The sequence below is a fragment of the Drosophila persimilis genome, unplaced genomic scaffold (genome assembly GCF_003286085.1).
Source record: "Drosophila persimilis strain 14011-0111.01,24,50 unplaced genomic scaffold, DperRS2 tig00000431-arrow-pilon, whole genome shotgun sequence".
NCBI lineage: Eukaryota > Metazoa > Arthropoda > Insecta > Diptera > Drosophilidae > Drosophila > Drosophila persimilis.
The window spans coordinates 383,211-516,883 of NW_020825312.1; the positions used below are offsets into that span (position 1 = coordinate 383,211).

At 43.7% G+C, this 133,673-nt stretch overlaps 23 protein-coding genes across 32 annotated transcripts in view; 13 read left to right on the forward strand and 10 right to left on the reverse strand.

Annotated features, from left to right (window-relative positions):
* The first annotated feature begins 2,350 nt into the window (after window positions 1-2,350).
* LOC6595871 (lysosome membrane protein 2) lies at window positions 2,351-19,488 on the forward strand. Of its 3 annotated transcripts, XM_026989886.1 has the most exons (9): window positions 2,351-2,536; window positions 2,611-2,672; window positions 10,315-10,613; window positions 16,138-16,229; window positions 16,307-16,464; window positions 17,585-17,726; window positions 17,799-18,512; window positions 18,582-18,707; window positions 18,775-19,488. In XM_026989886.1, exons 3-9 carry the CDS (start codon window positions 10,328-10,330, stop codon window positions 19,159-19,161), a joined length of 1,905 nt encoding a protein of 634 aa, XP_026845687.1. In that variant the 5' UTR covers window positions 2,351-2,536; window positions 2,611-2,672; window positions 10,315-10,327; the 3' UTR covers window positions 19,162-19,488. The 3 variants fall into 3 exon arrangements, with proteins under 3 accessions (XP_026845687.1, XP_026845685.1, XP_026845686.1); XM_026989884.1 differs by having other exon boundaries at window positions 2,351-2,672; XM_026989885.1 differs by having other exon boundaries at window positions 2,351-2,672; window positions 10,319-10,613.
* A 2,570-nt stretch (window positions 19,489-22,058) lies between these two features.
* LOC6595870 (LHFPL tetraspan subfamily member 3 protein) lies at window positions 22,059-27,895 on the reverse strand. Its single transcript, XM_026989887.1, has 6 exons — window positions 27,693-27,895; window positions 23,507-23,695; window positions 23,279-23,412; window positions 23,085-23,211; window positions 22,710-22,952; window positions 22,059-22,634 (listed from the first exon to the last, which is right to left on the reverse strand). The coding sequence occupies exons 2-6, from the start codon at window positions 23,646-23,648 to the stop codon at window positions 22,483-22,485; spliced, it is 798 nt and encodes a 265-aa protein (XP_026845688.1). The 5' UTR covers window positions 23,649-23,695; window positions 27,693-27,895; the 3' UTR covers window positions 22,059-22,482.
* Window positions 27,896-28,891: 996 nt separating this feature from the next.
* LOC6595869 (adenine phosphoribosyltransferase) lies at window positions 28,892-29,789 on the forward strand. The gene is made up of 3 exons (XM_002021378.2): window positions 28,892-29,015; window positions 29,141-29,378; window positions 29,440-29,789. Exons 1-3 carry the CDS (start codon window positions 28,924-28,926, stop codon window positions 29,653-29,655), a joined length of 546 nt encoding a protein of 181 aa, XP_002021414.1. The 5' UTR covers window positions 28,892-28,923; the 3' UTR covers window positions 29,656-29,789.
* Window positions 29,790-30,768: 979 nt separating this feature from the next.
* Window positions 30,769-36,374, forward strand: LOC6595868 (carbohydrate sulfotransferase 11). 3 transcript variants are annotated; one of them, XM_026989876.1, is made up of 8 exons: window positions 30,769-30,785; window positions 31,818-32,171; window positions 34,852-34,999; window positions 35,126-35,192; window positions 35,264-35,408; window positions 35,505-35,660; window positions 35,736-36,076; window positions 36,139-36,374. In XM_026989876.1, the coding sequence occupies exons 2-8, from the start codon at window positions 32,028-32,030 to the stop codon at window positions 36,233-36,235; spliced, it is 1,098 nt and encodes a 365-aa protein (XP_026845677.1). In that variant the 5' UTR covers window positions 30,769-30,785; window positions 31,818-32,027; the 3' UTR covers window positions 36,236-36,374. The 3 variants fall into 3 exon arrangements, with proteins under 3 accessions (XP_026845677.1, XP_026845678.1, XP_026845676.1); XM_026989877.1 differs by lacking the exon at window positions 30,769-30,785 and adding an exon at window positions 34,337-34,561 and having other exon boundaries at window positions 30,961-32,171; XM_026989875.1 differs by lacking the exon at window positions 30,769-30,785 and having other exon boundaries at window positions 31,482-32,171.
* A 1,779-nt stretch (window positions 36,375-38,153) lies between these two features.
* Window positions 38,154-43,004, forward strand: LOC6595867 (FACT complex subunit spt16). Of its 2 annotated transcripts, XM_002021376.2 has the most exons (9): window positions 38,154-38,295; window positions 38,564-38,827; window positions 38,890-39,189; window positions 39,252-40,429; window positions 40,491-41,357; window positions 41,416-41,681; window positions 41,747-41,903; window positions 42,032-42,151; window positions 42,640-43,004. In XM_002021376.2, the coding sequence occupies exons 1-9, from the start codon at window positions 38,227-38,229 to the stop codon at window positions 42,797-42,799; spliced, it is 3,381 nt and encodes a 1,126-aa protein (XP_002021412.1). In that variant the 5' UTR covers window positions 38,154-38,226; the 3' UTR covers window positions 42,800-43,004. The 2 variants fall into 2 exon arrangements, with proteins under 2 accessions (XP_002021412.1, XP_026845480.1); XM_026989679.1 differs by lacking the exon at window positions 42,032-42,151 and having other exon boundaries at window positions 38,155-38,295.
* LOC6595866 lies at window positions 43,005-44,786 on the reverse strand. Its single transcript, XM_002021375.2, has 2 exons — window positions 44,538-44,786; window positions 43,005-44,484 (listed from the first exon to the last, which is right to left on the reverse strand). Exons 1-2 carry the CDS (start codon window positions 44,614-44,616, stop codon window positions 43,016-43,018), a joined length of 1,548 nt encoding a protein of 515 aa, XP_002021411.2. The 5' UTR covers window positions 44,617-44,786; the 3' UTR covers window positions 43,005-43,015.
* A 2,563-nt stretch (window positions 44,787-47,349) lies between these two features.
* On the reverse strand, window positions 47,350-48,958 carry LOC6595865 (transmembrane protein 134). The gene is made up of 2 exons (XM_002021374.2): window positions 48,573-48,958; window positions 47,350-47,789 (listed from the first exon to the last, which is right to left on the reverse strand). Exons 1-2 carry the CDS (start codon window positions 48,734-48,736, stop codon window positions 47,438-47,440), a joined length of 516 nt encoding a protein of 171 aa, XP_002021410.1. The 5' UTR covers window positions 48,737-48,958; the 3' UTR covers window positions 47,350-47,437.
* A 2,011-nt stretch (window positions 48,959-50,969) lies between these two features.
* On the forward strand, window positions 50,970-53,162 carry LOC6595863 (HBS1-like protein). The gene is made up of 2 exons (XM_026989432.1): window positions 50,970-51,100; window positions 51,158-53,162. Exons 1-2 carry the CDS (start codon window positions 51,049-51,051, stop codon window positions 53,053-53,055), a joined length of 1,950 nt encoding a protein of 649 aa, XP_026845233.1. The 5' UTR covers window positions 50,970-51,048; the 3' UTR covers window positions 53,056-53,162.
* Window positions 53,163-53,339: 177 nt separating this feature from the next.
* Window positions 53,340-56,562, forward strand: LOC6595862 (ras-related protein Rap1). The gene is made up of 2 exons (XM_026989730.1): window positions 53,340-53,459; window positions 53,703-56,562. Exon 2 carries the CDS (start codon window positions 54,312-54,314, stop codon window positions 54,864-54,866), a length of 555 nt encoding a protein of 184 aa, XP_026845531.1. The 5' UTR covers window positions 53,340-53,459; window positions 53,703-54,311; the 3' UTR covers window positions 54,867-56,562.
* Window positions 56,563-56,620: 58 nt separating this feature from the next.
* Window positions 56,621-58,563, reverse strand: LOC6595861 (CUE domain-containing protein 1). 2 transcript variants are annotated; one of them, XM_026989431.1, is made up of 2 exons: window positions 58,345-58,563; window positions 56,621-58,226 (listed from the first exon to the last, which is right to left on the reverse strand). In XM_026989431.1, the coding sequence occupies exons 1-2, from the start codon at window positions 58,501-58,503 to the stop codon at window positions 57,504-57,506; spliced, it is 882 nt and encodes a 293-aa protein (XP_026845232.1). In that variant the 5' UTR covers window positions 58,504-58,563; the 3' UTR covers window positions 56,621-57,503. The 2 variants fall into 2 exon arrangements, with proteins under 2 accessions (XP_026845232.1, XP_026845231.1); XM_026989430.1 differs by having other exon boundaries at window positions 56,621-58,271.
* Window positions 58,564-66,311: 7,748 nt separating this feature from the next.
* Window positions 66,312-67,226, forward strand: LOC6595860. Its single transcript, XM_026989838.1, has 4 exons — window positions 66,312-66,485; window positions 66,560-66,866; window positions 67,000-67,011; window positions 67,086-67,226. The coding sequence occupies exons 1-4, from the start codon at window positions 66,312-66,314 to the stop codon at window positions 67,157-67,159; spliced, it is 567 nt and encodes a 188-aa protein (XP_026845639.1). The 3' UTR covers window positions 67,160-67,226.
* A 10,234-nt stretch (window positions 67,227-77,460) lies between these two features.
* On the forward strand, window positions 77,461-78,858 carry LOC6595859 (cuticle protein 7). The gene is made up of 3 exons (XM_002021368.2): window positions 77,461-77,517; window positions 77,629-77,757; window positions 77,972-78,858. Exons 1-3 carry the CDS (start codon window positions 77,503-77,505, stop codon window positions 78,377-78,379), a joined length of 552 nt encoding a protein of 183 aa, XP_002021404.2. The 5' UTR covers window positions 77,461-77,502; the 3' UTR covers window positions 78,380-78,858.
* A 6,212-nt stretch (window positions 78,859-85,070) lies between these two features.
* Window positions 85,071-87,921, forward strand: LOC6595858 (larval cuticle protein A2B). Its single transcript, XM_002021367.2, has 4 exons — window positions 85,071-85,178; window positions 85,529-85,625; window positions 85,688-85,936; window positions 87,529-87,921. The coding sequence occupies exons 1-4, from the start codon at window positions 85,089-85,091 to the stop codon at window positions 87,678-87,680; spliced, it is 588 nt and encodes a 195-aa protein (XP_002021403.1). The 5' UTR covers window positions 85,071-85,088; the 3' UTR covers window positions 87,681-87,921.
* A 5,592-nt stretch (window positions 87,922-93,513) lies between these two features.
* On the forward strand, window positions 93,514-97,926 carry LOC6595889. The gene is made up of 3 exons (XM_002021366.2): window positions 93,514-93,544; window positions 97,427-97,582; window positions 97,642-97,926. Exons 2-3 carry the CDS (start codon window positions 97,433-97,435, stop codon window positions 97,924-97,926), a joined length of 435 nt encoding a protein of 144 aa, XP_002021402.2. The 5' UTR covers window positions 93,514-93,544; window positions 97,427-97,432.
* Window positions 97,927-99,486: 1,560 nt separating this feature from the next.
* Window positions 99,487-112,819, reverse strand: LOC6595888 (proline-rich receptor-like protein kinase PERK1). The gene is made up of 5 exons (XM_026989647.1): window positions 112,680-112,819; window positions 110,399-110,451; window positions 100,721-100,923; window positions 100,343-100,646; window positions 99,487-100,042 (listed from the first exon to the last, which is right to left on the reverse strand). The coding sequence occupies exons 2-5, from the start codon at window positions 110,399-110,401 to the stop codon at window positions 99,596-99,598; spliced, it is 957 nt and encodes a 318-aa protein (XP_026845448.1). The 5' UTR covers window positions 110,402-110,451; window positions 112,680-112,819; the 3' UTR covers window positions 99,487-99,595.
* Window positions 112,820-117,073: 4,254 nt separating this feature from the next.
* On the reverse strand, window positions 117,074-120,410 carry LOC6595886 (bromodomain-containing protein DDB_G0280777). 2 transcript variants are annotated; one of them, XM_026989472.1, is made up of 4 exons: window positions 120,162-120,410; window positions 119,827-119,961; window positions 117,676-118,332; window positions 117,074-117,622 (listed from the first exon to the last, which is right to left on the reverse strand). In XM_026989472.1, exons 1-4 carry the CDS (start codon window positions 120,277-120,279, stop codon window positions 117,219-117,221), a joined length of 1,314 nt encoding a protein of 437 aa, XP_026845273.1. In that variant the 5' UTR covers window positions 120,280-120,410; the 3' UTR covers window positions 117,074-117,218. The 2 variants fall into 2 exon arrangements, with proteins under 2 accessions (XP_026845273.1, XP_026845274.1); XM_026989473.1 differs by lacking the exons at window positions 117,074-117,622; window positions 117,676-118,332 and adding exons at window positions 118,366-118,936; window positions 119,000-119,608.
* A 232-nt stretch (window positions 120,411-120,642) lies between these two features.
* On the forward strand, window positions 120,643-121,375 carry LOC113566021 (protein JTB). Its single transcript, XM_026989746.1, has one exon. The coding sequence runs from the start codon at window positions 120,643-120,645 to the stop codon at window positions 121,099-121,101; it is 459 nt and encodes a 152-aa protein (XP_026845547.1). The 3' UTR covers window positions 121,102-121,375.
* On the reverse strand, window positions 121,144-124,016 carry LOC113566020 (patj homolog). Of its 2 annotated transcripts, none has more exons than XM_026989745.1 (2): window positions 122,623-124,016; window positions 121,144-122,564 (listed from the first exon to the last, which is right to left on the reverse strand). In XM_026989745.1, the coding sequence occupies exons 1-2, from the start codon at window positions 123,967-123,969 to the stop codon at window positions 121,485-121,487; spliced, it is 2,427 nt and encodes an 808-aa protein (XP_026845546.1). In that variant the 5' UTR covers window positions 123,970-124,016; the 3' UTR covers window positions 121,144-121,484. The 2 variants fall into 2 exon arrangements, with proteins under 2 accessions (XP_026845546.1, XP_026845545.1); XM_026989744.1 differs by having other exon boundaries at window positions 121,144-122,567; window positions 122,623-124,007.
* A 563-nt stretch (window positions 124,017-124,579) lies between these two features.
* LOC6595885 (protein JTB) lies at window positions 124,580-125,319 on the forward strand. Its single transcript, XM_002021362.2, has one exon. It carries the CDS (start codon window positions 124,587-124,589, stop codon window positions 125,043-125,045), a length of 459 nt encoding a protein of 152 aa, XP_002021398.1. The 5' UTR covers window positions 124,580-124,586; the 3' UTR covers window positions 125,046-125,319.
* On the reverse strand, window positions 125,088-128,375 carry LOC6595884 (patj homolog). Of its 2 annotated transcripts, none has more exons than XM_026989942.1 (2): window positions 126,567-128,375; window positions 125,088-126,508 (listed from the first exon to the last, which is right to left on the reverse strand). In XM_026989942.1, the coding sequence occupies exons 1-2, from the start codon at window positions 128,124-128,126 to the stop codon at window positions 125,429-125,431; spliced, it is 2,640 nt and encodes an 879-aa protein (XP_026845743.1). In that variant the 5' UTR covers window positions 128,127-128,375; the 3' UTR covers window positions 125,088-125,428. The 2 variants fall into 2 exon arrangements, with proteins under 2 accessions (XP_026845743.1, XP_026845742.1); XM_026989941.1 differs by having other exon boundaries at window positions 125,088-126,511; window positions 126,567-128,374.
* Window positions 128,376-129,364: 989 nt separating this feature from the next.
* Window positions 129,365-130,640, reverse strand: LOC6595881 (dnaJ homolog subfamily B member 13). The gene is made up of 2 exons (XM_002021358.2): window positions 129,620-130,640; window positions 129,365-129,553 (listed from the first exon to the last, which is right to left on the reverse strand). The coding sequence occupies exons 1-2, from the start codon at window positions 130,602-130,604 to the stop codon at window positions 129,438-129,440; spliced, it is 1,101 nt and encodes a 366-aa protein (XP_002021394.1). The 5' UTR covers window positions 130,605-130,640; the 3' UTR covers window positions 129,365-129,437.
* Window positions 130,641-130,686: 46 nt separating this feature from the next.
* Window positions 130,687-132,268, reverse strand: LOC6595880 (hsp90 co-chaperone Cdc37). The gene is made up of 4 exons (XM_002021357.2): window positions 132,185-132,268; window positions 131,912-132,115; window positions 131,197-131,856; window positions 130,687-131,126 (listed from the first exon to the last, which is right to left on the reverse strand). The coding sequence occupies exons 1-4, from the start codon at window positions 132,215-132,217 to the stop codon at window positions 130,851-130,853; spliced, it is 1,173 nt and encodes a 390-aa protein (XP_002021393.1). The 5' UTR covers window positions 132,218-132,268; the 3' UTR covers window positions 130,687-130,850.
* A 572-nt stretch (window positions 132,269-132,840) lies between these two features.
* Window positions 132,841-133,673, forward strand: part of LOC6595879 (gustatory and odorant receptor 63a) — a 1,714-nt gene continuing 881 nt past the window's right edge. The window contains exons 1-3 of the mRNA XM_002021356.2: window positions 132,841-133,152; window positions 133,209-133,358; window positions 133,412-133,673. The exon at window positions 133,412-133,673 is cut by the window's right edge and continues 881 nt beyond it. Coding sequence (XP_002021392.2) covers window positions 132,913-133,152; window positions 133,209-133,358; window positions 133,412-133,673 — 652 coding nt within the window. The 5' untranslated portion in view covers window positions 132,841-132,912. The remainder of the gene's footprint in view (window positions 133,153-133,208; window positions 133,359-133,411) is intronic.

Sequence of the window (133,673 nt, forward strand, 5' to 3'; positions counted from 1 at the left end):
TTAAAGATTTCTGTTTGCAGTTCTCAAGATGACAAATGAGCAATTTCTTAGTAAATATAAATTTCTCCCCTAAAGATGTCACACGTTGGTTAAACCAACTCGAAGCATTTTGGTTTTGGGGACTTGTCTTAGGTTTGGGTCTAGAGATTAAGTACCAAACATGATCATGCACTTAAGATGTCTATCACAGAGCAGTTAAATCGAACGTGCCGCTAACTAATCACCCATTTAAACTCTGACTCCGTCTCGGACTTGAACTTGTGGAGGACTGTGGATGGACTGTAAGTCTGGGCTGTGGTCCGACCCGAAGTCATTCAAAGTACCAAAATCCCCCTGCCATTCAAGTGGAGCAGCGGCAGTCGCTGCGGTGGCAGTTTGAATACTTTTAATGTCCCTTGTGGCCTTTTCCGCAAAATGCTGGCAATTATAATTATAAACAATATAAATTAAAATTTTTGTTTGCCCGAAACGGCCGCAACTTGTCCGAAAACATGTGTCTTCGCGTCTTTCGCAGACTGTAGCCACGAGTATCGTTGTCAAATGTAAAACACATTTTGTTTCAGTTTCGGTTTCACAATTGCAATTAAGTCGTTCTTGTCAACTGCAACCTTCATTGAAGTATGGAAGTATGGAAGTATGGAGTATGGAGTATGGGGCATGGGGTAGCTCCGACTATGGCTTATTAGATTAAGGTCTTTTGGCCATATTCATAAGTGCAGCGGCATCCTTGGATAAAATCGGTAACTGTGTCAGCCATAAATGGCGGCAATTGCAGCGGCTATTTCCGAGTGCGAGTGGAGGGATAGAGAAGCATTTGCTCAGCACTCGAGGAGTTTCAAGTGAGTGTCGAGCCACTGCATTGAACCTTTTGCATTGAATCGACCACTTCGCGCCGCCTCAATGGGCAGCTTCCTTTCCGGCTAATTGTCGGCAACTGCCACAAAGGACACACTTCCGTCACTTCCACCACTGGCCCGGCACTGGTCATGCTGTTTAATGTGCTGAAATCTTAAGTAAGCAAAAGGTGTCATCAATCATCAGCGGAGCTCCGTCTGAAGCCGAAGCTTCTCCCAGAGCATATCATTATATGTACATACAAGTACTCGTACGTTAATACAATGTAAAGCCTAGAGATCGTTTCGTTGAGGTCTTAACAGGCAAGCCATGCTAATTACCCGACACTGCATATTTTTATTGGCATTTTTGCATGAGAAAGTTATGATCTAAGACGGAACCCCACTAGGCTTCTGGATGTCCTTCACTGTATGCCAAATCGATCATTTAAAATCAATTTATTGTCAAGTTCTTGGCCATAAAACTAGTCGGTCATCTGCATACAGGTTCTGGCCAGATCAATAACTGTGCTGTTATTATCGATGGCAGTGCGTAGTTGCACCAATCGCCTATATATTGCTGGAATGATCTGGTAGCCAAGCAAACCCAGTCAGGCCCCTGATCTGGACGGTTAACTAGTGACCATAAAAACAATTGCGCTGCCTACAAAGTTTTCCACTTCCACTGTTGATGGTCGTTTAGAGAGGGAGAGGGGCTTTTTTTGGTTTTAGTGGCGTGGAAGTTTTCACAAGTCTTGCCCTTCAAGCCTTGTGATTTGGGGTTAATTTCAGGGCAATTGATAATCCATTTCCACCATTTGGTAGCAGAATGAACAAGCCTTGCATCATGCGTCACCCTTGGACCTTGCCGCATGCACATCCTGGGTAAGAGGAATCTTTTTCCACTCTGTCGCCCCGCATATCGCTCAGAAAAACCCCAAAAGTCGGAAATACTAAGGAAGCTATAAAATGCCGACAAGTTTACTTTACCAGAACCCACCCGACAGAGAGACATAAAAGAAGCAACCACAACGAAAGTCGTATAGTACTGCTGACTCAGCAGAAACTCCAAAAAAGTCCCCCGATTCGAAGTTCCAGTCTTCGGGCTAATTAATCGTACAACCGTCGAAAGGAAAACTCAACACTGCCGAAAACCCACCTCGGAGGGTGCGAGAACAGCGCCGCCGGCGTGCCGTCTGTGGCGGCAGTTGCGCATGCGTCTCTCTCTCTCAGGCAATTGCCAAACTTTTGTGGGTTTAAGTTGAATCTAAAATAGCGGCGAGGATTGCAGCAGGCACGCCGATATTCACAGATATAGATACACAGGCACAGATACACATATACAAACAGAGCTCGGCTTAAGCGCTGGCTCGTACTTAGTCGGCGTCCGATCGCTGCCGACTTGCTGCTGCCGCTGCTGCTGCTGCTGCTGCTGCTATACGACGTCGCTATAAGTCTTGGGGTTTTGAACAAAAACGTCTTGCCCAGACGACGGTCCATTCATGCGAGTTTTTCATTCCGACGCGTCAACTCTAAAACGACACATGCTCGGGAGCGTGCGCGATCGTCATATACCACTCAGTCCATGCATCTCCCCTCAGAGGCACTAAAAGAATCCCAAAGGTCTCTGTGCTTCAGGATAATATGAGTGACTAAACTTAAACGGAACACGAATTACAATTGGCTCTAAATCAATTCGTTAAGTGAGTGAATATGCGGCTGATTTGATTAGTAGAAAGCCCCCAAAAAACCTAAAAAAGCCAACCCCAATCGCCAGATAGACTTCCTGAACCTTTCCCAACTTTGGATTAGCTGTGCAGTTTCCAAGAATTCTCAAATGTAAGTGTCAGACGTATGAGGGGCTCATGAGTTATTGTTTTCCATGTTCCCTGCCCAAGGGGCGTATGTGTAATGTTCAGTGAATTAGTAAATAATTAATATTGAATCTGGGAGTGTGCAAATTTAAAATAGAAAATAACAGTTCAATAGTTTTTTTGGTTTAAAAATCTACTTACGTGATGTATATACATATGTATGTAGCTATTAAAACATTGAGCGTCTTTGTTTGTGAATATAATTTCAATTTACATTCAATTTGCAATTCAAAATGCTGCTCAAATCTATCAACAATTATACAATTGTTTTTGTTTTTGAATCAAATATTTGCTAATCAATTTAATCAACGGTGGTGTGCCCTTATATAAACCCAAACTCAAACAAACCATGCCGCACCTCTCGCCCAAGTGCCGTTCAATGTGCATTTTTTAATTGGATTGCGAACATTAACGGAGCTGTCAAAAAATTCCCAATTAAATGCACCGACAAGAGCAAATCAATTAAGCTGACTATGATTTCCGATTATGATAGCCCGGTGCAACCCCAGGCATCTCATTTAGAATTAATCTTGGAAGTGTCTGCAGCCAGAAATGCAAAGCGTAGTTTGAAAAACCCTAAGCCAAGGATTGGCTTGAGAAACCCTTCGCCAAAGTGTGGCCACACAGCCAGGGCAAAATCTTAACTGGGTTTGATTTGCTTTTGTTTGAAAACAGTTTTCGGGTTTTTGGCTAATTTTTGCAGTCTGCAATTAAGTTGAATCATTTTGCAAGCTATGCAAAATAGCGGCAATGTGGTTATGAGTGGTAATTCCTCAGTTTTGTCTCTTGGCCAAATCCATGTTCGGAGTCTGTGGATCAGTGTTATTTTTTCTGAATTTTTTTCGGTGGCATTTCGCAAGTATGCAACCGCAGACACGTACCAAAGACCTCAAAACGTTGCCATTTCCCCCGCTCTGATCAGGTTTGACCCACTTGGTGGCAGAGTTCAGGTCAATGTTAAGGTGAAATTCAAACAGAAACTAAAACTAAAACAGAAACAGAAAGGGAAAGGAAAAGAAAAAGAGAAACAAAGCTGACCGAGTGGATTTCCCTTCAGTCGGCGATTTGCATTCGGTGGTGCTCAATTAGAGCTCCACGAATGTGGATCTTTCATGTGTATCTGTTAAATATCGCAATTGATTATTGACTAATTTGTCCAGTGTCTAAGACTAGGGCTTTTAACTGAATCTTGCGAAATAGCTTATGACCCCAGAAGGCAAACAGAGAAATACTCTGAAGAGAGGAAAACCACTTTGCTGTAATGATATGGTGTGAAATTTCAGGCTTAAGAAGTGTTTAATCAACAGTTTTGTTGTATATTTTGTATGAAAAATACCTATTTTTTGTAAATGAGGAAATGCTTAAATGATTTCGAAGAAGCATCGGTTTTGGAGAAGGTTTCGGGCAGGTACTGAATAAAGAAGAGCTTGCCCCAAACCATTTATCCTCCTTCGAGAGTATCAAAGAGACGATCTTTGCCAATCTACGATCTCCTTAGCCTATTTCCCGATTATTCTGCTAATTTATCTTCCATAAGATGGTGGCCTTACAACATACAGTTGGCACTATCTCTAAACTTCGTAGCCCTTTCCCATCGTGCCCCTGCAATCACGCCACCTTCTCGTTTAACCCCAATCAGTTTCACTTTCAAGCGAACCGCAGACAACATTTTTAGCGAAATTTCCAACGCTGTCTACACCTTTAGTCACTTAGCCCCAGACAGCCAGCCATCCCATCACTCAGCCATCCCGCCATCCAGAGCTATAGCTATCTGCTATCCATCCGCCCACCAATTGGCTAGGCCTGGGTCCGGGCCTGGGCCTGGGCCTGGGCCTGGGCATGGACACAGAAGTTGTCTTAATTAACCGCAAGAGCCTCGTAGCCAAGAGCGAAAAAAACCTCTTTAAGAGCAATAGACGTCACACAAAAGGCAACAGAGTGATCGCTTTGTTGTATGTAGTTTTTGCTGTAGTTTTTATTGCGTTACTTTTGGTGTTTTCTTAACCGTTAAATTGAAATATTGACACAAGCTTTTTTGTGAATCAGTTGGTTTGAACGGTGGACAGTGGATGTGGAATGGTGGGATAGTGGTTAGGGGATAGGGGATAGGGGACAGCCAAGGGCCCCGAGGCAGGGCACACTTGCTAATACCCCAAACACACAATCCGTAAACCCATAAAGGTGTCTTGCAGATACGTTTACATAATGAGCGAGGCATGCTCTTTAATAACAAATCGATTGGAACCACACTGATAAGGCCGTAAAATTGGCAAATTGCCGTTTGCCGGCGTTTATGAACGCGAGACGGAGAGAGAAAAAGATCCATCAATCGCCGATCCCCAGCAGCCGGAGGGTAGACAACCGAAACCAACTCCAAGTCACTTCAATCGAAGTCTCCAGTGACTTAGGTCAGGATTGATGTTGCCGGCCCCAGCTCGCACACACACTCCACAACAGATACAGATACTTGTAGTCGTACGAATACGACCTTGCCAGCCTCATTTCTCTGACAACCAGATCAGACCCTTCTCAACTGGCGAATACCCGTAAAACGAGCCAAATTGATTCATGGCACGATGTGAAGTGCTTGCCCGAAAAAGGGTTTAATGTCTTTCAGCTCATGGCTGGGAGAGTGGGAAATTCTCGGGCGTAATTGGAGCATTTCGCGAATGCGAAAATGGTTCATAAACTATGCCCCAAAAATATATATATATAAATGCATATAAAGACTGACAAAAAGAGAGACAGAGAGAGAGAGAGAGAGTGAGAGTATATAAATTACAACATTCGACGCAGCTGCTGCTGTGGCTGCTACCTCTGACTATTGGAAAATGTTTGCCAATAATTTTATAGTTGATGGAGCGGCTGGCCACGCTTCAGCGATTGGATACGGCTCAAGCAGGGGCTGGGGCTGGGACTGTGTCTGGAAGTGAGACTGCGACTGCGACTGCGACTGAGACTGAGACGAGGCTCTATGACGTTAACAACATTGTTGTTCAATTTGTTGTTGACTTAAACTCCACTCCACTTGAGCGCGTGTCAAATGCTCGGGGGCGCATTAATCAAGTGAAGTATGAGGGGAGTGAGGGGAGTGAGGGAAACAGAGCTCCAAAGCAGTCAAGAAGAGCATAGAATTTGATAGAGCTAAGACAACTTCATTCAAAAGTATTTGGTAGAAGGAGATTCTAATAGTTTCATCTGACTAATTCATTCATGAAAAGTACCTGTACCAAGTCCCTGTCCCTGCAATCTCCCCTCAAGTAACCAAACCTTTCCTTTTAGCAACCATCAACCATCACCCTGAAACGCATTCTGAACCCCATAGAAATGTCAAGTTCGTTGCCTCAGTCTTTTGTTTTAAGGCTGTGCTCTTCTTTGCGCCTTTTCTGCACACTTCGCTGGCAAATTGCATCACTTTTTGTTTTCAATTTCTAAAACAACAATAATTATAACATGAATGTTAGCTGAATGTTAATGTTGAATTACTTAATGCCATTTAAATTGTTTACATCGCATCGCCGTGCTCGTAGTTGTTGTAGCATTTAGAGAACGATTTGTTGCGCTTGGCCTGGCTGGAAGAGGAGGAGGGAGAGGGAGAGGGAGGGAGTCACCTATATGCATAAGTATCTGTATCTATTTCTATCTATCTCCATTGCTTTCGATGCGTCTGGTGTGGGGCTGGGGCTGGAGCTAAGCCTGGGCCTTAATTGAGCTGAACAAAACGATGGCATAAGAAGAGCAAAGAGCCTCTGGAGGACCGGAACGTGTGGCGCTACCAAGCGTGGCAAGAGCGGAAAACTTCCAGTCAGGAGGGAGGCGCAACCGAATGAATGCCCTGCACCGTGTGTGTAAGCGGCAATTAGAGTTAAATGAGAGGGATTGCTTCTGGTTCGATTGGAAACTTCCGTAAAGTTGGTTTATCTCAATGTCAACATGCCGAAAGATGAACGAACTTTCCGAATATGAAATCGAATATTTCCCGAACATCCCGCCGTGTGCCCCCTCCCCCACAAAAAATGGTTTCAATAATTGCATACAATTTGCCAATCAACGCGTTCCCAACGATGCCAATTATGAAATGCCAGGCCCATGTCCATGCACATGCCCTCTGTGGGCGCAACTCTTTTCGCCAGCAACTTGGCCATGGCTTATGAAGCCATTCAAGTGCCACGTCCCTTTCCACACGCTGCAAGCCATCCCGCACCATGTAATCAGACCCAACACAGAAAAAAGGGAAAAAGGAAGCGTTGCAGCTGATGATGCTAAAAAATTGATATTTTATATATGTATATGCAATATATTTAAACCCCAAAAAATAATCATACAAAAATTATAAAGCGTTGCCTGCCGAAAATTAAGCAGAAATTTATTAAAAATGCATAAAACGAGCCGAAAGCAAAGTCGCACACACTCAAAACTGGATCTTGGGGGAACAGTTGAAGATGAAGTAGGAGTTGGGGACGTGGATGCACATGCAGCTGAAGAGCCTGTTGCATTATACATGTGAGAAAGAGAAAAGTGGCGCGTGACCTTCGCACTACTGAACAAAAAAAACCACTTAAACGTCCAGCCAGCCAACCAGCCACCAACACAAAATGCGACCTGAAGCTGAATCTGAAGTTGTGTGAAATTATAAAAAGCGGCAGCAAAAGCCGCAGCAACAGCCACAAGCAGCCAAAACAAACAAGTGCAGACACTGGAAGTCTGGCAGGCATACGGAATGGCACAAGGAAAGACGTATGGAGAGAGATATATGACGGCTGCAGCGAGCTGCTACTGTTTGGCAAGAGGCGACAGCCTCAGGCGAATGAGTCAAGGAACTAAGCGAACTCGGAATACACTTGAGAGTAGATAGACATTAAGACTATGTGTATGAAGATGAGCAGCAGCTGATCCATCCATCCGTCCAAAGAAAGAACAATGCTGATATCTAGGCAGAATCCATACTTTATGAGGAATTTATCTGAGTATTCTGATATTATAATTCCCATAATGCTACAGCCCATTCAATATAATAACCATCAATAACAAGTGAACCAACAGATCCAATCATTCAATTAAAGAGCAATATAAAAGTTGTTTGTCATCTCTGAATTTTACGGTCACGCTATGAATCTCACACAAAAACACTACAAGATTAACGCCAATCTATCATTAGCTTTTTGTATCGAAAGTTCATCGTAAGACTTTAAAGTTAATCTGGGTTTTTCCCAAATTGATATCCTCGAAAAAGACTTCATGGCAATACCCTTTCCAAGGCACCATAAAAGGCGCAGCTCTTGACTCATACTGGAACCTGGAAGAGACGCAGGTGCACGCGGGAGAGGCGACTCCGGCAAATGCCAACGAACGCCACAGCCAGACAAAGTGGCTGAAATCAGTGGCTTAGTGGCTCAGTGGCTCAGTGGCTTAGTGGCCTGCTGGCCAGGCAACCTACTTCTGGCTCTGGCTCTGGCTGTGCCTCTGTCTCTGTCTCTGCTGCAACTGCAATCGAAAGTGAGACTGAGACCAGAGCTGGAATCAGGTTGGATATCGTCGTCAGCTGTTAGAAAGCCTCGGACAGTACAGAGCGGAGGAGCGTGTGGCATGTGGCAATTGCAACACATATCCAGTTGCCATATAGACCGCCGCTCTGGATGTGTGTGGTTATAAAACCGTATTTAGGTCAATCAAATTTCGCATTCGGCATTTTGAAATTTCTTTACGCAAATGCATGTGCTATTTTTTAATGATTTCTAACTATACCGGGCCCCAGTCCTAGCCACAGATAAAACCGGAGCCGGAGCCTGTGCCTATGCCAGTGCCAGTGCCACAGCCACAGTCACAGCCGGAGCCGCAGTTGGTCTCTCATTTGTATTACATAATGTGCCAAAGAAGCCATCGACCAGGCCACGCCACCGCTGCCGCCGCCGCCGCCGCCGCCGCTGTCCAGGTGACCAAGCCGTGGCCAATAAGCACAAAAATTGTAAAAACGTGTTTCACTTTTATTTTTTCTCTCTGCCGTTTTTTCCCCCCACTTGGTTTTTTTCTACGGCAACTTCTTAATGGATTGGCGCTGGTCGTTGGCCGCTGATGAGGCGTAAATTGTGGGAAAAGTGTGTGTCTGTGTGTGTGTGTGTGTGTGTGTCTGAGGGGCTAATTGGTGGGGGTGTGGCCCCCAGATGATAACTAAATAAATGCCAGGAACTTCCGATTCGAATGAAGTCGTTAGCAAGAACGAGAACGAGAACCCTGGCGGAGTCATTCCTGTTTCCCAGTCCTTTCTCTTTCCAATACCCTTGACGATTGCTTCCTTGATGCTGCTCCTGCTCCTGTTTCCTTTTTTTCAGCAGCAGCAGCCGCAGCACAAATGTTGGCAAATTAAATGCGGCCTTAATTATTTTATGCTCATTAAGCGAAAACGCCGCGACAAGAGCAAAATATTTGCCCTGCCAAAATGCCACAAATTAAGGCAGAGTCTCAAGTGAGTCTGCAGCTTTAAAGGCAGCCTGCAATTAAAAAATATATATCCGAGGCAAAACCAAAATAAAAAAAAATCAACTAAAACAAAGACAACAACAAATGTAAATGTCATTAATTTCGTTTAAATATTTTGTGTTTTTTCTTGTTTTTTGCTTGCTGTCTTTTTCCCCTATGTTTTACATAATTCAGAAATCGCTCAAATGTGACAGCAGCGTACAAAAATGTTTTGGCTAACATTTCGGTTATGTCAGAAGTCATTTAAATATAATTTGCCCTCAGATGAGATGGGTTTTTAAATGGAAATCTTTCTGTCTGAGAGAGAAATAAAGCCGAAGCGAATGAAAGTCCAGTCCAAGCATAAGTCCAAGCCTGGCAAAGTTCGCCGCTTAAGTCACTTGTTTTTTATCCGGTCTAAGGTGATTCCCCAATGAAAAAATTTCTCTCCCAGATAACCGATAACCTTGAACATGACTACCTTTTGCTCTATAAAATGCATACATATCTACATCTATACATCTGTCTGCCACCCATTCACGTGTTGTGATTCCGCTTTGGATTGTCAGAGATCAGAGACCTGTTGGCGATCTTCACGTTTTCCCGCCATACAATCGCCTACTCACTTTATTTCCTTTATGTAGCTGCATTTTCAATTAGCATATAAAAACGAGCTGCTATTCAACAGATTTCCCCGTGCCTCACGTAGCCAGTGACAAACGTATTTACCTCTATCCGATGGCGCATTAATCAGGCGCTGGGCTAATAAAAATATGTATTTTTATTGTTGTAAATTAATTAATGGCACGAACTGTTGCGGTTACTGTACGTATAGTACAGTACGGAGCTGCTTCTCCGGCCAATCATAGCCGAATTATCTTAGGGAGAGTATGCCAAGGCTGGGCTGATGGTTCTATGACCTCCGCTTTCTAGAACCTCTTCGCACTTTAAAAGCTGCCCACAGTGGCTTAGACACTGACCCCAGGAAGCACTTGAACGACACGGTTAGACCAATTAACTTATAATTACGCCTCATAAGTACTACGATATGTTGTAGTTCCCCTCCATCATCTACGACTGCATTGAACTCTCGTAATCCCCCTTAGCCAACCAGTTTTATATCATTCTGTTTTTATTACTTCTCTCTCCAGATAGACTTGAATTATGGGCCTGGAAAAACATTATCTGAGATATGGACGCACTGCTAGAGATCATATACTTGACTGGGCCACCTGTGGGCGTGGTCGTCGACAACAACAGCAACAACAACAGCAACAACAGCAGCAACAACAACAGCAACAACAACAGTTGCAACAGCCACATCAACAACAACAACAGTCACAGCCATCCCAGGGATCCACCGTCACGGGGAGGCGGTCACGCCCTCATGTAACACACAGAGGAACGCCCCTCTCCATGCTGATATCTCATGGAGTTAAGATTAGTAATAGTAAGTATTTTCGACAGAAGGATTATCCATATTATCCAAATATTTTTCATAAATTTCCTTTTAAGGAAAATCACTTTATTGAAAACTTATGAAAAGTCTCCTACTGTCAGCTAGAAAATTCAATTAAGGAAAAATCGTATTAAAAGCTTAATTAAGTGACTAAAAGTCAATATCAACTGCCAAATTGGTGAGTGGCTTGTTCATTTGGCCAAAAACAAAAGCCCCCCAACCTGTTGCAGTAGTCGGCCAGCATTATAAAAGATAAATAGATAGATAGCTTAAAAAATACCGCAATGTGTAGGCACGAAACTGGTCATCCAAGAACTGCAGCCGAAAAATGGAAAACAAGTCTTTGGCTAAAAGAAAAACCAGCAAAATATAAAGGCAATCAACCTGAGGGGAGGCAGACTTGAACACGAAAAGTCGAAAACAAAATACAAAACACAACTAAGTAAGCAGCTAACTAACCAACAGATGTAAATCAAGGAAACACACAGATACTCACCAATACAGAGACAGCGAGAGGCACACGGCTGTTTCGACGGTTGCGTTCTTTGCAATGGCCGACATTGCGTATACGCCGCACAGGCCACACTTAGACGAGATCCGAAGGCAGCCAAGTGTGCAAACAGCCAGCGAACCAAGTAACCATGGCCAAGAACATTTGTCAAGAGAGAAAAACAGAGTCTCGGAGTCTCGGAGACTCGGAGACTCGGAGATATACTCTTGGCTCTCTGAACTTGGCTTAGACATCGCTGCCAGGCTGCTTTTCTCTTATTTTTCAGGTTTTGGGTTTCGATTTCGGTTTCACTTTGGTTTTCATTCGATTTCGATTGCGTTCTGTCGCTTGTATAGAATTATATTTTAAGCGTTTTGCACTTGACTGTCGGCCAGTCCACAACTGGCTTTATAGCCATGTTTGCTGTGTGCCAATGCCTTGCTATTGGCTTTGGCACTCCGCTGTCGCCTTGCCCAGATGATGACATGCCCATGGTCCTCTCCGCTGAGATGGCAATTATTGGGCTTAAGTACTTCTGTGATACGTGATGAGATACGGATAAGGATTGTTTCACTTTGTCTCAAACAAAAACTTTTTAATTAAGGCCAATTATGATGATTCAGACGCGCGGGACGACAACTTCTAAGACAATTAGCGTGGCTGAGTCATTAGGGAAGTTTGACCTGTTCTTCCACCTTAATCCTCCCTCTCTTCTGAGCTGTTACAAATGGCTTTCTTACCACTATGCTTGGGCAATTCTAATGCAATGCCTGAACATTGCCAACGGCCGCAAACAGCATTAAAAACAGAAGTGAGGCAAAGGCAAAATAAAAACAGGCAATTGAAAAATCTATGGCCAATGCCTGACCAATGCAGCAGCAGCATTAGCACTAACAACTACTAGTAGTAGTATCAACTTCCAAATACTCGTACTAACACAGATACCAATACACACAGCAAATATGAAAATGTTGCCAAATCAATAGGCAAGACCTCAAAAGTCCAAGATATAGTGAGAGCAAGAGAGGAGGAAAATGCCAAGCCGAAAACTGAAAACTGAAGCTGCAAAACGGTGAATGAGTGGAGAGTGAGTGTCTGGGTGCATACATATGAGTACTCGTACTCGTACTCGTACTCGCATTCAAGAGGCCAGCGATAGCGACAGTGAGTAGAGAGGTTGTCGAGTGGACATGGACATGGCTGGCTGCGGAATCGAGTATACGAACAGTGGACCTCACATCGAGAGATTGAGCATAAATTAACACATGCAGCCATTCAGGCCTTTGCTTCTGGCCAATTCTATGTCTTCCATAGGGGGGGGAGCCATAGACCCAAGTGTTAGCCCGGCTCAAACAAAAACAGACGCGCCAGTGGCCGATGTCGATGCCGATGCCGATGCTGTTCAAGTGCCGCCTCAAGAAGAAGAAGTTCCCAACTGCATTGCCCCTCCGCCACTTTGGGATCTTTAGCAATAGCAGTTCGCTTTTTGTGTGTCTGTGTGTGAGCTTTGCGATTATATAACCAGATGCTGGCATTAAGGCCTTGCTTAGATCGTGCTTCAGCTTTTGGCTACTCTGTGACGGAATTCGTAAGATGTTGACACACAGAAGCAAAAGTGAACAAACAAGAAGTCAACGAAATGCAGCTTTTCAGAGATTGTTGACTCTAAGATTTGGGAGATTGAGTCTGATGTGAAGACACCACAATAGTGGGGCATATAGCGATTGTAGGAACAAGCTTAACTTTATTCCACATTCCGTTTCCATTCCATTACAGAACTTCCTGCTTTAAAAGTCTCGCAATCTCAATCTAAAATTCCACCGACTCCGGCCCCTGAAAACATTTCCATTGTTCGCTTTCCATGATGGGTTTCTCCCAAGATTTCCTCCACTTTGCTTTCATCTCCAGGCAAAAACTTTCCTATACAGCGTCCGAGTTAACCTTCGGCTGGCGCTTCTCCTTTTCTTTATGGAGCCCCTTTTTCTTGGGGTCCTTATCCAGAGCAAAAATCAGTTGTAAATGCTTTAATTAAGGGCCGAAACGCGATAACTTAAATGCAAAATAGCCGCGAAGGCACGTCCCGGGTGGGTCAACCGGTTTGGCTTTATCTTTCGTGGGACATGCCCATTGCCCTTTGTTTCTGCTCTACGTTTTTCAGCTAATTGGTTCGGGGATCGCATCCAGTCGATCCACCCAATCCACTATCCAGATCGAGGAGAGAGATGTGAGCACACGTGATGCAAATTGTAGCGCGTACAAGGAAGTGAATTCGGACCGTAAGGAACGCCAATTATTTGCTTAAACAAAAGTGATTACATGGCTATAAAGCCATATAAAACAAAGATGAGGGGCAGCCGGATCAGATCTGGTATTCGCATTATTGCCTACGCTGCCTACCCCCAAAGGCGGCACGTTCTGAAACGAAATCTCCACTGACTGGATTGTTGAATCGCGAGGCGTTGCAACTGTTTAGCTGGGGTCTATTGTCGGATCCATTGTCCGGAGATACAACAGTTCCGCCTGGCAGTAGAAAAACTCTATTGAAATGGTTGCTTTGTGGCGGTTTCTGTTTCTGTTGCAGCTGCAGCGCCAGCCCCAGCCCCAGCTCCATAGCCTGTAATTGTGAGCGTTAATTTTAGCAGGCGATTGGCAAATGTACGTTTATTCTTATGTTCCGCTTTGTCTTTGCTTTGCAGCCAGACACAGTGTTGGAAATAGAAGCTAATCTCCAGAGGCCTCCCCAGCAAACACTTATAGCACTCATAGTTCGAAATAATTCACTCTAGACGGAGCTTAACATCCCATCTAAACGGCTTCAAAGTCTACTCGATTCCATTGCACTTAACTTTTTTCTGTTCTTTCTGTTGTGATTGCTGTTGGGGGCTTTAACTCGTTTTGTGCGTGGTCTAGAAGCTCGGAAATATGAATATCGCGTGCTAAGCTGTAATTTTAAAGAAACGAGCATATGACACCAGATATGGGTGCTGATGGCGGCAGCGGCGTGCTGAAAAGGGGCCCCCGTTGTTAAATGGACTATATCATGGGAATACGAATTATATACAAATTTAATGCAGTTTTTATTCGTTTTCTCCTATATTTAAGTGTGAAACATCTCATAACATCCATTGTTGCACATCGATTTTATATCGATTACCTGCGATTACTGTTATCTGTGGTTATACCTCCTCCCCTTATACCACACCCCTGCCGCCGTTGTAACTGATAACTTCACTCCGTGTACGTACAAGTAAACGAAAGCAACAAAAGGAAAACCCGAAGAAAACATATCGCAAAACAGAAATATCAAAAACAAAAACAAAAGCAATTGCTTGGAGTAGGCAGACTAGAAGCTATGGCTACTACTATATACGAGTATATCCACAAGTACAGCTCGTCAGAGATCAGCATAATTGTCAACCGTGAGGCAGGCGCTGACGTATCAATTGTGTGCCAAATGTTTAGTGACCATATCGCCATAGCTGCCCCCACTTCCACTCCCACTCCCACTCTGGCCCCACCGCCAGCCGCACCGATTACGTTGCAATCGCGATGTTCGATTGCAGTAACATGTACAATTATCGATAGCTAACGCTGGCGCAACGAGAGCGCAAGAGCGAAAGAGTTCAGACATGAATGGAGCTTTTCTGTTGTGATGCGGGAAGAGCAAAGGCAGGGTCTTCCCTTGACCTTGAGCCCCGACTGCGACTGCGACTGCGACTGGAGCTGTAAATGTTATGTGCCTCGTTTTATGACAATTTTTCGTTGTTGTTACTCGTATCGTGGTTTTTTGGGGTCTTTTTTTTTGCGTAACTTTCTCTCAAACAGAGCCTCAGAGCGTCAGAGCTCCTCAGGGTCAGTGGAACACCAAAAAGAAGCCGCTTGAACTTTGCCTGGCAAAAAAAACATGCACAGAAAAAACAACAAAAAAGCAGAAAAAAAATACATGTCGTACATATACATATGTATGTATGTAATATATAATCCGACGGTATTTTGACAGCAATTATCGCGCCCATTTCCAATGTGAGTTTAATGAATTTCAAGCTGATTTATGGCACTCACAATGTAGATGTCTGTCTCTATATGTAGCTCTGTCTATCTCCTCCCTGCTCCCTGCTCCCCTCCCCTCTCTCCTTCTTTCACTGACTTATTTTTTTCGACATTATCGAAACGCGCTGACGGCGTTGAACTGCAAGCCAACCAGCCAGCAAGCCAGCGAGCAACAAAACAGGGAAAGAGAACCAACAAATTGCATTTCATAAAAATGAAATATATATAAAATTGAAATTTATGTTTTTCCCCAAAAATGCTTCACCTTGCACTTTTTATCTCCCGATAGTGGGTTTTCGGTTTTCGGTTTTCGGTTGTCGGTTTTCGGCTATGGGCGAAAACAGTTTTTCTTGATCGGTTTGGCGATCGGTTCGTTGACTGTTTTGGGGCGCTCCGACGCCGCGCCGGAGAACCCGTTGGCATTGTACGCCCATCATCATAGCAGTCATCATAATCATCATCATTAACATCAGTGGATTCGTCAACGGATTCGATATGCGACTTGCCACGCCCACTGCCACAAAATGCCAACAAGGTGATGGAAGGAAGCCCCAAACCCAAACCCAAACCCAAAACCAAAACCAAAACCAAGTCGGGGGCTAAGTGCATGAGCCAATTAGCAATGCATTGCCATTGCATTTTGTCTCTGAGAGATGAGCCGAAAACAGATTCAATTTCAATTAGTGATAAGAGAGGATCGTAAATTCCGCAGCTGTCAGAAATATGTACACACTCGTATGTCTGTATGTCCCCTGGCGATAAGTCGGCCAAGAGCATGAGAGACTGTTGACCGTTGTAAATTGCGTGTGACATCCGTTAAATTGATCCATGAAATTCGCATCAAAATTACATATACGTATTTCATTTACAACTGAAATCAAGCGAAGCTTGAGGGCAGGGCCAGGCATGGGGTACCTGCATCGACTCGATGAAATCTTGATATACTAATCCAATTTTAAATCTTCCTTCTTTCAGATAGACTAGCTGTGATAATAATTGGTATAATAACCTTAATATTAGGCATACTTTTAACCTCCATACCCTGGCTGGACTATTTCATACTAAAGGTAGGTCCCGTCTCCCAAGCAAGAACCTTTCAAAGGACATATAGTACCTCTGTAACATTCTCGCTTCTCTTCTTTAGAACCTAAGGCTGTGGAATGATACATTGAGCTATCATTATTGGCAAAGACCCGGTGTCATACGGCTGACCAAGGTCTACATCTATAATGTGACCAATCCAGATGGTTTCCTCAGCGGCGAGAAGCCCAAGCTCCAAGAGGTTGGTCCTTTTGTCTACAGGTAAGCCCCAAAGCACCATTCATCTTTGCAATTGAATTATTCGTTACGCCTTTTGGTCTTTAAAAGTAGCTTCATATTTATACATATATTTATATATTATTTGGGGGGTATACTTGGATACATTTTCATGGTGGCTTTGGCAAAGTGCTCGATTGGTCATGGTTTGTTGGGAAGTTGATGCCTTAATGACTGTAATTAGAATAGCTAAAAGTGGCTTAAAGTAATGCAATACTCGAACTGTTGGGAAATTGGCCAAAAAACAAAAATAAATGTTTAGATTCTAGAAAGAATAATTGCGGCTTTCAACATACAGAATAAATCAAAGTTCGTTTATAAGAAAGCTTAAAATTGCTTTGTTTCGATTATGGGTTCAAAGAACATCTAGAAGGGCCCTAAATAATCGTACTTCTCCCAAATGATTCAATTTTGTTTGATAAATCACTTAAACAAAAAGTGCCTAATCCAAATCAGATTAAACTCCGTTTGAACCGCAACGAATGGGAAACAATTGAATAGATCTTAACTATTTTAACACCCAATCAAGGCGATCATGCGCCATGAACCACCATGCAATTAGTTGGCCAATTAAACCATGAGCCCACATCAAGCCGAGGCTCTCTAGCCTGGGGCTACACTTGAGATATGCATGCTGTTTCCGTTGAACGGGGATTACACCATCTAGATCGCGTAATGGAAATGTAATGCAATATATAATCATAAGTTGCGAACCCGTTTAAATGAAGGATAACCTGGCAGTCAGTCCGAGTGATCAATCATCGCATTGTCCACAGTTTAAAGATTAATCTGTTTGACAACTGGGGATGGGACTTGGACTGGGACTGGCACTGGCACTGGGACTGGCGCCGTTGATGGACCACAATGACAAACGGTAGCTAACAAAAAAGATGCTTCAAACTGCCTGTCATCCGTTGTTACTTTTTTTTACCTGTACCTTTTTTATGTTCGTTTCGCCTCGTTTCAACGTCTTTTTCTCTGGCATGAACGAAACTGAACTTGACATTCAACTGCTTGGTTTTTTGTTGGCCCTGACTTTGGACCACGAAGCGGGGACCGCAGCACGTGACGATCGGTGATAATGTTTTGCTTTTATCTATTACAGGGAAGACATGGAGAAGGTGAATGTAAAGTTTCATGAGAATAACTATACCGTGTCATATCAGCATAAGAAGATACTGCAATTTGTTCCTGAACTGAGTATTGATAAGAACACGCCCATAGTCACGCCCAACATCCCATTGCTGGTAAGTGAAAGTAGCTCTACCTACCTGCTTCCTGTAATCATTGTTAATACCCCCCTTCTCTGTAACGGACAGACCCTGACCAGCCTCAGTCCGAAACTGGGCTATCTTCTGTCGAAAACCATTTCCGTCGTGATCACGGCAGCCAATTTCAAGCCCTTCATCAACGTGACAGCAGATCAGTTGGTCTTTGGCTATGACGACGCCCTGGTGAGTCTCGCCCATCGATTCTACCCGAAACACATGCGGCCCATGGAGCGGATGGGGCTCCTGTTGGGCCGCAATGGCACCCTCACCGAGGTATCCACCATCAAGACGGGCTACGAGGGAATGGATCAGTTTGGCTACATCGATTCCCTTAATGGCATGAATCGCCTGCCGCACTGGAACGAGGAGCCCTGCACCAGTGTGGCCGGATCTGAGGGATCCTTCTTCCCGCCGCGGGACATCACCAAGTCGGAGATGGTCTACATCTACGACAAGGATCTGTGCCGCATTATTCCACTCAAATATGATCAGACTTTGGAGAAGGATGGCATTGCCGCGGATCTGTTTAGACTGCCAAACAATTCGTACGGTGACTCCGCCCACAATCCAGAGAACAAATGCTTCGATTCGAACGAGTATGAACCGGTGCGGGGTCTGCAGAACATCAGTCCGTGCCAGTACGGTGCACCTGTCTACATATCCAATCCGCACTTTTACGACGCCCATCCGGACCTTCTTGACTCTGTAGAGGGTCTGGAACCAAAGCGCGAGAAGCATGAAACGTACTTCAAAATACAACCGGTAAGTGGATAGTCAGTGAAATTCCATTCCACACCTTCCTGTAATGATGTTCTTCTAATGTTTCCCCAGAAACTTGGAGTACCCCTGGAGGGCAAGGTGCGGATCCAGTTGAATCTGAAGGTGACGCGTGCCAAGGACGTCTATCCAGTGCGTGACTTCCGTGACTTTGTGTTTCCGGTCATGTGGCTGGAAGAGGTAAGAGATCAACACTCGCTCCCGTAATGTCATCATTCTTTATTGTATCTTTTTCCCAATCGCCTAGGGCATCTCTGAGCTTACGCCGGCCATCAAGCGTTGGATATATCTTGCCACCGTCATAGCCCCCAATGCCGTACCCATTGGCTCTTATCTGATGATAGTGGGCGGTGCCTCTGCTGTGATCTTCAGCTTTGTGCGGGCCTACCAGAACTTTGTCTTTGCCCGCGATCCTACGCTGGAAATCCTCGAGATGGGACGCCGATCACTGCGGCGTGGCAGTAGCTTCATTGCCCACCAGCAGCACAGGCTGCTGGTGCACCATCGCGATAGCTACTCACTTCTGCGACACGGACCCATGGCGGCCTGCATGGGGGATAACGATGGAGAGGACGCCCAGCCCATCATCGACGGCAGCCTCGAGAGCAGCGGGACAGTCAGTCAGGAGTCATAGTTAGAGCAAGAGATTTTGATAGTGATTTAAGAGTGTGTGTGTTTATTTTTTTTATTGAGTGGGTGTGCCTGTGTACCTGTGTAGCTGTGTACCTGTATGTGTGTCTGGGAATAGTTTTACCTAGTTCTAGTTTCGTTCTGGCCAAAATTGTGGCATATACTTCAAGTTCTTGCCACTGGATATGCATAACCATGACTCAGCTCAGTTTTCATTTCTACTCATTCGTTCATCCTGTAGATAGATGTCAGAGTACATATTTTTTTTTCTTTTTTTTTTATAAATGCTACAAATAATTCACTAGTCAAAGTTTACAATGTGAAAAATGCGAGCGCTCATATCTAGTTTCGTTAGACGTAACTACCTTTTAGTCATAGATATTAATTATTTTATGTATGTATGTATATGTTAAATAATTTTTAGGCTGAGGATGTATGAAATTATAATTGATAATATGAATTTGTAAACTGAAAGAAAGAAGAAAGAAACTATTCCTTGGAATAGGATTTGGACAGATTCTGGTTGAATTTTTAGTAAGAACAAGTCTCTTTATGGCTTTGGCTCTTCTCAAACTCTTGAAACCTTCTCGAAGAATCTACTCCTTTTCAGACCCAATAAATCTGCTGCCTAAACATAAATCTCCTTGTTAACAACAGATTCTCCTGCTCCAGACTTTGGCAATTGCAAAAACAATTCTCCAAATCTTATAAATCAAACTAAATAAAGGAAAGAACTCTGTAAAAAGTGCACTGGCAAATGGACGGAGGAAAGTGCCCTCGAGCTTCTGTTGATTGACGCACTTTTGACGTTTCCACAATTCCACACACAACGCAGCAGTTTCCTACTCTCCCACACAGCCACACGGGTCGTATGAGCAATAAATTAAACACAAGTTCTCAGAGAAGGGGACGCCGTGTGGGTGGCTCGATGGCTGGATGGCTGGATGGGATGGCTAGTTCTGGCCAGTTCTGGCCAGGCTGCAGTACTTTTGTTTCGGCCCCAAAGTGGAATAAAAAACAGTCAGAAGAAATATGATGTTCTGCAATGTTGCCTCAAAAGTCAAGTAAAACGGAAAAGGAAAAAGGAGAGCATATCAAGAGAATACAATTTCATGGCAGGCAGGAGGCAAACGGCAATCGGCAAGCGGCACAATTGCGGCATGTGGCAGCTATAAGAAAAGCGTTTTCATTTCATTTGGCAAAAATGTTTATACAAAACCAATTTTACAATTTTCGATTCAATTTCTGTTGCTGACATTTCACTTAAACGAAAACCTTTAAGGCGCAATTCATTTCCCCTCCATCTCGTTCAGTTTTCTCTTCAGTTTTTGTGTGTTTGTTTGTGGCCGGGGGTATGGGTGGCTGCCTGCGAAGGGGGTTGGGGTTGGGCTGCCTTGGCAGAACTGTAACGCAGTGCTGCGGCAAAGAGCCTGCTTCTATTATCATATATAATTGAAACAGTTTATCCACGAAAATGAACCATGAAAAAACTTGTTTCACGTCTCTAATTTCCGCCAGGCACTTGGAAATGCATAAAAAGCCGGGTGATAAACTAATATTCGCCAGCAGCATGTGCTACCAAATGCGTCATAAATGTATGCCACACACACACACCGCACCACACTGCCACACCACCACTGCCATCCTGCATGCCATCCTCCTCACAGCCACACCATCCCCATCATCCAAGAGCAATATCATCGCATGAAATGGCCGCCAAACCTCAAGGACAACAAAAGTTAAAAATTCGTTTATGGCGAGCGATAAAATCGAATAAAAACAATTGGCACATCAAAATCCGCACCGAATGCCAGAGATCTTCATTGCCACTTCGAGTAGGGTGTCGGAATGGAGGATTTCCATGGAAAATGCCATGCCTGAGCACAATTGAAAAAATTCTGGCCATATGTTGCAGGCGGCAAAAGGCAGCCAAAAGAAATGGCTGAAGTAAATAAAAACAATCGAAGAATATAGCCTGACCAAGTTGAAGCTTGTGATACTCTCAGATATAGAAGAGCTTCAACTCCCTTGTATCTAAGCCGATATGGACCATAAAGAGGTGGTATACCTTCTTACGATTGTGGAAAAATGTATTCTTAATGGATTTCGATTTCGCATTCGCCGTATCAAAATCTTGGCATACTTTTAGGCTGCAGCTATCTGCCAGGCGCACCAATGAATCATCAACATTCAGCTGTTAGCACATAGCTGAGATATAGATGGTATAGCTATTATATATGCACCGATATCATCATGGTAATGTGGTTGTCCCTAAAATGTTGAAATTTGCTCGTAACAATCAGCATGACAAATGAATCACACCCAACCATCATAGAGTATCCACAGAAGTCACGGGAAATCACAGCACAGCCTGGGGGTTGGTTTCTTTCGTTGGCTGTCGAATGCCTCCCTGATTCGCTTCAGGCGCCAGCTGGTTGGCCACTTAGGCCGTTGATGGAATTGCTTATGAATTATACAAGAATATTAGAACGTGCCCGGAGATCCACTTGCACTTGCCACGAATCTGTTTGCTCTATTTGGTCGCCTTGAAATATTTCAATTGCCTCCCCGCTCAACAGTCACGGAAAAGACACAGAGAGAGCGAGAGAGAAGAAGACGGAAGAAGCGGGAAAAGAAGGAAAACTTTGCTGTAAATACTTTATTGGAAAAGTATGTGCCAAATGGTTATTGGCAGAAGGGAGATCTCGGACCAGGGACAAACAAATTGGGCGCTAAGTTGGCTGTTATTGGTTTTTATGGACAGAAATAAGGACAGGGTCCTTGGAGCCAGGGCATAATTTGATTTTTGTTTGCCCAAAAGCGGCTGACCTTGATGCTGATGATGATGATGGCATAATTGAGGCTGCCATTGTGGTCGAAATGAAAATCGGTCTGTACTGCTTTATGTTTAATATTTGTACATCTTTTATTGTTTATGGGTATATAATTTACAGGCAGAGAATTTGCTTTTCTGCATTTTCTTAGTCAAAGTTTACATTTAGGCACAAGCTATACAAAGGTGTTAAATTAATCGGAGCTTACAACTAAAGATTGGCATTCAGTCGGGCAGAGGCACTCAAAAAAAATTACACACTCTATTCATTCAGATACTCACACACGAGGAAGAGAGTCAGAGGGGCAAGCACAAGGCAGAGAAACAAACCCACAATTCAAATTCAAAACGAAACGGTTGCAAGCTTTCAACCGCTACATAACCGCTAAGCTAAGCTTTTAACCAAAGCGAAACATTTCCAGGTGGTTGTACGTGCTAAGCATGGTAGCTGTCTTGACTGATTCGTTGGGATTCGAAAAAATAATCGGATCCTCAGTGATAGCGGGAAAACTGCGATATGCTGTCCTCATTTGGCGGCGCCACCAACAAAATGGGCTGCAGATTCAGACCCGTAATATGAGGATTGGACTTCCGGGACCCTGCCAAACTAATGGCATCCGTGAGATAGGCATTGTTGATTTCACCTAGAAGAAACAAAAAGGTATATAATAGATTAGGTGCTGACACTTCTATCAAAAGCAATGTAATTCCCGACCTACCTTTGTATAGCGAAGTCTGATAGAGGGGATCCGGCTGAAGACGCACGTGCCGCGTGGCCAAGATGAATGCCAGAGTGGCCAACACGACACCGTCCACGCAGCCGATTATGGCAAGGGGATAAGCCCAACGAATTCCGCAGAGGCCCAGCTCGAATCGATTCGCTTCCGGGCCGCAGATCTTGCGGAAATCATCTGAATTCCAGCCAAAGGGAAAAGCAGCACAGGCCACAATCATGCACAGAGCTAGAACCAACAAAAGCAAAGACATGATAGAGACATCAGAATGTACAATACAGAAATGTGTCTGACAACAGAACGTGCCCTTTGCGATTTGGGGTTGGGAGATAGGTTGGGGAAGGTAAGCGTAAGCCGCACCTGATATTATCTGCATCCATCCGCAAATATGAAAAACACGCGTCGACTTCATAAACAGCAAACAGACTAAGAAAAAGATGGTTAGCAAGGCAAGCCCAATGGCGCCCATCATGAAGAATGTGGCCAACTATGAAGAAAAAATAGAAAGAGTCGTATATTATTTGTTTTCCAGCTGCGACGGCCAGTCCACTCACCTGAAACGAGAAGGTTGGCACCGCCAATACGTTCTCCCAGCGGCGGCGACAATTGTCAAAGATCTCATCGCGCTGACACTGCTGCCACAGACCCAGCCGGCCAGCCCCGTCATTGTCCGGATCCCCAATCCATTCTGCAACAGAAAGACAAACGGGAGAGATGGAGAGAGTTGCTGAATTATTGGCCAGAGCCTGGCAGATTTATTGTTTGCAGAAGGCCCCCCTCACCTGGCGTCACAAATGCCACAATGCCAATGATGGCATAGCAGATGGTAAAGATGGCCCAGAGCACTCCAATCGCCTTCGAGTTGCGTATGTACTTGGAGGCGTACAGATGTGTGGTGTCCACGTACTCGATCTTTGTGCCCATTTTGCAAAGTCGACTGAGGAGCCTCTTTGTTTGTTTGATTACTGTGTCTGTGAATGGAGTTAAGTATGGTTAAATGTTGGGAGTCTGACTTCAGGTTAATAACGATGTTGGAAGAGGAAACCAAAGCAACCAGAGCAGCCACAACAATTGCGTTTTTGTCGGTCATAAATCGGTTTTTAAGCTTATTAAATTGCCCAGCTTTCGGTTTGATGACCTCGCTCCCAGTAATGGGCTTACGTCTGGTATCTAGGGCTTGTAATTGGGAGCCATGCATCTCCGTCTATGATGCAAGAAGAGGATGCTTTGATGATGATCCATCACCCATACCCTTTCTCTATGCAACTACTGCAATACCACATCTGTCATAGCCACTCAAAAGCATTTTCAAATCATTAAACATGCTTTTTATGAAATTTTCCCCTTCACTTCAATCAAAAGACAGCTCCAAAAAAAAAAACACACATTCGCATTTGCCAATTCAGCTGCGGACAACAAAAATCGTAAAAAAAAGATAGAGATACAGCTTGGGGCTACGTTTTTGGTTTTACTCTCTCAACGGCCAAGTGGCTTATGTAAATCAAGCAGATAATTATTAAAAGCCATTAGCTTTCCACGGTTGCCTCACATCTGCCACTTATTCTATGTCACAGGGAGAGAGAGAGCGTCAGAGATCAGCGAAAGACATTATGCAAAATATTGCTGAACGAGTCTGCGGCAATCCGTCTTGAGGGTCTAATTTTAGCCATGATTCATGGCTCTAGCTGGCCAACAGCCACAATCGAGCCAAGCTGCCTATCAATAATAAACGTGTTTCGCTTTCAGTCAAATCAGATTTGTCTGAGAGAAAATGTGGCCGACTAAAATGCATTTTCATTAGCTTTGTCTCTCAGCGTTCCCAGCCCCAAACTCCCATTGCGTATGCTTAATTTATTACACTTCTTTTCATGAGGGAACTGTGGAAATTATAACACAAAAGACTGTGAGAAACAAGCGCTCTCTTGGTGTTGGTCAAGATTAGTTCATTAAAGTGAATTAAAACCCAAGCAAACAAAGAGAATGAGACTCAATTATGGTTTGAGTTTGACTACGAGTCCGATTCCGAGTCCGAGTCCAAGGCAAAGCTTAATCGATTAGCATTATAATACTAATAAGAAAAGAGAGAGTCGATCCAGAACAAACACAACCCAGTAACATAAAGAAACTCCCCGAGTGGCACGTGATAAATAAAGTCAATGATGGTTTTGTTGGAAAATCGTGTCCGTGAGTCACATGAAAAGCGAGGCGAGACGGGTCGAGCCTCTGGAAAACTATAGTGGACCAGTGGGGTGTTTGGAGCCAGAGCCAGACGCAGACGCACACCCAGACACGGACGCAGACACGGACGCAGACGGAGTCGGAGTCTCTGTCACAAATGCAGACAAACCGCAGACGAATAATAATTTCCTTTATTTCTGTTCGAATTTTCTGTGGTGTAATTTGTAAGTGCATTCATTCGATGCGACTTCAGATGGGTTTTGGGTGTACATAACTTTTTCCATGGGATCGATCGTGACCAAAAAGAAAGTGACCAGCAAAAAGCCTTCGAGTGGAAGTACCAAAGCAGCAACGAAACTCTGCTATGACGAAGCACATATATGGGCAAGACTTGGGTTACATCCGCTCACCGGCCGGCGGCGACTTCAGCTTCAGCTTCAGCTGCGGCTTCGGCTTCGAGTTTCACTTACAGCCAAGAAATACAGGAAAGAAATATACGTACAGAAAAATCAAAGTTAAATTAACAGAAATAACAGAGGGGCCAGTACTCGAATTTGAGCGCTGGCACAGCATTTAATGAAATTTCAGAAGCCAAAAATTGGAATAAGGTCAGTTGGGTAATGCCGCTGGCGGTTGTTACCTTAAACGTGGCTAAAAGCTAAGTGAAATATGCCACTGCGAGTGCAATTGCATTGGCGAAAATTGCCTTGAACGACGGGCTTTCTTTTTGCAACAGCCAACATTGGTCATTCAATCTCCACCCGAGTCTGAGACTGAGACCGAGATGACTTTCTACTTTGTCAAACATTAATCTCACATTAGGCACAGGCACACGGGTGAGGGTGAGGGTGAGGTGAGGTGAGTGGACCCATGTCTGTGGCGGCACGGCACCCCTCACCCCAATTGGCCACGCACTGACAATTAATTTTCACATTTTCACAGCTTTTCCCTCCTTTGCTCAGCTAATTATGTCTAAGCGGAGGAAAAAGTATTCATTGTTCCGCATACCGCTTCGGGGGGAGTCTACATTTTTGTTTGCTTTTTTTGGCCGAGTCTTGTAACTGGCTTGTTATAGCCGCATCGTATGTGTTTATGGGGCTGGTTTTGGCCATCAAAGTGGAACCTAAAACAAGTGGAAGACTGCCAATGGCTTGATTAACACGCTCATACTCGCAGAAGTTGCTCGGGGAAAAAAGGAAAAAAGAAAAAAAGAAAAAACAAATATTGTCCGTTGCTAAATTTGAGGCACCAAAACAGAAAACACCCAACCAGAAACTGGTTCCAAACATTTCAGAATTATGCGGAAATGGCTTATAAACATGGCTATTGTGTTCGGCCAGAATGTTGTTGCGGTAACATTTTTGTTTTTATTTGGAATTTTTTCGCTTTTGCCCATTTCTTTTGGTTCCCCTTTTGCATACTACATATACATATAATATCTTGAATGGAAAGACGATTTCTTTTTCAATAGGGAGAACGGATCGCATCGGATCGTATCGGAGTGCGAAGGAGTGAACGGAGGGAGAGTTGAAGAACCGGAGAACCGGCAAATGTTATTTTGCAGTCAGTTATTCAATACATTGACAGCATTTACAGCTGCCAACCCATTAGCCATCCATCCAAATGTGGGCTTGGAGAATCTTCAGGTTTGTTTTCTCCACTCTCGAGTGCCAGAGTCGCGTCCAATCAGGTCCGCTCACTCATTCATTCCCGTCCGTCTGTCCCAGGTCTGTCTGTGTGCTGAGGTATGTGTCTCTATTTTTTGTGCTGTTTTATTAGATCACGATTTTGATGTTGGCAAACATTCGCGCATACCAAAAGCCAACACAGAGCGTAGGCTATCCAGGAGAAAAAAAACTAAAAAACTACAATGGGGGTCCAGGTCCATACATAATAGTAACTCACACCGAGAGATTCTTCACTCGGCTTTTTGCCCACCGGAGACAGGGGCGCACTTGGGGCCAAGGTGCATTAGGGTTCTGGTGCTCTTGGGGAATCTTACAAAAACTTGAACTCCCAAGTATTCTGCTAATCCTCATTTAGATCATTTTTAAGAATTGTATCCCTTCTTCTATTCTATTTCAAAATATGTATTTTGAGAGTTTTCTAAAACATTTATTGGCAAAGTTTTAGCTATTCTTCAAGCCCCTCTTTCTCTCTTTCTTTCTACGGGTATTATTTGCAGCGCCCTATTTCGGTGCCCTTCAGAGCGAAGGCCGCCGCCACTGCGCCGATGCAGAAGCCTCAACGGAGATGTACGTTGCCTCAAATAACAAACAAAAAAAAACACAACAAAAACTGTGCCTCTTTCTGGTTTTTCACGTTACTTGAGCGCGCGCGCGCGGTTTCTGCCGCAGTCGCTGCTGCTGCTGTTGCACTTTCAATACGCATGGCTTCCACAAGGCATATGCATACATGTATACATTTATATGTGTGTATGTGTGTGATAGTTTGTGTGCGAATGTGAATGTTGCAGTTGCAGTTGCAGTTGCACCTCTGCAATATTGTTGCTGTGCCTAATGTTGTATTTTTTTTTAAGGTTTTCACGTTTTTATGTTGGATGAACTTTGTTGCAGCAGTTATTGTTGCTTTCTGCGGCATGGCTGTATGGTTGCCATGGCTATTGTACATTTTTTATGTTGCTCTGATATGTATATGTATGTATGCTTTTGTTGCAGAATGTTAAAATGGCAAAAAGGGGCGCAGTGCAGTTTGTCGGCACCTTTGGCTGACATTTACTTTTGCCGTTAAGTTTGAACTTAATTCGAGATTCGCACAACATTTGCTTACAGTGCTCGAGAACAGGTTTCGCCTGGACAGCGGTTGATTTGTATCACGGCTTATATACTATATGGTTGTGAGTATTATAATTTGTTGCTATTGTTTGGCGTTTCTATTTGCATTAATTGAGTAAAAAAAAAATAAAACTCGCGAGTGAGCTGAATTTATTTTTAGGGAGAGATAGATCCGCTTCTTCTGGTGGAACCCGCTTAAAGAACCGTCGCGTTCAGCGCTTGAAATACGTGTGAGACGGTTTTCGTTGCTGGTCGGGCTTGGCATTGGGGTACAAAGCTACACACAGGTATAACTGAGGCATACCTGAGTATATCTGTGAGTTTTTGAGTAAGAGAGAGAGTGCTAAAGAGAGTGCAAGATCGTGGCTGCCTCTGGATAAGTGCAGCGAAAATTGTTGGCATTTCTTTTCAATTATTTTGTTGATGATAAAATGCAGCGAATGATTATTTTTCCCTCGAAGAATTATTGAAATTTCTCCTGCTATCGGTGAGATAGAGAAAAGAGAGAGATATAGAGAGAGATGCAAGAGAAATACCTGGTGAGGGACGGGACTGTTTGCTACCTGCAGGATGTTGACGAATTCCTTTGAATACTTTCTTTGTACAAGGAAATGGCAGGCAAACAATTGGCCTGGGAATATCTGATAGTGTTTGTACAAGTCGTGACAAGATACGATCAATAGAAAAATGAGAGAAAGGGCAGGTAAAATACCCATTTTCATATAAAGTATGTAAACATAACAACATTAAATTAAATGTTTCTTCAACATAAATATCAATTATAAGAAAACACAACTTATTCACTCCTCATTCGAGTTCAACTAAAATTTAAATTCAAATTTTGATTTCAAGTAAAATTCAAATCACCCGCCAACTTGTATTCGTCGCACAGTTTTCTACCATCTCTAGCTTATCGATTAGCAGCTCATCAGCTGTTCATCGTTTAACCCATTGTCGACCGTTGGATATTCAAATGCACACACGAATATTGTATGACTTTTTAGCGGAGTTCATGTAAAAGTAATCGTTTTTTATATTGAAGAGGAAGGTTAGGATAGATCTACAAGAATCATTTACGAACAGTACTATTTTCCGGGCAGTACTATTGTCAAGTTGTTCCCCTGTTTGAAAAGAGGGGGATTAAGTAGGTTAACAATTTTACAACAACAATACAAATAAATAAATCTTAAAAATTTTCCTTATTAACAATTAAAACACCAAGGAATATGAGCCAAATCAGTGCGGAAGACAAACTGGACTATGTGAAGTCCAAGATTGGCGAATATCCTAACTTTCCCAAAGAGGGGATACTATTTCGGTGGGTTGGAGGTTATCAGACAATCAAGGTTTGCCAGCGACAGTGTGATTATTATCTTTATGGACTGCTAAAGTCTTATCGCTTCATTAACATGTGTCGTACTCTTCTTCCGTCTATCCCATCAGCGACATATTCGGCGCCCTGACTGATCCCAAGGCCTGTGTCTACCTCAGGGATTTGCTGGTGCAGTACATCAGGCAGAGCCAGCCTGAGGTGGAAGTCATCGTGGGACTGGACTCACGGGGCTTCCTCTTCAACCTGCTGCTGGCCACCGAACTGGGCGTGGGGTGTGCGCCCATACGCAAAAAGGGAAAGCTGGCCGGCGAGGTCGTCTCCGTTGAGTATCAACTAGAATACGGTAGCGTGAGTAGCCTCATATGATTATATATATTTCCTGAGTATACGAGAACAATTCCCTTCATAGGACACCTTTGAGCTGCAGCGTACGGCTATCCAGCCTGGCCAGAAAGTCGTCATTGTGGATGATCTGCTAGCCACAGGTGGTTCCCTGCTAGCCGCCTCCGAGCTGGTTCGTAAAGTGGGTGGCGTTGTGCTAGAAAGCCTGGTGGTGATGGAACTGGTCGGCCTCGACGGCCGCAAGAAGCTGGACTGCAAAGTACACTCCCTGATCAAGTACTGAGGGTTAATGCCGGCCTTCCATAATTGCATTTACTTACCTCAAAGCGGTCCTGTTCAACTAGCAATATTTTTACCAACATTTAACTGTTTAGTGAGAGTGAAATATATAGTAAAATATTTTTGTATCGAATGGAATCGTCTGAGCGTGTTCTATTTAAGGATAAAGGTCATTTCCGTATTGTTATGCCTTGTATTATAGAGATTACAATGATATTGAACAGATGTTTGCAACGCAACGAAGAAAGCATATCCGCCCACATAAAATAGATCTAAATAAGGCTCAGAATCAAATGTCTGGCGACTCTAGCTATTCATCTCTCTTATTTATTCCGCTTCTAAGTTTTAACACTTTGAAAAGATCAGCTAAATCGTATGCAATAACCGATAACTTTTGAAACCACCCACGCCATCCTGCTGTTGCTCCAATGCAAGAGAAAGAAACCCTTGCATTTCACTCTCTCTCACTGCGCATTTCACTCTCCCTGCGTGCTGTTAAGAATGCGACTTTTTCTCTCTCCGATAAACAAATCAAATGGCCAAACAACCAACCCAACCACCCCCGGCAGGGTTTGTCCCGCCACCCTGGCGGGGAGACAACTACAACAACCGTAAATAAACAAATATGCAGGAAAGTTATCCAGCCGAAGAACAAATACCCTGGGAGTTCAACGACCACCATTGTCAGTTTATGATGTACCCTAACTACCCCAAAAAAAACGATTTGACAACCTTTTTATTATCAGATGGAGCTCCAAATCTCAAAATGATTTATGTAGATAGATAGATAGTTAGCTAGATAGATAGATAGGTAGATAGAGTTTATCCTCTCTACTCGGTCGCACGCGAATCCTTTTCTGCTTCGCAAAACTATGCTCCAAGCCATCATACCCTCTGATGGGAGGTAGGGTGGACAACATAAAAAGCCGAGCTCAAGGAATCGCATGCGCTGGCAGAGACGCGGCAGCATGAAACTGAAACTGCCACGTTCTCGTTGATAGAGAGTAGAGTGCAGGGTGCAGAGAGGGCATGCCTGCCTGGGCCTCTGCTCATTTCGTATTTTGTATTTTTCGCATTTGATTTCATTCGTGAAATGTGCGTCGTTCGGTGATGACGGGCGACGGCTTGTGTTTGGTGACTTTTCCCCCCGTTACAATCACACCACCCCCTACCCCTCCCCCATCAGCTATATTTTTTGTTTGGTGAAACCATAAGAGAAAGAGTGAGAGAAATAAGAGAAAATGAGAGAGGAGGAATATATCACGGCACGCTTTGCAAATTGATATTGATTGCGCGCTTTTCTTCAATTGGCAAACAATTGAATAATAAAAAAAACTAACAAAATGTTGCCCTCCATTGTGGTTGTTGTTGCGGGGGAGAGACAACGAGCGAGAGAGTGTTGTACGGGAGAGGTGAAGAAAGAGCAAAGGCAAAGGCAAAGGCAAAAGGCACAAATGCAAAAGCAAAGCAATGGACAACACGTTACGTATACGCCTCTTACGCCCCGCATTTAGCATTTTGTTTGCCAACTTTTGGTCTCTTTTGTGTGTTTGAGTGTTAGAGTGTGTGTGGAAGAGTGTGAGACTGTGTGCGTGAGAGTGCCTTTAATGAATTTAAAATAAATAAATTAGAAAAAGACAAAAACAATAATAAAAGGCCCTGAACATCGACAATTGAAATGTGTTTGGCGAGAAACCCCTCCAGAGTATCACACCCTGCCTCCCCGTCACTTAGTCCCCTCTCTGGTTGCACTCTTTTTTGGGCACTTCCCCTCCATCTACGAAAGAGAATGGAGTTGTTTAGGAAATGGAGTAGAAAATCAATAAAATAAGTATTGTTTGTTGTTTCCGGACTTGCATTTCAAAAAAAAAAAACAATGAAAGAGGAAAACAAACCCCCACCGACAGAAACCAAGAGAAAAGCGTACAATTGTTTGGCCTGAAATATCAAGCCCATTGCAGTGACACAATTTGGCCCGAAAGGCACTCGACCATAAAACAGAATTGTCATCAGACTGTCAGACACACACACCGCCGGATTCCATTGCTGAATGATCTATTTACTCTTCGGCTCTGTTCCTCTCCCACTTTTTGTTGTTGCTTTTTTTGATACTTTTTTTAAAGAACATTTAGCACAGAAAAACTAAATTTAGCTTTCGCTTAGCAGCCATGAGCAACATTTACAAATATTGTCGCCAACTGCAGGCCAAATTTGCGGTCGCGTAGCCCCCGGAAATGTCTCATGAATATCAATAATAGATATATAGTGTATACTATATATATCCAAGAAAACCAATCAACCAACCAAAGAACAACCAACAAAAAGAAGAAACGATCCAAAAGAAATCAGTTCCTATGCAGCTACATTCGAGTTTAAATGAAATTGAGCAAGAGCCTGGCAAATTGTCGCACCATCCGGCGATATTTGCTCATCTTTACGGCCGTCTCGTTGCTGCTACTGCCCCTCTCTCTGGTCTACCTGGTGTGGAACGAGCAGCTGCAGAAAATACGTGGATTCGAGGTGAGTGGCGCAGTGGGTCAGAGAGTGAGTGTGTGGGTTGCCAGAACCACTCCAGTATCCAATTCGGTAGAGAATATATTGTAGTTCTGTAGCCCTTTGAGTGGCCAGCAAACATGTGCCCTTGCTTTTAGCTATAGATTGTAGACATATATATGTATATATATATAGCAGCTTGTAGAGAATGCCTGCCCTGCCCTGCCCTGCCCAGCACGCCTGCCTTTTACCCTTCATATCGCCTGACTACAAACCAATTGCAGGCAAATCGATTGCCCCAAGTGTCCGTGTCAGTGAAACGGAGAAAACCAGAAATAGAAACCATCTGAAATTGTTTAAATATTACTATATTTATGAAAGATAAGTCCACTATCTCTGTACAATCATCCGGATTCTATAAACAATTTGTTGTGTGAAGGGCATTAGCATTATCCCAATCGGTATAATCTCTATAAATACTATTCGTACATGAGAGGCGAATGAAAATGAACCAAATATTTGAAATTGAAAGCATTTTGTTATTGTTTATTTATCAAAGTTGTTAGCAATTTTAGCATTGTTCTGCCTTTCACACTTCGTTGCACGACTGCGATCTTTGAACAGCTTATACATACGACTAGTTAGATCCGAGAGCATTTGTTAGACCGCCTGATTAGGTGCAAATTAAGTTGAAATTAGCTGGGGGATTTCGCTAGCTTTATCGCCTATTTGTGCTTGAAATTGAACAAACGCTGAACAAAGCGGGAGTATTCTAATAGCGCAACAATTAAGAGCACAAGCCTGCAACTTTCTTGGCCTATAACCACATAAGCTGGCCCGGACCGCCTCCGGGCACGCCCTCTGGCCAACCCTTTCCCCCCCTTTTGCCAAGGGGGTTCGGGTTAATCCGCTTTGCCGTCATTTGCAATGCGTTGCGTGGTCGCCGGAGACTTGGAGGCGACCGTGCCCGGCCTTGGCCAAATGGTTGGCAAAAGGAAGAAGAAAAAAACATTTGCTTAAATTACACTTAATTACTTGCGGCATCATAAAAAAGTCATCAATGCTGGCTGCCTGGCTAGCTGTCCCATGAAAATCGATCCGGAGGGACTGCTACTAGGATTGCCACTAGGACTGCTACTGGTACTAATACTCGCTCTGCTGGTGGGATACCACAATCAATAAACGCTTTCCCACTGCTAATTTGCATAACATTACCCAAATGACAAATGACAAATGCTTAGGCAGTCCCGAAAAAAGAGCAAAGTTTACAGAACACGCATACGGCTTACGGCATACGGCATGCAGCGCGATGTATGCTCTAGTTTATTCGAAGCTTTTGTTTTGCCCGGCATACTCGTACACGCATAATTAAGCACAGCATTCCACAAAACACCCACGCGCACACACACACACACACACACACGCTGATAAGGCAGTAGATACGCCTCCCCTAAAATTCCAACCCCATCGCAAATTACCAACCCATTTCCGCACAGTATACGTCATGCACATAGCGCCACTTTAGATGGGGATGAGAAGGAATTTGAAGGATTTTTTTACAAGCCGATGGTGGGATACTCTTTTGCCTCAATCCCTACGAAAATGTGCTAAGTATATTTAATAGAAGTTGCCATTTTCGAGCACTCAAGCTCTTTTTAATCTGCCAATATATGTATGTAGTATTCCATAATAATCATTATTCCAAAAGCGTTCCTCATACACCAATCTAGATAGACCCTACATACATATATAACCAAGAGATTTATATGTTTCCCACCCCTCTGCCGAGAACAAATGTACCCCAACCCCCCAGGCAGAGTAGAGTAGATGTAACTAAAGAGTTTGCTCCCGCGTACGCGAGTAAAATGCAAAGTGGCTGCCATGACTGTCTGACAGCTTGTCCAGTGGCTTCCCAGTCCCATGGCCGCAGTGCCACTTGATTCATGTGGCGATCTCTAGATGAAAGTTGACACTGCTGTCTGGTAGTTTTAATTGAGATTGCTGGCCGCCGAGTGGGCGACTGCGACTGCGACTCTCTGCGACCTTGACAGTGCTTGGCCATTAGAAACGCTTTTATAATACGCATACGCCATGTCATCTCTAAGCTCTTAACCTAGAAAAATACAGACAGCCACCACATGAAACACTTTTACTAAATACAAAGAAAACCCAAACTGCCACTGCTTTTCTAGGCCTTTAATGTGCAACAGCAGCAGCAGCAGCCGCCACATCAGCAGCAGCAGCAACAACAGCAGCATCAGCAGCAACAGCAACAGCAGCGGCAGCGGCAGCAACAACAGCAGTCGCAGGGGCAAACATTTCGATATCCGGTGCTGCTGCTGAACAAGAACAAGAACAAGGATCTGACCGTGGTGGCAACGGGCAAGACAAAGAACAAGTGGCGCTATGTTGATAAAGTAAATATGTAACCAGAACAAACACACACAGACACACACTCAAACACTCAAGCACACCCACCCACAACCGCACAAACAGGGAAAAAGTATAACTAATGATGTAACCGGAGAAAAATTCTAAAAAAAACCAAAAATAGAGTCGATTCTTTCGTGGTTGTACTATAATATATATTGGCAGGCCTTTTGGGTTCGGCATTCGATTCGCATACCCCATAACCATAGCCATAACCATACTATATCTTATGGCTGCCATTAAGTTTCATTATTTCTGAATTTGTTTATCCGAACAGGACATCAATCAGACACGCCTGCCCCTCATTCCCGAGTATGCCGTGCAGACGCTTACGCCGCAGGAAATGCTTCAGGTGGAGCAGCGAATGGATCAGCGGAGGGAGCGACTGAAGGACAAGTGCTCGGCCTATGGCCTGGATGTGTTAGGTGGGTCATGGGGCCACAGCCACAGAGAGAGATAGATAAATAGAGAGAGGGAGAGAGGGAGAGAGAAAGAGAGGAAGAGTGAGAGTGTGAGAACGAACTTCTCCTTCACATCAATCTTATTTACAGGTCACGACTCGTGGCACACCCCAAACACATGGGAGTTTTTGGTCAACAAAAAGTATCACATTATATGGTGCGTATACAAATTACACATCACATCACATTCACAGGAACTCCTCCACTAAAGCCACGAATTTTGTGTAGGTGCAATGTGTTTAAGGCTGCCTCCTCATCGTGGATGTTCAACTTCAATGTTCTGGCCGGTTACTCACCCAGTTATTTGCGCAAAACCAAAAAGATTCTCCTGAATCTGGCCAGAGAACGCTATCCGCGAGTGACCCTCGACGAGGTGAGTGCGGAAATGGAACGGAAACTTGCATCATACATTTTTTTTTTATATATGTATGTACATACCTCGTATGACACTTTTGCTTTTCATTTGCAGCTGCGCGAGGCGCAGAATGATTCGCTAACCTTTATCATTGCACGCAATCCCTTTGAGAGGCTGTTGAGCGCTTATCGCGATAAGATGGTGTTCGCCCTGCCCTATTCCTTCCATGACAAGCTGGGCCGCAGCATTGTGCGCAATTATCGCAAGAAGGTAAGAAGGGAATCAAAGACTGACGGAACACCCCCTGAACTATTGTCCTGATCTATCATCTATTATTCCTGACAGCCTTCCCTGGTGGCCCGAGCGCCCAACACCAAGTATCCTTCGTTTCCGGAGTTTGTCAACTGGCTGCTCGACCAGGTGAAGCGGGGCAGCTTCATTGACATGCACTTTGTGGCGGCCACGTCGTTCTGCACACCCTGTCTGATTCGTTTCGACATGATACTGAAGTTCGAGTCGCTCACAGAGGATCAATTATATCTAATCGAAAAGACTGGCCTGAAAAGGGTGATAGCGCCCGTGTGGCGCAACATGGGCAAAGGTGGCCGCAAGACGCACGAACTCCAGCAGCAGTTCTATGCCCAGCTCACAAGGCACGAAATGCTGGAGCTATACGAGTATTACAAGTGAGTGGGACAATCTAATACCCCTTTTGATAGTGCTCTAACAGTCTTTGTTCTATTCCAAGATATGATTTCGAGCTGTTTGACTACGATATCCAGGAGTATCTACAGGTAGCCAGACCAGACGAATCATCCGGCAGTCCAACGGCCACAAAGAATTAACCCAGCTCTAAATTCGTAGAATTTGCTAACGGAATGAATTAGTTCAACGAAAATACATATTAGCCGTCACAGTACGTAATTGCAAATGTTGATAATACTGAATGAATACAATAATAAACTTAAATATATTTAAACGAAACGTTTTTCCCGTCTATCGTTTTTTGGGCTGCTATCGATAAGCGCGCTAACATTATATCGAACAAATATACAATGAGTCCCATTCCATACACAAATGTTGCTTATTCCATGCACACATACCCTGGGGGAAATGGATGTTATAGAGTTGTGAATACGTTTGTCTTCCAAGGCTCAGGATCGAGATAAATATATACAAGATACTAATAATACACATAAATAAGTCAAAAACATATCAATTTGAGAAAAGGTCTTAATAAATTGCGTTTGATCTACATATAAAATTAACGAAATAGGGTGCACAAATGCTATACACCCATCATGTCTTCAAATACTAGCAACATTGCGACTGTTTTTTTGTTGAACTATTTTGTTTAAACCTTGTTTTAGTCAAAATGCAATAAAAGCAAGGACTAAAAACTAACCAATTGTGTAGAAAATAGTAATATTCGACGGAATATCAAAAACGAGGAATATGTAAAATAGAACTTGAATTCATCAGTATATTTATGGTATATTTTTAAAATGAGATGGTATGTTTCAGTATATTCCTGATGGTCGTTATCGATAAGTCCGCGGTCACTACTGCACTGCAGTGTTGCCAGATTTTGAGCGTCAAATTAAGCTAGATTTCACAAAAACACAAGCTAAAACAAGCTAAAAATTGAAAAAAAAGGCCAAAAAATAAAAAAAAAACACATAGATATACACATTTCTAATTGTGTTATTATTTTATCCAACTCGCTATTACTCGAATCGGTATATTTATCGCTGGAACGTATTAAATTTAAATATTTCTCCGGTAATTGGCAGTTGTGGCCACATATGCCATGACGGCGCAATCCATATCTGTAAAATTCAAAAGAATTATAGTCGTGTTCATCAGACAATTAAATATTACTAAAACAAACCTTATATTTAATATTGAGTTTAAGGATTTAACAGTCATTTTGTTCCTAAGCTTGGTCTTAACGATATTTATTTGACCGATTACACGTTCAATGGCAGGATTTGACCACGGTAGACTTAAAATTTCAATGGCAAATAAAGCGATTTCTTCAAGAGGTTTGTTTTTGCCAGCATCTTTATAAGTCAGTACTTCTGACCAAAGCTTAATAGTGTCATCTGTACTTTGCCAAGGGACTAAGTGAATTTTGCCATATTGGGCAAGAATTCCATCTATATTGCTATAGTTGAAGTGTTCCAATATGGAAATGAGATCATTAGGATTTCTATTATGTTATGTTAGTACATTGTCTGCTGCAAAAACTTGCAGTTTTTCCAATGTCTCAAAATTATCTGGAAGTCTGAAATTAAACAGCAGATTATTACTTAGTTTTAATATGAAATCCTATTGAAGCTTACCTTTCTCTGTGTTGGATAATAAGCTCCTTTATAAAATCCTTGCACCTCAATTTTACACAATTACACATTTCACGCGATCGCCAAGTTTCTGTGTAGTAGTGACCGAAACTTTTTAACGAAAATATACCATAAATGAATTCTAAAATACCATGATAATGTACAACAAATATACTTTTTGTTCGATTTGCCTAAAAATATATGTAGGATATAAACAGGCAAACATAAACAGAGTGAAATTAAAAAAGGCTAGATTTAAGGCTATAAGAATTTTCATAATTTTTCAAGCTTTTCCGTTTTCAAATAAGCTAGATCTAGCCTTAAATAGGCTAAAATGGCAACACTGTACTGCAGACGCTGTTTCTTCTTCTTACCCTTGCCGCTGCCGCGCAATTTTTTCATCCGGCGGAATTCGCAAATGTGTGAAAAAGAATTTAGCTGAAATATAACTAAGATCGGAATTACCTACTAGTTGGTGTGGCTAGAGCAGCAGCATGTCGAGCTTTGTGCTGGATAAAGAGGCGTTTGTGCGTCGCGTAAAGCGGCTTTACACGGAATGGAAGGTAAGTGCGGTTCTGGCGCGTCTCGGTCTGTTGTCTCGTGTCCACAGGAGCGCCCGAGTCAGTTCTCCAGTGATAAATAGCCTTCACATGTGGCTGAGATAAAGAAACAGTTGAATATTGTTGTGAAATTCACAAGCGAATCTGGATTTTCATATCCCTGGGTCGAGTTAGGTTAGGAGGCGTGCGGAGATTACTATCGCGGCTGCCTTGTGGAGATTTGCAAATCAGCTTAAGTATATATGTTTGTCTGTGTGTGTATCATCCCCAGGCACCAAGCACTGGACACGACGATGCCCTGGGCAATCTGGACTGTATCATGAGCGTCGTCGGCTGCGACGAAGATGTGATTTACTCCAAGTCCCTGGCCCTTCAGATCTGGCTGCTTGGCTACGAGCTGACGGACACTATCTCAGTGTTTGCCTCCGATGCCATCTACTTTCTCACAAGCAAGAAGAAGATCGAGTTTCTGAAGCAGGCCCAGAACATCAGCGAAGAGGGCGTGCCTGAAATAAAGCTGCTTGTGAGGGACCGGGTAAGTAAATCGAGATTCCCCTTCCAAGTTCAATTCGATTACATGCTTACTTCGCTTGGCAGACCGACAAGGATAAGGGAAACTTTGAGAAGCTCATCAAGAGCATACAGAACTCGAAGAAGGGCAAGCGCTTGGGCGTCTTCAGCAAAGATTCCTATCCGGGAGAGTACTGCGAGTCGTGGAAAAAGATACTAATGGAGTCACAGTTCGAGCACGTGGACATCAGCACGATCATCGCGTACTTGATGTGCCCCAAAGATGAGTCCGAAATCAACAATATACGTAAGGCCTCACTGGTGTCGATGGACATTTTCAACAAATATCTCAAGGATGAAATTATGGACATTATCGATTCAGACAGGGTGAGGTCTTTTCTAGAATCCATGCCAAGAGTACTCTTGTAATCATCCCAATTCCCTTGCAGAAAGTAAAGCACACAAAGCTGTCCGATGGGTGTGATGCCGCCATTACCGAAAAGAAATACACCAGTGGCCTGGATCCCAGGCTACTGGACATGGCCTATCCGCCTATAATTCAATCGGGTGGATCCTACAGCCTTAAGTTCTCCGCCGCGTCTGATAAGAATGTATTGCACTTTGGCGTGATCGTTTGCTCCCTGGGCGCCCGCTACAAATCGTATTGCTCCAATATATCACGGACTTTCCTTGTCAACCCCACCGAGGCCATGCAGGAAAACTACACGTTTCTGGTAAATGTACAGGAGGAGATTCTCAAGCTGCTCGTGCCAGGTGCCAAGCTGTGCGAGGTCTACGAAAAGACACTGGCCCACGTGAAGAAGGAAAAACCGAATATGGTGGATAATCTCACAAAGACATTCGGCTTTGCCATGGGCCTGGAGTTCCGGGAGAACTCCATTGTCATTGGACCCAAGTGTCAGGCGCTGATCAAGAAGAATATGGTCTTCAATCTGCATGTCGGCATCTCCAATCTCACCAATCCCGAAGCTGCCGACAAGGAGGGTAAAACCTATGCCCTGTTCATAGGAGACACTGTGCTGGTGGGCGAGCAATCGCCAGCCAGTGTGATGACCCCTTCCAAAAAGAAGATAAAAAATGTCGGCATTTTCATCAAGGACGACAGCGAGGAGGAGGATGTGGATGATAAAAAGGCCTCCAAAGAGGATCAGGGCTCTGAAATCCTAGGACGCAGTAAAAGGAATGCTGTCCTGGACTCGAAGCTGCGAAATGAGATCAACACAGAGGAGAAGCGCAAGGAGCATCAACGGGAGCTAGCCCAGCAGCTGAACGCTCGCGCCAAGGAGCGTCTGGCGAAGCAGGGAAATTCCAAGGAAGTGGAGAAGGTGCGCAAGAACACCGTTTCCTACAAGTCCATCAGCCAAATGCCACGCGAGCCCGAGGTCAAGGAACTGAAGCTGTACGTGGACAAGAAATACGAGACAGTCATTATGCCCGTGTTCGGCATCCAGGTGCCTTTCCACATTTCCACCATCAAGAACATTTCACAGTCCGTGGAGGGCGAGTACACCTACTTGCGTATTAACTTCTTTCATCCGGGTGCCACAATGGGGCGCAATGAGGGTGGTCTCTATCCCCAGCCAGAGGCCACATTCGTTAAGGAAGTGTAAGTGTTGATCCTGCATAGATTGAACATTGGCTAACCATCTCCATCCATTCCCTTGCAGGACGTACCGCAGCTCGAATTTGAAGGAGCATGGCGAGGTGGTTGCTCCGTCGGCCAATCTGAATAACGCTTTCCGCTTGATCAAGGAGGTGCAGAAACGCTTTAAAACGCGCGAAGCCGAGGAGCGGGAAAAAGAGGATCTGGTCAAGCAAGATACGCTGATATTGTCCCAGAACAAGGGCAATCCCAAGCTCAAAGATCTGTACATTCGTCCCAATATCGTAACGAAACGAATGACGGGCAGCTTGGAGGCGCACACGAATGGCTTCCGCTACATCTCTGTGCGCGGCGACAAAGTGGATATCCTCTACAACAACATCAAGAGCGCCTTCTTCCAGCCCTGCGACGGTGAAATGATCATTCTGCTCCATTTCCACCTCAAGTATGCCATCATGTTTGGCAAAAAAAAGCACGTGGATGTCCAGTTCTACACGGAGGTGGGCGAGATCACCACGGATTTGGGCAAGCATCAGCACATGCACGATCGCGACGATTTGGCCGCGGAGCAGGCGGAGCGAGAGCTGCGCCACAAGCTGAAGACGGCCTTTAAGAGCTTCTGCGAGAAGGTGGAGACCATGACCAAGTCTATTGTGGAGTTCGATACGCCATTCCGTGAACTGGGTTTCCCCGGCGCGCCCTTCCGCAGTACCGTCACGCTGCAGCCCACCTCTGGATCGCTGGTTAATCTAACAGAATGGCCGCCATTCGTCATAACCCTGGATGATGTCGAGCTGGTGCACTTTGAGCGTGTCCAATTCCATCTGCGCAACTTCGACATGATATTTGTGTTCAAGGAGTACAACAAGAAGGTTGCCATGGTCAATGCCATTCCCATGAATATGCTGGACCACGTCAAGGAGTGGCTAAAGTGGGTCTAAAATTTGACTTTGTTTACCCTCGTGTTTCAATTGTGCTGATTCTTTCAGCTCTTGCGATATTCGCTACTCGGAGGGCGTTCAATCTCTGAACTGGCAAAAGATCATGAAGACGATTGTAGATGATCCGCAGGGCTTCTTCGAGCAGGGCGGCTGGTCCTTCTTGGACCCCGAATCCGATGGCGAAGAGGATAATGAAACTGCCGAATCGGAAGAGGATGAAGCCTACAATCCCACAGATGCCGAAACAGATGAGGAGTCCGAAGAAGATTCCGAATACTCAGAAGCCTCTGAAGATGAGAGCGATGACAGCGATGGTAATTTACTGATTCTATTCTCATGATAGTTTTCCCCCAAATCAAACCATACTCTCGTTTTGCAGAAGATCTTGGCTCCGATGAAGAATCCGGCAAGGACTGGTCCGATCTGGAGCGTGAGGCGGCCGAGGAAGATCGAAATCACGATTATCAGCCCACCGATGACAAGCGCAACGGCACGAAATTCGAGACGAAAAAGAGCGACATGAGTTCCAAACACAGGTATGAGAGAGAGCCGAATGGCCCCAGAATGGCGTCCACCCTTCGAATGTGACTTAACCTCAGCTCTCCTCTGTTTTATCTTTATCAATTGTTCTCCCCCCATTTACGCACACGTACACCCAACACAGTCGACGAGACCGCGAGGAGCAGCGATCATCGTCATCGCACAGTAAAAAGCATAAGTCGAATTCCTCCTCTTCCTCTTCGCATTTAAAATCCTCCAGCTCCAAACATGGCAGCTCATCTAGGTTTGTTAACGAAAACCCACCAACCAACCTCTAGCATCATCAGGCATAACGCAAGAGCATCGCATCCCATACACCAACATTCGCATTCCACACAAAAAAAATCCCATACAAAATGGAAAAATTAAACACCGATTGGCTTGTAGATTGGATTTTGATATTAAGAAATTTATGAAGTACATGAAAATGTTGAAATAGGGATAGACTTTTACATTCTACATTTTTGATTGTTTTCTCTTTTTTTTTTATGACTTTAGCTTTCTAATGCCAAACTTCTTTGACTGCACCCAAAAAAAACCCCCCACTTATAATACGACAATTCCAATAGCTTCTTAAAAATACTTCATAAATTAATGCGAAATTTCTTTTCCAAAAAAAAACCAAATCATCTTCAAATGTTGCTTGCTACAAAATTATAAAACAAAGTTCTGCGGCTTGCGTCAATAATATATTAATAATAACAAAACCTACTCTCAATCTTATTTTTAAAGCCCTTCGAAGTCGTCCAAGGATAAGTACCACAATCGGGACAAGCATCATTCCTCATCTTCTGGTCACAAGAGCAGCAGTAAGAGCAAGGACCATGATCGGAAGCGTTCGCGGGAGGACAGCCGTGACAATGGTCACAAGTCGAAGAAGTCTCGTCGTTAAATGTGGTTTACTCGCAACTGCTGTCTGTTTCAAACTTTCCTGTTATCTGTTAAAACCCCCACCCCCACCCAAACTCCCTTCCTCCGGCCATCTCCAACTTCTTTTGCACTAATCTCCCATTCATTTTCACCGCTTCAAAGTTGTATTACAAATTTCATAATTATAATACGATAATACATGTAATAAATTAATTTAAGATACCATCTGTCGCTGGCTTTACTTGTTCCAGCTGCCCAAGAGCTTGCGATAGACATGGAGCATGTCATCGCTGTCCTCCCTTCGAAGACCAGAGTGCTGCTGCCGCTGATGCTGATGCGGATGCTCCTGCCGGGAATAGGAGTGAGGACTTGTGACTGCGGCGGCCACACTACCTCTGCGACGATGTGCATCGAACATGTTGCGGGTCTTGTTGATGGGATAGCGCATCTTATTCTTCAGCCACGTGGTGAAGGCGCGCTCGTTGTCCTGCATCTTCTTCAGGTCGTGCTCGTTGCTCCTGAGCGTCTGCTCCATCACGTATCGCTGCTTTCGGCGGAGCTTCTGCTCCCTTCGCTGCAGCTGCTGTGCGCTCAGCCCGTACTCAGACATGTAGCCGGTGTAGCGAGGCAGTTTCTCCTGCAGCGAGTGTCGATGCTCGCAGCAGGTCTTGTAGTTCATCCGGATCGAGGGCGATGCTGTCGAAGCGGAGGCCGACGAAGGTGTTGGGGTGGGCTTGGCCCTCCGACGGAAGCTAAAGCGGCGTGAATTGAAGAAAGTCTTGGAGCTGGATTTGGGGCAGGCGGCGGTGGCCTCGTTAGCTTCATTAGGTGGGATTGAGTCCTCCCTTTTGTAGTAAATGCTTTGCTCGTTCAGCTCAAAGTCGTCCGGGATGTAGCTGGCTACAATGATGGACAAGTCGTCGTCTTCCTCTGCCTCATTGTCATGGTCTGCTGCTGGCGGCACTGGTGGAGGAGATTCATGATCATCCTCCACTCCGGTCAGCCTATCGATCTGTGCCTGGCCCTTGGGATCCAGGGTCTTGTAGAGATTCTTGTAGGCTTGACGCAGCTTAAGGCGCGCCTCATTCAAAGTGCGTTCCTCTTCCTCGCAGTCAGATTCGGTCAGCAGGTTGGTCAGACTCTTCTGATCCGACTCCTCATCATCGTAGTCGTGCTCGAATGTATTCTGGCGACGTTGAAGGGCAGAAACCGTGGAGGAATCGTTCTTGAGGGGCGTGTCATCATCCAGATCCGCCTCATCCACGCCGGAGAAGTCGTCTTCCTCCTCCACAACGATGGCTTCCTCGGGGGCGGGCTTCTGTGGGACTTCCGTGAGGTCTAGGATTTCCTCGCATATTTCCTCCTCCACCTCCACTTCGGACTCTTCCGCTGAAGGCTCTGCAATTATCTTAGCCTCCACTGGATTCATGGCCACCTCTGGAGCTGGAAGCGGCGGCGACGACGATGCCTCCTCCTCTGCAATGGGCTTCAGCTTCAGCTGCGTCAACTGCTCTAGAAGTTCGTCAGGTGGACTGGGACTCTGCTCCTTCGGCTGCTCCCCCGTAGGCTCGTAATCCTCCAAGTTCAGGGCGAAGGTCACTTTGGTCACCTTGCCGTTGCCATTGGCGGCCTCGTCGGGTGCAAAGAGCTCCTTGTTGGCCTCCTTGATCTTGTCCACAATGTTGTATTCGTTGACGGGCTTCAGGACTGCGGAATAATCCATCAATAGAGACATGCTGCTGCCAGCAGTGGCGACTTACAATAGACCTCGCAATCCTCGTCCGACTCCGCCTCGTGCTCGCTCATCTCTGTCGGCGGCGGCGGTGGCGGCTTTCGCATCGATTCCCTTCGAGTGTTGGGATATTTTTAGACGCCACACAGGATTTATGATTCGCAGGCGCCAAAACTTTCCATTTCGTGGCGTGCAAAAGCGACAAAGCACAGCACAGAGGAGCCGCAGTCCCCGCTCAGGGCCCCATCACAGGCCAAGCACCCATTAAAGTCTAATGAACTTGGATATGGATATGGGGATGTGCACTCCAGACATTAGCGGCTGCTCCTCCGGCACCTCCCGCTGCCGCTGCGGTTATGGCCAGCTATCAGGCATTTCAATGGCGCCCGTTGCCAGGCGGCCGCACTCTCTGGATGTCCTCTTGTTTGATCGATGCCTGGTGACAAATTGTCTCTTCTGTACAGGGGTTGGATTGGATGGGATTCGGCAAGTGATTGAATGGGGACTACGAATGATGGTTGGATAGAAACAAGAACACTGCTGTTTGGCTTTTATTTCCATGCACTTTATTCCATATCATTTCCACACTTACATTCCTAAGCAGCACATTTAAAGCTTAATCATCAACGGCCGCACCGAGTCGGGGTCGGATCGGGTCGGGTCGAGGCAACAATTATACGTACAATATTCAAATTCAATTCAAATAAGTTCGAAGCTACAAAAATAATCGATTCGATTCGAGGGGGAGACGCACAACACCAATATAATTAAACCTATTAGAGCCGTCGTTAACTTTGTATTGAGCAAAAGTACTATTCATTCTTTCCAAAGCCATTGCCAATTTGATTGTTTCATACATTCATATAATATCATTTCACTTCATTTCATCTGCTTCGCCATTGGCCAAAGGCAACTGAAATATCCATTAACCTAAGAGTACCCTCGATTGGGGCTTTGGAGTTGGGTTGGGAGCTGGAGCTGGAACTGGAGCGTGTCCACAGTGCGTTTCATATGTGTAGGACAACAGGTTGGAGCTTTCTACATACATATATGGGAGTTTATCTTATGTTATACATAGTTCGATCTGTGTTCAGGTTTGGAACAAGAAGGAAATCTATTAAACTACAGAATTAAGTGTTGGAAATTTTACTAATAGAACTTGATCTATTTTGGGAATAGAATAAACTAGATTGATTGCATATATCAGAACAACCAGTTTTGGGCAGTATGGAGTCTAAATCTTTCTCTTACAGCTTTGAAACGCACTGTGTTCTTGGGGCAAATGATGAATTTCAGTGGGAATGCCGCAAATTAAAGATAAATGTTATCGCTATATTTTTAGCCAGTAAAAGAAATCAATTTCCCGAAGACAGGGCAGAAATGAAAAGAAAAAAAGACTGAACCAATGATAAATCACGTTGAAAAAACCAAAAACAATTGATAAAAACTTCACCTTTATCACTATCATAACTTCGATAGCGAGAAAACATAAATAAATTAAACCCAGTCAAATCTCGGTTTTCGGATGAAGTAACTTAAATGATACACATATCATTTGTATATGTATAATAAATGAATATAATTAAAATCAGGTTTTTCAAAAATAATATTATTTAATTTGCATAAAAACCAACATTAAATAGGAAAATATACATACAAAAGTCACAAAAACTACAGAGATATACAAAACTAAACATACATACAAATTTCGTGTAAATTTTGGAAAAGATAAAGTAGTCCTGTATTAGATTAGATAGATTATCCATAAATCGTATTTATGTGTCTGTTCATTAAATTTATTGTTATTTTTGTTGTGTTTTTATGTTGTTTTTTTCTTGTTTCTTTTTCGTATTAATACAACCATATTCAGCATTTCTTAAAAAAGAAATTATACATCATTAAGAACTAAACGGATGAGAGGTGTGTTGTGAAGAGGTGAATCAGTTTCAGTTTCAAGAAATGTTAATGACTGTGAGATGTAATTTCATTAGAGGACGGGTAAGGTTTTTAAGAATGCGGGGGATAAAATGGGATAAAGGCGGAATAGAGTCGCGTCATCAATATATTCATAAAAAGAACGTATTGCAATATCGGGTCATCGACTTACATCACTAGAACGAGTAGTAGCTAGGTATTATCATGGGGTTTTGCTTAAGAGTTCTCTTTTCGCTTTACAATCCGCTAAATTATATTCGTAATTCGACGTTGACTAAAGTCTAGTTCTAGTTCTTTAAGGCGCATCCCTGGACAGACGCTCACTAATCGTATAGTACATAGATTCGTGGGTTTTTGGGGTTGAGTTTTATGTGAGTTTCTTTTTTGGAAAGTCGTAAAACATTTTTCGTTACGCTCGCGATCGTTTGCTTTTTTGGTGCAATTAAATTTCAATAAATTACATTACAATATATACGTATATATAGATATATATAATATGTTATAACTCTAGCGATTCCTCAACGTGTTAGCATCATATACAAAGTCTTTCTCTTGTGTGTTTACTACCTTTTATCTGTTTTGCTTAAATCAATTTCGAGGGTACGTATGGTATGAATTGTTTTGCACTTTCTTCTGGGATTCGAGGGGATACAAAAACAGTTTACTGAGTATAATTTCTTGTAAAGTATATATCATTTATATAAATATATTGCTAAATTTCGATTCGGGTTCTGAGGGGTTTTTCTCGGGAAGCTTGGTCTAAACAAAAAACGTACGTTACACAAAACGAGTTGAGTTATTTACGTTATAGAACAAAAGATTCGCTTACAGAAAATATAAACAAATGTTTAGATTTATATTTATAGACAGGGTTCTCCCATTCCCTCTCTCTCTCTCTCTCTCTCTTTCTCTCTCTCTCTCTTTCACTGCTTATCTCTCTTCTCTCTTCTGTTGGATCAACCAATTCACTCCAATGCAGCTGCTCTCCTTTGTTTATGTGAACAGGGGCAGGTGATAGAAATCGAACCCTCGATAGCCTTTGGCTGCCAGCCAAATGTAGACGACATGATAGGCTCCTGGTATAAAGCAAATAAGTCCAGCGACAAAGAACACAACACCCTGCGATGTGTTTTGCGGATCGGCAATGGCAAAGGTGCCCATCACAAAGAGGCCCGTGCCCACAATCAGCAACGTGAAGGCGGCCAGCACTGTGCGCCAGTTCTCGCGCACCTTCGGATGTCGCCAGCAGTATGTGTTGGTCTCCTCCGTGGGCAGATTACCATATTCCTGGATGAGTGAGTCGCTATCCCTGGAGGTTGTGTCTTCGGCGTATTTGTTATAGCCCCTGGGGAGGATAGAGAGGACAATTGCAATACAATAAAAAAAACACAATTTAAAGCGACTTAAAAAGCTCTTATCAATCAAATTGAGGGGTTATCGCGGGTTGGACTGCCGCCAAAAGCAAGACGCAATCAATTATTGCATATTATACTCGATTATATTGGCAACGAAACCCGACAAGTGCAGACGAGGCTGGTTGTTGAGCTGTTAACTGGTTCCAGCTGACCGCAGGCGAAGGCCATCCCCCCTTCGCGCAATAACGCTTCAATCTCTTCAAGAAATGAGAAACCTTTATGACGAAATTTATGCGCAATGTATTTTTTTTACAATTGAATGCCAAATTAGGCTGGACGTCTGCATTTATAATCTCAATAATTACATACATATGGTTGTTGGTGTTTCTGTTGCTGTTGCGACACGCCATGCATTGGTAATGGGAGAGCAAAAGAAATGAATGGAAGGAAGGCAAGAAGCACGCACGCGCCTGCGGCATCAAAGTTTAGGTAAATTATTCAAGTGTTTAGGTGCTTCCGGCGGGAATAAGGAAGTGCGACTTGAGCAGGGCAGAGACTACAATGTAGCCAGTGCATCTGGCAATGTCAACAGCTGGGCAGGCCTGAATTTCTTGTCTTTTGTGATTCACAAAGAGAACGAACTCCAAAATGGTGCCAATAACAGCCCACGCATGCAAACACAACCACAGATCAGATCACACATCAGAATGAGACCAGCGAACGAGACCCGTTTTTGGCATCACATCGCAAGGCATGACCACTGCCCCACTCACTTTGGATCCTGTATGCGTATGGATACATCTTCGGTGGAGCGACCTTGTTTTCCGCCCCGCATGGGTGTGGATATCACTGTGGAGCCATAGACGCGTATCGCCTCGTCTGTTTCCTCCTCGAATGCGTCGTGTATGGAGAAGCCCCTCGCCCCGTTATTGTACATATTTTTAGTGCTGCCTGCTCTGCTGCTATTGTTGTGTATTATTAACGATGTACGTTGTAGGTGCCAACGATGGCGCACTGTGTCGTTGGGGGAGAGAAAAGCGGCACTTGTAATGCTACTTTGAATTCATTTTTCCGCACACCGTATTCGGGCTCTGTTCGACGCTTTTTCTGTAGCCCGTAACCGCACCGAAAGTGATTTTTTCTTTATTTTTTTATTTTTAACAAAAGAAGACAGCACATCAGTGTGACCTTTATCGATAAACTATACCGTCTCATTTTCAGAATATACCGAAGAGAATATAATATACCGAAAACGGTCACCCTTCACGCATCATATGCGCCATCTATTGATAGTTACATGAACTGATTTTCGAGATTTTCCAGTGAAGTTTAAAAAATGTAGTTTACCAGGGTGCCAGTAATTGCGGCATTTTTCTTGTTTATCACTTAAATTCTGAACCTTCTATACGAGCGAAACTCATGGACTCATGATCACAATGTCCAGCTCTGGATCGTCTACATCTGCATGGCTCATCTGTGACAGGAGCAGCTTCCTCTGGCTGAGTGTCTGGCTCTGCTATGTTACTGTCACTGTCGGATCTGTTTTGGTAATCATTTCCGATTTTATCACAATAAAAGGATCCAGCATGCCATTGGGAGCAACAGGATTTCTGGCGTTCGCATGGAAACCCTCATTGGCCTTTGTCGTCCGCTGATGCGGAGGAGCCGGACCTGCTCTTAAGCTCCCGCTTCGACAAATGCTTTTAAACTCCTGCAAGAGCTCCTGCTGGCGTCTTGCTCGCTCTGCGTTCCTCTGATCCGCCTCCTTCATGCGTAGTTTGAGCAGCCCCAATATCGCCCCCAGCCTCTGCTCTTTAGACGTCTTCTTCACCCAACGGTCTAGAAGCTCTGGTATCGTTTTCTAGCGATTCAGCCAACTCGGCAAACTCCTCCTCTGCGGCGTCCCTCTTACTGTAATTTATTACACTGGTCTTTAAATTCGTATAGGGCCTACCCAATTACCAATTCTTCCTGAAGCATCGTTTCACTAAGTAGTATGGTGGCTCTACATGGAATTTTTCAACGGCCGGCATTACTCTGGGTGTGTTAGTACAACAAGGTGACGCATGAACTCTTGAAATACTGACCACACAGAATATCCGTTGTACTGCTAGAAAAATACTTTAAAAAAAGAAATATGACAAGGTGTATGAAATAGATAGGGTGCATATTTTTTGTCCTGGCGAAAATATTTTTATTAATGTGAGATATCATGGAACTGGTTTTTTTTTAATTTAGGGCAAATCGAAACTATTTCTCTGTTGTTTCACGTCTCTAAATCATGTATGGCCGAGGCTTTTGATTATACTTATCGGTGCCAAAAATATTTATAGTTTTGTTATGCTATGATATTAAAGTTTGCTATACTCTGCATGCCCTTGGGAATTGTTTTTCAATGACTGGCTAGTGTCTTTGTTTCAAAGCTACGATCTTACGGAGATTAGTATGTATCGGGATTGAGATGCATATACGTACATACATACATATAATTTTTAATATACACAAATAAAATGCATAAATATTTACATCAATTTGTATCTGTAAAAAAGACATTATTACTTGCGTTTCAAAGCAGGTTGGACAGCAGAATTTTAGAAATTATTAAAGGAAATAGGGTATACAATACCCATATCATAGCTGATGCCGGTTGACCAGCAACAGCGACGTATGTATGTACATATGTATCATTCCAAGCACACTTGCATTCATTCCGTACATACGTTTTATGCTGTGACTTTTTTGGTTTAAAGCTTATTTTAGACACCATCAAATAAAAAGAAGTACCCAAAATTAGCCAATCTTGTGTGAAATTGATTCATCAATCGTAAACAGCTATTCGTTTGGGTCTGAGGAACCCAGCTAGCTAGTAATATTAAGCCGAATATCAAAATATCATGGACAGAGATCGATTAGCCCATTGTCGACCAATGGTATTTAAATACATATACTCTACGACAATGCTAAAACTTAAAGACTTTTAGCGCAGTTCAGGTGAGAGATATCGTTGTTTTTTTTAGTAAGTAAAGGGGCAGGATCAGATGGGTCTACAAGAAGAATTTACAAACAGTATTATTTTCCGCGGCTTAAGTCATAGATGTTTTTTAAAGGTGGCTTAAGTGGGTTAAGACATGAAACAAGGGGAACCCTGATCACCACTTCTACTTTATTTTCATTCTTTCGATGAAATTAATTTTAATTAAAAAAAAATTGTGAAATAGTGAGCGACTGTTAAATAGAAGGCCCGCCAAGATGTCGCGCCACAGGATTGTTCGGACGATGGATTACAAAGACGAATACGATGGTTACGATGACGTCTACGGACACTCCGTTGATGATGACCACTGCATTTCACCCACAGATGCCCAACAATGGCTGTACGACCGGGAGCGCGGCAGGCAGAGCATCTCCACCTTCATTAGCAAGAACAAAGACATCAAGGAGGAAGGAGAGCACGACGAGGACGCCGAGGACGAGGCCTACGAGAAGGCCAGACGCGACTCGGAGAGCTTCCAGATGCCCGAACTGAACGAAATGGACCAGGCCAAGCTGAGTTCCTGCGTGGACGAGGTGCGGAGTGTGGTGGGCGACACTGTGTCCGAGCGCCGCATTGTGGAGACCTCCATGAAATTTGACTACGACATACAGAAGATTTTGGACGAGATCCTAAACGGAGAGACAAAGAAGTCGGCGAAACCTACGCTCCGACCGAAGGTGCCTGTCCCCATTGCAGCCACTACAGTGAAGTCTGCCAGCAAGCCCCCGCCCCCGGCAAAAATCAGCCTAAAGGAGCCGCGGCGTGGCTTTGAAATAGCTTCTCCCAAGTTACCGTCCTCCCCTGTAGTCTCTGGCAGGAATTCCCCCGTCGAGGTGGGAGAAGGCGATTTGTCCCGCACTTCCGCCAGCCTCTTTAAGGTCTCTAAGGACCAGTCCCAACGCAATGCCCAGCAACTGTACGAGAAGGAGCGAGCCGACCAAAAGAGCCACATCCACATGATCGTCATCGGCCATGTAGATGCGGGAAAGAGCACCCTGATGGGCCACTTACTCTACGACACAGGAAACGTCTCGCAGCGCGTGATGCACAAGCACGAGCAAGAGTCCAAGAAGCTTGGGAAGCAGAGCTTCATGTACGCCTGGGTTCTGGACGAGACCGGCGAGGAGCGTGCCCGAGGTATTACCATGGACGTGGGGCAGTCTCGCATCGAGACAAAGACAAAGATTGTGACTCTGCTAGATGCGCCTGGCCACAAGGATTTCATACCCAACATGATCTCCGGTGCCACACAGGCGGATGTGGCCCTCCTAGTGGTGGATGCCACGCGGGGCGAATTCGAATCCGGCTTTGAGCTGGGTGGACAGACGCGCGAGCATGCCATCCTGGTACGATCCCTGGGTGTAAACCAGCTGGGCGTGGTTATCAACAAGCTGGACACTGTTGGCTGGTCCCAGCAGCGATTCACGGAGATTGTCACCAAACTAAAGTCCTTCCTTAAACAGGCGGGCTTCAAGGAGTCGGACGTAAGCTTCACGCCCTGCTCTGGCCTGACCGGCGAGAATCTCACCAAGACAGCCCAGGAGGCCGCACTCACCAGCTGGTACAGTGGTCGCCACCTGCTGGACGTGATTGAGAATTTCAAGATACCGGAGCGGGCCATCGACAGACCGCTGCGGATGTCAGTCTCGGATATCTACAAGGGCACTGGTTCTGGATTCTGCATTTCTGGACGAGTTGAGACTGGTATGATCTGCGTGAATGATAAGGTGCTGGTCGGCGCAAGCAGGGAGCAGGCGCAGGTCAAGTCCCTGACCATGGATGAGTTCACCCAGACGAGCGTCTTTGCTGGCGATCAGATTTCGGTGACGCTGGCCGGCGTGGATATCAACAACATAACCGTCGGCTGCATCATCAGTGACCCACAGACACCTATTCCCGTGACCACACGCTTCCAGGCCCGCATCATCGTCTTCAGTGTCAAGGTGCCCATTACCATGGGGTATCCGGTGCTGCTCCACCACCAGTCGCTCATCGAGCCGGCTGTTGTTTGCAAACTGACGGCATCCATACACAAGAGCACCGGCGAGGTGGTAAAGAAGAAGCCGCGTTGCCTAGGCAGCAACTCGTGTGCCCTGGTCGAATTGGAGACGAGTCGCCCCATCTGCATAGAGCGGTACGCCGACTTCAAGGAACTGGGTCGCATCATGTTGAGGGTGGCTGGTGTCACGATTGCTGCTGGAATGGTCACAAAGATACGCTGAGCTGAGGGGGCTGCTGAAATTTCTAAATTTTAGTTACAAATTTTTTTGTTTTGCTAAATATAAAACAAACAGTAGAACCAGTTCTAAAAGACGTTGGAGCAGTGGAATTGTTAGTAATATTAATATTAAACCGAATAACACAATTGACGAATCTGACTTTCATCGGTATATTGACGGTATATTTCTGAGTGTCAGACGGTATATTTTTTCGATAAGTCCACTGGTCACACTGCACCAAACATTTTCGGTGCGGGTTACGGGCGAGAAAAATTGTCTTTGCCTAGAATTAAAACGTTATCAATACAACAAAGTACAGGAATTCGCGGCCATTACCGTTTTCTTGGCTTTATCGAGAATCCAGCAACCATATCTGCCCTCGAGTCGCAGCTAACACACAAGAAAAGGTAAAACTCCGAATAGAGTTGCCTGCTAGCAACTCTAAAAATGAATCATAAAAGACCAAGATAGAGCGACGAGAACGAGCAACAAAAAAGAAGAGTGCAGTCAGTTCTTGAAGCCAGCACAGCATACAAACCAAAAACCAACCCAAAACCAAACCAAAAAACGAAACGAAACGCAACAAACGAATTTACAGTGCAATCGAGCTTTATTCAACATACAACAAATTGCTTTCTTTATTCCCACAGTGCGCTCTCGGTAACAGCAACAGTGACAACGGCAGTGGCAAAGCGGTGGCAGCGGAAAAGCAGAAGCGCCAGCGGAAATTTCTTTTATCGCTGAAAGCAACAATTGACGGAACGCACGCACCTCCACGAGAACCTGAGCGGAAAGAGCGAGGGAGAGGCACAAACACTCACACACACACAGACACAAACACAAGTACTCTCTCCACACTACACACAGACACACACTCGTACACGGCACAAAGGTTATCATCAATAACAGAACCAACAACAAAATTACTTTAAATATAAATATATATATATAACGTTCAAAAAAACAAAAAAAAAAACGTTCTAAAAGAACAACCACAAAACTGCAACCGAAAAGCAATCGCCGAACAACGCCTAAACTAGTGATTTTTGTGAGAGAGACCAAGACCGAGAACGAGAGAGTGAGAAGTGAGTAAGAGAGTAAGAGAGGAGAGAGAGCCGCCCCGCGTTTTAAAATTAAACATTTGCAACTTCAATAACTCCAAGAGGAATTTGTAACTGGAAACCCACCTGAACCCGAGTATTACCTACCGCCTACCTGCTTTTTGGTCTTACACAAACTACAGCCAGCTACAGTGAAAAATGCGTGAATACAAAATTGTGGTTCTGGGCAGCGGCGGCGTGGGCAAGTCCGCCCTCACAGTGCAGTTTGTGCAGTGCATTTTCGTGGAGAAGTACGACCCCACCATCGAGGACAGCTACCGCAAGCAGGTGGAGGTGGACGGGCAGCAGTGCATGCTGGAGATCCTCGACACGGCTGGCACGGAGCAGTTCACGGCCATGCGGGATCTGTATATGAAGAACGGCCAGGGATTCGTGCTGGTGTACTCGATAACAGCGCAGTCGACGTTCAATGATCTACAGGACCTGCGCGAGCAGATACTGAGGGTAAAGGATACGGACGATGTGCCCATGGTGCTGGTGGGCAACAAGTGCGATCTCGAGGAGGAGCGGGTCGTCGGCAAGGAGCTGGGCAAGAGCCTGGCCAATCAGTTCAATTGCGCCTTCATGGAGACCTCAGCCAAAGCCAAAGTGAATGTGAACGATATTTTCTACGATTTGGTTAGGCAGATCAATAAGAAGTCACCCGAAAAGAAACAAAAGAAACCGAAAAAGTCCCTATGTGTTCTGCTATAAGACTTCCAACAAAACAAAAAAAAAAGGAAAAACAAAATAAAAAAGGGTATAGGAGAAGAGCGGTTAAGAGAGGAGGGAAGGAGAGGAGAACAAGTATAAGAGTAAAGTTAAAAACATTTTCAATTTTTTTTTTTTTCGTTCTTGTTTCGTTTTCGATCCGAATGCAATATGCAGTTATACAATACAACACAATATAAAGATTGTCAAACAAACAAACAAAAAATTGAAATAACCAATCTACTATATATACAATACAAGAGAATGAGCAAAAAACGTACATATGCTGACAATGTTTTATAACTGTTTAAAGTTTTTGTAATTATTACTATTTACTACTATTATGATTGTACTATTTTTCGCTGATTAACCATTAATCAATATGGGGAATTATTTAATATACTTATACACACACATATATATATATACATATTTGTCGTTCGTTTTTTGAGCCGTTTTTTAAATTATGCAACAAATGAAACATTCGTAAACTAAAACATTCGTATTTATTGATTCTTTTCGATTATACTCTATACACAATACGTCTTATATACAACAAAGCAAAAACAAAAGCAAAAACCAACAAAGAAACAACAAGTAATATCTATAAATAGAGCCGTATACCTAATGTCATGTCGTTGCTCTTCTACCAATTGCAAAAACAAAGAAGTAAGAAAAGAAAACCAATTCAACTCAAAATCAAATTAAGCTAAATATTAACTTGTACTAGCCTGATAGATGATGATGATGATCATAATGATGAATCCAGATAAAAGCAAATAAAATTGAGAAACAACAAGTAAACATGTATAAGAACATATTTTATAAAAATATTGTCTGCAAATGATGTCAAAATGTTGCAAACAACCAGAAGAGTAATGAGATCCATTTAGTAACTAGTTTAAAACAAATTTACAACTAATTGTTTAATACGATCAATCAATCCAAAATTGTAAACACCTCCATACACACACAAACACACCTGCACACACACATGCATGCTACATCCCAACATATATACAAAACACACAAATACACTCCGGCACGCTCTCAGAGAGCCAATACCAAGGCGGAAGTGGGACGGAACATACATTGACCTACGATAGCTACTTCCGCACCCTTTTTGCGGATCAGAAGAAATATCATCCGGCAGAAACATAGAAAAAGAAAGGAAGCCACAAATTCTAGTATATTTATGCATACGAAATGGTCGTGTCAATCCCAAAATGAAAAGAAATATTAAAACGAAGTAAATTTATAAATATTTCATAATAAACATTGCATAAACATAAACATAAACATAAACTTCGCGTAGTAACCAATATGCCCTTAAATCAAAGTCTAAACACAGCCAACAACCAACATTGAAACTAATTAAAAACCTAAGCCCAAACGTATATATTATATACATATATGATAAAAGATACAAATCATTTTTGAATATAATAAAAAAAAAACCAACCGTTACAATAACATAATGTAATAATGAGCGTGTGAAATGAATGTAATTGAAAAACCATTTTTTTTCGAACTTGTTTCCTTACTTGCCGTCCGCTCAGGATCTGCGATACTTCAGAACAGAAGTTTTGTCAGTCCTGAAGTCGAGGGTGAAGTAACTCAACAGGTTCGAGCATCTTTTAATTATTAATAAATGTATTATGTTTATAAAAAATTAAAAATGAAATGCAAAAACAAAATAAAAATTAAATAAATTCAAATATGAATGGGTAGTCATTTGGGAGGAAAAACACCTTCAATTGAAATTTTGAAATATCTGTATTTGATACTTGGAATAGTAATACAAGGTAGTTATTCAAATATTTATACATACAATTACAATCAAATAGCCGCCTTTTATAATTATATTAATGTTTTGCTACTTTATAGCACGCATATTCACTGAAAGATTTTCCATAGGTCCGCTTTGGAGCTACTTGAAGTTTTGTCATCCATGTGGGGTAGGCTGGTAAAACTGCATTTGATATGGTGTCTGGACACGAATGCATAGTTTTGAGAGACTCGACTTGTCGGGATACATATTTATATAATATAGCCATGCATAGGGTGGAAGCCAGTTAAGCGCAGGACCACATTGATTTAAAAGGGGAGAAAGAGTTTTCGTTTACATGAATATTTAGCTTCGATTACTGTACAATACGTTTTTTTTGGGTTTCTTTATAATGACTAGGTTTTTGGGCTAAGCAAGGTGCTCTACAGAGATTTCTATTCTTGGTGTGATGCTCAATTAATTAACGCATTCAATAATCAGTCCAACTGTGTGCTGCAAACTAGGGCGCTAAAGAAACGCCCGGTTCTTGTCTTCTTTACAAATTATCAATAAAACTTAATTTTGCTAATTTGGCAACAACGAAAGTTGAAAAAAAATTTTATACAAATCATATTGTAATACAAGATATATTGCACTGGGATGTTTACGAGGGGTAAAAATTGCACTTTTGGTTATGATGTGTGGGGGTGTTTAAAAACTAGAATAATACAATTATTTCGCATCTTGTTTTTGAGATTGGGAGGAGATTTCGTTCTTGCTTAGAGATTACTTTAAAGGAGATTACAAGCGCACGTGATCGTCACGGTATGGCCATTGAGATAAGATAACAAAATGCTGGACCCGTACGCGCTTCACTTGCGTAGTTGCAACTGGCCCTGCTGCTGCTGCTGTTGCTGGGATTGCGGTTGGCTCGACTGCTGTTGTTGCTGCTGCTGATGATGGTGGTGGTCCTCATCGTCGCTGGGCTCCTCGCGCAACGGTAAGGAGTCGATTTGCTTGGCGGTGGTTACCTTTTTATTGCGCTGCCAGGTGAAGACGCGTGCCATTTGTAGGAATTTCTTGCGCGACATCTTCCCCATGTTCTTGAGACGCTCCTGAAACGGGGCATCATCTTCGCCCTTAGTCTTTCCCGTCTGCTCCTTCTCGAGGGCGTTCATGAAGTCTTGATTCCAGCGCAATTGATTCATAAACTCTTCGTTCTGCAGCATCAGGGCAAACTGCTCGTCGGGTAGCTCAAAGTCCTGCTGGCCAGCAGCAGGTGCAATGCGTAGAAAGCCTGGCGGAAGCACACCCAAAATGGGTGGGTTCCAGCGACGGGCTGTGCTGCTACTCTGACTCCTCTTTGTGGGCGTGCTGCTCTGGCTATTGATCCGATTCGAGGTGCCCAGTGGCCGCATCTTGGGCGAGGCACCCGTGTTGGGATGATTCGGCGAAGCGCTGGCGGTTGTTAGTAAAGCACCAGCGCTGGCTGCTGCTGCGGCTGCACCGCTGTCCCCAATGCCATCCGTGGTGTCAACGAGCTGGACATTGCGCCGTAGGTCTTTGTCCGAATCGTTGAGATTGATGAGACTCTGCTGTGGGGAGACATTAGCATCCAGTTCATTGCGCAGTTTTTCGTTCTGTCACATGCGGTTAGGTTAGTATAGTAGCTGCTGTTAGTATACACAAACAAACGCACACACGGACCCCTACCTGATTATCTATGGACATGGCCAATAGGGCATCTATTGTCTGATCCACGGCGCCCAGATTTGCCCGCAGTATGGCCTCAATTACCTCGCGATCGATGTCGGGAAACATCTTCTTGAAATCGGCCATGGCCTGCGAAAATTCCAGTTGCAGCGTCGACATTTCGAAAAATAAAAATATTTTTCGTCTCCTCCAGTGTGACCCCGCGAACTTATCGTTAAAATATTCCCGCTGACCCTCGGAAAATACCGTATAATTTTTAAAATATATCGATGACAAAACGAACTTAGCCCACTTAACCCCCTTCTCTTTAAATAGGTGAACAGCTTGAGTTAAATCGGGAAAATAATACCGTTTGTAAATTTTTCTTATAAATCCATCCTTTCTGTTTTCCTACGATAAAAGCTATCACGATATTTTTCAACTTAACTGCGCTTAAATTCTTCAAGTTTAAAAATGTTTAATAACCACTGTATTTGAATGCCTATTGGTCTACAATGGGTTAATCGCTCTCTGTCCCATGATCGAAAATTATATTCCACGATTTTGATATTCGGCTTAATATTACTAGCTATCTAGGACCGTCAGCCCTAAACACATAACTGTATACGATTGATGAATCAAGTTCCTACAAGATTGGTTAATTTTAAGTACTTATTTTTATTTGATTGTGTCTAAAATAAGCTTTAAACCAAAAAGGTCACAGCATAAAACGTTCACATGGACGGAATTAATGCAAGTGTGTTTGGAATGATACATCATTCTTGCTCGTCAACCGGTATCAGTTATGATATGGACATTTGTACTTCCTGTTTCCTTTAGGTAATGCAAAATTTTTGTTTTCCAACCTGCTTTGAAATGTAATAAATAATGCCTTCCTACAGATTTAAATTTATATTTATATACATTATATATTACATACATACATATGTATATGCATATGTGTCTTGATTCCGTTCCTGTAAGAGGACCATTAACTGTACAATTTCGTACGTAGTTTCATTCATAGGAGACTAGATAACAAAAATTTCCTCAATTCAATAATATCCTTTTCTCAAGGGTATGCACTGTGCACGACAGGATACTAGAGCTGCGCGCCACAGTGGCATTGTTTAAGAGTGACAGCAGTGAAAGGAGTGAGTGAGTGAAAGGAAGCACGAGTTGACATAGCGAAAACTAAAAACAACGTGCATATGTATGTCTCAATACCCTCCGTTCTTTGGTAAAACTGTAAAAATGAAATTTAAAATATTGACGGAATCGATGAAATATGCCTCGAGACGAGTTGTTATTTCAAATAGAATCACATCTATGATTCAAAATACTATTTTCTGGTATAGATTGGGAAAGGTCTCTAAATGGATACATTAGATAGGCCAGTTTCGCCCTCCGCCAATAGAGTCTCCACCGGACCATGTTCCTATCCTGCCTCGTTCAGCATGATTCATTCCTTCTAAGTATGGCTGGTATATTTTTAATGTGCATATGTATATATATCCAATCTGCCCTAAAGAAATTTCGGGCTATTCAATAAATATATTTGAAACCCATATTGCGTGGTAGTAAGTCATTGGGCAGGAAAGGCGTGAAATCAAATTTAAATCTGTTGACTGTATCAATAAATCACAATCAAATGCATTTTTATGTGGGTTCCTGTACAGTTACACTTTCAAATGAGTCAATAAACATTTATGAACGCATGGTGGAAGCCTTACCCTCACGTGATTGTCTCAACTGCTGATAATTGTCCGGCACGTGCTTGCTTCGGTTCCGGCATGAGAAGCCAGTTCCGTCTGCCGCTCTTTAATAAGTGTCAATTAGCACTGATATGATTGTCGTTTGATACTGTATCAGCGATACTATGCTTCCAAAGTAAGACGCTTATCTATGTATATCATATCTGTCAGACAAGTGATGATTCCGATTATTCCACCCCCATCGATTCCGGGTGATGTAACAAAAAAAATTAATTTAATCACATTGTCTACAAATGAAGCGTGGGCGAGAGATTAGCCAGCAACCTTTCGATATTTTCGGATCAGACAAAAGGTTAGGCGTGTCAATATACTAGATTTTATTGGAATAATCAGCATTTTTTGGGAACATTTCTAGACAAAATTAATTACTGTCTACTGGAATACGAAGAAACGCAAATGACTAGGGGAAATTCTTTGTATTAGAAGTAACCTTTTTGGGTGTTAAAAGATGTACTCAAAACTTGCAAAAGTTTTATTTTTTATTATTCTGCCACCCACCATTCATTTTATTTTAACTTTGCGTTTCTGTGTGATTTAATCTCTGGTAGATATTGCATCACATTATTCTGCCAAAAAATCTCACAGAGCAGAGAGAGGGTCGGAGGTCTGACTTATAGCATAAAAGATAAGATCAGCTTGGTTATCTCTGCGATGGACAAGTGTAAATTTCCACTCTATTTTTAGATGAATTTCCGTAACTGCGAATTTATTTTAGTTCGTATTGTTTGGTCAACACTTTTTGTTGATATCATTTAAAAGTACATATGCCAGAGATCCCCTACTGAAGATGGAACACAAAATACCTATAATCATGTGATTCCATAGCTTCTTAGGGCGAAATTTCATGAGTTTGCAATATCCGCTAAACATTTCAGCATCCGCTAAGTGGAAAAAACTGCGAACCGACATTGACCCAATTAAATTTGAAATGTTCTAGCAAAATCGTTGCGGGTTTAATGACCTATAATTGAAAGTGATGGGGGCATTGATCTTCTGGGAATTCAACGAATATACGCCTACTATCGTACAGTTTGTAGATTGTGTCCAAAGCCTTGACTCAAGATCCTTGGCAAACTGCCGCCGGAATCGAGTCAATGAACCAAGCGAGGGAGTAAACGCAAGCTCCAAGGCAGAGCGTGATCAGCGAGTGGGACAAATGAGATTTAACCTCTTGATATACAGAGCTTGAACAAACTAATATACCTTACATTCTACGCTGTAGCGCAGTCTAATTTTTCGGTTGTTTAAATCTATATGGCTTGATCATAAATCTTGGCTTTATCGGACGATTTGTCAAAAGCGTGGCATGGTACACAATCGCGCAGTCCGGAGTACCGCGACTAGAACCAACATAATTCAGTTTCTGTTGAGGCCAGAGCCGAGAGAGCCTCACGAACAGTAGTACTACGAGATCGATCCGATTCGATCCGATCTGATCTGATCCGATGTGTTTAGTTTTCGAACGCACCGTAAAGAAGAACGTCGCGAGCGCCATTTGATTACTCTCACATTTCGGCGAACAAAAGTATAATTATAAGAACTTTTCAAGTGCTCCCATTCACCCATTCACACCCCCACAAAACCGAACCTCTGTTTGGTTGGAATAACTAAACGCCCACAAGAACATTGGAACCTACCTACGCCTCCTCCCAAAACCCCTAATACACTTTTGTAGCATCCGAAGTGTCGTCGGGTTTCCGACGGCTGTATGGTGTTGTTGTGGTCGTGTTACCGCGTTGTTAGCCAGGTCTACGAGTATTTTTACCTGTTGCCTTACCCTTTTTGTGCGTCGGTCAAGCGCCTATATAAACAAGTGCTCTCAACGGATTTGCGTTTATTCTGCATTGTCACACCTAACGCTCAAGATTCCCAAAGCGGAGCAAGAAAAAAAGAACACTTTCAATCTGAATTATTTTATATATTTTTTTTGGAAATTTCATAAATTTCAATAGACAAAAAAGTACCACAGTACTTAGTAAAAAAGTACATTTACAGTAAAAAAGTACAGTTACAGTGAAAAGTGCTGAAAAGAGAAGAAATAACCTTGAGAAATAAGGATTTGAAAATTTCTTTAAAAGAACTTAAATTACTTGAAAAGGAATTGAATTTTTAAGAGGTAAGTCTTGATATATGTATATATGTATATACATACATATATATATTAATACGCAAATTTCTGATCGCAATATATTTTAAAATGAATAGATTTAATATTTAAAATAAATATTTCTTGTTTGATATTTTGATTAAATATGGTTAAAAAAACTAGTAGATACATTTATATTTCAATCAAAGTGAATTCTAGATTTAATTTCACTATGTTTGAATCTAAGACCCGTATATTTAATTTAAATATGGGTTTGTTGCTTTTTACTATGCCATTTTTCTCTCAGTGTAAAAATAATGACCTGGGGGAACTTTCCTTTCAATTCAAATACATTTTTAGTATTAGTTTAAAGCCGTTCTATATTGGTCCAATCGCGGCCTCTTTGAATTCTCAAATATGCAATAGCGATCTATTAAGTTCCATTCTTCTACTGGCGCCAAGAAAATGTACTTTTCGTCTATTGATAACGAACATTCATATATTTATTTATATTTTTTTACGACACTCAATTATCAGCAAACATTTCAACAATGTCATTTCGTTGCGGGATTTTCGATTAACATTATTTCCATTAAAATTCTTTTATGCCCCAAAGAAATTATTGTAGTCGGCTTATCAGCGCAGGAACGGTGCACTATGGTCCGAACGACCACTTTTGTTGGCCAAAACCTAATTTTTCAAAGTCAAAACTGAAACCTGGTTTTGATCGCTCTGCATTAGAAAAAGATCGACCATTAAATCTGCTTACCAGAAATTTCCATAGATGGCGCCACATTCGCAAAATCAGCTGTGCAACCCAACTGTTTTTATAGTAAAGCACGTGAAGGGAAAAAGTGGCAAATTAATAACCACTTTAGATATCTCAAAAATTGAAAAACGCCAAGACGTGATTAAATTTTTTTGATGAATCTTAATCTGTCGGGTTCTTACTACGTGTTTTGAGTTTTTAACTGTCTCTAGTAGTTCTGATGTCTTCGTAATTGAAGGTTAAAGTGAGGCCTTCAACATGTGCCAACTTGTAATGAAAACTAATTTTTGAAAAGGTGTACAAAGTGAGTCCTACCTAGTCCCACCCTGAAACCTTTTCTGTGTCGTAGATTAATAAATTCTTTTTGAAATGTATATAGTTAGAAATGCCACTTTTTACCACAATTCTTGGAATTTGCATTAATAGAGCATAACCTCAAATTCGAAAATGCATATTTGTTTGCCGAATGGAATTCAGAGAAGGGTAAAATTATCAATTATTTGAAAACGGATCTTAAGGCGACATATCATATGAAATTAATAAAGCTTTTGAAGATACCAGCAAGAAAATTTGTTACCGTTTGGCAACATACCGGAACAAATGCCGGTAAAATTCAAAGATGTTTGAACGAAAATATGTGGATTGGCCACAAGCCTTTGTTATAATACATTTATCTTTATGTCCAAATATGCTAACTAAGTTCGTAAGGCTGTACAGGACCCAGTCGGAAAGCCGGCACATATCTCACTTAACGAGGCGTTAACCTTGCTTCTAGACAAGGATTTCGGCAATAATTTACGGAAACCTTTAAACGATTTTATTTTTATTTAAATCAAAATTTTTTTTAGTCGTTCAACGCCGTTTTCTTAAATAAAATATGCTTAATACTTTTTTTCACTATAACTAAAAATTTAAATATGCATTATTAAAAAAAGGGGCGGTGCCACACCCATTTTTTTTCTTAAATCCATTTCTTATTGATTATATGTATCCAATACAAAAAACTAAATGAAAAAATCTTGTTCCGTTCGGGAGTTATTAATTTTGGCCAACAAAAGTGGTCGTTCGGACCATAGTGCGGTGGCAGAGATATGTATGTAGATGTTCAATGGAAAGTCTCGTGAATCTATCATTTATGAAATGCGTAGTTTTTATTTGATTTGACGATGCAACGGTTGAGTGGTGTTGGGGGGATTCCAACTAAGGTTCAGATCCAGATAGCTTTTGTTTACACGAAGCCCGGAGCAGAAGCAGAACAAGAAGCAACAGAAAAAAGAGGGCGTGTCAATCGTAGATGTGAACTTATTGTCGTTGATAAGAAAGTACTGAAAGCTCTGCTCTCTCTGTGTGTGTTGGTTGGTTGTGGTCCGATATTTTATGACGTGCCTGATGACGCACTTTATTGTGGGACAAATAAAAGAACGAAACCCATTTATACGATTTTATTATTATATATTCCCCACTTGATGATACGATTTTGGGTCACAGCAGCAAAGACCCCCCAGCCTAGTTATGATGCGAATTCTGTTGGTGATTTGTTTTTTACATTCTCGTAGTTTAATCTTCAGCTTATTCATGAAATAAATCTTAAGTACATTTTATGAAATTCATCCTCTCAGTATAGCGAAACCCGCGGCGCTTCGTATAGAACATTGCTCGGAAATTGTTCTCATTCTCTGAATAGCTAAATAAAACTAGTTTCTGCCTGTTGTCGCATTTATAATAGCATAATTGGGCCCTAACTTGTCATCATCTTATCGCTTATTGATCATTGTTAGGTTTCAGCTTTTTAATAACCATCGAAATCGAACACTCACGAACCTGGGGCAGCTGTCAAATAAATTCGGCATTCCATCCGTCCCCATTCCCGTTCCCATCGCCATTTCACCTTCTTCCCTGCATAGTTTTTATGGTGGACTGTTTAACGACTGGGCGTGGCACTTGCACCGCTCGAGAGTTCAATGAAACTTGTACGCGCCTGGCCTTGACTCTAATAATAAATGATATAGAGATGAATCTTGGCTGGGGATCGCCATGAATTAGCCACGACACCCAATGCATTATCAGCTCATTACCGACACCACTCGAACGCCGAACGTCCAACGCCGAAAACGCAAACATTTTAATGTTCATTGTGCCATTAAAATGCGTTTGCTGCGATTACGCTGCCCCCATCAATCATCAATCATCACTGGAAGCAATCGCAGAGCGTGTAAGTCACGGAACGGATGACATTGCTTGGCAAAAGATTATCGCCGTGCACTTGAGATTCGATTCAGGAGGAGGACGACGATTCAGGGAGAGGGCCATGAAGGAGAAGCGGTCAGATCTAGCTCAGTCGGCAACGACAAAAATTAAAGACGAAAAGTATTTTTGGGATTTTTGATAAGTTCAATTCGTAGATGAAATATGTATGTATGTTGTATGACATCAAAAAGACTTATAAGGAAAGTCGTGAGTTCTAGAACGAAATTGGGGATTGATTGGGGAGGAACGGAAGAAAAAGTATGAATGAGTTGAGTTGGAAAGAGTTCTCTCATTTCTTTCGAGGTTTAGTTTTGCTCATTTGTAACCAATAGTTTCCCCCATTATCCCACATAGTTTCATTCGTTTATCCGCAACCGTTTCACTGCATCTTCTTTAAGTAGTTTCATTTCTTTTAAAAAACTCCATCAATCACAATTGAACTTTCCGCCGTTTCTCACTGCTGCCTCTAAATGAGCCAACCCCTAAGCACTGAACACCCTAAATGACTTGTAATTTTTAACACTCAAAAGCCAACCCACCCACGTGCATTAACCCACTCACCGCTCACCTTTAACATTCTGGCTGCTTGTGGCGTCAGAGCTTGAGCTTAATTAGGCATTAATATTTCATAAATGTCAATTAAGGGATGTCTCACAGGGAGAGAGAGACACACAAAGTCACTGAGAGAGGGGTATAGTCCGTGGCATATCAAATGATGATGTTGCAATGTGACCTGATTTCAAGAGCAGGCATCAAAGAAGCCTTTTCCATTTATAGATCGAAATGGAAAGGGGGAGACTTTTGCGAAAGCCAAAACTTTCAACTGGTGCGTGTCCTAGATTTCATTGAGAATGGGAAAAAATGCAACGTGACTGTTTTAAAGTGAAGCCAACACCTTGTGAGGGCCGACGAAACCCCTCGAAACCCCTCGAAACATTTGCGCATATTTTGAAAACTTTGTGTTGTTTGTAATGGGAAACCCTTTTGCGTAAGCACTCAATGGGCGAGGGTTGGCTTGAGGGAGGTGCTTAATTGTTCTAGCCAAATTGTTGTTTGCACTTTCAACACAATATATTCACACTTTTGTGGCCTTTCAATTCCGCAGTACATGATGTCCACAACGTGCGGCTGCTCAATCGTCCAGTGGGGCATTGCCATTGTGTTGCTGTCAGTCGCTACCGGGCCAGGATATGCCATGCCACGTACTGGGCTGCCAACGCAGTTGTTGTTCAGCGAACTGCTTGGAGCGGGTAATGAGGACAACACCTATTATGGCGAGCAACTGGTGAGTGATAGATGGGTTTATTGAGGCATCTACATGGAGACTCAACCACCTGCTTGCTCCCCTTTGACTTCTAGAAGTATCAGCACCAGCAACAGCAGGAACAGAAACAGCAACGACTGCATTCGTTTGCCAGGAAATGGCCTTCGCTGAGGGATCTGCTGCTGACCGCTGACTACGAGGACCTTGGCGTGCCACAGGATAGCAATGAGCGAGAAGTGGTCACCAGTTCCCGTCTCCTGGCGCGTCTGCACAAGCTCAGCGAGAATGGCGGTGGCGAGGAGTTGCGCTACAACCTGGTCAACGACTTAACTGAAATGCCTTCCAAGAAGGTGGTGTCCAGTCCTTCTCTCAAGGAGCACAACACCAAAAAGAATGTGCAATGTAAGTAAACGATCTATAATCTATATTTATTAAGATATATATATAAATACTACCTTCAATGTGGCATGATTGACTAATTTTTTGATTCGAAACATTTTTATTTTCATGTTTATTATTTGGTCCCAAAAATTAGTTCGTAAACAATGTAAGTGTTGCATGAAGCAATTCAAAATCTATTTCATTCTAACTAACATTTGTATGTATTTGTGATTTCCTTAGACATGTCGCCGTGCCACTTTAAGATCTGCAACATGGGCCGCAAACGCAATGCCGGCTCCTATGTACCCTACTGAAGCGATCTGAAGAGCAGAACCCCCCAAAATAAAACTGAAAAGTAAACCCCATCTCCACCCTAAAAAAAAAACAAAAATGGAAAAACCAAAAGCAGCCAAAGTAAAATAAAAGCAGAAAAATTAACAGAATTTGCATTATCACAGATTTGTGGAACACGTTCAAATGCCAAGTATTGTCTATTGATTTAGTTTGAGAATTAGTAATTATGATTATAATGTATTTTTAACAAATGTCTCGACATTTACACAAACAAACACACACACACACACACAAACACACATTACACAACTCCAAAACACCTCTCCTTAGCGATTGTGTCTCTCTTTCCCCCATCCCATATGAACACTTACAAAGTATTTCCATATTAGTTATATGAATATTATCTATGAATTTTTTTGTATTCGAAATACATTCAATTATAATAACCAACAAAATGTTGTTAGATATTAAGCAAAAACCTATATATTACAAAATATTTATTGAAAACAAACAAAAAAACAACAAAGAAAAACAAAAATGAATGATATATTATATTGCCAAGTTTCCTGAATAAATAAATGTTATATGATTATGGTATTCAAAGACCCGAAAGGGGTCGCCCAAAATATTATCGGAATCGTTTTCGTTTTTTAATTAAAATCATGGTGTCCCCAGAAGCAGGCAACGCTCTCGAAAATACAATATTTTTATGCAAAAAAAGTGAAGTCTGCTTTTAGGCGATGCGTGGAATATAGAATGGAATGGTTGATTTTGGAGCTTTACGACACATTTTTAAAAAAATACAGATACTACTTTAAGAGACTTTAATGATGATCGATTTTCTAGCTCTTCGTACAGATTTTTTGTGGCTGTAGATAAGTTTTTCCTATTAGGAATTTCCTATTAGTTGTATGTTCTTCGCTGTTTTTCAGGCTATTTTGTATCTTCAGATACTTTGGTAGCCTTGTATACATATCCCACTATTTCTTCTACTTCTTGTAGATGTTTTTCTTTTCAAATGCATTCATTTTCGTCATACAGATATGTATGTATCTTACGGATGTGGTTGCCCTTCAGGCGATTGCTTTACATGTAAATTATAATGTGGACCACCGAGAACCATAAAAAGTGCACTAAAGCGTGTATTAAATTGATTTAATTGTTTTTGGTAGTCCGCCTCGCTGATGTTTTAATTACATATTAGATTTTGATTGAGTTGCTCATTGCATTAATTAAATATGCAGGCGTGAGAACCAATCGCGGAACGATACCTGATTGATACTTCCAAGAATATTCTTCAGAGTATCTGTTTCTGAGTCTCAGATAATATCACGCAGTCATCTCTGGCAGTAGCCCATAATCCGAGTCATGCATAGACCGACCCCCAGGCTGCGGTTGCAAAGGCCAAGTGCCACTGAAATTTGTTGGAAAAGTCAGCTCAGAAGCCAGTGGGCGTTGCACGTTTCCATTGGCGTTTGCGGAACCATCAGAATTCTGGCTACAGGATATGAAATATTGAAATCGATCGCGTTTATGGCTAGCAACTTAATGTCATGGCGGCGCCGTTAGCCATAAAAAACGGAACGAACTGAAAAGCTGACTAAACCAGAAAGCAAACAGCCAGCACAATCCACTGGTGGTACTCGAGTACTCGTAGTTCTGGTAGTAAACGCCCAAACGCGTTCGCGGGCTGTGGGAAAATGTTAAACAGCTGGGCAGATCGAATCTGAATCTGACTCCAAATCCGAGTAGTACTGACGTAGCTGAAGCTGACCGCCAGAGACCTTCGACTGTGCTTCACTTTTATGCTCTTTAACAGTTTACACGAAATGCATTTCGATCTGTTCGCAATTAACGACTCTCAAGTGATTCATGCTCAGCTATAACTACGGGTTTATGTATGTATAGTACTTACCGGCAATACATCTGTTGTGTCTGTTCTATTCGAATGCAAATTCTATTGCTATTACAATTAAACGTGCTTTGTCTGATTCGTTGCGCGGCACTCGACAAATTGCTTGGCTTGCTTTTGATTGCCGCTTCTGGGGCTGTCGGAGATGTTGACTTCGAGAATTATGAGCCCAACATGTCAATATACTTGTAAAGATCGCAGCCAATCGGATAAGCTTCCCACGAAGCTCAGTGGCATATGATAATTGGCCACACACAGGCGTAAATGGGAGCTTATGATGCGCTCAGCTAATTGGATAGGAATGCTTATAAGACTATAAGCATTTGTTAATCCAAGTTCATCAATCAAAGCGCAACCTGCCTGCTTACATTAAGTTATAGAAACAATTTTCAAATCAAATCATTTCCATAGTTTTCCCAGACACAACAATCAGTTTTTGGATCCCCAGTGCCGCCGAAACAAACTTGGGGCTGAAAATTATACTTAAATTCACCCCGTCCTCACACCACACACCTTACGGATAATTAAGCATCAAAGTGCTGGGCAATATTTTTGGATTTCGGCCGAGTCAAGGTCACACACTAATTGATCAGCGGGCCAAAGCAGAGCCACGTAAACTGACGAAAGTAAAAGTAAACCAAATACGAGTATGAGTATGAGTGTGAGTGTGAGTGTGAGTACGGGGGAATACTCATAGAGTTGATCATTTAATTAACTTAATTCAGTTGTTTAAGTTGCTTGTTAATTGGACTTTCAAATCTGAAATAGCGCCGTCTTAAGCCCTGGCAAAAATGTTCATAAACTTTTCAACTCTGGGACTCTGGGCTCTGTTCAGAATTAAATTGGAATCGTAACACAAATTGCCTGGGTTGGATGGGTGGGGATCGTGGCATTTCTCACACACTCTGCGGGGCCTGACTCAATCCCTCGTGTGAGAAAATTTCAGACTGCAACTGCAAGTGCCACTGCAACTGCAACTGCCACAGCCACAGCCACAGAGCCGCAAGACAATCGCAATTGTTTCGGGCCGCTGTCTGCACCAGATATGCGCGGGTTTTATTATTATTTGTATGGTTCTGAAACGGCATTGACAAGGCCACACTTGTAGTCGGAGTCTGAGTCGGAGTTGGAGTTGGAGTATGATGGAGTGCCAGTGCCCTGTGGTGGTGCCTCATGTGAATGCATTAGGCAAAGTGTTTTGCTGGATTGCCTCTAAAATGTGTAATTTTCGTAGCCGGATTCCGTAGAGCATTTCTTGCAGAGCCACCAAATGTGAAGGATAAACCAGATATTGGTTAAGATCAAATTAACGACGCACATGACATTTGCCAAGACGCCAGCCCCAGCCGCTCGACGTGTGCCGCGCATTTGTCCAACTCATTGAATTGCCCGCAGCTATTTTCATTTTCATTCATTCATTTACTCATTCATTCATGGCACAAAACGTGCGTAAACGCACAACTCGTTTCGGTTGGCGAACGAGGAAAAATAATGTCAAGCTGGCCAAACAACTCTGAGGAAAACCCATAAAAACAACCGACAGTTAAGATTAGCAAGTTTCCTGAGCAAACGTGAAACTCTCCGCTCCACCGGCGTTCCACTGGTGCTCCACAATGAACTTGACACATTTTTCGGAGCTTCAGACAGTGCAAACATTGTGCAAATGAACTAATTACGACACGGGGACTATTGCACAACAGATACTTGATGGCTAATTACAGCGATTGCCACAATTGCCGGGCCATTAGAGAGGGGGAGCAAGAGACCAGACCCATCCCCAGATGGGGCACATTCAAATGGCGTTGCCCCATTAATCATACCGCCTGTCCATGGCTGTCTGGGAGTTGCAATTCTTCTCACACACTCGGCAGAAAAACCAAAATGAATTGCCTTTTAATATCAAAGATTATAAGCCAAGAACTGTCGATCAATTTGGTCAAGATTTTTGTCGATACGCTGTACGAGTATATTTATTTATGACTTTTGTCTGCACGAAATTGAAATGAATGTTCGAAGGTGTGTTGTTCGGCTTTTGTTTTTCATATAATTAATGATCCATTAAGTGTGGAAAAAAAACAATTTAAATTAGGGTTATTTCTAGTAAGAACTAAACAGCTTCCGCATTTGTGTCTAATGAATGTCTATCGAATGTCTATCATACTAGTATATTTTACCTTAATTATAGCCGGTATTTTTGGAATATATATATATATATATATATTTGTTTGAAAATATACAAATGTAATAGGCGGAAAGAAGAATTTCTAAATTTTGCACGCAAATAACTGCAAATCACTGTGTATAAATCCATCAATCCACGAAGAAGACAGAATGAAGCTCCTTGTAATGATATTACTGGCTATCCATTGCGTTTCTAATTATTAAAGTCATATATTTCTATGCCCCACAACTCTATCAAAGTGAATGGCCATCAATTAGCCAAGGCTCACACAAAATGTCAACTCAATTTCGGCCGGCAACCCATCAAACGCAAGAGATTTAATTATCATCTCCGCCTGTCTGCAATTGGAGTGGAGATTCGAGCGTGGAGTCAGCCAAACTCTTGTTACCGGCATCAAAATGATGGCTAATTGTTATTTTTGCATATGCATTCAGGCGGCTGCTTGCATGTTGTTTGATCAGACAGAGAGAGAGAGAGAGAGAGAGAGAGAGAGAGAGAGAGAGAGAGAGAGAGAGAGTGAGAGACCTTACATAATAATCTAGTTAACAAATTGTGTCATGTGGAGCTGCTAGCAACCGAGTAACCGAGTAACCGACTCAACTGTCTCGGTCTCCTCGGTGCCTGCATCCAACCGAAATCCGACAGAGCAGCTGCAGCCGCCTGGTCTTTCCAGCCGCCACTTTCGAAAGTCTTTTGCCCCCCCCTTCCAGAGAGGGGGGTAGAGAATAGAAATAGAGGACTTGCATAACCCAGACAGGGGTACAGGGGAACAGGGGACAAACGACAGCGGTATTATCGCGAGGGTGTTGGCCTACGACTGCATATAAAAAAGTCATTAAAATATTTAAAAATAAATAATCCCCAGCCAGCAATCTGCTGTGCATAGTAAAAACTCACGAATTTGCTCCTTGGGGGCGCCCCAGAAATGGTCAGCCATCGTTTCCTAGCCTAAATATGATAGATAGATCTTCCAAGAGAGGGGGGAGGGAGTCTGTAGGGAACGACTATCATGGCTTGGGCTGTGGGGTGTGTCCAGTCAAAATGTAAAACATGGAAAATGGGGGAAAAATGGGGGAAAAATGGGGTAAAGGCTCTGTCCGCTGGCAATTGTGGGTTAATGGGTGAATGTGCTGTTTGAACTACATTACAATGGATAATCAGTTAGTGGTTCGGGCCGGCCTAACCCGTTGGATTGGTAGTTTTGCCAAGTGGCAAAATATTTGTTATGCAAAACCAAACAAAAGACTTGAGCAACGTTGAAGGAAATTATAGGAAATTTGGTAGTTAATGGTTGGTTTTTCTGTGCATTAAATATATTTCAGCACTCCCTCAGCCATGATACAGCTCAAGCACCCATTGTTCTTTGTGAGTTTCTCTAGAATCTTCAGTCAAATCAACACCTTGAAGTTCATAAACCAGGAACACGCCTTCTGCCTGACACGGACCACCTCTAGCATGTACTCCTGTCAGCTAAACCCTAGGTGAGCCGCTGGACTTGCAGACTTGTCTGATGTCTGCCGTATTGTGGCTGGAAATTGAATTTACTGGATGATGGCGATAGAAACAAGGCGTCGACACCCACGCATCCAGAGCCAGAGCAAGAGAGATCCCCAGAGATCCAAAAGGTACTACGTGTACTATAGCCGACTTCAATCTTTGATTACAGGGCAGCCACACGTCAGTTGTGCAAGAAGCGATTGCCAACAATTGTGCTGCGGTTAACCAAAGAGAAGAGGAGTGGGGAGTGAGTGTGCTGCACAGACAGATCATAAGAAGCGGCATCTGAGACATCTCTGTTGTGGTTTTGCCACTCAAAATTGTTGCAACAACACAAAGTCCAATCGGTTTATATCTCTCTTTAGAGGCAGGATCATAAGTTGGTTTCTAGAATGCTAAGCCGGATATGTACATGGCAATGAGAACAATGCGATAAACATTATGGACATGCCTTTCTGAACAATGAACAGAGATCTCCGACATTATCGAGAGCCAATAAATCAGCAAACTGAGCCACAAATTTCAACAGCAACAGCAACTGCGACTACGACTACGTCTACGAGTACGAGTACGACTGTGAGTACGAGTATGACAATGGGCAAACAATTACAAAACCATATAAAAGCGAATTCGATACGAGAAATCTAAAGCGGAAATTTTGTAAAGCTGCCACGCCCCCTCTTCAGCCCAGAGCCCCAGTCTTTTTCTGGGGCTGCACTGCACTCTGCTCTGTGGGATCGCGGCGGCGGTGGTGAATGCATTGCGAAAATGCCGGGGCAAAAAACCCACCGAATGCAAGCCAAATTCGACCTAAGAGCAGGCCTGTTCCAGCTCCAGCTCCGCTCTGGTCATGGCAAATTGCCTTGGAGTGTCTCCATTCTAAGCCTGGCCGAGGCCCGAAGGTCGGTCTTCGGTCTTCGGTCTCCAGTCCAAGCCTCTGGTTTGGGTCGAACAATGGAGGTGATCTATGTAAATTTCGAGCGACATAATTGCATGGATTAAGCTGTTGTCTGTTTGCTGACTGTTTGGGATCTCTAACCACCCCTCCTCCCCCCAAAAATATATATAATTGGACAGCTGATAAGCCACACGCCCACTGAAAGAGCTGTCAGAGAACCCAAATCCCGCATTAAAATCTACAATTTTTCGAAAATTGTTTCCACTGGAATTACAATTTGTAAAGGAAAAGCGTGGAGCCAGCCACAACCATACCAAAATACAATCAAATTGAAATCAAAGTTTGGGTTAAGCCCATAGACAATTCGACCTTGCGGTTGTCTTAGGTATTTTTGTGGGTGCACTTTACCGTTCGAGCTGAAAAGTGGCTCAAAGTGGTGCAGAAGGAAGTTCGAAAGATTTTCTTTAAAGATTTCACGGAACACCATTCCCCCGGAATCTGTATGACAAGCATATTCCATGATTTCATTAATCAATTAAGCTTTTCCTACTCTTTACTCAGTGATTGCAGTTTGGCTTACCATGAATACCAAGCCGAGCTCTGGTCAAGGTCAGACATTTGTTCAATTACTGCAGCTAATACATTTTTTATTCAGTTTTTACTCCCCCTTTTTTATTGTGGTTGCCACAGCCACAGCCACAGCCACAGCAAAAGCCACAGCCACAATTTTTGTGGCATTTGTAAAGATCGGTAGCCGCTGGTCAAAAATCATGAGTAAATGTTAATTGCCATGAGTCGATCGCAGGTATTGTTTAGCTCAATACGTTAATTACAATTGGAATTTTGCATAATTAATTTAAATTATAGCCCAGGCCATACTCATACTCTGCTGATGCTTGCTGTTGACTTGTGAACCGACTTCCATCTGGGGAATGTTGCGCAAAAGATCTGACAGAACAAAAATTCAAATCAAACGAATGACTTAGGCAACGAACTTGTTTCGCATTTTGCTGCCGCATGTTGCACACACACAGAAACAAAAACTGTAACTAGAAAGCTGCAAACATTTGCCACTCAATCAGTGGCCAAAAGACTGAGCAACAAGGCAACGCACACAAATTGCTTTAATTACAACAAATTTGCTTGAATATATATCAACTAGAGGCATTTCTGAGCAAAAAACACTGAGACAAAATATTTTAAGTAAATGTGTGCAGTCAATACTCAGATATATTTGAAAGCGCTCACTATATAAGGATGGGGAATATTTAGCTAACTTCTGTTAAGTTCTGTTATATTTAGTAACAGATTTCTTTCAGTGTGGGCTAAGCAAATGCTCTCTGACTTTTTACCTGACACCTCCAAATCACGACGACTGCAGCTAGAAAAATATGCCTAGATCGCACTACTCCACTCTACTCTACAGCACTCCACTCAGCCTCAAGTGACCAGCCAGCCCCAGAGATCTCATGACGAGCCAAGATTGAGCCAAGATTGCGACTGCTTCGGGCCACTTGGGCGTTGCATTTCTGCGAATCCGGCTGTTGCTCTGATCGGATCGGATTGGATCGGATTTGGTCTGGGTGGTCTCCCGGCTTCTGGAACTTCTCGCCTGACTCATAGATTCATATGTGGAACGGATCTACGTGGAGTACTGCAATCTTGAGTGGAATAGCATGGGGTGAATAATTAAATCAAAAAGGAAACGAGCAGTATGGCCAAAGAGGTTTCGCATTCAAAAATTGGTTATTGTTATTGTTGGGTCAGCACTGGTCTGGTCTATGCTCTGAACTAAGAGTGCGCTTGGTGATTGTCTAGGAATTTGCACACATCTTAGTAACGGGTTTGTTTAAATCTAGGAAATGCAACCTCTTGCCAAGGAAGTGAATCGGTAATAGAACCTGTTTCGTTTAGAGTATGAAGTAGGAACTTTTCATGGGAGTCTGTCTGTGAACTATCAAAGAAAAAGAAAAAGAAACTATTCAAAAAGAAATCAATTTTTAAAATTTTTTCAGATCCAATTCGATTCAAAAGCTATGGTGGTGAGTCATTTTGGGGATCCTGTTAGAGATTTTATACCTCCTATAATCTGTACCCTCTTTTTGTATCCATATACCCTTTTTAACCACCTTTTTCGCACTGCACTCCTGTGTCGGTTACAACTGTTAGTGATCAGTGATCAGTGATCCGTTACACGTCGTTTGCTGCTGGTCGTCGCTTTGTCGTGATAACCTTGAGATGATTGCTTCAATTTTTTTTAGTACAGCCCAGAGCGGGACAGATAGACACGTAGATGGAGACAAAAACATAGTCAAAGTCGAGCTTACTAATTCGAGACGATTTATAAAATGAGGCAAAGCAGGGCAAGTACATCGCATAAGACTAGAGACCAGAAAATATGCCATAAAACATAAAACAAAGCGAGGCAGAGCTCAAAATATGACAAAACAAAGTACTTTTTGGCCTGGTAATGAGTCAGGGTTGCATTGGAGGAGTTTTGGCCATAATGATGTGGCGCCATGCTGCGCCCCACTTCGGCAACGTCTTCAACGGAGGCCCCCCACTCCACTCTCTGGTTTAATAAGCAAAACGGCCTACATGGCAATTAAAAAACAAAAAGAAAAAAATTAAAAATACTCTTAGCATTAGCAACATTACGTGGAAGCTCTGATCGACGACGCCCAGCATTCGGGCGGAGTGAAAAAAAAATCCATAGAACATAGACAAAATATTGTATGGGAGAGCCAGAGAGCCGCGGCGAACAAATTGCAACATGCAACAATCTGATGGCGGGACAGGGGCAGCGGCTGGGGCAACACCTCCGCCCACCAAAAATGCAATTTTTAGTTGCCGTAGAAGCCATTGTTTTGTTTTATACATAAATATATTTAGTTTGTGGCTAATTTTATTCGTGCTGGAGGATTTTTCTATGCGAGGGAGCAGCCAGATGGGAGATTAGAGAGGCCATTTCAATTAATCGTGATGGGCGATGGAAACGAATACTCATAGATAGTTAAGCTAATTTTTTGTTATAGACTGATCATGATTTTATAATTAATATGATTTGTTAATGCACAATAAATGGGGTTTTTTTTTGTTACTCCTGCTTCCATTATATTTTCATGGCTTAATTTCGTAGAAATTCCTTACCTTTTTAATTAAGGTTTTGGGCTGTCTTATCTTTCCCATAGTACTCCCTTTTGTCAACACAATTCCCAACTATTGTTCCCTTTCCAGCCTGAGTCGATCAACAGTTATCTCACAAATCAGACAGCTTCCAGCCAAAGCAGAGAGCAGCAAACCACAGCAGCGCAGCAGCAGAGACAGTAATCATCCACAAGGTGTGTTAAAATAAGGTGAGGATACTAATGCATTTCGATTCGATAATTATGGCCACTACACGGTATCCCTCTTTCCGTCTCTGTTTAGTATGCACAAGAATATTGTTCGAGTGCAGTGTGCACCTCACCTTTAGTTAGCACACCTTGACAGCAGTGCTCTACATCTAACTGAACTTCACTCTCGTTTTTCATAAAGCACAAAATGACTGTGAGCCAGCGTTGGCGTCGGCTTCAACGTTACTGTTGGTGCAGAGAGAGAGGAGAGGAGAGCAACTTCATGGGCTTCTCGTCTGCGCAGCGGCAGCGGCAGCCGTTGCCACGTTGTTTTTGTTTTTGCTGACCGATTCGCTCGCTTTGCGTTCAACTTTGGCTCTCTTCGGTTTGGCTCGCTGTGGTTCGTGAGGCAGCTCGGGCGTTGTCTTGTATATAAAAGCGGGCTCCTTCTGGTTCTAGTTATCAGTTGAATCCAGCTCAACATCGCATACACTCGCGGCTCTAACAAACCGAACTCCAAAAAATCCAAAACCATTGAAATGGCTTTCTTCAAAGTGAGTGAAAAAGGATCAATCGAACGATATACATACAATAACCTTTCGCTGTTCTCGTGTTCATGTGCTCGAACTTAACCCCTTTTTTTTCTTTTTTTTTTCTGTGTACAGTCCTTGATCTGCCTGGCTGTCCTCAGCGTGGCCTCCGCCGGTGTCCTGCACGGCGGTGCTGGTCTCTACGCCGCTGCCCCAGCCATCTATGCTGGCCATGGACATCAGGATGAGGGAATTGACTATCATGTAAGTATGGGACCATTACCATTCTTTTGGTACACTTTCCAACACCGTCTGGTCTGGCCTGTGGGCCAGGGTCGTGGGCCTTTGCTTTTGACATTTGGAGATTTTCCCACGACTGTCCATTAGCATAGCCCGCGGCGGCGTCGGTGTTGCAAGTGTTGATGGTGGCGTGTGGCATGCACATTAAATTAACACCTGGATCTTTTACTATCCACAGGCGTACCCCAAGTACCACTACAACTACGGCGTGGCCGACTCCCACACCGGTGATGTCAAGTCCCAGCATGAGGTGCGCGACGGTGATGTTGTGAAGGGATCCTACTCCCTGGTGGAGCCCGATGGTTCGGTGCGCACCGTGGAGTACACCGCCGATGACCACAACGGCTTCAACGCAGTGGTGCACAAGACTGCCCCCACCATCCACCATTCCGCACCAGCTGTGGTCGCCCATGCCGCTCCAGTGCTGGCCCATTCCGCCCCACTGCTGTCCCATGGCCCGTCCATTGCTCACCATCTGTCTGCCGCTCCCGCTGTGCCCTATGGCGGCTCTCTGGCGCATCATGCCGCCGTGCCCGCCTACGGCTATGCCACCCACAACGCCCACGCGCATGTGGCCCACTACTAAGGAGAATGGAGGGAGGATACCCAGCCACCCACTTGCCACCATGCAACCACCACACCACCACCACCACACCACTCTTCTGTAATTTATTAAGCACGTTGACGACCTCACAAAAACCGAATGGAAAACGGATGATCGATCTACTGATGAAGCCTGCTCCAATACTCAGAACAGAATCAAGTCATGTCCATCATTACCATGTGTAAATAAGAGCGAGGGAGAAGGTATAATCTGCCTTGTTCTCTCTCTCGCACTCTATCACCTCTATGCATCTGTCTATCTCCCTTACACCACACCATTGCCGTCTCTGTCTCAGCTTTCGCGCAATTCTCTTTTTGTTTGTAATATTTTAAACTTCTCTTTTTGTTGTACATAAGTTGTAAAAAAAAGCGAGTGAAGAACGATGAAAGCCCCAGCAGCGCAGCCCATCATGCCACGCCCACACGACACCAACCTGAAAAAAGATGAAGAAAAAATGAACAAAAACCAATAAAAAAATGAACAATTTATACATATATTGTATTATAAAAAAAACGAACAATTTTCTGTCTAATTTAAGTCTAAAGCTGAATACAAAATTTAGTGAATGACAAAAACCCAAGAAACTCAAAGTTTTCCTTCAACGGAACTGATTGGATCATGAATACAGTCATGAACACATTCTCTTTCGATTAGCAATCGATTCTATTTACTATCTCTAATTATGATGGCAATAATTTATGAGAGTTATGGAAATTGATGGGTAGATCGACTGGCTAGAGATCATGTCCGTTGATTGACAATTATCGGCTTGGATAATTTGTGGGCGGTAGATAGAAAAGGTGAAGGTAAGCACTGCCAATTGATTAGCATTAAATAAATAAATAACAAGCTATTATTATCTGTAAATTGAAGAACACTGTCTGGTAATGTCTCCGTCAAATTGAGACACGTGCATGTTGATCGGTAGATGGATTTGGAGTCGCCTTGACATACATTTTGGAAATACTATTGATCTTCAAATTGTGTCTATCAAAGCTAGTTTAGCATAGATTCTTTAGTACTCAAATATTCATATCATATTCAGGACATAGATTGGACAATATTTTAAATTACACTAATAAATATATGGAAATATCGAGATTATTCGTAAGGATCAGGGATAAAGTTTCCTTCTAACTGTCTAAAGCGGAATTCATAGTTTTCTTTTAGGCATCATTTGTTCAAAAGATGAATTTGAGCTTTAAATCGTTTCTGCAAGACCGTTAGACAAGTGTTTGATACGTTTGTATACTTTTAGGCTATTTTCTAAGATAGCTTTTTGAATAACTGAATTTTTAGTTAATGAAATATCATATAAGAGGACCCAAAAGCTTTAGCCAAAGACTTGGAAAATATCAATTTATGAATACGGTAGACTAAGGCCACCCGCACAAAGTAGCCGAAAGCCGAGCGGAAAACTTATTTAAAAGCTCTGAAAAGCAGACACGTTGCACCGGTGCAAGTGCGCACATTGCCGACTTAAATGAGATGAAAACTTCAAAAGCTCGCCCAGATCGGTTCAAAAAATTTGTTTTTTCAGCAAGCTGAAGGCTGATATCTATAATCAATATTTCGTTCCTGTGGCAGCTATGATATGGTGGTCCGATATTCACCAATTTTGTGTGGGTTTTACACAAAAATTTGAACTTTTGGAGAGATTATCGGAAGTCTGCTATCAAGGGCTGTCAAACACATACTAAGTAACGCAGCTTCTTTAAATTTTGACAGGAGCCAACTGACAGATGCCTGTAGACAGAAGTAGTGTTGGTCTATCAGTTAATAGGCGGAAGCCCACGTAAAACAATTCAGCGATAATTATCGGAATTACATTTTCAGAACATCAGATGTTCATATAACTTTTGCTGTGAATTCCAAACTCCATTTCATATACCACTCTAAACAATCGTCAATAACTATTACAGTTAGCCGTCATCTTGCAGTGCCAATGGGAGTCACTCACTAAACCCTTACATATCATCTTACTAATTTTTCTCCCCTTGGAAGAAAACCGCAAATAGATGCCCCTGCTTTTTCTGTTGGTAAACAAGCTGCCACCCAATGCGGTCACAAGTTCGGGGGCGTCACTCTCTCTACAAAAGACAATAAACCATAACTTTGAAACATTTAAGTCAGAAGAGATGCTTCCGCATGCAACAAATCTTGTCATTTCCGTCACTTTTAACGTGCGAACGCCAGCAACAAAGCGAAATATTGATCTCTTAATGGGCACAACGTGGACCTGGCTAAACAAATGTCTAACAATCCGAATAGAGACACCCATGAAAACAGTGCAAATGCTCTGGTTGGGGGAAGAAGCGTTTATCCGAGATCTGGAATCAGCGAAGCGTTTAAATGTACGCAAAACAGAAAAAACAAAAGGGTAAATATCTCATACGTGGAGTCCATTAATTAGCTAGAGAGTCTAAATGCGACCGAAAAGCCGAATCCGACAGTTGCCGCCTTTGGGGCGCGGATTCACCAGCAGTTAAGGTCAGGCTGATGGGAAATGCCGGAAGGAAGTTTCCGCTGGCTAACTAGATCCAACTCGAGTATGGAGAGTAATTCTACTTCCCCCTGAGATCCACTGATTCTGCTATGCCAAAACTCCCATGTAACTCCGCTCAATGCCAAATGGAATGGAAACTTGAATCGGACTCAAAAGTACTCGTACCAGTATGTGTATCTACATGCAGTGCTCCAATAACCTTTAGTTAGCCACCAACTTCTTCATCGATGAATGACAGTTACTAAAGTTTTAGTTTTCAATTTTGCTGTTTATTTTTTCGAGAGACTATAACTAGTTGACATTCAAGATGACTGCCTCAATAAACTGTCGCCAACACGTGCTCTCTATATGGTATCGATTGCAGTTTCTGTACGAATATCTCTCTGTGTTAGTCTCTCTGTTGCGGCAGCATTAAGATACAACCTCAAAGATATGCATCGATCGATGCCGATACAATTTATAGATAATAAAATAGCTACTGGTTTCGTTCGGCGAGAAGAGGATGAGATACACGTACTCTTGCTTGTCGTGTCGAGAGATTTGTTTTGTGGCTGTGCGGCACAGTGTGAAACTATTGCTGAAAAATTTGTTCGAGCATGTCAAATTTGTAGTGAAATCTATAAATGGAGATCATTTTTAAAGGAATTGTGATTGGATTTCCATATGGCATGCATTTGCATCAATTATGAATGGAATTACATACAATGAAAAAAACTTAATAAACTTTATAAAATATAAACGAAATGAAAGTTTGGCATTTTCTATGGATGAAAAAATATGTTTTGCAAAATGCTATGAAGTTATGATTTAAAATTAAAATATCCTTATCATATTACGCATATCCAGCGATACCCATTCAGAGCTACCTTTATTTCGACATCTCCCTTTGAAAAACCTTCTTTAAACCACTGTAAAAACGCTAAATGTCGTCTGGCTGTCTGCGTAATTGAAAAATTCCATTAATTAGTGAATAATGTTGTACAAGTACCGATCGGACATAATCAAATAGAAGTTAAGTAGAAGCGCGCATAAATAATGGAAAATGCATGCCATTATTCGCTGGAGAGAAGAGAGCCGTGCATAATCACGGCCCACCGACTGTCAGAGTCAATTATATAACAATGTTAACTGGATTATTTGAGCCGTTAATTTGATGCATGGCAAACAGTCTGCAACAAATTGGCTGAAAAGGTGCGAAGAATTCGCTTGAAATTTATAGCAGAGCCCAGGCCCAGAGATGGAGCCCGGCCCAGCTCAGCCCAGCCCGCGGCTCCATTCATTTGCATTTTATTACAGCGAACGCATTTGCCACGGGTCAAACTGTAACACAGGGCTACGGCTACCTGGCTAACAATGGTCACTCAATTGGAGATGCGATGCGGCAGTGCGCTGGGGCACTCAACCATGGCCAACTAAGGGCGACAACAATGACAGCGGCAAGCAGAGAAAAAGAGTAGCACACCATCCGCCCACACTCAAGCGCTTGACTTGCAACATTCGCACCTTGGCCGGATAGTCATTCCAGACTCATTTCATTCCCCATGTTGCAAGCAAGCCCCTTGTCGAACGTTGCCGAGTGGTGCCCTGTCCGCTCCATTGTCAAATTAGTCGGTGTGCAAACAAGCTGGAATTAGGTGACCGAAAGTAAACCAAGTCAAAGTCACCATTCAGGGTGGGGGGGAGCCATTTCAGCCATGATCCAAGCTGCTTAAAGCTAAATGTGCGGCCTCATGGCAAAAATTGCACTGCCGATTCCCTTGAGTGTCGCACTTGACTGCAGAATGGCTTTGGTTTGCCAATGAGGTGCTATTCACTCTGAAGGCGGGGTTTCCAGAGAGAAGAGAGATTTTCCATTGTGGGAGGCTGATGGAAAATACGTTCTGGAGCTGCTTCAAAGGACTTCAATCTATACAAGATTTCTCCAAACAGATATTTGTTCAAGTAATTTCTCCATTCAAATCCATTCCAGCTTGATCGCATACCACTCTTGAGTCCCCTTCTAAACTGCCCTTCACCCAGACCCCCACCCATTTTACGTCATAAATATCCCCTATTTATGAATATTTGCCAAGTTTTACCGCAACTTAAACGCGAGTATGTTTAAGTTAATTCCCAAAAAAGCGAAACAATGCCCAGCCACGCACATGTGTCATGATGTCTACTTACAGGCCAGCAAAAAGAACTAGAAAAAGACTCCGACTGCATATGGAAAACCTTCGGAAAACGCCGACAATCGTTGGTTAGTTGAATTTTCCCAAGTCTAGGTAGCAAAATACTTTGGCGGCATGCAAATTGACTTAATCTAGTATTTAGTTTTAAAAAAACCGCAGTCGAAGCCAAAAAAAATTGGAGACAATTGTTTTCATGCCACTCCGAAGGTTGTTTCAGGCCTTTTTTCTGGTTTCCATAGGAGGTTTACTTCTGTTTTTTTTCTGGTCAGGTCAGTTTCAGATTATGGCTGAAGCTCTCCCTCCACGCGTTTAATTAGAGTCTCTAGCACCGCCCCTCGCAGCGGTTAATTATGTGAAAATCCACAAGAAATGTTGACCTAAACATTGCATTAAAGCAGCTAACATTACGAGTACTATTTGAGCCGCAAAAACTTGCACAAATCACTGCCGACTCATTTGCGGTTCGACAATATTTAAAATTAGTTTGTTGTCTAATGGACAGACCGCAATTGGCACGTTCTCGTCGCGGTTCAAGGATGTGCATAAACGTAAAGATTATTGATTGAAAATCTGTCTCAGTTTGGGGTTTTTGTTTGGGATTGGAAAAAATGAGTTGGAAGATGTTAGAACTTTGAATGTTTAAGCAACAGTCATGACATCTCCAGCAACATCTTTTTAGGTTTATTTAATCCACAGTATCCACATTATTTGAATTACAAGTATCCACATCATACAAGTATCTTCTTTTTGATCTGCAGAAACCCCTTCTCCCCCAATACAGTAAATACCTAATGCTAACCGAAAGGTCAGTTCTAGAACCAGCTAAGGAATACGATTCATTTAATTTGCAGATTGTCATAAATCGTTCGTTCCTAAGCGACTTTTGCTTTCATTTGAGGCCTGGGCCAGAATGGCAGCCACGTCTAGAGTCTGGCATAATGCGCTTGACCTTCGGCTGAATGCTGTGAGCCAGAGACCCCATAGAGAGGTCCAGTGGCAGCAGTTTTTACTGTAGTTGCTGGCTGCCATTGCTGTCATTGAAGTAGATCACTGAGAATTTCGCATGTGCCAAATAACTAGGCCCTCGTATTGTACGCTGCAACTGCAATTGCCAGTTGCAACTTGACCCGATTCGTATTTGATTTAGTTTGAGATTCGGTTCTTGGAGACTTAACGATTAATTTTCGGTTTCGATTTCGGTTTTTGTTACTTGATTGAGAATTAAGTTGTTAACTCAATTGGTCTTGCTTTTGGGCCAACAATCATTTCTTGCAGAAATCAAGGAAATTCATGATTAACTCGAATGATTAATCTCGCATAATTCTGAAGAGAAGTGACTGTCTTGTCTCAGAAACGTCATGGGATTGGTAGCGGATTTTGAGAAATGTGTCGCCAATGGGTAGACAACAAACAACAACGACACCCCATTCAATCGGGGGCCGCCGTGCCACCCCATTCAGTGGGGCAACATCCCATGGCTGCCACTCCATGCTGTAACATCCAGCTTCATTCACATGGCACCACCATGGCAGACTCTGTTGCAGAGTGGATCAGAGCTGGAACAAAGAGTGTGGAAGAGTGTGGCAGACTGTTGCGGAAAGACAGGCAGAGCTGGAGCAGCGCTGTGGCAGACCTGAGAGCAGAGCTGGAGCACCGCCGTGGGGGCAGCATTCGCCACAGTTGACTGACTGAGAAATCAAAAGTCTTGGCATTGTGGTGCCTCTGCCGACTGCTCTGCCGTTGACTGCTCTGTCGGCTGCTCTGCCAGTGGCTTTCGCACATTTTCGCGCTTATTTAATGGAAACTGGCTTTCAGAACCGCCACAGTATTCCGGGCAACTTCGCAGCGTTTGTATCTAGTGCCGTTGAAATACTCCAAGTAAATCTTCAAAGACTAAAAATCCCCGTGGAGTTTTTTTTAACGAACTTTGTTTCTGTGTTTTTTTTTTTTTAGCACATATTTTCTCCATCTCAAATCAATTTTGAAACAGAAAATAAATAGCCCAATATATAAAATGGCAAATATCGTGTGCTTTGTGATCCTTTCGTTGGCTCTGTTCGCCAGTGTGGCTGTAGCTCGACCAGGATATGCTCTGGACTACTATGTGAGTTATTATTGGAATAAGGACTAATAAGGACTATAAAGGATGAAAAGAAACTAAAAATGGTTTATCAATGTGAAAGAATGTGGGAAGCCAATTCAGGACCTTAATGAGATGAAATTACCTCCAAAAGTGAAACAACAACTAAAAAATATAAATTAAAGTAATCTAACTCCAAATTTGAAGTATTAAATGTTAATTCATATGAAAGGACTCTTCGAAGCCACTTTCTGTGTACCAAGGATCCCTTTCCATATTGATTTCAATATAGTTTGTCATTCGAAGCTAAGCTTCCTTTTCCAATTAAGTAATTCTTACATTGCTCTATATTATCCTATCTTTTTCTGCATCAGGATCATCCCAAATATGCCTTCAACTATGGCGTGGCCGATCACACCACAGGAGATGTGAAATCCCAGCATGAGACCCGCGATGGAGATGTAGTCAAGGGTAATACTGGTGGAACAGCTCCATCAAAACAGTTTGTTAATCATTAAATTCTCCTCCTTTAGGCCAGTACTCTTTGGTTGAGCCCGATGGTTCCATCCGCACTGTGGACTACACGGCGGACTCCATTCATGGCTTCAATGCTGTTGTGACCAAGTCCGGACCCACTGTCCACGCCCAGGCTTTGGTGGCAAAGCCGATTGTGGCCCACAAGCCCATTCTCAGCCACTATGAGCCGCAGCCGCACTATGTGAATCATGTGGCACCTGTGGCCGCTGCCCCACTGGTGGTGGCTGCCTCCCCGGCGCCCTATGGTGAGTTTTCTGCAACAGGAGGTTTTACAGTTCCTAGTTTGGGGGATTAGAAGCACCTTCCTAGTTGGCCTTCACCTCAATTTCACCTTGGTCGCACTTCTTCTTCTCACCCAATCCCACACCCAAGTAGTAGGTAGTAGCTGATGATATTGTGGTTCCACCCACCCAATTCCACCTGATCTCTGCTTGCTCTTCTAGGCATGAACACCTATCGCATGCTAAAGCTGTTCAGGCGTCATGCCAACTATCTGAACAATCAATATCGCAAATTGCGCCCAGACGAAGACGATGCTGATGACGATGATCTTGGAGTTGATTACTATGCAGCCTACTGAGTCTGAGTCTGAGTCTGAGTTTGTCGCTGCCTTCTTTGTACTGAATATCTTACCATAATTCCATTGTAATCATCGATTTCTAGCTTGGGTGGCAGTTGCATTAGCAAATTCATTCAATAAATTGCACATATCATACGTATATGCGAGCGGCGCAGTCGAGCGGCTAAGCTGAATCACTTGCTAATGGCCTGGAGGGGCGGAACTGGCCCACAAATGTGTAACATAACATGGTTGACTAATCCACGACACGCCCACCAAACGGTTACCTCACTTTTACTGCGATCTGAGCCAAAGATCTGGCTTTGTTTTTGTGCAGGTTGCACTTTCGGTTCGTATTTCCCACAAAGATTATGTCAGTGCATCATCTTTCCAAAAAAAAACAAACACACAGCAGCCACAACACATATTTCATGGAAAATTGCTGCCTCTTCTTCAAAAATTTCCATTCTCCCCAGTCCCAGCAGTACTCCCCCATAAAGACTTCAACATAATTTTCTCAATGTCGCAATGCTTTGTTGTTGGAGGCTTGGGAAACGAATACATGGTGGATGCATGGTGAATACATGTGAAAACTCATAATTGTTGTGGGTGCTGCGGTGCAATGTTAATTGAGAATTATCAGCGAAACGCACAGCGAAAGAAACCAACGCCCAAACAAAAGACTTAGGCAGCGAACTTAATCACAGACGCTTTTTGCATACAAAATACGATAAAGAAAAGCCAACTAGAAAAATGAGCAAAAACGAGAGGAAAGGTCCCGAAGACTTCGATACCCTTCCAAAAACATATTTTCTACTAAAAACACAGGATATTGTCACCATAATCTGTACAAAATTTCAGCTGTATATCTTTTCACCTTTGGGAAATAGTACTCTACATGGCAAACATCTAATCAAAGTCATAAATACCCTCCTTAAGAGTAAAACAAACTAATATCTCAATCTGAACAGCACCTGTGACCAATTGACTTTACAAAACTCGTGCACAAAAACTTATTGGCAAAGAAAAAAAGTAACCAGCCAAAAGAAATTGCCAAGAAAATTGCTTGTTCAGCATTGAAATAGTATTTTGTTGGCTTTGTTTGCTTTGTGGAGCTACTTACCAGCAATAGCAGAAAGACAGCCGGCAACAGCTGTTACCACACTGACTTTTTTTGTCGGTCATTATTGCAACAAGAGCCACAGAAATCGAAATAAATTTAAGCCAGCCCCCAACCGCACATCCAATGCTAATGTCTGAATATATTCAATCTTCAAGTGTCCAAGCATTATGCCCCAGCGCCTGCTGCCCCCATCCACTACGACTATGACGATGGCTACTACAACCAGGGACAACAGTACGAGTATATTCCCCAGTACGATTCCGGAAACTACGGACACTATGCGAGTCCTTATGCGGGCCACTACTAAACCGCCCACTCGACGCGATTTTTTTTCTTAGTTTTGTTAAGCAAATTTAGTTCTAACTCTTCCGCAAAACATTTTGATGGCCTTTCTCAGTGTAGCTTGCATGAAGATCTTTGAGATCTACGCTGAGATCTGGACCACAAACGAAGAGGAAAACGACGAGGTTAATCTTACTTAAGTTATGTGAAAATTTCTGTATAATAAAGTTTCGGAAAAGATATTTTTGTAAGTGGAAATATGAAAATAGCTGTGTTTTTATTTCAACTTCAAGAGAAAAAGATAATAATTTATTGAATATTTATTTATTTATTGAATATCTTTTTTTATATTTATAAATCTTATCGATTAATAAATAAACAAAAGACTACTCTCGTCCTTTATTCCGAAAAAAAGGAATATACATAGACTCTTAGAATCAAATGAATATCATCCAAGGAAATTCGAGCTCTGAGTCCGAACCTCAGACAGAGAATATAAAATGGATTCGTATCCCTCTTTTGAATCGCCTGAATCCTTCCTTGCCATGCATTTTATATAGATGGGTGCCAGGCCATGGCTCTGCTTAGAAGAAGCCGGGCTCAATCTTTCTGCAATCGCTTATTTTCTGTGAAGGACCTTCTGCACCCTTTTAAGTGTTCGGAAGTGGAATTTTGGGACAGCTCATTTTCGATTGTTTAGTGTCGCATATTTAAATAGCTCAAAACGGGTTTTTAGACTGTATGTTGATTTTTTTTGGAGTGGGCCAAAGGATCTGCACTGGCTTTATAGTGGATCTTTTGTCTGCCGACAGCGTTCACAACTTTAATATCTGTCTAGCTGGATACTACTTCCGAATAGTTTTTACCAGCATCATGCTTCTATAATATATACTTTTCTACGTCTCTGACATTTGTAATGAGCAGATGTCTCAATCGAAATGCAGCTTTGAGAGCGCTCCATGTTGGCGTTACAATTTACACTTTCGCATTCATAAATTCAGTTTGCGGCCCATTGGGACCAGGCCTAAATCGATGTGTCTCATGGCCAATTGAACGCGATGAAAGCTCTATTTCATTTGCGGTTGCAATGGAAAATATAGCCATACTATGAGTTTATTCAAAGTTTGCTGTTTCCTTTCGGGCTTTCCCACAAAGATTTATGTTGACAAAAACTTTTCACGGTCTGCGAAATTTGCATCTGCTTACATAAGCTTCTGTTTGCTTTACTTGTGTTTTTCTGCTATTCGTTTGGATGGCCCATTTGTGTGGCTTAATTGGCTCTGTAGACATTTCTTCCGGTGGCTTTTGCCTGACCCACGAGTTGGTCAAAAGTGGCAACAGCTGGTAGACGAACAGCAGCTTTGGACCAAGTAAAAAAGCTTGGCTTGAAGTCAGGGTTTAGTATGCACTAAAGTTGTTGAGCAGAAAAATGTTCATAGACTGCTTTAAGGCGAAGACAGGAAAATAAAGCAAACTTTTCAGCTAAAATATATACTAAATGTACATACTAAAACTATCTGGCCCCGAATCATTTAGCGCAGTATTGTGAACTATTTCTGTTGCTCTAAACGATGACATTTGGAAGTATGAATCCTGATCCTCTTGTTTACACATACATATATGGTTCCCATAGCACCAAACAGCACTTTCGGATGAGCGGAATATTGAATGTTTTACTCATACTCGAATGCACATGCACACAAATAGTTCAAATCATAGTTTATTGTGTTTCAATTTTGTTTCCGACCGTTGGATTTTGTTCATACAAACACACTAAAATCCCGTTTGAAAAATGGTGGGTGGTGGTAGGAAGGTAAAAAATACTTAACAGCTTACGTTGATAAAAACTTTTCACAGTCTGCCAAATTTGCAACTGCTTACATAAACTGCTTTGCTTCTCTTTTTCTGCTTTCTTATTGGCTATTCGTTTGGATGGCCAATTTGTGTGGCTTAATTGATTGTGTAGACAACGCTTCCGGTGGCTTTGGCCTGGCCCACGAGTTGTTAAAAAGTGGTAACAGCTGGTAGACGAACAGAAGCTTTAGGCCAAGTAAAATGCTTGGCTTGATGGCAGGGTTTGCGTCTATACTAAAATTATTGAGCTGTACAATTTTCATAGACTACTTTAGGGCGTTTACAAGTGCGGCAAAAAAGCCAACTATTCAATTATAATGTATACTAAATGTATATACTAATATTTGATAATAATTTGTATGTATATACGAATTTATTTATTTGAACTTGTACGATTATTAACTAACAGTTTATTTTTAAAACAAATTAGATAAAGAGCACACTTCTACTACTGCTACTACTGCTACTACTACTACTATTACTACCACTACTACTACTACTAAATTCGCTTAAGCCGTGAAATTTCAAAGCCGTTGATTTGGCCAATTTGCTGTCATATTTGGTCATGCCAACACTTCAACGTGCACTTAATGTTTCAGCGTAATATCACTCATACGTTGGGGGTGTCACCGCAGCCAGTTATGGCCTACCCGTTCTATAATCTTGATTGCTGCTAATCTGCGTACATAAAAACAGCATAGTATTAACTAAACGTTGGATTTACAAATAAATTGAATTTCGATTTGATCTTAATAACTGTTAATGGTTCTGGCCAAGATGTAATTGCAACCAGTTGTACGGCCAGAGCCATTGCACAACGGATGTTGGTTTCTTTACAAACTGGAAGCGTCTTCTTAGTGTCATGTTTGTGGCCCAAGGTTAGAGCCAGACCAAGAACTGGTCCTCGGCCGCAAAGACTTCTCAGAGCCCGTTGCTTTGCATAAAACTAAGATTAGATCGTTCAATAAGCGTATATGCTATCTGAGTGGAATGAGTTGAATGAGTTATGAGATGCATTTGCAGTAAAAAGTATTAAAATAATTTGTTCCAGTACGTGATTGCATCAGGCGGGACACCAGAGCCAGAAACCAGACAGAGTCCAGTCAGAGTCCAGAGCCAGAAACCAGACCAGAGTCCAGCCAGAGTCCAGAGCCAGAAACCAGACCAGAGTCCAGAGATCAGCCACGGACCAGCCCGAGTCCAGCCAGAGATACAAACATTGACTTACACAATCCCCACACTCATTTGGGCGCATTAAGATTGAATTAAAATCGTTGAGATTTTTCGGGTCCCAATGAAAGTGACAATTAAAAAAAACTTCAACCAAAACTGTAACTGTAACTAAATAAATAGAAATAGTTAATTTTTTTTTTGCCACTGCCAGATGTCGACGGCTCGTCGTCGTCGCTTGCATTTCCTCGCGCGCCCAGCCAGAGGAGAGGTTTAGGCCGCAAGCCAGAGCCAGAGACAGAGACAGAGTATGAACCCGAGCCCGGGCTGGCACGGTCCGGCCAGATACGTCAAACCTCAATTATAGCTAACGCCGGCAGCAGCAGCAGCAGCAGCAGCAGCCTGCTTGACTCCTATATAAAACATATGGGCATATATATGGCTGGATATTCGTACATATATAAGTATATATGGCACCGGCACAGGTTGCCCAAGTGGACAATTTAATGTGGCTGTCATGTTAAATGCCAGCCAATAATTTAAGCCTCATTTTCGGTGGCTAAGAAATGTTTCAGTTGGGTGGTGGTCCTAGAGAAACATTGCAGACAAATTGCACAATTTAAAACAAGAAAATTCTGTACAGGAAAAGTGTACTCACAAATAATGCAGACATCATTTTTCAATGGTAAGAAATATTTCTGATGGGTGCTGGTATTCTGAACAGGAAAAAGATTGGAAAATAAATTAAATTTTAGCTGGCACAATTTTGGCGATAATTCTCTTCCAGCAATCAAATGATTATGGATTTCTTTTACATTTTATTTTTATTTATTATAGTACAAATCTCAATAGCAAACTTCAATCTAATTTTATTAATAGCCAATTTAAGATAATCTGCCATGATTACTTCCGACTAGAGGCGAAAACAAACCAAGTTATTAATTGTGCCCCCAACCACGTGCCCCACTCAAAGACGATTCGCATTTGAAACAATTTCTGCAACCGCAAATAAATCTAATTTTTTTTTTGTTTTTCAACTCTCAAACTCTCATGAACTCCGTTTTGCGGTTTTTCGAATATTATGCTATAGAGATTTAATTTTTTTGTTTTGTGTGTGTGTGTAGGGGTTTTTTTGTAGGAGAAGCTTTACAAAATTAAGCCATAATCGTTTACTAAGCTGCGATCCTCTGAAAACCGGCTAAGCCGAAAGCTCTTTGCCATCTTAGAGTATTATTGATGATTATTATAGCTTCTATTGTGGCTGCCATTGTTGCTGCCTAGATGGTTACCAAATTTAGCATTCATGTATTGCAAAACACCTCTTTCGATTCTTTTAGATGCTGGACAGCTTTCAGCATGCAAAATCTGAAAAATCCACACGACCCTTTCAAAGTGATTGTCGTCGCGGGACATCGCATCCCGAGGCACGTTTTTGGTGTGTATTTGTAAATACGTGAATATTGCAAAATGAGTTGTAAACATGTACGAAATGGTTGTGTCTTGTCTCTCTCTGTCATTGACTCATGAAACAACGTATTAGAACGTTCGGGCGGGGGGATGGACGCGGTGGTACTTATTAGTGGGAAATTAACAGGGGAATATGGTGCTTAACAAGTGAGGTCTAGGGGATTAAATTCGCCACTATATCCATTCAAAGTGGCACTGAATCATTCAGTTTGGCAGCTATACGATTTTAGAAACCTGAAGCATTGGTTCTTTCCTAGAACTTCCCTCAATCCCTAGTCGTATATGCCCCATACACCCTCTGGTTACATTCACAGCCTGGTCGCTCCGTCAGCTCCATATGATGCGTCACTTTTACTATCAGCATTGAAAGATCTTCGTTTTGCTAGCAATAAAAAAAAGAGACCAACAAAAAAAATCTAAAGAAAATAAAAACAACTAACAATCTGAAAAGTATACAAAACTGAGAAAACAAAAAAAAAAAAAAAAAAAAAAGGAGAAGAAAAACCAAAAATAATACAGAATAAAGGCGAACATCGTTTGTCGATTTTACAGCTGACGAGCGAAAGACAGACATAGCAGAGGGGGCTTTGGGTTATGGTTATTATTGCAATGGATTTTCAAATTTTGCAAGGCTTTATGTGGCCTGGCTGCCTGCCACCAGTGGCTGCTCCACAGAGGCAGGGGCAGCCGCACAGGCAGAGTGCAGTTTTGTTGCCTGTTTTTGTGCCTTTTGCTGGATTGTGTGATGTTTGAAACTAATTTGCGGTTACAAGCGCGGTCGGCGCTCGTTTTTGTGTGTGTGCCCGGAGTACCCTGAGTACCCTGAGTCCGGGTCCCAAAGTGCGGCATCATGCCCTTTTGTTGTTTGCCTGGGTGCTTATTGAATCCGATTCGGGGCATGAGGCACCATGGACTTGCAATTATTGTTCGCTGCCAGAGCGCAAAAAGTTAATTAAATCACATCGAGGCGAGGAAGAATTGCACCAGAGAATGATCTAATTTTCCAAACAAATACGACTACCAATACTCGTACTCGTAGATATATGTAGATACAGATAGGGGCACAGATAGAGTTATGTTATGTTCATGTGAGGGGTATGTAATTATGTCTTGCCACGATTTTCGTGCTGTCAGAGAATTCTCCCCAGTCCCCAGTCCCCAGTCCCCAAGTTGACAATCTAAAATCTCAAGTCAGATCTCATCTGCCTTCGCAAAATTGGGGACTGGGTGAGCGTTGATAAACCCAGAGTGCACTCCAAACACTTCAGAGCCCGCGTGGCGGCTAAGCAAAGTGGTTCAGTTTTCAAGTGTTTGCCATTGATATTGCTGCCTACACATAGTCTGCTGGGCTGCACTGCGCAGCCGCAACGTGCAACGTGCAACCCGTACTGGGCAAAAGTAAGTGGCACCCTCTTGAAGGAAGTATCTCGGGGAAACAAACTCTTTAATCTTTTGGGACTTTCATTTCTCAACAAAACTCAAAAATAATGATGAAAAATCTTATTAAAACAAACCCCGAAATCTGTAACAATTACTCATTGAATTTCAATTTGCATAAAGCATAAAGCAAGGTTCAATAACATAAATCGCCAGACATCGTCTGGGGTTGCTCAATCAGTTTCAGTTTCAGTTTCAGTTTGAGTTTTAGTTTCAGTTTCACTTGCAGTTGCAGTTGCATTTGCAGTTCCCCTTCAATTGGCCCAGACAACAACTTTCATATGCAAAATTCTCCATGATTTTCCATGAACTTCACTTTGCATGCCCGCCAGATTTTCCATTTCGATCGGACATTTTTTCTATTTTTCATTTTATTTTAGTTTTCGGCAACTTGTGGCCTTTTTCCGCAATTGTCGCGAACAATTGTCATTGTCATTGCTGTTGGTGTTGTTGTTGCTGTTGCTGCTGCTGCTGGGGGCTCCTATTTTTTCCATTATTTTTAGCCGCTTTTTTTTCGGCGTTCGGCCTGTCTTGAGATTTATATTTGCCTGCTGCCCATTTGGAGCACATTATGTAAATTTCTGTACATTTAAAACGGGTTCGCAGCGTTTTAAAATTTGTCGGTTGTTGCTGCCTGCTGTTGCTGCCTCTCTGTTGCTGCCTCTCTGTTTCGACCATTCCCGTACTCGTTCCCGTTCGCGATTCGTATCGCATTCAAGTGCTTTTTTGGAGCTGTCCTAGCCATGCATTTTAATTGGTAAGTGCAGCGACACGACCAAGCCAGGAAAGGCCTTAAAAGGCCTTCAGCCGCGACAGTCCCTGACTTGGCTGATGGCAAAGAAAGGTCCCCACAACCGAACGGTGAACGTGTTCACAAGAGCGGCCTTGAACGGCATCTTCTTCTCTGTACCCCTGACATTATGTAAGCGACTCGCAAGAGGGAGTGCTGCTATTTAGAAGGGGAAGTTGGCGGAGCTACTGGTCTTGAAGTGGAGTATAAATGCGGAAGGAATACCAGAATACCAGTATTTATTCATATATGGATCTTAATCGCTTAGAGCAGAGAGCAGGAGCACATAGACTAAAAAGGAATAAGTAAGACATAACAGGATATACGAATATGTAAAAGAAGATGCATTTCATGCAGATACCATTCTCATTGCTCATAACCATTCCGCGAGTTGGTCTTCATGCTACTTCAAAGTCTTAACCATTTCAAATCATAGGAATCTCCAGCTGCAATCGTTTAAGACAGCCTTTTAGTCTTGCGAGTTCCCAAAGTTTCTCGTTTTTTATATAGATTCGATCCGTCTACAGCCAATTCTCCTGATCTTCATTCTTTACCAATTTGTACTCCACAATTAGTTGCACATTAACTCATTTCCGGTTTTATTCTTGAATTATATGCTTTCCCCACTCTTAAGTAGTCGCTCTCTCTGATTTTCTTCCGACACCTCTGTCGCTCTCTGCTCACAGTTTCCACATTTCTTTTCCCTTCCCTTCCCCTCCTCCAACCATCAGGGCAATTAACTGAACTTTGTCGTAACTTCCCCCATTTACAACCTAACGGTAGCTTAGCATTGGCGACGACATTGGCAACGATGGAGCAGGCAGCCTCCAGCGACAGCAACAATAACAACAACAACAGCCATAATGATTTATATAAAGATAGCAGCAAATACTCGTAGCACCGCGACTAAGGTTATAGCGTTGGGCCCCCACTTGAGCACGACGCCGGCGACAGTCGCAGTCGCAGTCGCTCCCCCTTTGCGATTCCGATTATTCCGATTGACGGTGGGGAGGGATCCAGGCATCGCATCAAATCGTATCTCGAATGCAACGTATCGAACGTTGAGCAGCGTTATGTGAGACAAGCACCCGCATAACTGAGAGTTGCGAATGGTCACCGAACGGGTGGGGGGGATGGGAGGGTGGTGGACTCTTTCGAGGGGAAGTGCCGCTCGGTGGCAGTGTTCATTATATAAACAAAGCAAGGAAAACAAGAAATCTGGCAACAAATCAATAGAAAAAAGTGCTTTTATTTGATGGGGAACAACGAGAGAGCCAGATAAAACTCGCAAACTCGGTTTCCGACCAGCAGACACTAACTGACTGACTGACCGAATGAGATCGGAGATCAGGCTGCTAGTCCAGACCCAGACTCTGGACTACTCTTGCGACTCGTACCGCACCACTCGTCGTACTCCGATTCCAACTCGAAGTCGGAGTCCAAGTCGGAGTCGATCCAGTTATGAATAAACATTTGCCGCATGTTTGTCTGGCTTAATGGAGCGCGTGCGTCTGGGCTTAGACTCGTAAGAGAAATGAAAATCGTTTGTCGTCCGATATAGTATTTCTCTTGCCATTTGATTTCATTCCATTTCATTTTCATTTTCATTTCATAGCAATTAGCAAGTCAAAAGGAAACAAGTTGTCCTGTCCAACTCTAGTCCCAGTCCCAGTTCCAGGTCTAGTTTTTTGCCCGTTTTTGCCCATTGCATTTGGCATTTAACCAGCGTCGGAGATGGGCCAAAAACGTGCCCTGACCCACCATAGATTATCCGTTCGATTCTGTGAATTATGGGACCCGAACTCTGCAATTAACGAAAGTTTTTTTTTTTGGGGGGGGGGGGGGTTTTGCTTGACTGCATTTTGAGGTGCTTCATGTTGTAGCCCAAAGGGATTTCAGGCAGATTTATCTGGACACCATTGCCCAATCGACAAGGGGGCGTATGCGTAATGCAGCCTATGACCAATCGAAAGTTGTACTCAAAGTCGGGTTCCTAATTAGACAATTTCTCTATTACTGAAGAGCAGTCGATGGAGAGGAGGACCAGCTGCGAGTCTGGGGTTTCCTTTCACAAAGATCTAACTTTTGCGGACAATTACAGCTGTAACTAATCAAAAGGGCATTGATTTTTATGAACTGTTGAGCATCCCAAATGGAAGACCTGAACGTGGACGATGGTTGTGGCGATGGCGACGTCGATGGCGACGTCGATGGCGACGGCGATGGCGTCACCTGCTGTTCAAATCTTTGCATTTGCAGTGAAACGTGCTGCAAAAAGTGGGGAAGAAAAAAAGAAAAACGTTAACCATCATGATGCAAGAGAGAAAGAAAGTTGCAACTCGTGCCTCATAAACGGCAATCTCCGGACAGAGCCAAAGCCAAACCCATGAAAATCTCAGCAAAAAAAGGGACCCAGGCGCCTGGGTCAAGCCAATCCATTCGAGGCCCCCGAGTCACGTTAGGGCATGTTAGCCAACAGCCAGAGATCGGGCCTGAGATGGGGTTTGGGCATCCATCCATAATGTGCATATTGCCGTTGAGTTTTTTCGCTTTGCGGTTTTTTTGTTTTTTTATCGAGTGCTCGCTTTTTGACACTAAATTGCCTTGACTAAATCCATGTCCATGGCGGCGATGGCTTTACCTCTAACGAAGTGTGAAAGATGCTGGTCTTTGATTCGATTTGATTGCCCAACTGTGGCATGCACCGCACTGCCACTCCATACCACTCCACACCACACTCTGCTGCAAGGTTCGTTTTTGCTGCTGCTCCCGGTGCTGCTGCTGCTGCTGCTGCTCTTGCTGCTGCTGCTTGCACCGTGAAGATGTAGTTAACAACGTGACTATGTAATCAGCATCAGCCACTGCACCAGCGCTAGGAAGTTGCTCCGCTTCGAGCTTTCAACTGCTGCTGCGGCTGCTGCTGCAACTACGGCTGCAACTGCTGTAAAGTGCAAATGATTTTCACCCCGGCCACACCTCCTGGTCAGCCTTTTGGACACCCCTCTGACACGGCTGTCGTTTCGTTACGTTTCTAATCAAATTAATTTCGGCAGCAACTCATGACCACGTGTCCGGTCAGGATGGCATTTGGCTACCTCTTACTCTGTCTGCGGCTGTGGCTGTTCCTACAGATTGCGCATACGCAGCGTGTGATGACGACATACATTGAATCGTATAATGATTATGGCCACAATCATGATGAGGAAAGGGTGAGTGTGGGAACCATCAATCCATTCGTGACTCTTCGTTCTGTGTGTCACCCAAGCAGCTCCACTACGCCCATCAATATCACATTTCCGATCCGAAGAGTCAAGTGCACATCCTCCATCGAGAACAGCGTCATGGAGATCACGTCCTTGGGACCTACAGCCACTTGGAGCCTGGGGGACACATACGCAGCGTTCACTACGAAGTACGCGGACCCCACCAGGGCTTTAGGGCTGTCATTCAGCAGCGAACGGCCCACAGCCGAGTACATCAGTCCCTGGAGTTCCGGCGCAAGCAGCCGTCTCGCCCCCTGGCCCTGGCGGAGCCTGTGGCATTTGTGGTTTAGTGGCAGGTGCCCGAGGCCTAAAACCGGACCACAAAAGCGGTCCTTGGCCCATCCGTTAATTACAAAATGTTTAATTGTCTTCCAATGATTTCGCTGAAATTTTAAGTGAATTTCGAACTTGAAATTTAAATTGATTTCGGGAGGAGTACACCAAATTTGAACGTAAAATTGTATGAATTATAAAATGTACATCATTTTAGATATTAAATTAATCAACTTGAATGAATCATTTGGAAGTGAATCGAGGTTTATTTTAAATGGGAACCATGGGAGAACCATTCTTTAACTTTCGGATGGAGTTCAAAAGAGATTTAGCACCTCAGAAAAACATAGACTACACAAACATCTCTTCCGTTAACTCACATTCCATTTTCCAATCATGTAAATTCCATTTAACTACACAAACACCTTAAACCTTAAAAAATTACCTTTAATTTAACATTTAGTGTGTTCTGCAAGCCAAGAAATTGCTGCTGATGATGTTGGCTCACTTTTCAGGCCATGAATTGCGAGCTTAATTATAATTAATGGACACCGTCCGGGCTATTGTTGAGTTATATTTCTGGCAGGCGGCGCGCTATTAAAGCTGAGCAAACATGCTCATAAAACCCGTTGACAATCCATGCCTCTGTTAACGGCACCCCACCGAAACCAGAGGAATATACTTCATATATTTAAGGTGCAGTTAAAAACGAATGATTGTATTTTTGTTGGTTCAATATTTCGTGCTAATTATATTGTTTCCATGGCTGGTGGCTGGTGGCTGTTCGCTGGTGGTTGGTGGCTGCTGCCTTTGACGTCTGGCGGTCAGGGTCTGGTCTGCGATCAGGCCGCTCTGTGATCAGCCAGTAAATGATGGCCCAGTGGCTGCCGTTCAACGACACTGCTAATTGCTCTCTGGCTAATTGCCAGGGGTTGTGTTGTGTTTGGGCTAGTTCGGTTTTTTCCTTTGTCGAGTTTCGTGTGCCGGAGGCTATGAAAAGTCGCTCAAGAAAGTGCCAATCAGTGGCCTGGGCTCCGTTAGTCCATTTGACAGCTCACCTTGTCCCGTTTGACCTTTTTGTTTGACCCCTGCAGGCAATTAAAAGACACTTTAGGCGCCATCTCCCTCACGCTCTCTGTTGTGTGTTTCCACACATGCCCCCGGCTCTAGTTCGTTGCCTAAGTCTTTTGTTTTTCGCCGAAAGATTGTACCCGGTAACAGTTGATTATAGCATAAGGCTATATTGCATTGGTGGAAGTTTATGTGATAGGGAAAAATAGAGTTTACGAGTCCATTTAGTACACATGATACTGATTTTGCATGAACATACGATTCGTTGCAGCTCTTTCTGTCTGTCTTTCTGTATGGACTCCTAGATCGCTGAGAATTTGAAAATTCAACGATACGCAACTTAGTCACATTTATCCAAAAGGGTTTTCCCATTCTCCTTTCAGACTTCTCATTATAAGAGGGTTTCTTGAAGAGTTCGCTAGCATTCTTTAGTGTTTTAGTTGAGTATTACCCCATTAGCAGGTAGTTTATAGTCGAAAGGATTTCTTCATTTAAGTTTTATTACGGGGTGTTTTTCTTTATTAATAGTTATTTACAACATTTTGGGTAAGACTTAAGCTTAACTTTTGTTTCGTGTAGTTTTCCTCTGTTTTATATTGTTGGCCCGCCCATCGCTCAACTGGTCTGTAACGAGTTTTGCAGCTCCTGCTCCTGCTTCTTGGCCAGCTTCTCCTTCTGCCTCTCCATCTCCAGGTGCAGCTGATGGAGTCTCTTCTGCTTGGTGAGCTTCCTCAGGTGAGCGCTCTTCTCGTGTGCCACCTTGTAATTGGCAATTGTTGTGGGCTGTATTGCCGATGTCGATGTGGTGTCTGCGGTGTCTGATGTGGCAGATGTTGGGCTGGAGCTTGGGCTGGGGCTGGGGCTGGGGCTGGGGCTGGGTGCTGCTGCTGGTGCTGGCGTTGTGGTACTCGTAGTTGTAGATGAAGTGGATGTTGTTGAGGAACTGGTAGGCAGAGCCTGATCTTTGTGCTTGTGCTGCTGCTGGGCGGCCTCTTCTTCGAGCTGCTTCTCGAGCTGCGCCTGCCACTCCAAGGCCTTCTCTTCCACTGGCAGCTGCTGCAACTGCAACGAAATGATGTATGCGATTATGACATGGACATGGACATGGACATGATTGCAGATGATTGTGAAAGGGACAGTGAGCGGGATGTGTACGAGTAGGAGTGGTTTTGGTTTTGGTTTTGGCAGAAAAGCATTTACAAAAGCAGTTTTTCTCGGGGGGTTTGTGTTTTGTGAGGATTGGCTTTAATCTCTTGTACAATTTCTATATAGATCTAAATGCATATCAGGTAGGTGTAAAGTATATATCGGTATTATATATCAGTAGCGGAGATACCGCTTGCGGCTCTCGTATTGCCTTACATAGTTCCAGGGATACGCATGCTTGGCCGCCTTCTCGTAGGCCTTGTACTTCTTGGTCTTCGCATTGTACTTGCCCTGCAGCTTGTCGGGCAACACAATGGCCGTGTACTTGATGCCCACGCCGGGGACATACTGTGCCGCCAATCCTGGCACCGAAGTGACTCCTGCACTGTACACGGAGCTGGCCAGCTGTCCATAGTTGATGGAGTTGCCCCTGGGCGGCAGATTGTTGTAGTTGGGTGGGGCATAGGGTCCGGCGGGTATGGCCCAGGTGCGAGGACGGGATGGCGGTGGCAAGACGTACCTATGCGAAATGGAAGAGTGAAAGGCAACAGATCAAAAGGTGAGCCTCTCCTCCCGAAACCCCTTTACACTTACACATAGGGATTGGGATTGGGTGTGTCATTGCTTTGATCCTCCCATACAGGCGCCGGTTCGCGGTACGGCTTCTGCGGGGGCAGTGGCGTGGTTCGTGGCGGCAGCGGCGCTATCGGTCCCGTGTTCGTGCCCCAGTCCACCCGGATGGCCTGCGTCTGGAGGCCGAGGCTGGCGACTGTGACTAGCAGCAGGCATGGAGTGAGCTGCAAAACGAGTATCGGGTTTTTGGGGTTACAAAGGAGAGTCTTCATCTTCGACTACAAAGTGCTTTGCATTATCGTGTTTGACAAATTATTACACGGCTGCGAACAAACGGCCTTCAAAGGTGGCCCCCGCCCCCAATTCATCTCAATTTGCGTGTTGTTTGTTGTATGTTTTCGTATATAAAACTCACTTCACCTTATCAAATCAAATCGAAACCAAATCGATATTAATTAAAAAAGCTTTATATAGCCGCATGGCAAATTGTGAGACAGAGATTCAGATACTCGTACAAACACAGTCTGGACTTGAACTCGATTCGAGTTGAATCTCGTATGTAATAATGACAATTACATCAAGTAATTCCCCGCGTCTATAGGCCCCAATCTCCATCCAAAACAATGTCAAGTGTTAAATTGCTGCAGCTGTTTGTATAAATAGAGAGCCTCATTGTTGTCATGTTGAATTGTTGTTTGAAAAAAAGTTGAAAAAGTGCTGAAATGTTCCAAGAAAATGGATACTCCATTGCCTTGCACTTTGGCCGCCTGGCCTGCGTGTTTGGCCTATGAATTATAATTATTTATACATATTTATGGCCACTGTTTGTTGGTTTAATTGAATCTTTTCTCGAATCATTTGCTCGCATAATAGATTTATTGTTGATTAATTACATTCAATTCAATTCCAGTTTAATGCGATTCGTTATTGTTTGACACTTTTTCTGCTCTTTCTGCGATTCTCAAATCGATTACAATGGACAACGCTGCAGAATGCGACATTATTTATTATTCTGCACTGCCTTGTAGTTATTTTTATTGCCGACTGGGTGTTTGCTTAACTAATGACCCATTAGGAAGTGTCTATGGGGCGAGAGCCGCACCGCACCGCGTCGCGCCACGTATTGGAACCGCCAACAAAACGCACCCGAAACGGGGCGGGCGAGGAGCGGGTGAAACCTTTACTTCAAAGATTGGTCAATAGTTGTGTCATAGCTGGCATTTACTGCCCGCTAAGGAGGATAGGCATCTGGCAACAAATTTGTCAGCACAAGTAAATGCCAAAAATGGTATCAATAACAGAGATTTATAGATTCCTCTATTGAATAGCTGGAAAACGATTGAGGATTGTTTTCGCGGGAAGCCATGGGAGTGGTTTTCGCGCCATGGGATAGATTCAAAAATGGATAAATACATTGAAATATGAGTAGATTTCGCTATGATTGACTTGTAAGGAGTAGGTACACACATATATGGCGCATGGTATGAACACTTTCCTTGTCAAGGTCTTAAATAGATAGATTGATGGAGAAGTAGAGAAATGGAAAAAACATAGGGTGTGTATCATGTCATCACTTTGAATGGAAGGGAAGAGTGGTTTTGAAATCTCTGATGGATAGATACATACTCGCGTGTAGATACATGGAAAGGTACAATTATTCATCTAAAGGTATTCCCATATAAAAGTAGGAAAGTGGCTAACATTCTTGTCAAATGATTTACGACACTTACATTGTAGGTTGGGTTAGATTACTATATACTACTATGTAGCAGCCATGGTAGAATCAGGTACATTGACTATTTCCTTATTAAGGAATTTACGAGAAAGAACTTGGGGGTTGGGTCTTGGCTATATTTGTAAAGATTTATCGATTACTCAATTGTTTCCCTGGAAAGTGTGCATAACTTTAAGCTCTCTTTTCATCATGCAAATCGTAATCGAAACGCCATCTCCATTTGTATGCCTCCCGACATGCAAGCCAACCGAAATGCTTATGTTACACAAGATTCCATTCCAACCGTTTGCCAGTCTTGTTTTGACTGCAACTTTTTTATGATATCTTATGAGAGACAGCAAAAAACTCGCTTCACCAATCGGTTAAGTAGAGTAACCCCCCCAAAAAAAAACAAGCAGCCAGAAAATAATTGTCATGAGCTGTGCATCGATCGTCGATCGTCAAATTGTGGCCTTGATATCAGCATGCTTTTATGATTGCACACACGAATGACACACAGACAGACAGACAGATAGAGCCGATCGGAGCCCGGACAAGTACGGGTATTGCTGCAACTCAGCCCGCATTGGCAATATGCCAATACTCGGTGCTCATGCAGTGTGCATAGCAAATAAATACTTGTCAATGCAAAATCGTCAATCAATTAGCCAAATCGGGGGGATGGCCGAGCCCCAGACCGTCGACAGGCTTACAGTCGACTCTTCTGTCGGTGTCGGAGCATAATTGCTGGCATTAGTCGTGGCACGATCCAGCCAGCATTGAGGTTAGGCTCTGGGACGGGGATGACGTCAAAATTCGATTCATGTGCCACCAAATCTGCGTGATCATAGTTGTCAAAAGAAATATGTTTGTACATTTGTATGAATGTGTTCGAATACCAGCTCTTGCGAGTATTCAGTGTGATCTCAACGAGGCTTTGGCATAAACCTTTTAATGGCTCCAGTTTGACAAGACCTGTTATTAAGTAGCATGAGATGCCATAAACTCGAATTTGTGTAACAATGGTCGCCCTGTTGGTCTTTGGTCTTTGGTCGTTGGTCGTTGATCGTGTCACTTCCGACAGACATAATGGGATCGACCCTGAACTTGAGAGAACACCATAATATACATATTGTATGTACATACCCCCCATAGGAAGCCGCCAAAACAGTCAAGCGTGTTGGTAGTTTTCTTCTGGCATTTTTCGGCACAGGTATCTTTACGGCTTAATGGCTCCAAGAATTGCGCCGTTTGCAAAAATTGTTTGCAGTTGAACGAACTGCCGGAATGGCAGAGCAGACTCCCCTCTTGTGGGACGCCTTAATTGGATGGGCCACTCCTTCCGCTCCGCTCCGTTTTGATCTTGATCTCGTTCTTGATCTGAGGCGGACCGAAATTCTGCTCACTAATTAAAAACAATCAATAAAACCCCCAAGTAATCGTATTCGTAATCGTCGCTCGTACCACACGCTCCATTACAGCCCCGGCATTACACCGCATTATCATTATCTTTGATTAACGCAGTTTAGTACGAAAATAATCATTTATTATCAAATGACTGGGCCGGCAACTGCTGGCTGCAGTTGTGGTTATGGTTATGCCTTGTCTATGGGTTTTTTTTTGCTTTGTTCCTTTTTGTTTTCCGATCAAAGCTCAAATTAAGTGCTTAGTCAAAAAATATTTTTTGCGAAATTTTGGTGCAGCCCGAAATGTACTTTTTGGGTCAAGCTTAGATTTAATTTAATGTGGAAAGAAAAGCAGCCTCCTTAGCCAGCTGTTTGGCTCTTTGGCCGCTTGGTGTGTCTGCTGTGGTGTGGTTAACCACCGCTAAGCAGCTGTTGCTGTGGCTGAGGCTGAGGCTGTGCCCCTCGGACAAATCGCTTGAGATCTCCCGTGCAGCCTCTCGTGCGGGTCTCCTAGTAAATCTCTTTTATTGCACAACATTATCAGAGATACTTGCGGTGCGAGTAGTCTCGCCGAGTCGTTCAAAAACAAAAGCCAGACAAAATTTAACGCTTGCATTTGGCGTGTTCAAATTGTAATTCGATAATAAGTATGCCATAATCATTTTTTAAACGCCTTAATTGAAATAATTTATATTGGCTTATGGGGCTTATGGGGCTTATGGGGGTACCCCAATCGACCTACTCCCCTATCCTCTATCGCCACACCATCGAGGGATACCTACTATACTAGACTGCTTGTGGGTCGTGCGGGCTGTAAAACTGCAATTTAATTATGAATATGGCTATCGTATCTCTATTGGGGAATTTTCGGGGCAGATCGTTATGAGCCTTCATTTGTGAATTGCAATTTTCGCAATGCGGGTAAAAGTTGCAAACAACAATCCACTGTGGATATGATAAATGGTTATTCCCTGAAATTATCACTCGCACAATGTGTGTGTGGGGGCGATGAAAGTAAGTCAATGATTCGGCTATTGAGGAACTGGGAATTGGGGTTAACGGGGTTCACAGACACCAAAGACCAACAATGACAGCGATCTGATTGATGGAAGAAAAGCAGAGCTAAGTAAAGGGCAAAGCACCTCATTCATCAATCAAAATGCTTTCAACATACTACACTCGCATGGGGGGAGAATGGGAGTGTAATGAATGTGCATTTGAGAGTAAGGGATCTTAACTGGATTACTCAATAAGCGGATTATTTTATTGTTTGATCCAATGATCTTCTTTATATTCCAGCTTTTATAGTGGCATTGAAACACTTAAAACTATCTATGAAGAATATCATATATTGATTTGGATCATGCATGATTAAAAAGAGATGACCATATGAAGATGAACATGAATAATCAAAAGGAGGAAATCGAGATTGATTGAAATAATTGATTCCATTTCAATATCCAATGGAATGATATGCTTCCTGTCTACCCATAAATATACTGGGGTTTTTCAGGAAAACACACATCTGTATAACATCCGTTTCATATGCTTGTTATTCTGTTTGAACAAGAACCATCAGATTGCAGATTGTAAGCCATGGCAGGGTAATAACATGGCACTATATCAAACAAAGTCAGAGCTATGATGGTGGGTGTGCTCTGCCGAACGCGTCAACGGGAAAATATCATCCATAAATCTGGCTTTCCACTTACGCGAGTCCGAGTCCGAGTCCGACTCCGAGTGTCTCTTGTCCGAACTTAATCGTAAATTTTACATCTTAATGGGTTCTGGTGCAGAACGTGAGAAGACATCCGGCAGATCACTGAACTGGGTCCAACTACAGAGCCGGGTATGCCTGACTGACCGCCGGTCTGTCTCCGGCTGACCTTCGCTCGAATCGAGAATCATAAATAAAGGGTTTAAGAATAGCAGCACTCGCGGAGCAGCAACTGGAGAATGACTTCATCTGCCTGAAGTCGAACAGCCGAAGCGTGTCACGTAATTAGCTGCTTTATTACAACGCTGACTGGGCCATCTGGCCGCTGGCTCATTTGCATATAAAGTGCTTGCCTAGCCTCCCCGACTCAGATTCAGATTCAGATTCACTCTCGGATTTAGATTCAGTTTCAGTTTCAGTTTTTCCAGAGATACATAGTCGTACATACATATATCCATCTTCATCAGCCGGTGCGGTGCCGGAGAAGTTCAAGGCTTGGCAAATTGTCGCTCACTCAATGCAATAACCGCAGCAAACCATCCATCAATTAACTCGCAACGACCTTGATAAATCAGAGAACAAACAACCAAACAACATGGCACATTGCCAGTAGCCCCTGCCGCCTCCCTTTTGCGCCACCCTCGGAGCGAATTAAAAAGCTGGCGTTAAATTTGAACATGGCTCTTTGACGCCAGACCATTATTTCTGGTGGCTCCATCCCCTCCCCTTGATGTAGTTTCGTTTTACTTTTTGGCTGCGCTCATTTGTCACAGCGAAAACTTGTTTCAATTTTTGATGTTTTCGCCAGCTTTGAGCATTTGTTCGCCAACATTTTGCTTGCACTACTCTTTAGTTTTGTATACCCCTGCAAGGGTACATGTGGAGGCAGAGAGTCTGTTTTCTGTCTGTTCCAAGCAATTAAGTCTCTGATTTCTAAGATTTCTAAAAGACCTATCTTGGAGCTTCCGGAAGAGTTTTCAAACAAAACATGGACCTGCAAAGCTTAGACCCCAAAAGTCTATCATTAGACTCGCTTTTCATTGCATTGCTTTTGCGTTGAAAGTACAAAGTACCCGTGCACAACAAAATACCAAAAATAATATTCAATTCAAGCTTCCTCATCAGTCAGAAGCCATGCAGTTCAACCAGGCCTAACCTTGTGCGGGAGAACGTACAGATCCGCGCACACAAGCCTCTTTGATCTGTCCGTGGATCAGCGAATTGGTGGCTCAGTGGATTGCTGGTGCTTTGGTGGATCGTTGGATCGTTGGAAGATGTGTCTTGAATTATGATAGTTGATTGGCAGCGATTTGTCTTGGCTTTGGTGAAGGTGCCGTGTTCGTGTTTTGAGGCTTTCCAAAGTGCTTCTAGTTTCATATTTGTTCACATTTTAGAATGTCTAGTATCATCTAACACTTGGGTACACTTGGGTATTGCATAGTTCAGCCAAGTGTTTGGCAACCGAGTGGATATTAAAATGTTGAAACCAGTCGAGGGTGCTCCATACAGATTTTTGACAGTAAATGGGCCATTGAGATTCAATCGAAGAATGCCCCTTAGCTTTCCCTCACTTTCAAAGCGAGATTTCTGTGTTTCAATCTCTTTAAATCTATCTATTAAATCTGCATACTTTCCAAACCAACGGATGGTTGGGGCACTATGATAATGCACTTTGATTGATTGCCACAATGTTCCCATGCTATTTGATCGGAGTTCAGCCCAAGTCAAGTCCACATCCCAAAACAAAAGAATATTCAACAATGTCGATAAAATCGATGGCCAACAAAAAACAGAAATGATTTGCGAGTCAAATAACGAAATTTATAAGCAAACCAGACGTGGGAGTCAATCAGCCAAATAAATAAGCGCAAAAAAATACGAAAAAAAAGGTACAAAAAATTCCAGAAGGTAATAATATATAAGTAGACATCATGTTGATTTCAATTACGTTGGCAAAATGCTTGCTGCCCAATTAATGCGCATTTTGAACCTTCTCAATGGGGTTAATGAAATTTTGCGATGAATCTACGATATTCATAAGCAAATCTCTTGTCTCTCGTAGATCCCTCACCCTCAATGGCAATGACTCCGTGGGTGGATTCTACTTACAAGACCAGGCATTGTTCATGTGCGTTCCCAGCCAGAAAACTTGACCTTTTTCGCGGCTGAAGCTGATTTCACTCGTACTCGGACAGAACATGCAAGGGGCGTAGCCGGCTTTTAATTAACGCAAAAAATTGGCAAATTAAATATGTACCTCCTTCGGTACTCGCAAGTAAACGCAATAAATGACTCAAGAAGCGGTTACAGAAGCTGTGGAGCATCATGAAGGCTAACAGCTTGTCTCTGAAAGGAATTCGGCGAAGTGTCCTCAGTGAACTTAGCTTCTAGTGGATATAATTTCATGAAACTTAATTTAAACAAGTAGTGGATTTTCTCATTCAAGAATATGTATGAAATAATGTAATGATATGTATAAATAAGCAAAGAATATCAATATATATGTTAAAATAGCGGAATTCTTAGATATTTCCCTGTCAAATAATTGAAAATCTGTTGTATTAAACCTCTGCTTCTGTGAATATCCTCTGGAATTTGGTCTTTGTATTTTCGAAATTTTGTTAAGACTGAACAAAACCCCCCCTTTTATCCCATTAAAATCTTGGAAAGCTAATTTCATCAATCTTTTTTGTCAGTTTCAGGAATTTTTGGTTAATTGTCAATTATTCTAGGCTAGATTCCAATCTCCATAAATAAGGCTTAGGGTATGCCCCAGGGTATACAAATGTTTTTTTTTTTTTCAGTCACCCATTTCTGCCTTATGCTGGCCACTTGGCTATAGCCTGCTGTTTGCTGTCTGCTGCCTGGTGCCTGGTGCCTGGTGCCTTGATTGACTCCATCTCGATAGCAGAGGCTCATTGAATTTCTGGCATTTTGGGCGGCACAGTTTCGCAAAAAGAGAAAAAGTGGGGGAAAAAGACCGAGACCGTACAAAAACCTTCAAGACGTAATAACTTGCATTTTGAGTAGGGCACTCAATGCGTCTCGCCTGGTCGTTCGCTTGTGGCCCCGACTAACCTGGGCGCTAATCATAAATCTGCAACGCAACTGCAAGTCAAGACGCCTAATCAGTGGTTACAGACCCAAAAGTTAATGCCTGTCAGGCAGTTAAGTGTTTTGAACTTTTCGACTGGAATGTTGTGAAAATGGGGAAAAATAAATAAATCGAAACAAATCGAATCGTATCGTATCGAATCGAATCAATCGAGTCCAAACAATGGACTTCGTCGTTGGGCCCAAGACAATGGATCGATTGGGCTTGTGTTCAGGAGGTCAATGTGCTACCGTTAGCGTTAAAAAATTATAGTTTTGGACCGTAGCAAACAGTCGCACATTGATTGTTTTCTAAACAAACCGAAATCGCCTGTTAATTTGTATAATTAGGGGCTTTGTTGGATTTTCTGCATAAAATAGCCATTATCCAGGGTATGTAATTCTGTTAACCATTATGTATGGATCCAAATATTTGTCAATCCAATCCCATAAATTTAAAGCACAATCAAAATGATAACCGAAAGTGCATGACAAATCACTTGGGGAGTGTTGAAATTGATATTAATGATATTTTCATTTTGGAGCTAAAGATCATGCAACACCAATTCGAATCTTTTGATGCGTTTGAGGAAGTCATTTAAATTAACAAAATATGAAATCATTAAATGGCATATTAATATACTTATGCTTGTCTGCGGTGCGGTGCGGTTTGGTTCGGTTCGGGGCCTTTGTGAATATCCACAAATATATAATCGAATACGTTAATTGCTTAAATGATGTTGCACAAATACTGCCTCTTGCCTGGTGTATTTTGACAATTAATGACGCTGATTTCACCAAGACCATACAGGGGAGTGTGTGTTCGCATTTCGTTTCCGGTGAGACATCAGCTCGACAAGCCACAGAAATCATTATACAAACAAACTTGCCACAGAATACGAATACGTACCGAATGCGTATAGAATAAATACTCGTAAGAAGAATTGACGACAAACCACACACCAAGCACGAATTGTGGGTCATTGCCTTGTCGATTGCTGGCTTACAACAAAAGAGAGAGATATGTATGTACATTTGTTGTGGCTTGTCCTTGGGCTAACAGAAATTATGGGAATCCACTTGGACATGTGATATGTATGTATATTACTTGGGATTGTGTGTTGTTTAAGGAAACCTGAGAGAAGAAATGTTCTCAGAGTTATGAATGTATCTTTAATTGTAATTCTTTGCTAAAAGTATTTCCGAAATTATGGGAATCCCTTTTGGCATGTAATGTGGCAGACATGTTATTTGTGTTCTTTAATAACATATTTAAGACAAATTGAAAGAAGATATTATCTCGGAATTTATTAAGAATCATATACATAAATCGCAACAGCAAATTCCTCGAGATAATTCCTTTAGAAATAAAAATTCCCAGACTTATCCAAAATATTTTATGGAATCCCATAAGTACGAGTACTCGAACTTCTCTGCCCCCTTTACGAGTATGAGGATGAGGCAAGGTCCATTGACACGAATGCCTGAGCAGTGCCTGAGCCCTGGTATTTAATTAATGCAGTTCCCTGGCGTGTGTGACAATTTCTGTTGTTGAGTGTGCTCACCGATTTAATTACTCCAAAAATTATGTGTGAGAAACAAAATATTCGAAACGTGCAAAATGTATTTGCATTGATTGAGCCACAGCACAACAAAAACAAACTAAAAATACAATCAGCAGCTAATTTTCGGGACACACGTGTTGGAACTCAATTACAGAACGGAAATAGTATAGTTGAATAAATGAAATAATATTGAAAGTTACTTACCATTTTGTGATTCGATATTTTCAAAGGAAACTCGAAGCTTCTAAGTCGATCAACTGAAAAAATATTAGGTATATTTGAAATGTGTTTAAGAGTGCTTTTCAGATTTGACAAACAATCACTTTGAGGGTCGGGTCGCAATGCGAGTTAGCACAGAAAGTTGTTTGGGCTGTCCTCTAGTACATGGATGTTTACCGAGATCTGGCACTAGTTTTTCTAACAACCAGCAACCGCTCAACTGGTCAGCCTCAATCAAACATCATTCCCACTCTAACTGACGCGTCAGATGCCTTGTAATGGTAGACGACTCTGGCATATCGAATGACATGTGGGACAATATCAAATCAGATTTAAAGTAAATATCAAATGGAACGAGCCTGAGCCCGAGCCCGAGCCCGGCCCGGGCCCGGGCCCGCCGCCATTCATTATGCAATCCAATACCATTACTTAGTTGGACCCTAGTGAATGGTTTTTTTTTTTTTTGGCGCTGATTGTGTTGGCGATGACGATGTCTGTTTGGCGTCTCAATTGCCAAGTGTCCAAGTCCGTCCAGTGGCAACATTAGGGTATCGAGAGCGAGATCGCGACCGAGATTCGCTCCACAAATGGATAGGGCAGCCTGATAACAGGAACGACCGGACACTACTTTTGGGCGGCGTCCATTGAAGGCGGGGGTGACTGAATGACTAAATGACCGAATGACGGACTGACGACCTAGTCGCCGCCAAGACACGATCTGTCGCGCATGCGTAAAACATTGGAACCAATTTAAATGTCCATTTTAATGAAAATTTAAGGTACGAGTAATTTTCAATTGCCTTTGGGGTCTCGCGATCGGTTTTTGGTCGCGCCACCGCCACACAGTGTAGCAAAATGTAGCCAAATGTGAGCCACATGCCACGCATTTTAAGTGGTCGGCTAACTCTTTCGTTTTGGCATCGTAAATATCCCTGAGTCTCTTTGAAGAAGGCGTGCTAGTATGTGGTTTACGAGCCAGACCCAGGCGCAGGCGCAGGCGCAGACGCATATCAGGCCCAGACGCAGACGCAGACGCCGAACAGACCACGCCAACGACAACGCGAGCCCATGTCACGGCTAACACTCGGAACGTGACTATATAGAAGTAATATGTGAACGCCTCGGAGATTTCGGTACTGGTGGAGGGACGTCGAATCTTGGGCTGGAGGTCACGCACTAATCGCTGCCTAGAATCTGTCAAACCCGTTTCGAGGTGTACTCGTAACCTTTAGTGGGGCTCTTAGGCTTTTGAAACGATATGTGCATAAATTTAATTAAATTTTTTATTGCTGATTAACTAGTTGAGGATGCGGCGTTGAGTTCAATAAACAAAACAAACAAAAAAACTCCCAGCATCACTTGGGGTCCACCGACTCTTGAGAAACGCGAAACCAATTTGAGCAAATTAACAAGGTTTTTATAATCACACTTCTCTCGCTTGGTTTTATACATATTCATAGTCATATTCATGGGGAGGCAACACCCAACTTCAAGTACCCACAATTATCTAAGAAAATGTTTCCGGCACATTAAAAAGGAGAAAAAACTATATAGATGAAAAAAAAACAACAAAAATGTAGGTACATATAAGATACACTCCTATTATATGATTAGCATGCATTATGGCCTTTTATTTCACTCATTTCAATGTTGTTGCATTTAAAAAGGCAATGAGCATTAGCGAATTTTTATTTTATATTTTCAGTCAGGTTTTCCCTTCCTTTTTGTTGCTTTGAAGTGAAATATTTTTGGCCAGTGAAAGATTCATGGGCGAGGTTTTATTTATGGCGTTTCTAGAAAACTGATTTTTCCTTCAGATTCGTTTTTTGGTTATTTTTGACAAATGTTTTGTTGCAGTGCGTGCAAAAAAGGCTGGAAAAACGCCTTCAATTTTATTTATCTTTTGTGGAATTGATTTATTTATTTGCATAAATTTAACACGCCTGCGCGGCAGCTCCAGCCTCAGCCCCAGCCTCAGCCCCAGCCCCAGCCCCACTCGGAGGCGTAGTCCATGTCGGAGTCGAAGTTTTGGATTTGGAGCCTGTAGGCTATAAATTGTCTGCATTGCTGCACGCAAGTTTGTTGCCTAAGTCTTTTGTTTCTTGTTTCTTATTTCGTACTCCTTTTTTATTCGTTTTTCGAATGTCGTATATGCTAAATAACATAAAAAAAAAACATCGCGAGAACCTCACAATTGCGAATGATTAACACGGGTTTGTTTGAGCCTTTGCCTAATTTTTGCAACATCCATCGACACGGCACATACTTTGCTGGTTACAGATGCTGGGTGGTGTATGAGTAGTATCTCCTGCTATGGACAAGCTGCTTCTGTTGCAAGTACGAGTATCTTTGAACCGGAGTTAGCGCTAAGGCGTGACAAAACAGTTGGAAGACCCGGGCCGCACTGAAAGCAGCGAATGTGGTAGCATCAGCACAAAGTCTCCGTCTCCCGGTTTTCATTTTCGTCGGCGCCTCCATCTGGTCATCAGCTGGTTTCGCGAACCCCAACCAAGCCGAACCCAAAGACCGAACAACAGCCCGAACCCCCAGCCCGAGCCCCATGTCCGAACTCCAACTCGACCCCAAGAGGAGCTTCGGCTGTTTTTATACCCTAAAAGCGAAGAGTTTTGGGGTATATTGGATTTGTTGTGAAAGTGGGTGTGTGTGAATCCCAGAAGGAAGCGTTTCCGAACCCATAAAGTATATATATTCGCGATCAGCATCAATAGCCGAGTAGATATATTATATATATAGTTGTACGTCTGTCTGTACGTCAGGGACTATAAGAGCTGAAGCAACCAAATTTTTGTGTGCAGACTCGTGTGCTATCACACTGAATCAAGATGGTTCCCACGCCCCTTCCACCCTCATAAAGGGTGAAACTCTGTGGCATCCACAATTTTGAAGATACGGGAATACGAAAAACGTAGAATCGTAGATTCTACCAGATTGTCGAATACAGCTTAGATCTGATCAATATTATAGCCAGACGGAAATTCCACCTGCCGTCTCATTCTCTCTATCTCTCCATCTCACTCTTAATCGTGCAGGGTGTGCCCCCTTGCGAAGGCTAGTGAGATATAACAGTTGGTGTGAGAATAGAGAAAAAGAGATAGATGTACATATGTAAGGAAATGGAAACAGAAAATATTCTATAATTCATAATATTAGTTATACATACATATACTGACTTAGTTCCAAATATATAAGTAGTGCCGCAGCCCTTGCTGCAGCTCGCTACGTTCCTGCTCGTTCACTTTTTGTTTTGCTTACAAATGTTGCCAGAAAGCTTGTTTTCCACCAGCAACATGGTTGCTAGGGCTGCTTCCGGCTGCTGCTGCTCAACATGCTGCTAGGCTGAAGCTAAATTTTGAACAAATAATTTAATTGATTTTTTGTTTATATTAAAACCATATAAATGCTGTTAGATGAGTAACGATTATAAATTAATACTCAGAAATATGTAATTTAAAATTAATGATAATTTCAAAGATATTTATGAAGTGGCACAGCAGGATTCCCTGTTCAAATGTTCAAAAAAAACAGATAAATATATATACGAAATATTTGTGGTTCAATGAGAAAAGTGTATAAATAAATACTCAAATATATATTTTAATAAATATCAAAAGATAATTTTAAATATATTTATGACGTAACTTTGCAAGAATGGGGAACGAAACCGTTTAAAACTTTGTCAAGGTTTGCCACTCTAGATATTTGCGAATTTACAGACTTTTGCTAGTGGGTAGCACCACCTCCCATGATTATGAGGGAAAAACCTCTTAGCTCTTTTTAGTCCCCTCATTGGGTATGGTAGGGGTGGGTGGGCATCCCTGACCTCTTTTCACAAATCATTTACTGATAACGCTCACACAGAGACTCACTTGTACTCGCAGTCGTGCCCGTACCCGTACCCGTACCTATACCCGTACTCCAACCGCACTTGACTCACATTACAGAGACCGATTACGTGAGCGACATTGAAATCGGATATAGTCAGGTCTTTACGCATGAACTGAAGGCTGACATATTTTAATTTCTTTCATTAAACATTTCAAAGCAGCCTACCCCCACACACACACACACACTCCCGCGTGAGCATGGATGGATAGAGTGGAGTGGTTGTCCCCATCAATTTGATTGGATGTCAACCGATTCAACTGATTTTATTGCTTGGCCACGTTAATGAGCCCCGGCTTGCCGCATGTCCGACTTGCAGTCCAGTGCTCGACCAACACTCATTATCGACTGCCTAATATTAATGCAAAATATTTGTGTTTTTGCATTTATTTAATTTTATTTTATGAGTTCAGAGCGATGTTTAATGCAAATGCAGAGAGATCTTTGGCTTTGGGCGAGGATTTGTTTCCTCATTAAAATACAAAATTGAGTTAAGTGATTCTTTTGGTCAGGCGCGATAGTTCAGGTCAATTAAATTGTAAACGTAATTAAAAAGCCATATCAATCAACTGGAACATTGATTAGCATACACAAGTTTTTGCCATTATGTGTGTGTATCTTTCATTCGAATAGTAAATCAACAGATATGTCTGTTAAGATCACTTGGGTTTGACAAGTTGCCTTTGGTCTGGTCAGCTGCTTAGAGGTATGGTATGGAGTGGTGGGACTTGGGCTGGGGCTGGGGCTCCTAACTCTGGCTCTGGCTCTGCTCCGATCATTGCTGGGCAAAACAGGTCTTACAAAAGATTATTATCGCTTTTATGGTGTTTTTATCGTTTTTACAGCATTTTTGTATGTCTTTATGATTGATCTGGTGAAGTTTTCAGTCTTTTTTTGGGCTAAACTGTGATTTGCTGCTGGTCTTTATTTTTTGGGTGAGAGTGTGGGAGAATTTTTGGCCAAGCAAGCGACTTAATCGGATTTGATAATTTTGATAAATTGGTATTGAAAGTGAGCGGTTAATATATGGTAATTTTACGGGTAGTATGGCTCTGACTTGGAGCGGGAGATTGGATTGAAACTGGGTTGGGATCTACTCGTATCTGTATTGGAATCAAACTCCACCCAGTTCTGAAGATCGTTTCTCATTTTTCTGGTTTCAGTTCTACACTGAATGTACTCGGCAACCCTGTACCCTATATGCGGTTACCGTTACAGTTACAGAGTTGCGGCGAGTTGAACGGCAGTCGTTCAACAGCTACTAAGATTCGCATTGTTTTCCCCCACCTGTCATAATTCATACAGATATCCAATGAAAGCCACCTACCACACTGGCGTTGTCGTTGTCGCCTTTGACGGCCTACGAATATGCAAATTCCAAACACTGAAATATTGATATTGTACGCCTGACTGACTGCAACAGAGTATGCCAGAGTCTAGAGTCGAGAGTCGAGAGCCTAGAGCCCAGAGCAGACAGAACCCAAGAGCAGAACAGTCAGAACAAACCAAGCGAACAGCCGCAAAAAGTCACAGCTAATAACCTAACCCAATGCCTTCGGTTCGCATTTATCTTTATGAGGAATGGGGTTATTGGAAACGCAGCAGATAACAGACAAAGTATGGGGAGGGGAGCAGTGCGGAGTACGTTTACGAGTCATTTGCAATATCTCTCCAAAGCTGATACGCTCGTTTAAATTAGTTGTTTATGTAACACATATATTTCTGTTATTATTAAAACGAGATTTCCAACTGCATTTGCACACAATTAAGCGCAGTAATTTATGATAAATTGCAATTTAATCAGAAGAATAAAATATAATCGACGGCACAAGACAAAAGCCCACATTGAAAGCCACAGTCACAGCCACAGCCACAGCTACAGTCAAAGCCAAACCCAAAGTAATTTCTTTTAATTAACAATATGTTAATCGATTGGTGAGCTCCCTTTTCAGATACAGCTACAGGTTCAGCAGACAGACACAATTTCAGGTTCACATCACTGTCTCAGAATCGATTTCAGGTTCAACAAACAGTGGAACTAATTTGCAGAAACCAAAAGAAGGAATTATTATCGGGATTTTGCCAATGATACTTGCGGCTTATACCCGTATTGATCCCCCCAAAGCCGTCAACCGGCTGTCGAGTGTGTGTCGCGGCATGAAGCGTATCGGATATGATTGAACGTATAATTAATGGTCGAGGGATTAGCGACAAGTACAAGCCACACATATATTGGATGCTGTACTGCCGCTGGCAACAAATTAATCAACACATGCGATACGATACGAGTACGAGGCGGGTGTGTGGGTGTCTAGACCATATGGAGAGACACGTAGAGATGTGGAGTGGTAGCACAAAGCAACTGGAGCTGGTTCTGAAAGGAGTTTGGCCCCAGAGCAAACATATGTCAATCCATCAAGGCCACCATAAGTTGGGGGGCAACTTATCAGATTCGATATCCTTACCAGCGCATGATGTAAGCCTTTTTCCGTCTGTCTCGTTTTGAGTTGAATAAATCCGAGAACAACGAGACGTTTCATTTAATAATTTCTTAACCTGTTCAGCATTAAGGTTCATTTCATTGTGGTAATCATATGCAAAACATCGGGCAAATGAACTTCCCACCTGATTCTAAAAATAATCTTCTGCACATTTCCGATGACACTTCGACTATAATTAGAGCTTCATTCAAAAAAAACACATTTTTAATATTCATATAAGCATAACAATGACAAATTAAAGGAAAATGAATTCCCCGAAACAGGAAAAACATATACAAATACACAGTTAACGACGATTGAAACCAGGAAAGACAAGATAGACGAAAAAAAAAATATATATATATGTTCCATATTTATAAACTACGACAATGGCAATTTATGGAGTTCGATCCCAGGCGCCGCTAGTCCTGCTGCGCGGTGGTCTCCTCCAGATTGCAGAAGACATTCCGCATTTTGTCCAGATCGGGGGGCGCCGTATCCGGGTTGCGTATCCACATGATGTAGGCCTGCTTATCGGTGCGTGTCAGGGGCTTGAAGTTGCGCGGATTCTGGGCCTCCTCGTCCTGCAGCTTGGAGTTGTAACGTGCGTAGAGAAAGATGCGGTAGCGCCAGTTGTCGAAGGTCTGCTTCCACTCGGTCACATGCTTGACAGCGCCCTGGGGCACTGCATTCAACAGATTGGCCAACTTCAGCCAGTAGGGATCCAGCACAGGATCGTTGCGGCGATGATCATTGATGAACTGATGCTGCTGCAGAAAGTGCACGTAGAGCTCTTTCTGTCGCTTAGACATGCGTTCCTTGCGTTCTGTGGGGTGAAAACCATTAGAGCCACATAGATAGAATCGAATATATTCTTACGTCGAATGTTATTGGTGGCAGTCGTGCCCATGGCCATGCTCAAGACCTGTTGTTGGCCGGGCAATGCGTGCGCTCCAGTGGCTGCCTGCTGCTGTTGCTGTTCCTCTTGCTGCTGCTGCTGCAGGAGAGCCAAATGCTGTTGCTGCTGCTGCAAGTGCTGGTGCTGTTGCTGCTGTTGGATCATGTACTCGTGCTGGATGCGCTCCTGAAGCAGTTGTTGCTGCTCTTCCTCGTGCTGCTGCTGCTGCTGCTGCTGCAACTGATGATGGTGGGATGTTGGGGGTGGTGGCAACGGCAAGGCCGCTGGCAAAGGCAATGGCGGTGGTGGCAGCTGCTGTGAATGTGGTGAATCCGGCAGCTCGTCTTGTGTATCGTAGTCCATCTTCGGGCTGCACGCCTCATAGGCATGCATCCCCAGATCCGCCGAGGCCGCTCCACTGCTGCTGGTCTTATCGATGCGGTACTTCATGCTCTCCTCGTGCTCCTCGTCTTCGCAAGGCGGCATAGCCAAAATGGGAGTAGGCGTCGTTTCCAATACGCTGCTGGGCTGGCATAGGTTCGTGGGTTCCTCGGGTGTGGGCGATTCGTTCAGTATTTTCTGCTCCGCGCAACGGCACTGGCGATTTAAGACGTAGTTATCCAAGGCCACATCGTACACTGCAAGAGGAAATAATATCATTAAAACAGTTGTACAATGCACAGTGAATCTAACAACTAGATAATGAAGATGTCAAGCGATTTGCTTTGTTGATTTTTTTAGTTTTGGCTTAAACATATTGTATTTTGCGCTTAGCATTAGTTAAAGTACACATTAACAGTTTTGTATATTGCATATAGATCCCAAATCAATAATCGTAGCTGTTGGTGGCTGTTGTGGCCTCGTCCAAAGGCACAAACAGATCCATTTTCTCATAGTCCTGCGGTGCTATGTGCTTGTGACTTGTCCACATGGCATAGGCCTTCTGATCGGTGGCAGTGAGCGGCTTAAAGTTCTTCGGATCACTTGTCTCCGACATGCTCAGCTTGGAGTTGTAGCGTGTGTACATGAAGATGCGATAGCGCCAAGCATCGAAGGTCTGCTTCCAGTCCTCCACATTCTTCACAGCGCCCTGCGGCACACTATTCAACATGTGTGCCAATTTCGCCCACAGCGGCTCGGTGAGGCCATCATGCCGGCGATGATTCGACAGCATGCAAGGATTGTCCTCGAAGAATTTCACATACAGCTCTTTTTGATCCTTAGACATGCGCTCGCCACGTTCTTTAAATGAAAAGGAGTTCGATTAGGCATTTATTAAAGAACAATGGGAGATGCTGTCCTCACTTCTAAAGCGACTCATCAGCCCCGGAGTGTAGGGCGACTGCTGTGAGGGATTCGGCGCATTCATTGGCGGCAAACTGTGCGTGTAGTTCGAAAAGATTTGCTGGGCGGGCAACGAGTGCTGCAGTGCGGCTGCCTGCTGCTGCTGATGCTGATGCTGTTGCTGCTGCTGGTGATGCTGCTCTTGCCGCGCCAGAAACCGAGATGTCCTTGCTAACCGATCCACCTCCAACTCGGACTCCGCTTTGGGTATAATGTCCATCGGGTCGATGGACTGTGTCAACGATTCGGGCGTTCGCTCAGCATAAGTTTGTGTGAGACGCAGCTTCTGGGAGCTATCCGCATGATCTGAGCTGGAGGTGTTGGCCTGCTGCTCCAGTGGCGAATCCACTGGCTCATGGCACACGCCCAGAGCTGGCGAATTGGGCTGCGAGGTGGGCACGTAGTCGTGCGTGTGATGGGAGCCACTCTCACTCGAACGCTGAGGCAGTGGTACATGGTGCTGAAGAGGATGATGTTGCTGCTGCTGCTGTTGCTGTTGCTGCTTCAAGACAGCCATCGAGCATGAGGGCTCATAAGACAGCATCTCCTTGGCATGACCATCGTCGAGGGCTGCAAAGGGAAGCATTTTACAATTTGGGTTTTATTACAAATGGCAAATTTCCATAGACTTACAAGCAAAAGCACGTTTACGGCTGCCGCGTCTATATACACAACAGATCTGATCTATATATATATATATGTTTTTGGGGTTTCTTGACTCCGAGGGACTCGCTTAAACGCTAATTGAAACGCGGCTTAGCTGCTATACGCTATACATGAGTATTTACCTTGACTGATTTCTATAACGAAATTGGTAAGGTCATGCCTTTGGGCCAGATAGTGCAGCAGCAGCTCGTCGGGTATGTTAAAGCCAATTTTCTTGTTGCGAAACTCGAAATTGTATATTCCGAAGGCGGCACGCACTGGAAAATGCAACAAATATTATTTGCACAAACACTCCGGGGCTCTTCCACAGCCTTTGGGTGTCGCCGCCAGCAGTCGCCACTCTGCTATACACACATACTCGGAGGGCAATTAAGTTTTACGACCTGACCTGGCCGTGGCCGCCCGCCCCATCCATCCATAAGGCACGGGCACGGCAGGCAGCTATCGAAATGCTTACCCACGTTCTTCAGGTCCCATATGTTAAGATTTCGATTCTCCTCGGGCACGCCAATCATTAGCAGCTTCTTTGTGTCCCGAAACTGAAATGGAATTATAATCCCTGACCGCAGCACCATTTTCAATGCGCCACACACGATTTTCACAAATTTTCCACGTTCTTTTTGTGGTTATCTTCCGTAATTGTTTTGGTCTCTCTGTCCCTTCCTTCGTTTGCATGTTTACTCGTTCGTAAACAGCGTGATTAGGGATGGGACAAGTACAACTGCCGTGATAAATGCTGCAAAACACCAAGTACAAAATAAAATTGTACAGCACTCACAACGTTGTTGGCAACATTGAGATTCTGAGATACATTTTAAGATAAATATGCTGTCATCTCTAATCTTAGATGAAAGTGCATACACACCTTACAAAACAATGTGTACACTCCTACTTTCAGAGAATAATAATAATAATAAACAAAACAAACAAAACAAACTATGCTCGAAAACTGCCAGCGGTACCATATGGTACTGGGTCTTAGCGCCCTCACCATACTGACTATACTGGTGCTCATCATTGAATCCCGTTACGCAGCCGACGGTCCGCGCAGGCGAGAGCAGCAGTTCTTGATCGAAAACAACTCGACTTGCTGGCGCCACGAGCCGTACACAGTGGTCCAGGAGTGCCATCCTTGCTCGGAGTTCGACATAGTCAGCCGGAGTCTGGGCGTCTGCATCCACACCCACTACAAGGAGCTGCTCCGCTGCAAGAGCGGCGAGATCGTGACCAAGAGCTGCGATCGGGTGGCACTCATCGAGCAGCGCAACTTCATCAAGTTCGAGTCCGCCTGCTTTGTGCTGGGCGTGCTCAGCTACCTCGTCGGCTATGCCAGGGATCGAGTGCTGTCCCGAAGGACTTACATGAAGATCGAACGACAGCTGAACCGCGTGCAGTAGCCGGTGTTGGGATCCCGCCCATCGAATGATATACTCAGTGCATGGGGAAGGTACATTATTTAATTTTAGTATTAAGTACATATACACTTGAAATACCTTGTTAAAGTTCATTCGCTAATACTAGAGGGAAAATATTGCAAGTGGTGGAATGCTTGTTTGTGGCAGGGGAGGACGATGGCACCCCACATTTCCTGGGCGGGGCGCATCTGGTCAACACAATTCGGTGCTAATAATATGTATAACATTTTGATTCGGTAATAACAATATTCGGATACCTGCAAGACTTCTTTTTGGATTGTTAAAACTCCCAAATGTGGGATTTTTTCTTTCTTTGATCGATTGCAGTCATACCACCAACATCCCACTGCGGACCAGTCGGGTTTTCAATTGCGCCAGTCGGGTATTAGGTCGGGCTCCACACCTTTGGCAGCCGTTGGCATCGCTGGCGGTGCGACTGTGGGCAGGGCTGGCGGTGGCGGCGACATCTGTGCCTCCAGTGTCTCCTCGCTGGTGGTGCTCGCAGTGCTGCACGCCTTCAGCGAGTTGTCCGTCATGGGCAGCGGTTTGGCCACACCGATGCGCACCACGCCCTTGGAAGCTCCCTTCAGGGCCTGCACGGCCTGGTCCAGTGAGGCGTTCTCAAGGTTAATGGAATTGACAAACAGCAAGCGGTCGCCTGGAATCAGACGTCCAACCAATTGAGCCACGCCTCCCGGCACCAGGGAACGGATGACTATCAGGGTATCATTGGGGTCCAGGGGATCCTGGTAGTCCAGTATAGAGAACCCCAGACCGCGGTCTCCCTTCACAAGTTCAATGATTTGCGGCTGTGATGACCACATAGCCAGGCCAGTCAGTGGCTCCAGAGATCGAGATTTCAGCTTGGTGAACGAGTTGGCAGCAGCGGCCACCGAATCGGCGTCGGCCACAGACCCAGCGGTGGCCAAGCTGCCATCGGATTTGGCCTTCACCAAGCGATCGGTGGCAGGCAAAAGATTCTCAAAGTTATTGCTCAGCTTCTTCAGAGTGTCGTCAGAGAAGGGCAGCAGGGACGTGTTCTTGTTTCGTCCGCACACCATTCGCACGTCCAGCGGCAGCTCCTTCAATATGGCTACCACCTCCAAGTGATTCATGCCAAGCAGACGCTCGCCATTGACCTCCAGCAGCTCGTCGCCGGAACGGAGCACAGAATTAACACCCACAGGGCCATCTGGAAGAATGGAACGTATGTAATGGTGGGGTCGCACTTCCCGTCCACCTTCCACATCTACGGTTCCCTCCAGCGAGATTCCCAGACCGCCGACGGCAAACTTTTTGATTTGTGCCACAATAACCTCCACATCGGAGCCAACAATCTTTTGCCATTTGCGAATGATTTCCGTTTCCGCTTCGTCGGTGAGCTCCGGATCCGTATAGTACTTGTGACGAGTGATGACTGCACCGTTCTTGGCGTGCACCGGTGCCTGCTGGAGAGAAAATCATTTATAAATAACCCATCAGAGTGTTCTAATGATGACTTACCTCGATTTTTTCGGTCAAAGGCACAACATCAGTGGGTATAATCTTCGTTGAGCCATCCAGAGAATCCCTGACAGCCACTAACTGCTTTCCCGCACCGAAAGTACTCAGCGTGGTTGTGGTCATAGTGGTATTCGAGGGCGGAGTGGTCATGAAAGCCTCCGGGGCTGGCAGAGCTTCATCTTCCAGCTCTCTGGTCAGGCTGCGGGAGGGTGTTGTGGTGGCCGATGATGTGGTTGCCACGGGAGTGGGCAGTTGCGCCCGAGAGGGTGTGCCTGGGGCACTGGATGGCAGTTTATCGTTGGCAGCGATGGCCTGTTGCAGTTGCTCGTACTTGGGACCACGCAGATAGCGTTCCAGCCGGAGGTTTACCACTTGGCCAGATTTCTTGAGCAATTCGACCGCCTGGTGATTGGAGTAGCCCTGCAGGGACTGCCCGTCCACCTCGATAATGCGATCGTTGACTCGAATACGTCCACTCAGATCAGCCGCTGATCCCGGTGAGACGCTCTTCACAAAGATGCCCGACAGTTCTTCCTTCTCGCACACGTAGCCGGCAATGGTGATGCCCAAGCCGTTGGCGTCCTTTTTCAGTTCCACCTGCAGCTTTTCCGTTTCGGGCAGGGCCAACAGCTCCTCCAGATCGATTGTAGGATCGATGAGCATTGAAGTCTCGCCGCGGTAGACAAAGCGATCATCTTCAGTCGTAGTCTGCGGCGTGGAAGCTGTGGAACTCTCGCCAAAGATCTCCGGATATCCGGTGGAGATAAGGTAGCGCTCCAGCTCGGCAGGATCGACGAGAACCCGCGTCGGAACGACCGCACAACCCGGCTCCAACGCATACTGAGGTGTTGGCACATTTTGCTCGATGGGACGGGCCACAACGAGACGGACATGAGTTCCCGACTGTCGCAGCACGGCAGCCACCTGCTCCGAGACCATCTCATGCAGGTTCACGTCTCCAATTTGAAGGATATGATCTCCAGAGCGAAGGCGCCCGTCCCTATCCGCCACTCCGCCCGGCAGTATTGTCTTGACAATCACACCCGAACTCCTCGCTCCAATAATGCCGAATCCCAGGCCCGTGCCATCGTTAACCAACTCGATGGCCTGTATCTGTGCATAGTCCGTGGCGTAAAGATCCGCTCCAGCCGCCGTCTTGGAGTTCTGGCTTTGGGGACGTTGTTCCTCGCCCGCGGACTTGTCCGGACTTCCGGGCGCCGAGTGGGAGGTTGGGGATCTTGTTGCCGATATGGACTGTTGGTCGTCAAAGTCGTACATCACCTCGCCGCCGTTTAAGCTCAGGACAAGATTGCCAGCCACATCGATATCGAAATCATTGGGCAGCATGGACGGATGCTGGCCCAGCTGGGCATTCAGCTCGGAGAGAGTCCTGCACATGGACAATAGTGCGACCTGACCTGGCCGTGGCAGCCGCCCCATCCATCCATGAGACACGGGCACGGGCATGGCAGGCCGCTATCGAAATGCTTACCTACGTTCTTCAGGTCCCATATGTTATGATTTCGATTCTCCTCGGGCACGCCAATCATTAGCAGCTTCTTTGTGTCCCGAAACTGAAATGGAATTATAATCCCTGACCGCAGCACCATTTTCAATGCGCCACACACGATTTTCACAAATTTTCCACGTTCTTTTTGTGGTTATCTTCCGTAATTGTTTTGGTCTCTCTGTCCCTTCCTTCGTTTGCATGTTTACTCGTTCGTAAACAGCGTGATTAGGGATGGGACAAGTACAACTGCCGTGATAAATGCTGCAAAACACCAAGTACAAAATAAAATTGTACAGCACTCACAACGTTGTTGGCAACATTGAGATTCTGAGATACATTTTAAGATAAAAATGCTGTCATCTCTAATCTTAGATGAAAGTGCATACACACCTTACAAAACAATGTGTACACTCCTACTTTCAGAGAATAATAATAATAATAAACAAAACAAACTATGCTCGAAAACTGCCAGCGGTACCATATGGTACTGGGTCTTAGTGCCCTCACCATACTGACTATACTGGTGCTCATCATTGAATCCCGTTACGCAGCCGACGGTCCGCGCAGGCGAGAGCAGCAGTTCTTGATCGAAAACAACTCGACTTGCTGGCGCCACGAGCCGTACACAGTGGTCCAGGAGTGCCATCCTTGCTCGGAGTTCGACATAGTCAGCCGGAGTCTGGGCGTCTGCATCCACACCCACTACAAGGAGCTGCTCCGCTGCAAGAGCGGCGAGATCGTGACCAAGAGCTGCGATCGGGTGGCACTCATCGAGCAGCGCAACTTCATCAAGTTCGAGTCCGCCTGCTTTGTGCTGGGCGTGCTCAGCTACCTCGTCGGCTATGCCAGGGATCGAGTGCTGTCCCGTAGGACTTACATGAAGATCGAACGACAGCTGAACCGCGTGCAGTAGCCGGTGTTGGGATCCCGCCCATCGAATGATATACTCAGTGCATGGGGAAGGTACATTATTTAATTTTAGTATTAAGTACATATACACTTGAAATACCTTGTTAAAGTTCATTCGCTAATACTAGAGGGAAAATATTGCAAGTGGTGGAATGCTTGTTTGTGGCAGGGGAGGACGATGGCGCCCCACATTTCCTGGGCGGGGCGCATCTGGTCAACACAATTCGGTGCTAATAATATGTATAACATTTTGATTCGGTAATAACAATATTCGGATACCTGCAAGACTTCTTTTTGGATTGTTAAAACTCCCAAATGTGGGATTTTTTCTTTCTTTGATCGATTGCAGTCATACCACCAACATCCCACTGCGGACCAGTCGGGTTTTTAATTGCGCCAGTCGGGTATTAGGTCGGGCTCCACACCTTTGGCAGCCGTTGGCATCGCTGGCGGTGCGACTGTGGGCAGGGCTGGCGGTGGCGGCGACATCTGTGCCTCCAGTGTCTCCTCGCTGGTGGTGCTCGCAGTGCTGCACGCCTTCAGCGAGTTGTCCGTCATGGGCAGCGGTTTGGCCACACCGATGCGCACCACGCCCTTGGAAGCTCCCTTCAGGGCCTGCACGGCCTGGTCCAGTGAGGCGTTCTCAAGGTTAATGGAATTGACAAACAGCAAGCGGTCGCCTGGAATCAGACGTCCATCCAATTGAGCCACGCCTCCCGGCACCAGGGAACGGATGACTATCAGGGTATCATTGGGGTCCAGGGGATCCTGGTAGTCCAGTATAGAGAACCCCAGACCGCGGTCTCCCTTCACAAGTTCAATGATTTGCGGCTGTGATGACCACATAGCCAGGCCAGTCAGTGGCTCCAGAGATCGAGATTTCAGCTTGGTGAACGAGTTGGCAGCAGCGGCCACCGAATCGGCGTCGGCCACAGACCCAGCGGTGGCCAAGCTGCCATCGGATTTGGCCTTCACCAAGCGATCGGTGGCAGGCAAAAGATTCTCAAAGTTATTGCTCAGCTTCTTCAGAGTGTCGTCAGAGAAGGGCAGCAGGGACGTGTTCTTGTTTCGTCCGCACACCATTCGCACGTCCAGCGGCAGCTCCTTCAATATGGCTACCACCTCCAAGTGATTCATGCCAAGCAGACGCTCGCCATTGACCTCCAGCAGCTCGTCGCCGGAACGGAGCACAGCATTAACACCCACAGGGCCATCTGGAAGAATGGAACGTATGTAATGGTGGGGTCGCACTTCCCGTCCACCTTCCACATCTACGGTTCCCTCCAGCGAGATTCCCAGACCGCCGACGGCAAACTTTTTGATTTGTGCCACAATAACCTCCACATCGGAGCCAACAATCTTTTGCCATTTGCGAATGATTTCCGTTTCCGCTTCGTCGGTGAGCTCCGGATCCGTATAGTACTTGTGACGAGTGATGACTGCACCGTTCTTGGCGTGCACCGGTGCCTGCTGGAGAGAAAATCATTTATAAATAACCCATCAGAGTGTTCTAATGATGACTTACCTCGATTTTTTCGGTCAAAGGCACAACATCAGTGGGTATAATCTTCGTTGAGCCATCCAGAGAATCCCTGACAGCCACTAACTGCTTTCCCGCACCGAAAGTACTCAGCGTGGTTGTGGTCATAGTGGTATTCGAGGGCGGAGTGGTCATGAAAGCCTCCGGGGCTGGCAGAGCTTCATCTTCCAGCTCTCTGGTCAGGCTGCGGGAGGGTGTTGTGGTGGCCGATGATGTGGTTGCCACGGGAGTGGGCAGTTGCGCCCGAGAGGGTGTGCCTGGGGCACTGGATGGCAGTTTATCGTTGGCAGCGATGGCCTGTTGCAGTTGCTCGTACTTGGGACCACGCAGATAGCGTTCCAGCCGGAGGTTTACCACTTGGCCAGATTTCTTGAGCAATTCGACCGCCTGGTGATTGGAGTAGCCCTGCAGGGACTGCCCGTCCACCTCGATAATGCGATCGTTGACTCGAATACGTCCACTCAGATCAGCCGCTGATCCCGGTGAGACGCTCTTCACAAAGATGCCCGACAGTTCTTCCTTCTCGCACACGTAGCCGGCAATGGTGATGCCCAAGCCGTTGGCGTCCTTTTTCAGTTCCACCTGCAGCTTTTCCGTTTCGGGCAGGGCCAACAGCTCCTCCAGATCGATTGTAGGATCGATGAGCATTGAAGTCTCGCCGCGGTAGACAAAGCGATCATCTTCAGTCGTAGTCTGCGGCGTGGAAGCTGTGGAACTCTCGCCAAAGATCTCCGGATATCCGGTGGAGATAAGGTAGCGCTCCAGCTCGGCAGGATCGACGAGAACCCGCGTCGGAACGACCGCACAACCCGGCTCCAACGCATACTGAGGTGTTGGCACATTTTGCTCGATGGGACGGGCCACAACGAGACGGACATGAGTTCCCGACTGTCGCAGCACGGCAGCCACCTGCTCCGAGACCATCTCATGCAGGTTCACGTCTCCAATTTGAAGGATATGATCTCCAGAGCGAAGGCGCCCGTCCCTATCCGCCACTCCGCCCGGCAGTATTGTCTTGACAATCACACCCGAACTCCTCGCTCCAATAATGCCGAATCCCAGGCCCGTGCCATCGTTAACCAACTCGATGGCTTGTATCTGTGCATAGTCCGTGGCGTAAAGATCCGCTCCAGCCGCCGTCTTGGAGTTCTGGCTTTGGGGACGTTGCTCCTCGCCCGCGGACTTGTCCGGACTTCCGGGCGCCGAGTGGGAGGTTGGGGATCTTGTTGCCGATATGGACTGTTGGTCGTCAAAGTCGTACATCACCTCGCCGCCGTTTAAGCTCAGGACAAGATTGCCAGCCACATCGATATCGAAATCATTGGGCAGCATGGACGGATGCTGGCCCAGCTGGGCATTCAGCTCGGAGAGAGAGTCCTGCACATGGACAATAGTGCGGAAGACGGGGTCTTGCAGGATTCCCAGAATGGTGTTCAGGCTCTCCGCCGTCTGCATTTGCAGTTTGGGGTCATCGCTCTCGTCGATGCCCTTTTTGACGGCCTCGATTTGCTGCAAAGCGCTGGAAATGTCTGCACTCAGATGCATGGTCGATACTGTTCTACTCTTGGGTGCGCCCTGCTGCAGCCACTGGAGCGTATTCTACTTCCGTTGTGTTGGATTCGCGGGGGCGGGGGGCGTGTGCTGTTGGCACACTTTGTTGTCCAATCGACTCGAATCGCGTAAGTGGAGCAGCTCCCGAACCTCTCTCGGCGCGTCACTTTCCGTTCCTCAATTTGCCTTTTCGTTTTCCAATGATTTTAATCTGTTTCAATGGGACTTGTTATGCGCTGGTTTTTGCAATTGATTTTTAATTATCCCACAAATGCATAGCTCATTTTAATCACAAGCGAGATCCAAAATATATATACAAATACATTGACACACGTTACGAATGGGAAGAAAAATAGGGTATGGACAGCAGGCCACACTGCTCGGAAAATGCAACGCATGCAAGGTGAAATCCACCCCATTTGCCCAATCTATCTTGAAAAAGTCGATTTTGTCTTCAAGGTATATTCTCCTCATACGCGAGGTGAGGTTTGTACGAACCTTGCAATTTGCCTTGGCTGTTTTTGCCTGTTTTCCATACCCATACCGATATACCACCACTGCATAGTTAATGTTGTGTTGCAGTGTGATTTATCGATAGGCCGTCTAACCCGTCTAAAAAAACGAACTTAGCCCACTTGAACGCTTCTATTTAAACAGGTGAATAATTTGAGTTAAACCGGGGAAATAATTCAGTTTGTAAATGTTTCTTGTAGCTTCATCCTTTATCTTTCCTTACAAAAAAAGTTGCCACGATATCTTTTATCTGAACTGAGCTAAAATTCTTTAAGCTTCATATGTTTTGAAGCCCACTGTATTTTAATACCCACTGGCTAATCTTCCATGATCGGAAACCGTATTCCTCGACTTTGATATTCAGTTTAATATTAATATCTAAATAAAACTTTCATCCCTGAACACATCATTTTATCCGATTAATTAATCAATTTCCTACATGACTGATTCATTTTAAGATCTCTCTTTTATTTGATTGTACCTTAAATAAGGTTTTTGATTAAAGGTCAACAAAATATTATAGTTTTGTTGTTGTATTACCGGTTGGACTAGAACTATGGACATTTTTATATCTACCCTATTTTAGTTATAGTCCTGTTTTTCAAGCTGCTTTGAACCCTACATATGTACATATTTATAATGACTTTTCATAGATTGTGTTGTTTTTAGCCAATTCATGCATTTTATGAGCTTGATTGACATTTAATCTAAAAAAAGTATTTGAACACAGAAAGATATAATTTATTTTAAAGGTACTTGAAATTTCTTGGTTTAACAGGCAAACATTTCCTTCTAAAGCATCTTCTGTTTTTCCTCCTCTTCGAGTTCCACTTCCAACTTGTGGAACTCGCGGAAGAACTCACGCGTCATGCTTTTCATTGTAGGCGTCAAATATTTGGGGAAAATATCTGCAATGCAAGAAAAGAAAAATATATTTTGGGGCGTAGGTTCTCATCTAGCAGAGGTTTACGTACAATTAAACTCGATTATGAGGTCGCCAAACTGATCATTTTTCTTATTGGCCTCCTTGATCGCAGTCACAGCATCCAGATTGCGGCACTTGGGCAGACCCTCCAATGGAATCACCTTGCAGTAGCCCTGGTGGACCACATCCGTGATGACGATCTTAAGCTGGCGCTTGTCTAGCGTGGAGATGAAAAATATGAAACCTGTCATTGCCTGGCCTAAATCAATGTTATAGCGATAGACAAGATCGTGGAGATTCCTGCGCTCAAATTCCGGATGCGGCTTGTCGGCGGCTATAAAGATAACGTCGCCCGGAATGGAGGCGGGATAACGATCCCCCTCCTCCTTGAAGCAGAAGCGAGTCCCAGCCGTAGTCCCTGGGGCGATGTTCAGTTTGAGTGTATGCTTGCGCTTCTCGAGGCGTGACTCCTTGGCGTCGACAATTTCCTGACGCCACACATGCATCAGCTTCACACAGCCCGAGCGCACTTCCTCGAGGGACAGCTGAATAATCTTCTCTGTATCGGCATCCTTGCTGCGCACGCCAATGCCCAGTTTCTTGGTTGCATACAGACTGGGAGGATTGGTTATGGCATCGATGACATTGGCATAGGGTGAGTAGCTGGCAAAGACGCTTTCGTAGACCTTCATGTGCTCGCCGTGATATTGATACGGCGGAAAGTAGCCATTGGGCAGCATCACGCCCTCAAAGAGACCCGCCTCGCCATAGCGGTCGTAAATGGCGCGATACAGATCGTTCCCTAGAACATCAAAGGCCATGTTGACGTAGGCCCATTGCTTGGCCTCTCCCATGGGCGAAAGATGCGTCAGTCGACCTTCTTGGGCGAGGGGCACAAAGTCTTGCGCATCCTTCTTGTCCCTGTGCGGACAGAGACGTATGGCGAGGCGACGATAGGCCAGTGTAATGTCTTGTTTGGTGGTAGTCCTCGGTATATCGAGCACCGCATAGTAGTCCAGCTCCGGACGATTCATGTTGCAACAGAATTTGGTTTGGTTGTGGGAATTACTTACGATAGAATGTGACAGAGGAGATGCTGCTATCAAAGGCAAAGCGTACTGAGAATTTAGTTGACTTTATTCAAATTATATACAAAAACTCAACTTAGAAAGGCTTTGGATGAATGAATTTGGGTATTATATATGTGTGTGTGCGGGGGACAGGACATTAAGATTAGACTTATAGTGAAGAAGGGACAGGCAAAGATTCGCCGCAGGCAATCAGTCAACATCTTCGGTGCTGACGCCAGTGTATATGGGCTCCTCCTTGGCACTTTCCGACTTGGCATCGTCGGTTTTTTCCACGCTGGCACCGCCTTCATCAGCTGTAGCAGCACCCTCTGCTTCATCGGCTTGCTGCATATCTGCAGCGTTTGGCACCCATAGACCCGAATCGACGCATCGCTTCATATGATGCTTGGCCACATCCACTGGCATTGCGGCAATGGTCTTTTGCAACAGCTCTATGTCACGCGACTCGAAGCAGGCCTTCAGCTCCTGCAAAACGATAGGCAATAAAATGTTTCGTTTGGTTAAATTGTATGAGAAAATCTTATTTCTAACTTACGTCGGGCAGGGATTCAAAGACATCGGCTGGGTCCAAGCCCCCGGGGCCCATGCGCTCTTGACGTTCCTCTTCCTCTGCCTGGGCCAAGGCCTCCTGAATCTTTTCCTGTGCTCGTTTTTGGATGCGTTCCTTGAATCCCTTGATCTCGCTCTCGAACTGTTGGCGGTACTCAGGCAGACAGGACTGGATCTTTGAAAAGAACGAGCTGACGCAGGCCCGCGGATCCACATCCAGCTGCTTGGCCAGCTCGAGGATGTACTGCATGCAGATGCACTGATGTGCCACATGAGCCATCAGGTCGTGCTTCTCCTCCATCTCCAGGTTGATGGACCAAATCACCAGATAGTTGGCTGTCTCATCGCAGACCAACTGCAGATGCTCTTGAAGGAAGCGCTTGGAGTCGTCGTATTTGCGCAGCATTCCGTATTGTTTGCACAGCTTCTCGTTCTCCTTGACGAACTGCTTCATGCGCTGCTCGCGCTGCTCCTCGGATAGGTTCTCGTCTGGCTTGCGACCAGCCTTCTTATTGATCACGGTCTTCTCGAAACCCGGCTTGCTGATTGTGTCTACATTCCATGGCGTTTTCTTCTCCTTCTTCAGCATGTCGTTTTCCACGCGATCCAGTTCCTTGCCCTCGTTCTCGATCTTTTCCAGCTCTTTCTGCACAGAACAGCTCATGGATTACTGAGTTTTATAGCTTCAGGAAGTGACTCACCTTGAGAGCGGCTTCATCGCCATCTTTTTTGCTGATGCGCTCTTTGACACCCAGGAGGCGAGCCTGGATGCTCTGTCGTTTCTTCTTCATCGCCTCCTTTTCCTTGTCCATTTCCTCCATGCGCTCTACACGAGCCTGGTGCCGCCAGCGGAACAGGGAAGGGGTATCAATGTTCGGGTGCGTGTCGTCCTCATCATCCGAAATCTGCAAAGTGCACGCGGCAGGCGCCGGCTCGTCAACATGCTCCCATTTGCAATTATCGTTTGCACTCACCTCAATGTTCTTCCATTTGCTGTAGTCAACCATTTTGATATCTTTCTTCACGTAAAAGTTCGTAAATGCTTTTTATTTTGACCTGGAAAAAAAAAAATTTTTTTGTGGAACTTCTGGAAAAATCGTACTTATCGATTGTGAGTCCTATCGCTATCGTTAGTGCTGTCAAGTGCTTTAAGATTTATACTATACCGTATTTACACTGGGCTTGAGCTATTGAGTTATTGAGTTTTTGGCAAAACTCAGTTAGTGCTGACCTAGTGCTGGAGAAAAGTTGCGATATGGTTGTATATTTCAGTTATAGGGCTGTTCTGCCTATCGTGTGAACTATCGCTACTAACAACAACGGTAACAACAAAGAATAAATTCGCGTATAATCCTAAAAAATAATATATAGATATTATTTATATATTTATGAAACTTTGTTGGAAATACATGAACGTATCAGCTCTCAAAGTCTATTGTTTATTAACACGAATTCTGAGCTATTGAGTTAACTCACATATCGATAGTTTAAATTGCCTATCAGTGTTTGAAAGTGTCTGGGGCAGAGGCGCGCCATTGACACAAATTCGAAATTGGGACATCAGGCTAAGGTTAATGCATTCAAAAGACAAACAATGCAAATCAACAGGAAACTAAAACTCTATCGGCAATGTAAATAGGGCGTGGTCAATAAGGGGCGTGCCCAATAAATTCCTAATGCCAATGTCTAGTTCTAAAAGGCCATGGACATGAAATTTCCTCACAGTTTCTCTAAGATGGCCAACTATTACAGACGTAAAAAGGATGCGGTGTTCCACAATGCCAAGCCGATCAACAGTGGCAATGCCCAGGCCTATCTATACGGAGTGCGGAAGTACTCCATTGGGCTGGCCGAGCGCTTGGACGCTGACTACCAGCCGCCTCCAAGTGACAGGAAAAAGAGCTCGGATAGCACTGGCTCCAACAATCCAGAATTTACGCCAGTGAGTGGAGTCTTTCAACTTTGGTGTGTTGATTAATGCGATGATCGTTTTTCTAGAGCGTTTTCTACAGGAACATTGCTCCTGTGAATTGGTTTCTGCGTATCATTGGTGTTCTACCCATCGTCCGACGTGGTCCGGCCCGAGCCAAGTTCGAAATGAGCTCGGCCTCGTTTGTCTACTCTGTGGTTTTCTTCATGCTGCTGGCGGTGAGTCCTTAAATTGTTCCAAGATTCAATTCACAAAGCTGTTCGTCCTGCAGTGCTATGTCGGTTATGTGGCCAACAATCGCATCCACATCGTACGCTCGCTAAGCGGCCCTTTCGAGGAGGCGGTGATTGCCTATCTGTTTCTTGTCAACATTTTGCCGATTATGGTTATACCGATACTGTGGTGGGAGGCCAGGAAGATTGCCAAGTTATTCAACGACTGGGATGACTTCGAAGTGCTGTACTATCAGATCTCTGGGCACAGTCTGCCGCTCCGTCTGCGCCAAAAAGCCCTGTACATTGCCATTGTGTTGC

What these genes read in the sequence shown, in the direction of transcription:
- LOC6595871 (XM_026989884.1), top strand. Translation starts at nt 10,328, where the DNA reads ATGGGCCTGGAAAAACATTATCTGAGATATGGACGCACTGCTAGAGAT. An exon ending in CGCCCAACATCCCATTGCTG is followed by an intron (nt 17,727 to 17,798) that starts GTAAGTGAAAGT and finishes TGTAACGGACAG; the next exon opens with ACCCTGACCAGCCTCAGTCC. An exon ending in CGTACTTCAAAATACAACCG is followed by an intron (nt 18,513 to 18,581) that starts GTAAGTGGATAG and finishes ATGTTTCCCCAG; the next exon opens with AAACTTGGAGTACCCCTGGA.
- LOC6595870 (XM_026989887.1), bottom strand. Translation starts at nt 23,648, where the DNA reads ATGGGCACAAAGATCGAGTACGTGGACACCACACATCTGTACGCCTCC. An exon ending in TGCCAACCTTCTCGTTTCAG is followed by an intron (nt 23,212 to 23,278) that starts GTGAGTGGACTG and finishes TTTTCTTCATAG; the next exon opens with TTGGCCACATTCTTCATGAT. An exon ending in ATGGATGCAGATAATATCAG is followed by an intron (nt 22,953 to 23,084) that starts GTGCGGCTTACG and finishes TGTTGGTTCTAG; the next exon opens with CTCTGTGCATGATTGTGGCC.
- LOC6595869 (XM_002021378.2), top strand. Translation starts at nt 28,924, where the DNA reads ATGAGCCAAATCAGTGCGGAAGACAAACTGGACTATGTGAAGTCCAAG. An exon ending in AAAGAGGGGATACTATTTCG is followed by an intron (nt 29,016 to 29,140) that starts GTGGGTTGGAGG and finishes CTATCCCATCAG; the next exon opens with CGACATATTCGGCGCCCTGA. An exon ending in ATCAACTAGAATACGGTAGC is followed by an intron (nt 29,379 to 29,439) that starts GTGAGTAGCCTC and finishes TTCCCTTCATAG; the next exon opens with GACACCTTTGAGCTGCAGCG.
- LOC6595868 (XM_026989877.1), top strand. Translation starts at nt 32,028, where the DNA reads ATGAAATTGAGCAAGAGCCTGGCAAATTGTCGCACCATCCGGCGATAT. An exon ending in AAAAAGTATCACATTATATG is followed by an intron (nt 35,193 to 35,263) that starts GTGCGTATACAA and finishes AATTTTGTGTAG; the next exon opens with GTGCAATGTGTTTAAGGCTG. An exon ending in CGCGAGTGACCCTCGACGAG is followed by an intron (nt 35,409 to 35,504) that starts GTGAGTGCGGAA and finishes TTTCATTTGCAG; the next exon opens with CTGCGCGAGGCGCAGAATGA.
- LOC6595867 (XM_002021376.2), top strand. Translation starts at nt 38,227, where the DNA reads ATGTCGAGCTTTGTGCTGGATAAAGAGGCGTTTGTGCGTCGCGTAAAG. An exon ending in GGCTTTACACGGAATGGAAG is followed by an intron (nt 38,296 to 38,563) that starts GTAAGTGCGGTT and finishes TATCATCCCCAG; the next exon opens with GCACCAAGCACTGGACACGA. An exon ending in GACATGAGTTCCAAACACAG is followed by an intron (nt 41,904 to 42,031) that starts GTATGAGAGAGA and finishes CACCCAACACAG; the next exon opens with TCGACGAGACCGCGAGGAGC.
- LOC6595866 (XM_002021375.2), bottom strand. Translation starts at nt 44,616, where the DNA reads ATGCGAAAGCCGCCACCGCCGCCGCCGACAGAGATGAGCGAGCACGAG. An exon ending in CGAGGATTGCGAGGTCTATT is followed by an intron (nt 44,485 to 44,537) that starts GTAAGTCGCCAC and finishes ATTATTCCGCAG; the next exon opens with TCCTGAAGCCCGTCAACGAA.
- LOC6595865 (XM_002021374.2), bottom strand. Translation starts at nt 48,736, where the DNA reads ATGTACAATAACGGGGCGAGGGGCTTCTCCATACACGACGCATTCGAG. An exon ending in ATACGCATACAGGATCCAAA is followed by an intron (nt 47,790 to 48,572) that starts GTGAGTGGGGCA and finishes TATCCTCCCCAG; the next exon opens with GGGCTATAACAAATACGCCG.
- LOC6595863 (XM_026989432.1), top strand. Translation starts at nt 51,049, where the DNA reads ATGTCGCGCCACAGGATTGTTCGGACGATGGATTACAAAGACGAATAC. An exon ending in TTACAAAGACGAATACGATG is followed by an intron (nt 51,101 to 51,157) that starts GTTACGATGACG and finishes TTTCACCCACAG; the next exon opens with ATGCCCAACAATGGCTGTAC.
- LOC6595862 (XM_026989730.1), top strand. Translation starts at nt 54,312, where the DNA reads ATGCGTGAATACAAAATTGTGGTTCTGGGCAGCGGCGGCGTGGGCAAG.
- LOC6595861 (XM_026989430.1), bottom strand. Translation starts at nt 58,503, where the DNA reads ATGTCGACGCTGCAACTGGAATTTTCGCAGGCCATGGCCGATTTCAAG. An exon ending in CCATGTCCATAGATAATCAG is followed by an intron (nt 58,272 to 58,344) that starts GTAGGGGTCCGT and finishes CGCATGTGACAG; the next exon opens with AACGAAAAACTGCGCAATGA.
- LOC6595860 (XM_026989838.1), top strand. Translation starts at nt 66,312, where the DNA reads ATGTCCACAACGTGCGGCTGCTCAATCGTCCAGTGGGGCATTGCCATT. An exon ending in CCTATTATGGCGAGCAACTG is followed by an intron (nt 66,486 to 66,559) that starts GTGAGTGATAGA and finishes TTTGACTTCTAG; the next exon opens with AAGTATCAGCACCAGCAACA.
- LOC6595859 (XM_002021368.2), top strand. An exon ending in ATGAGGGAATTGACTATCAT is followed by an intron (nt 77,758 to 77,971) that starts GTAAGTATGGGA and finishes TACTATCCACAG; the next exon opens with GCGTACCCCAAGTACCACTA.
- LOC6595858 (XM_002021367.2), top strand. Translation starts at nt 85,089, where the DNA reads ATGGCAAATATCGTGTGCTTTGTGATCCTTTCGTTGGCTCTGTTCGCC. An exon ending in GATATGCTCTGGACTACTAT is followed by an intron (nt 85,179 to 85,528) that starts GTGAGTTATTAT and finishes TTTCTGCATCAG; the next exon opens with GATCATCCCAAATATGCCTT. An exon ending in CGATGGAGATGTAGTCAAGG is followed by an intron (nt 85,626 to 85,687) that starts GTAATACTGGTG and finishes CTCCTCCTTTAG; the next exon opens with GCCAGTACTCTTTGGTTGAG.
- LOC6595889 (XM_002021366.2), top strand. Translation starts at nt 97,433, where the DNA reads ATGACCACGTGTCCGGTCAGGATGGCATTTGGCTACCTCTTACTCTGT. An exon ending in ACAATCATGATGAGGAAAGG is followed by an intron (nt 97,583 to 97,641) that starts GTGAGTGTGGGA and finishes TCACCCAAGCAG; the next exon opens with CTCCACTACGCCCATCAATA.
- LOC6595888 (XM_026989647.1), bottom strand. An exon ending in CCCAATCCCAATCCCTATGT is followed by an intron (nt 100,647 to 100,720) that starts GTAAGTGTAAAG and finishes CATTTCGCATAG; the next exon opens with GTACGTCTTGCCACCGCCAT. An exon ending in ATGCGTATCCCTGGAACTAT is followed by an intron (nt 100,043 to 100,342) that starts GTAAGGCAATAC and finishes ATTTCGTTGCAG; the next exon opens with TTGCAGCAGCTGCCAGTGGA.
- LOC6595886 (XM_026989472.1), bottom strand. Translation starts at nt 120,279, where the DNA reads ATGGTGCTGCGGTCAGGGATTATAATTCCATTTCAGTTTCGGGACACA. An exon ending in CGTTATAGAAATCAGTCAAG is followed by an intron (nt 118,333 to 119,826) that starts GTAAATACTCAT and finishes TTCCTCTTGCAG; the next exon opens with TGTACGATGTGGCCTTGGAT. An exon ending in TGCCACCAATAACATTCGAC is followed by an intron (nt 117,623 to 117,675) that starts GTAAGAATATAT and finishes TTCACCCCACAG; the next exon opens with AACGCAAGGAACGCATGTCT.
- LOC113566021 (XM_026989746.1), top strand. Translation starts at nt 120,643, where the DNA reads ATGCTCGAAAACTGCCAGCGGTACCATATGGTACTGGGTCTTAGCGCC.
- LOC113566020 (XM_026989744.1), bottom strand. Translation starts at nt 123,969, where the DNA reads ATGCTGCCCAATGATTTCGATATCGATGTGGCTGGCAATCTTGTCCTG. An exon ending in CTTTGACCGAAAAAATCGAG is followed by an intron (nt 122,568 to 122,622) that starts GTAAGTCATCAT and finishes TTTTCTCTCCAG; the next exon opens with CAGGCACCGGTGCACGCCAA.
- LOC6595885 (XM_002021362.2), top strand. Translation starts at nt 124,587, where the DNA reads ATGCTCGAAAACTGCCAGCGGTACCATATGGTACTGGGTCTTAGTGCC.
- LOC6595884 (XM_026989941.1), bottom strand. Translation starts at nt 128,126, where the DNA reads ATGCATCTGAGTGCAGACATTTCCAGCGCTTTGCAGCAAATCGAGGCC. An exon ending in CTTTGACCGAAAAAATCGAG is followed by an intron (nt 126,512 to 126,566) that starts GTAAGTCATCAT and finishes TTTTCTCTCCAG; the next exon opens with CAGGCACCGGTGCACGCCAA.
- LOC6595881 (XM_002021358.2), bottom strand. Translation starts at nt 130,604, where the DNA reads ATGAATCGTCCGGAGCTGGACTACTATGCGGTGCTCGATATACCGAGG. An exon ending in CCTCATAATCGAGTTTAATT is followed by an intron (nt 129,554 to 129,619) that starts GTACGTAAACCT and finishes CTTGCATTGCAG; the next exon opens with ATATTTTCCCCAAATATTTG.
- LOC6595880 (XM_002021357.2), bottom strand. Translation starts at nt 132,217, where the DNA reads ATGGTTGACTACAGCAAATGGAAGAACATTGAG. An exon ending in GCAAATGGAAGAACATTGAG is followed by an intron (nt 132,116 to 132,184) that starts GTGAGTGCAAAC and finishes TGCACTTTGCAG; the next exon opens with ATTTCGGATGATGAGGACGA. An exon ending in GCGATGAAGCCGCTCTCAAG is followed by an intron (nt 131,857 to 131,911) that starts GTGAGTCACTTC and finishes TGTTCTGTGCAG; the next exon opens with AAAGAGCTGGAAAAGATCGA.